The sequence below is a fragment of the Nicotiana tabacum genome, chromosome 7, assembly GCF_000715075.1.
Source record: "Nicotiana tabacum cultivar K326 chromosome 7, ASM71507v2, whole genome shotgun sequence".
Lineage (NCBI taxonomy): Eukaryota > Viridiplantae > Streptophyta > Magnoliopsida > Solanales > Solanaceae > Nicotiana > Nicotiana tabacum.
The window spans coordinates 89,249,198-89,393,376 of record NC_134086.1 but is presented as its reverse complement, the minus strand read 5'-3'; the positions used below and the strand labels follow the sequence as shown (position 1 = coordinate 89,393,376).

Here is a 144,179-nt window from a genome sequence, read left to right as displayed (position 1 = left end):
TTCAGATTAATCAGTGTTAGTAATTTTTTTCTAGGAATATTTCGATGAAAAGTTTGAACAGTATTTAAGATTGTCAACAAATCAAATGGAATGGACGATGGCAATTTTGATTTGAGTAACCATTGAGAATATGATAGGGGGAACGACTGTTACGAACATCCATCGGATATTAATGTTGTTGATGATGCATCAGATAAAGTTGCAGATGTAAATGCTACATGTGAGGAAGTGGCTTTTGAAGGTGATCAACATGTTCAAGAACAAGTTGAAGAGGAACGTTCCAGTGATGATAGATTGAGCAGAGATGGAAATGATGAAGCAAAGTTATCAACTGAGAATATTGGAAGCAAGCATGGTGCAGATAATCAAGTTGTTGAGACTGAAGAACATACTGCTCATGATGCATTGCATAAAGTCGCAGATGATAATGCTACACATAAGGAAGCGGCTGTTGAAGGCGATGAACATGTTCAATAACATGGTGGAGAGGAACAATCTAGTGTTTGTAGACAGAGTAAAGATGGAAATGATGAAGAGTTAACAACTGAGAAAGGTGCAGATGATCAAGTTGTTGGCACTGAAAAACATGCACCGAGTTGTGCTTTGGAAAGTGATCTTGCAAAAGGCAATTTGTTTGGCGATGGAGATCAAGCACTTGTTGGTACTTTAGAACTGAAAGCGAGTGATGTGTCTAGCACTATTAGGAAAGACAATCGGTATGGAGGAGCACTAGCTATTTGCAAAGAACTTCTAGATGGTGATACACATGAAATTTTTACGACAGGTATAAAGTGTGAAGTTTATAATATTTCAATGATACCTTAGATAGGAGCTCAAGTTTTGTTTCATGTTTTGTATTTTTTGTAAAAACTACAGCATATATTTTGCTGAATGTTTTGTTTAGTAACTGGTGAACTTCAGCTCTAGAGCTGAAGCTTTTGTTTTTGTAATTGTCGAACTTTAGCTCTAGAGCTGAAGTTTTTTTTTTGTAACTGGCGAACTTCAGCCTTTATATAATTTTTTTCTATGTTATATATATATATATAGAAACTAGTTGATCTATTTCCCCCTCTTTATGAATATGTAGTGGAAGTTGAAACTAGTTTTGCTTCAATTGAGACAACTCAAAAACTCTCTAATGATGCTGAATTGAATGAAGGTAGAGTTGAGAAAAACCTTCCAGAGAATACTCCAATGCTCCTCGACGTTGGTTCACAATTGAATGAAGTTGGAAATGCTGATATCGAGAAAGGCATGCAGCCTGGGGAAACCACAGCGGAAGACAAACGTCAAGGTATTCTATAGATCATGAATTTATTATATTTGATCTAAGTATATTTTTTACATTTTGAAATTTTACATACTTTATTTTCTTTTTTATGTTTTTGAATAATTTTTTAGAAAGACTCGAGGCAGCTCAAAAAGAATTTGATGAGCTTATGCAGCTATATGAAAAAGGAGAAATACGTATATTCATACATGTTGCCTCACAGACAGGTGTGAAGTGTGTTGGTATTATTTTATAAAATTTAGTCAGTATTATTTAGTTTTTTTTTGCATGAAGATACAGGATCTGTTGGAATGCAAACACCATCTGTGTCGCAACACTTAGACCAGGTAGTTATTTTCTGCAATTCAATTACAAGTTGTTTTTTTGCCTAATGTGTGTTTTCTATCAGTTTTATTTATGTTTATATTTTCCTTGCTTTTGCATATCTCATCTGATGCATCACAACTTCTTCCAAATCCTAAGAGAAGGAAGATTTCCAGTTCTCCTATGTGTGACACCAGTGACATCCCCAACTTCAATTTATGTTCATTTTCACTTGGTAGTACACAAGGTACTAATTTAGAAGGTAATTCCGTTGCTGTTGTTGTTCGTGAAGAGAGACAAGAACGTCGTGAACAGTAGGGAGTTGTTCAAGCATCTGCCACAATGGCTGTGGGTTTTTCCCCTGCTGCTGAATAGCAGCAGTTAGTTGTGACGGAACAGCAGGAAGAGCAAGCAAAAGGAAAACCAGATAAAAAAGGGAAAAGGATTCGAATGGTGAGTATTTGGTTGAGATCTCCTTACGTAGTTCATAAACAAAAGCAAATGGGGCAAGATTGGAAAGTAGGAAAGAATATACGAAGGTGTCCCTTCCAATATGTTAATTAAGACAGTGAATTGATGCAAAGATTTACAGAGTGGTTGGAGATGGACGCCAGTGAATATGATTCCAATCGATTCAGAATAGGTGGAGTTGATATTGCAAAATCATTGTTTACCGAGCTTATGGATCCTGACTCTGATCTTGCGGATGAAGTAAGTTATTAAGTTTGTTTTTAAAATTGGTTTTCAACTGTATTTCCCAAAAGTTCAGTTTATTTTTTATAGTAAAGTTTTTGAACTATAATTTGGAAAACTTCAGCTTTATTCATAGTAAACTGCTGAAGTTGTTATTTCACATGTTATCATTTATTGTTATTCATTTGCAGCATATTGAAGTGCGCATATATTACTTGCGCACAAATATTGCTATCACCTTCCAAGTTATCCAAAATCAAGATGTACAGTAACATATTTACTTTTTGATCAGTATATGACTAAGCTGGATGGTATTCATCCTTCAGTAGAACATATAGAGATAATTAAAAAAAAGGAAGCAAAAGAGAACGGGGGATCAAAAAAAGAGAAAATCAAAGAGAAAGAGGATATCCAAACAACAAGCTGAAGAAGAAAAAGAAGCGGTTATTCAGCCACTTACGGACTTTAGTTGGTTTGAGGAAGAATCAACAAATGAAAAGGTGGCCAACTACGTAAAAGGCCTCGACCTTTCCTGTGGTATCTCATGGGCATCTGCCAGAAAAGTATTCTTTCCATTTTGACTTAAGCCAAAGACGGGCCAGAGATCTACGCACTACTTTTTTGGAATTCTGGACTTTAAAGATAAAATTATATATGTGTATGATTCCATGGGCAGTGTAACATATGAACGCTTGAACATGTCAGAATATATGCCTGGTTGATGTCACACCTCTTCTTTACACAACATTCCGGAGGAGAGCGTAGGGTAAAGAGAGTTTTTCCGATTAAAGGACAATCGAAACGAGATTCTTTATTTATTTCAGAGTCGCCACTTGGGAATTTTATGGCGTCCCAAGTCACCGGTTTTAATCCCGAATCGAGGAAAATATGACTCTGTTTGTCATTCTGCGAACCAGAAATCCGACTAAGGAATTCTGTTAATCCGGGAGAAGGTGTTAGGTATTCCCGAATTCCGTGGTTCTAGCATGATCGCTTAACCATTTTTATACTTGGCCTAATTATCTTGATTTACTAAATACATTTTTCTTGTTGCATGATTTTGTTACCGCTTTTGGTTAGATTGTTTACGATTATAGTCCTACCTTGAAACGAATCACGCGTACGTATATTCGTATTTTTTTTATAAATGTAAAGAATCGTGTCACGCATACGTGTACACAATAAGATTGATAGTATTTTTTTTATTATAAAAATGAATTTATGGCCGAAATTGCGCATGCTTAAAATAAAATTACGAACATTCGCCATTCTTGTATGATTAAATAGTGAACTGTACATCTCGGGTTATATGAAATAAATTAATTTAATAACCTCCGAAAAACCCCTTTTATTAAGAAAGTTTGCTCGAAGTTGCGCGAACGCATACTCCGAATTGTCTTTAGAAATGTAATCATGTTACTCGAACGTGTCCCCAATTACACAAAATATTCTTGATGGTAATATAAATTTTCTACAAATGTTTATTATGTCCATTTATTTTTTAATATGAAAGCCATGGGAAATCACCGAATGGGATGCCTCGAGATTTCTTGAAAAAATCAAAATTTATTAGGTGTTGACCACAGGTTATATTTTAAACGTGTGAATTATATACCTCACAACTATTCAAATTAAAAGAATTAATGAGATGGAAAATAAATAACGTGCAACTAAACTACCATCTTTATCGTGAATACAGTATCCGTATTTTGTTTATGTATTTTTAGTACTTGATAATTATATGCACAAGTTATTTATTATTTTCCTAGGTCTAAGACTAAGTGTATATGTTTGAAAACTTACCAAAGCGAATTACGTGTAAAACTAGAAAAATTTAATTGATAAGCAAACTAATAGTTTTCGAAGAATTTCCATTATTCTATTCGGAGCGAACTCTACTTTTTATATCTTTGACTTAAAATGTTGCAATTAGTATTTATAAATCCGACCTTCTTCTACACAACTTGTTTTTAGTCCAAAGTTCTAATTATTTGGTTAATTTGCTTACGATGATTGAGTTTTGGGATAGATAAAATCAAACCAATTTTTATCTCGGCTTATGCAAGCTATTTACATATACTAAATCTATACTTTGTAAAAAAATCATTGACGTTATTTTTATATACTATTTTATAAGGAAATGGGTTAATCGCATTCCTAAAATAAATGGCCATTTGTTGTTAAGAAAGAAAACTAATTTACAAATTTGATTAAATAAATTGACATTATATACCGCAAATACACATCTAAACCTTTAGGAATATCCCAATATCTTAAACGTAACGGATTATGTCAATTTTCCTCTCACTTATGGTTATACACATAACCATTAACATGCCATATACGAACAAGAAACCCTTACATCAACTAGATTTAACAAAAAATCTGATGCTTGACGAGATAAATGTGCATAAATTAAAAAAAAACAATAGCTTCTATTTGAAAGAACAAAATAACAATTTCAGCTTGATTTCATAGGCTTTGATCTAGATTTACTTCAAGGTTCAAATGTCTTTACGTACCTGGAAATGAAAGTCAAAGGAAGTAAGATCAACAAGCATAACAACAGCTATCACCAGCAGCAACAAACAGCCCCGATCAAACAATATCTCGTACAACTTTAAACCAAATTTGAAGACCAATTCTAAAACATTTTTCCCTCAAGTGAACTGAGATTGTTTCAAAAGTTTAAAAGAACAATTCTCAATCAGTAAAAAAAAACTTCAATGGGACAGCAGAATTGTCTTCCTGTGTGTGTATATCCGTGTATGTCTTAGCCCTCAATTTTCAGAATTTTTAGAGTTTTAAATCTCTTTCTCCTAAATCTCTTAAGCTCTCTTTTCTCTCTATCTGTCCGTGTATTCTCTCTTTCTGTCTGTTTCTGTTCTCTTTTTTCTTTTTTTCTTTTTTCTCTTTCTGTTCTTTCTCTCTGTGTGTGTGTTGTATATCTCTTTGTTCTTTTTCCTCTTTTTTCTCTGTATATCTCCTTTTGTGTCCTCTGAAATCAGTCCCAACACACCCTTTTATACAACTTGTTTCCCCTCTTTGCCTACTGCCCGGACCCCCCTTGTTATCCAAGGCAGTTTTTTCCCTTAAAATCTGCCACTAAAACTGCTTTACTAATTAATCAGCACTTTCCCTTAATTTCAGCCCCTCCACTTCCTTTGGTTCCCCATTAGGATTAATTAATACCCCATTGATAAAGCAGTAACAATAAAGTATCCTACTAACTGTTTTATTTCCCAAACACCCCTAAAATTCCCTTACTATTACTGCCCTAAACCAATCTGCCTAGACTGAACAATTATCTACTAATCTGCCTAACAGCTAACAGCCAATTCCTAAAGTCTCACAGCAGAAAATACAAAAATTTCCAATTTAGGATAACATTCACAGAATTTCAACTAATTGGACAATTAACAATCAGAACTAAAATCAAACAGAATTTTGAATGATTCCATCTATACAAACAAACTAATCATGAAGCTTAATCAAACGATTGCATATTATACTGACATTGATCAGCAATCAATGAACACATGCAATTCAAACAATTTCAGTGTTATGGCCAGAATCAAGGATTAAATGGAAACTAATTAATCGACGCAACGTATTAATCGATTACACACATAATAATCATAGCATACATAAACAAATGACAGAATTGGACAAAAATGAAAGTCCACTGAAGATGAGCAGAATTAATTGCTAGGAAAATGAAAAAAATTAATAAAACTAAATTAATCAAATACATAGATAGAAAATCATGAATACAAAAATAAAGTAAAATACCTCGGAAATATTCTGACCTCAGCTCGAATCCAAATTTGGACACTTTGAGGTCGAACAGACTTTAATCGAAGTATTCTCGATTGAGAATACCTTGATTAAGGTCTATTAGACCCCAATCTTTTATTTAATTTGGCCAGATTCCATGGTTTGGATTTTTAGGGTTTTGTTTTTCTTCGGATTTGGGGGTTCGAACATTTTTGGGCAGATTCGAAGGGAACCAATGATGGCTTAGGGGTGAGGGAGGCCTAGGGGTCATTTGGTATGAATTTGGGACGGATCTAGATGAGTTCACGTTTGGCTCGAATCTTCAAATGAAGATTTGAGAAGCTCTGAGATGATTCGAGCCAAACGGTTTGAAGATCCGTGTTGGGGGTGGCTGGAAGGTTACTAGGTGTTGGTTTGGTGGTCATCGGAGATGGTCGTGTCCTCAGGCCCACCTTCGATTTAAGATTCGAAGAGCTGGGGCCTGATTCGAGGGGAGTTATGGTGATGGTTGGGAAGAGGAGGTCGAGGGGGTTCAGGGGTGTTAAGGTGGTGACCGGCGGCGGCGTTGCCGCCGGGTTTCTGGTGAAAGGGAATTAGGGCGGCTAGGGTTTGGGGGGAGGTCGTCTCAGAGACGACGATGAACATGAGGGTAAGGGGGGTGTTTGGTTAGGGGGGGGCGGAGTTAGTTTGGACCCTTTATATATGCACGTGAGGGCAGGCCATTCGATCTGATGAGATCAATGATCTGGATTAATCGAGTAAGTGGAACGACGTCATTTTGTTTATCCTCAATACCGAATCAGTTTTGGACGGGCACGGGTCGGGTGTGGAAGAATTGATCTGGAGCGTTGATCAAGTGAAATCAACGAACCAGATTGAGCATGATGAAACAATGTCGTTTAATTTAGAATAGGTGGACTGGATTTGGGACGGGTATGGGCTGGGTAGGAAGTGCAACTCTTTGGGCCTAAAACTGGCCCAATCCGATTCTTTCTTTATTTTTGAATTCTTTTCCTTTTTTCTTCTTTAATTTTCTGATTTAAATATAATTCCTAATTAATTGTAAAATCTAAATACAACTACAAATATTAATTAATACTTACAATAATTAACACGCAAATCAAAGAAAATGAAATCAAATAAGGGCAATATTAAATGACAAAATTACAACAATTACATATTTTTTGTGATTTTCTTTTTTTTTTTTGTAAAACAAACCTGTTAATTCCTAAATTGAAAAACTAAATCCTAAATGCACATGCAACACATATTACACTATATTATTTTTTGTATTTTTTAAAGGCATTAATAAAATTACACACGCACATATACCTATGCAAACAAACAAGAAATCCGTACAATATTTCCTAAAAATAACACATAATTAAAGAAAAGATCTAATTTCGGGAGTTATTTTGGAGTAATTTGTACGAGGCAAAAATCACGTGCTCACAACTGCCCCTCTTTGTCCGGAAACACGAAGAGTTTTCGTGCAAAGATAAAGTGAGCGGATACGAGCGATTTTTGCCTGTTTGAATACTCCGTGGGAAGCATTTTTTTTGAAATATTTGACCGAACCTCTGCTTCAAAGGTTTCCTACATATCCTTGGTTATAAAGGAATCAGGTCAATGTAGTTCGGAAAGTTTTGGTAGCTGGGAATACCATGGGACTGTGATGTTACTGCTGTTGCATGCTGCTTTTACTGCTTGCTGACCTCCTTATTACACCCTGCTTAAAGAAAAACAAAAAGCTAGACTAGACCATGGTATATGAATTACAAAATCTTATCTAGATCATGCCTTTGTGTCTCTTGTTGCTTTGATGCCTTGGTGACTCCTTTGGTATCTTTTGCTTCCGATTTGTCTCGTATTCTCTTCGGACTACCGATCTTGAACTGCTTGTTTCCTTTTTGTATTGTTTTTCATCGAGTCTTGTACTTCCTTCCTCTGTTTGGGATTCTTTGTTGTTTCCCGTTGGGGATTCCGATCGGATTCCTCTGCCTTATTGATTCTAAGTGTATTTCTCCATTATATGGGTGGGCTTCTGACTTCAACCAACAATGTCAAAAATAAATCGTCATTCTGTTCTTCAGGGGGGCTCCTGACCTCGAAAACATCTTTTGAAAATAAATTGTCATTCCTCTCTTCAGGCGGGCTCCTGAACTCGACCACAAATAAATCGTCATTCCTTTCTTCGGGGGGGGGGGGGAGGCTCCTGACCTCTTGAAATTTGAATTATATTCCCTTGTCCTCTAGGTGGACGCCTGATTGCTGATACTTCAACTGTTCTTCCTTGTTCTCCAGGTGGACGCCTGATTGCTGATATTTTCAACTGTTTCTTCCTTGTTATCCAGGTGGACGCCTGCTTGCTGATATTTCAACTGTTCTTCCTTGTTCTCCAGGTGGACGCCTGCTTGCTAATACTTTATTTCTCTTCATTGTTCTCCAGGTGGACGCCTGCTTGCTGACATTTCAACTGTTCTTCCTTGTTCTCCAGGTGGACGCCTGCTTGCCGATACTTCATTGCTCTTCCTTGTTCTCCAGGTGGACGCCTGCTTGCTGATATTTCAACTGTTCTTCCTTGTTCTCCAGGTGGACGCCTGCTTGCCGATACTTCATTGCTCTTCCTTGTTCTCCAGGTGGACGCCTGCTTGCTGATATTTCAACTGTTCTTCCTTGTTCTCCAGGTGGACGCCTGCTTGCTGATATTTCAACTGTTCTTCCTTGTTCTCCAGGTGGACGCCTGATTGCTGATATTTTCAACTGTTTCTTCCTTGTTCTCCAAGTGGACGCCTGCTTGCTGATATTTCAACTGTTCTTCCTCACCGGGTGTTTCCTGAAACAAATATTGTTTTTGCCCCTGTTTCAAATCAAGGAAAATCTTGTTAGTTTAAGGCGTGGTGGTTAGTTGTGGCATTCTTGCTGGGGGTGGGGTTTCTCTTTGTCCTATTTTACTGCCTTGAAGCGGTTGAAAAGACTATTTTGTCCTCATAATTGATCCTTAACCGTAGGATCCCCAACTGTTGTTTTCACTTCAAACCCTTTCAATCGTAACCATACGTCTCTCATGACATTACTGAACCACTTCTCTGATTCAACTTTTCTCACACCCATATCTTATTTTCATCCTATTACCTCCCGCCTATCATGGCCGTATTTTACATTGTGCAATTTTGAATCTTGGTAGTATACCTTGACATTCCTTTTTATTTGCTTGGAACGAAACTTACTTCAAAAGCTTTAGAAGAGTAAGATTATTAGTGACGAAACATGACGATTTTGACAATTAAGAATGGAAAGAAAAATCCAAATTTGGATGACTGTTGGAGATAGGAATAAGGAACTTATCTGATTGGAGTCACTGGCACCAATGATCAGGGTATGCATTTTGGATTAATCAGCCCAGTCTATTTAACCAATCTCCTTTTCAATTATTTTACTTTGCTTTCCAAAATTTCCACAACCCAATCTTACTTTTTGCCAGCTTACGGATCTTGTTCGACTTGCAGTGTCCTAAAGAGTTTTCACCGACAAACCTCCCTTATTGGTTTATTTCTTAATTCCTTTTCGCCTTATGGTGCCTGCGAAGGTTTTCACCAATAAGACTCTCTCATTTTACTTTCTCTCAGCTCCCGTCGTCTCATGGTGCCCGTGAGGGTTTTCACCTATAAGACTCTCTCATTTTCATCGCTTTTTCCTGTTTGGACCAGAGTGTTATGAATCACCTCCATTTTCTCGACTCGGCATTTTTCTAAGATTGATCGAAAGGTCTTTTGGGATGTGGTTGGAATGAAGGGGTATCAAAAGCCAAAACAATTTGATATGGGTTTAAAATTACAACTCTTGAAATCATTTTTCTTATTGCCAGCACAATTCCTGCCCCCGTTTCTTGCTTGGGGGTCTTTTTATGTTTTATTTTACGCACACTATGCATATTATGCACCCTATGACCGAGCCGTGAGGCACCTACGTATCCTCTTTGAGGAATCAGGTCAAACGTAGTTCACTTCAATAATAGTTTTTTTTAGATTATTGATTCCAAAAGAGGGTAGGAAAGAAACAAATGTGGCTCAAAGGGGAAACAAAGGGTACAGTGTTTAGATAGCCGAATAAATTGCCTTCGTCATTCCAATCTTCGAAATAATGCCAAATACAAACACTCAATAATCATACCAAAGAAAAATCATGCATAATATCTCTTTACTGCATCAGAATTGATAGCCATGTCTATGCATTTTCCTTCAATATTTGTTAAACATAATGCACCATTGGACAATATTCTGGTCACAATGAACGGTCCTTGCCAATTTGGGGCAAACTTGCCCTTTGCTTCAACCTGATGTGGAAGAATACGTTTCAGCACCTGTTGACCCACTTCAAACTTTCGGGGACGCACCTTTTTGTTGTATGCTCTTGCTATTCTTCTTTGATACAATTGGCCATGACATACTGCTGCCAATCATTTTTCATCAATCAAGTTTAACTGTTCCAAACGGGTTTTGACCCATTCATCATCATCAATCTTAGCTTCGGCGACGATCCAAAGGGAAGGAATTTCAACTTCTGTAGGAATTACTGCATCAGTGCCATATACCAACAAATAAGGAGTTGCTCCTACCGAAGTGCGAACAGTAGTGCGATATCCCAACAACGCAAATGGTAATTTTTCGTGCCATTGTCTTGAACCTTCTACCATTTTCCGAAGTATCTTCTTTATTTTTTTGTTGGCTGCCTCGACTGCTCCATTCGCCTTGGGCCGATATGGGGTAGAATTGCGATGTATAATCTTAAACTGTTGACATACCTCTCTCATTAAGTTACTATTAAGATTAGCACCGTTATCTGTGATGATCACCTTTGGGATTCCAAATCGACATATGATATTGGAGTGAACAAAATCGACCACAACTTTCTTGGTCACCGATTTGAATGTTTTGGCCTCAACCCATTTGGTGAAATAATCAATGGCTACCAGAATGAACCTGTGCCCATTGGATGCTTCCGGCTCAATTAGTCTAATAATATCCATGCCCCAAGCGACGAAGGGCCATGGTGCCAACATTGTGTGCAACTCGAATGGTGGAGAATGAATCAAATCTCCGTGTATCTGGCATTGATGACATTTGCGCACAAAACTGATACAATCTCGCTCCATGGTAAGCCAATAGTAACCAGCTCGGAGAATTTTCTTTGCCAACACATATCCGCTCATGTGGGGTCTGCAAACTCCCGAATGTACTTCAGACATGACAGCCGTAGCTTGTCTAGCATCTATGCATCTTAATAATCCAAGGTCTGGTGTTCTTTTATACAAAACTCCTCCACTTAAGAAGAATCCATTTGCCTATCGCCTAATGGTTCTCTTTTGATCCCCTGTGGCTTGTGCTGGATATATCCCCATTCTGATATACTCCTTAATGTCGTGGAACCATGGTTCACCATCAAATTCTTCTTCAATCATGTTGCAGTAAGCGTGTTGATTGCGGACTTGAATATGCAGTGGATCCACATAAGCTTTGTCCGGATGGTGCAATTGATGCCAGGGTAGCCAATGCATCAGCGACTTCATTATGGATCCTTGGAATATGCCTGAATTCCACTGATTGAAACTGCTGACAAAGATCATGTAAACATTGTCGGTATGGTATGAGCTTCAAATCTCGTGTTTCCCATTCTCCTTGAATTTGATGTACCAGAAGATCCGAATCTCCCAAGACCAAGATTTCCTGGATATCCATGTCTGCAGCTAGCCTTAACCCTAAAATACAAGCTTCATACTCAGCCATATTATTGGTGCAATAAAACCAAAATTGAGCCGTAATAGGATAGTGATGCCCGGTTTCAGAAATAATCACAGCTCCTATCCCGACTCCTTTCATGTTAGCAGCCCCATCAAAGAAAAGTTTCCAGCCAGGTTTTTCAATTTGCTCCATCTCACCGATATGCATTACTTCTTCATCGGGAAAATAAGTTCTCAATGGCTCGTATTTTTCGTCGACCGGGTTTTCGGCTAAATGATCGGCCAATGCTTGGGCTTTTATTGCAGTCCGAGTCACATAGATGATGTCAAATTCTGTGAGCAATATCTGCCACTTTGCAAGTCTCCCTGTTGGCATAGGCTTTTGAAAAATATATTTCAATGGATCCAGACGCGAAATGAGGTAAGTAGTGTAGGATGACAAATAGTGTTTCAATTTCTGAGCTACCCAAGTTAGGGCGCAACATGTCCTTTCCAGATGAGTGTACTTAACCTCATAAGATGTGAACTTCTTTCTAAGGTAATAGATGGCCTGTTCCTTTATGCCGGTGATGTCATGTTGCTCCAATACACAACCAAATGAATTTTCCAAGACTGTTAAGTAAAGAATCAAAGGTCTTCCTGGTTCTGGCGGAACCAGCACGGGTGGGTTTGACAAGTATCCTTTTATCTTATCGAACGCTTCTTGACATTCATCAGTCCATTTGACCGCAACTTCCTTCTTCAACAATTTGAAAATAGGCTCACAAGTTGTCGTGAGCTGAGCAATAAATCTGCTGATGTAATTCAACCTCCCTAACAAACTCACTACTTCAGTCTTGTTCCTTGGAGGTGGCAATTCTTGGATGGCTTTGATTTTTGATGGGTCTAACTCGATGCCTCACCAACTGACTATGAATCCCAACAGCTTTCCAGATGGAACACCGAATGCGCACTTGGCAGGGTTAAGCTTGAGATTGTACCTGCGAAGTCTCAGGAAGAATTTCCTTAAATCCCCAATGTGGTCGGCCTGATGCTTTGATTTTATGATCACATCGTCCACGTATACCTCAATCTCCTTATGTATCATATCATGAAACACCATAGTCATTGCTCTCATGTAAGTTGCCCCGGCGTTCTTCAAACCAAATGGCATTACCCGGTAGCAATAAGTTCCCCATGGTGTGATGAATGCCGTCTTTTTTGCATCTTCTTCATCCATTAGAATTTGATGATACCCGGCATAACAATCCACAAAAGATCCTATCTCATGTTTGGCACAATTATCGATCAAAATATGGATATTGGGTAATGGGAAGTTATCCTTCGGACTTGCTTTGTTGAGATTGCGGTAATCGACGCATACTCTAATCTTGCCGTCCTTCTTTGGCACAGGAACAATATTAGCCAACCAAACAGGATATCGAGTGACCCGAATGACCTTTGCATCCAACTGTTTGGTGATTTCTTCTTTAATTTTCACACTCATGTCAGTCTTGAACTTCCTCAACTTTTGCTTGACAGGAGGCACCATTGGATTAGTGGGCAATTTGTGAACCACTAAATCAGTGCTCAAGCCTGGCATGTCGTCATATGACCATGCAAAAACATCTTTGAATTCGATGAGTGCTTTAATTAACTCTTCCCGGATCTTTGGTTCGAGGTGGACACTTATTTTAGTTTCTCGGATATTATTTGTGTCTCCTAGATTGATGTCTTCGGTATCACTCAGGTTAGGTTTGGTTTTTTCTTCAAAATGAATTAACTCTTTACTAATATCTTCGAAAGCCTCATCCTCATCATATTCTGATTTATAATCACAATATACTTCTTGAATTATTATTTCGGAATCAAATTGATTTTTAAGACTGGGCTGAGGATTCCTTATGCATTCCATATCACTAGAGCCAGCGTAAAAAGGACTTTACAGAAAAAGAAGAAAAACAAAAGAAAACTATCAGGAATGATAATGAAAAGGAAACTGTATTTCATTGGATGACGAAAGATAACAAGGTTTGCACACTTCAAACAAATTGTAAGATAAAAATTTGGATTACAACCCTGAAGTAACCCAAACAAACTGAAGGAAAATCAAAATAAACTACCAAGACTCCTTTCGAATGGGGAGAGGAGTGGCTTTCCAGTTATTAAGCTTTGTCTCTGGCCCCACGAATTGAACTTCTGCGTTGCTAGAACGTCCACCGCTTTCCACCATGTTCACATTGTCAAACAGCTTTTCAAATCTTTCAATTAATTCCTCCTCAGGATTAATCATGGATTTAGGAATTGTTGTTATCAGGTGATTTCTGGTATCAGACTTGACAAAAGACTTTGATAGATGTGGGACTGGCTTTGGAAGGACCCATACCTTCTGTTTTGGCTTTCTGGCCTTTCTCACGTCTGTGACAGTGGGTATGAATCCCAAACCAAATGTTCCCCAGTTCTCGGGAAGAAATACTGGTTGTATAATGCCTCGCAGAGATAAGCCCAAACCTTTGTCGAGTACAAAACCATTCTTCAACATTTCATAGGATACCATGACTGATGCAACGGTTATCTTTGGATTCGGAATGTATTTCCCCTCCGGAATTTTTTCTACCAACATTGTGTCGGAAACCTGGTAAACCCATGGTCCCCGGTCATTTTTTATCCCCTCGACCGGTACAATGGCACTGCTGTGAGCATTTAAACTGTCTTCCCCATGCACAACTATTTCTTGTTTATCCCATTCAAATTTGACCACCTGGTGTAGTGTTGATGGGACTGCTTTAGCGGCATGGATCCATGGTCGACCCAACAGTAAATTATAGGAAACAACTATATCCAACACCTGAAACTCCATTGTAAATTCAACTGGCCCTATTGTCAGCTCCAGCACTATGTCGCCAAATGAATCTCTGCTTCCACCGTCAAATCCCCGTACGCAAATACTATTCTTGTGGATCCTCTCCTCTTTTATTTTCAACTTGCTCAGAGTGGAGAGAGGGCAGATGTTTGCGCTTGACCTGTTGTCAACCAATACCCGGGTCACTACGGAGTTTTCACATTTCAATGTGAGGTAAAGAGCTCTGTTGTGCTCAGTACCTTCCACAGGCAATTCATCATCAGAAAATGTGATCCTGTTTGCCTCAAAGATTTTGTTGGCTATTTTTTCCAAGTGATTCACGGAGATCTTATCAGGAACGTGTGCCTCATTCAAGATCTTCATTAAAGCTTGACGGTGCTCGTCCGAATGGATCAGCAATGACAATAATGAAATTTGAGCGGGCGTCTTTTTCAATTGTTCCACAATAGAATAGTCATGCAGCTTCATCTTTCTCAATAATTCTTCCGCTTCTTCTTCAGTTACGGCTTTCTTCATTGGTGTTGGATTATTTTTAGTTTTTCGTAACTCTTCGGGAGTAAAACATCTTCCCGAGCGAGTCAAGCCTTGCACTTCACAGACTTCTTCCTTGACTTCTTTTCCTTTGTACATTACTGTCACCCGTTCGTAGTTCCATGGAATAGCCTTGTTGTTGATCACTAGTAACTGGGTTACTGGCTTGATAATAACCCGATCTACACAAGCTCCTTCCACTACTATGATGGGTTTGCTGGCCACCCCTGGTACAATCACCTTTGACCCTTCCTGCTTCGGGGCAACTTTGCTCGAAGATCCCTTCTCAACTACCACAGATGGCTCATCACCATTTTTGTTCTGCTTAGGTACCGACTTCTCCTCTGTCCTCTGCTAACTTTTCATCTGGCTTGGCTTCATGAGACCGAATCATCATGACGGTTTGTGACAGCTTCTTTGTTTCCCCATCAGCCCGTACTATTTCTATCATATTGGCCTCCTGATGGGCTGGCATTGGATTTCTGTTGATATTGGGAGCTTCGGGGGTTTGAACTTCAATTTTATTAGTATCAATCAGCTTTTGTATTGTATTTTTTAAATGCCAGCACTTTTCTGTATCATGGCCTGGTGTACCAGAACAATACTCACAGCTAACGGTGTAGTCCAGATTCTTTGGAGGAGGATTTGGCAGCTTGGATTGTATCGGCCTTAGCATATCTAGCTGTCTTAGCCTGTGGAACAGACTAGTGTAGGATTCTCCCAATGGAGTAAAGGTTTTCTTTTTCTGCAACCTTTCACCCCTGAGTGCTTGATTAGGCCTGAAACTTGGTCCGGGATAGGTTCGCGGATAAGGGTAGGTACTTGGTATGACAGGAGCACGCCAATGAGCGTGGGCAGGTGGCTGATTGTATGCTTGCGCATGGTTGATGGAAAAATGGGGTTCCGACGGGTGATAGTAGTGTTGGGGTGAATTGTGGTGATAAGTTGGTTGGTGGGATCGATGTTGATTGTAGTAATGAGGTAAACCTCTGGATCCCGACCAAGTTCCTGAATCAACCATTGCCGCTTCCTCTCTTTTCTTCTTTCCAATCCCTCCTACTCCGCCTTGAATAGCTTGAGTAGTTGCTTTAATAGCCGAATAACTCATGATTTTATTCGTCTTGAGGCCTTCTTCCACCATACCTCCCATCTTCACTACTTCGTTGAATGATTTTCCTATCGCAGAAACCAAATGGGCATAGTAAGTAGGTTCCAAGGCTTGTAGGAAGTAATCTACCATCTCACTTTCCTTCATTGGAGGATCCACCCTTGCTGCATGTTCCCTCCACCGGAAACCATACTCTCTAAAGCTTTCATTGTGCTTTTTCTCAAATTTTGTCAAGGATAGTCGATCTGGGATGATTTCCAGATTGTATTGGAAGTGACAAGCAAATGCATGTGTCAGGTCATCCCAGGTGTACCATCTCCCATGGTCTTGGCGGGTATACCACTCCAAAGCTAATCCGCTCAAACTTTGACTGAAGTAAGCCATTAATAATTCGTTTCTTCCCTCAGCTCTCCGCATCTTGCTGCAGAAACCCCTCAAGTGGGCTACTGGATCGTCGTGCCCGTTATATAGGTCGAATTTGGGCATTTTGAAACCAACTGGTAATTGCACATTTGGGAACAAACATAAGTCCTTGTAGGCCACACTGACCTACCCTCCTAACCCTCGCATGTCTCGGAACGATTGTTCTAAGATTTTGACCTTCCTGAACATCTTTTCTTGTTCGGTATTTTTGACTGGCTTGTCAATTTCTGTTGGGAGGTCAAAACAGGGAGCAAATGAATGGATTTCGGAAGCTTTGAAAGTGGGCTCCGGGGGGTAGTATTGGTTGTCCTGGGCTTGGAACATAGGCTCACTAGGAGATTTGTGGAGTGTAGCTGGGGGAGGTGCTACGAAGACAGGAGTTACCGGTGGAGAAGGGTATGGAACTGGTTTAGGGGGTGGAGACTGTGGTGTATGAGAGGTGGTGCCTCGGTAGTGCTGGTAGATGGGGAAACTCGGGGATAGTTCAGTGGCAGAATTATCCTGAGTTTGGGCTAGTGGTGGGGTGGAGGCAGGGTTAGCTGGGTAAGATGGGGGTAATTGCCCTGTAGACCAAGCCCGATACATCTCGGCCATCTGTTGCTTAAGTTTAAGCATTTCTTCTTTCATTTTACCGACGTCCAACTCCTCTATCTCAATACCTGTGTCGACATCTGAGATATACATGCTTTCAGGTATCGGTCCTTTTGATCTGGTTTGATAATGATAATGTGTTAGTATACTCTAGATAAACTAACTGCTTGAATTCTGGAAATGAGCAAACTTGTTAGTTTTGAGAGTTTAACACATATACAATTACACGTTGAGATGCAATGTTCCTAGACAAATAACCATTTTCTATCATGCATTTGCTCGGTTGCTTGTGTCATCCCAGCTTTTCTTGATATTTCTTTTTATTGTCACTTACTCTTTATTTTATTCCTTCTTATGATTGTGGTCGAATCTTATAGATATTGCCTACGTATCATGTCCCCGCATGAATCAGACCGTGCGTAGTTCTGGCGGAAGGCAATTGTCAACACTTTTATTTATTCTTGAAATAATACAAAGATGGAACGGACAGTACATTTGGAAAACATTATAAGAAAATGGTTTAAAAACTCGACACAAACCCAAATCAAACAAAAGACATAACTCTTAACAGCTGTGAACATGCTCCACTCCCCACTTTTGTTTTCAATCATTGGATCATCTGCTCATGGTGGGGCTTGACCCGGCTGACCTCCTAGTGTACGATACATTCTTTCTAACTCCATTGCCAGATGACGGGCAAAAATAGGTGCATGCTCTATAAACCTTTCATAATCCATCCCTTGGCAGTTCACATAACTTTGAGAGGTGTAAACCGCCAAATCATGGATTTGTGCCCTGAAATCTTGGAGACATTGGTCTTGGTTTTGCAGTTGCTGTTGGCGAGTGGTGGCTATATCTCTTATACGGTTTTCGTGATCTAAAGCTGACTCTAATTGAGCTCGAAGTTTGGCCTGATCGAGTCTTGCCTGTGCTCTTTCTCTGTCGATGTCTGCGTGATGATGTTCTCTATTGTACCTTCTCGCTTCTTCCAATTGTGCATGGAGTTGAGTTTCTGAATGCATCCAACGGTCTTTCTCTTTCTTGAATTGTGCCATGTCTTCTTCGGATCGCATTACTTGGCGTTCCTTATTAGATTTGGCCTCCTCGTTTAATTGTATGATTCTTTCCTTAGCTTTGCCTAACGCCTTTTCAGTCTTTGCCAAAATGGAGTCATAATCTTGCATTTTTTCCAAAAGATTGGCGATGATTTTTTGATCTTTCCAACTTCTCATTGGTGCTTCAGAAGCTTTCTTCATTTTTTGAAATTGAGCGTGGAGATTTTTATTTTCACAAGTCAGACTCTTCTTTTCACCTTCTGCTTCTTGTGCTTGTAAGTCTTTCTCCAAATTGAGGTTCCTCAGATTTTCCTTTAAGGCATGAATAGTCGCTTTGTATCCCTTTTCCTTTTCTCCCCAAACCAATCGTTCTTGAATTTTATCGTCAAAGGTTTGAACATGTGGTCTTTTTATAGGCCTTCTATGATCGGGTTCTGGTGCATCATCCACGCGGGATCGTTTCTCAAACCACCTTGCATATCCTGGATTCATCTCGCCCTTTGCAGGATCGGGAACTTGAGTATCATCTTTCAAGTATCGACATCCATTCCACATCTGCTGAATTAAAGCCTCGGGAAGAGTGGCTTCGGGGTGTAACTCGATCACTTGCATACTTAAATCCTCATCATCAGGCACCACTTGGTATCTCCCTAGTTGTCTTAGAACTCTCTGTGGCGCATATGGCTGGATGCTTCTCAATCCCAATAGCAACAAATAACTATTAAAGGTTGACATGTGTATCGCTTCTCTTACCGGGAGCCATCCCAAAGTCCACTAAATTTGACTTGCCGTTAAAGATCTTAGATGAGATATCCAGGCTTCCACCCCTTCTGGAGATTTATAATCTTTTATTCTTTCTTCATAACTTTTGATGAAATTGTCATTACTTGGACCATACTGCATGAACTTGGGATGATGTTGGAGATGTTCGATCATCCACATTTGCAACAAAATTTTGCACCCTTCGAAGACTTTTGCCCCTGATTTACATAAATTCAACGCCCGATAAATGTCTGAGAGAATGATCAGGGCAAGGGTGTGATTTTCCTTGGTAGTGAGGACCTGTACGACTTTCGCTGTGCGAATGTCAATTGTTCTTTCTTCATTTGGGAAGATCATGATTCCCAGAAAAGCCACCATAAAAGCGAAGCGACGGTGAATCTGCCAGGTGTCTTTGCTCTGTTTGTTAGTAAGGCCCTTTTCATGAATTTCAAATCCGTCCGGCTTTCCGAACCTTGAATACAGGAAGTTGAAATAACAACACCCTTTGACAACGTTGCTTTTTCTGATTTGATTACTAATGTTCAGAAGACCAAAGAATCGATGCACTGAGGGAGCCCTTGGGAATATAAGATTTTGGTTTCTCAAATCTCTGTCAAAACCGGCATATCCAGCTATCTCTTCTAATGTAGGAGTAAGCTCGAAATCAGAGAAGCGAAAGACATTATGAACAGGGTCCCAAAAAGTCAGTAACGGCGCAATCAAATCATCACGTGGTTTAACTTTCATAATATCTGTGAGAGTTCCCAAATGCTTAATGACCCACTTCTGACCATCTTCTCCTAACTCATGCCACCATATCTGAAGCCGAAATAGAAACTCATCTACATTTGCGAATGGTGGGTTTTGGGTGGTGCTCATTTTGTATCTGCGATTAATTTTAACAAAATCAAGACTCCTTTTGAAAACAGACATTCATAAAAAGAAAATCATTTTTTTATGTATTTAACACTTCTTCTTCTCTTTTTTTTCCAAAATTTAAAACTATTTTGGGAATTTTCTAAAACAGCCCATTTTATTTCTCGGCTCTCACAATGATTTTTTTTCTTTTCCCAATTAAGCTGGTCAACATGCAAATCCGAGGCAAATGAATGCACAAGTAGCAAGTAGGATGCATCAGGATGGTCTTTTCATTTCGGGTGCACCTGTCCTAGACAGACCCAACCCCTGTGTTGAGTCTCCAAGGTCAAATGTACATGATGCAAACAGACGTTCCTACTAGGGATCCGGTACGAGGCTGAGTTATTCTAAGTGAAAAACCTGAGGCATATTGTTCTAGACCTGGCTTACCCAAACGGACAGCTTGAGCCGAAATGGGGGCAACGTACCGAGAGCACGAAAGTATACCCGGCCTAGTTACTTCTCCCAACTTCGTCTTATTTGGTATGACTTCTAACAGAAAGGTGGGCCACGCGCACGTGTGCACCATAAATTCAGAAGACTCAAAAAGAAGAAGGGTTTCGTAGCAGTTTTATATACATAATTCAGATAATATTAAAGCGGTAAAAAGCAACATTTAGTACATTAAGCATAAATATGTGAAAAAATCAGATAACAAACAAAGCCAACTATAACAGTTATTTTAAGCTCGAATTCTTGAACCCTGAACCAGTGGTTCTGGGTTTTTCAGTTGTCCCCAGCAGAGTCGCCAGAGCTGTCACACCTCTTCTTTACACAACATTCTGGAGGAGAGCATAGGGTAAAGAGAATTTTTCTTATTAAAGGACAATCGAAACGGGATTCTTTATTTATTTCAGAGTCGCCACTTGGGAATTTTATGGCGTCCCAAGTCACCGGTTTTAATCCCGAATCGAGGAAAATATGACTTTGTTTGTCATTCTACGAACCAGAAATCCGAGTAAAGAATTCTGTTAATCCGGGAGAAGGTGTTAGGCATTCCCGTATTTCGTGGTTCTAGCACGGTCGCTTAACCATTTTTATACTTGGCCTAATTATCTTGATTTACTAAATACATTTTTCTTGTTGCATGATTTTGTTACCGCTTTTGGTTAGATTGTTTACGATTATAGTCCTACCTTGAAACGAATCACGCGTACGTATATTCGTATTTTTTTTATAAATGTAAAGAATCGTGTCACGCATACGTGTACACAATAAGATTGATAGTATTTTTTTTATATTTTTTATTATAAAAATGAATTTATGGCCGAAATTGCGCGTGCTTAAAATAAAATTATGAACATTCGCCATTCTTGTATGATTAAATAGTGAACTGTACATCTCGGGTTATATGAAATAAATTAATTTAATAACCTCCGAAAAACCCCTTTTATTAAGAAAGTTTGCTCGAAGTTGCGCGAACGCATACTCCGAATTGTCTTTAGAAATGTAATCATGTCACGCGAACGTGTCCCCAATTACACAAAATATTCTTGATGGTAATATAAATTTTCTACAAATGTTTATTATGTCCATTTATTTTTAATATGAAATCCATGGGAAATCACCGAATGGGATGCCTCGAGATTTCTTGAAAAAATCAAAATTTATTAGGTGTTGACCACAGGTTATATTTTAAACATGTGAATTATATAACTCACAACTATTCAAATTAAAAGAATTAATGAGATGGAAAATAAATAACGTGCAACTAAACTACCATCTTTATCGTGAATACAGTATCCGTATTTTGTTTATGTATTTTTAGTACTTGATAATTATATGCACAAGTTATTTATTATTTTCCTAGGCTTAAGACTAAGTGTATATGTTTGAAAACTTACCAAAGCGAATTACGTGTAAAACTAGAAAAATTTAATTGATAAGCAAACTAATAGTTTTCGAAGAATTTCCATTATTCTATTCGGAGCGAACTCTACTTTGTATATCTTTGACTTAAAATGTTGCAATTAGTATTTATAAATCCGACCTTCTTCTACACAACTTGTTTTTAGTCCAAAGTTCTAATTATTTGGTTAATTTGCTTACGATGATTGAGTTTTGGGATAGATAAAATCAAACCAATTTTTATCTCGGCTTATGCAAGCTATTTACATATACTAAATCTATACTTTGTAAAAAAAATCATTGACATTATTTTTATATACTATTTTATAAGAAAATGGGTAAATCGCATTCCTAAAATAAATGGCCATTTGTTGTTAAGAAAGAAAACTAATTTACAAATTTGATTAAATAAATTGACACTATATACCGCAAATACACATCTAAACCTTTAGGAATATCCCAATATCTTAAACGTAACGGATTATGTCAATTTTCCTCTCACTTATGGTTATACACATAACCATTAACATGCCATATACGAACAAGAAACCCTTACATCAACTAGATTTAACAAAAAATCTGATGCTTGACGAGATAAATGTGCATAAATTAAAAAAAACAATAGCTTCTATTTGAAAGAACAAAATAACAATTTCAGCTTGATTTCATAGGCTTTGATCTAGATTTACTTCAAGGATCAAATGTCTTTACGTACCTGAAAATGAAAGTCAAAGGAAGTAAGATCAACAAGCATAACAACAGCTATCACCAGCAGCAACAAACAGCCCCGATCAAACAATATCTCGTACAGCTTTAAACCAAATTTGAAGACCAATTCTAAAACCTTTTTCCCTCAAGTGAACTGAGATTGTTTCGAAAGTTTAAAAGAACAATTCTCAATCAGTAAAAAAAACTTCAATGGGACAGCAGAATTGTCTTCCTCTGTGTGTATATCCGTATATGTCTTAGCCCTCAATTTTCAGAATTTTTAGAGTTTTAAATCTCTTTATCCTAAATCTCTTAAGCTCTCTTTTCTCTCTATCTGTCCGTGTGTTCTCTCTTTCTGTCTGTTTCTGTTCTCTTTTTTTTTTTCTGTTTTTCTCTTTCTGTTCTTTCTCTCTCTGTGTGTGTTGTATATCTCTTTGTTCTTTTTCCTCTTTTTTCTCTGTATATCTCCTTCTGTGTCCTCTGAAATCAGTCCCAACACACCCTTTTATACAACTTGTTTCCCCTCTTTGCCTACTTCTCGGACCCCCCTTGTTATCCAAGGCAGATTTTTCCCTTAAAATCTGCCACTAAAACTATTTTTCTAATTAATCAGCACTTTCCCTTAATTTCAACCCCTCCACTTCCTTTGGTTCCCCATTAGGATTAATTAATACCCCATTGATAAAGCACTAACAATAAAGTATCCTACTAACTGTTTTATTCCCCAAACACCCCTGAAATTCCCTTACTATTACTGCCCTAAACCAATCTGCCTAGACTGAACAATTATCTACTAATCTGCCTAACAGCTAACAGCCAATTCCTAAAGTCTCACAGCAGAAAATACAAAAATTTCCAATTTAGGATAACATTCACATAATTTCAACTAATTGGACAATTAACAATCAGAACTAAAACCAAACAGAATTTTGAATGATTCCATCTATACAAACAAACTAATCAATGAAGCTTAATCAAACGATTGCATATTATAACTGACATTGATCAGCAATCAATGAACACAGGCAATTCAAACAATTTCAGTGTTATGGCCAGAATCAAGGATTAAATGGAAACTAATTAATCGACGCAACTTATTAATCGATTACACACATAACAATCATAGCATACATAAACAAATGACAGAATTGGACAAAAATGAAAGTCCACTGAAGATGAGCAGAATTAATTGCTAGGAAAATGGAAAAAATTAATAAAACTAAATTAATCAAATACATAGATAGAAAATCATGAATACAAAAATAAAGTAAAATACCTCGGAAATATTCTGACCCCAGCTCGAATCCAAATTTGGACACTTTGAGGTCGAACAGACTTTAATCGAAGTATTCTCGATTGAGAATACCTCGATTAAGGTCTATTAGACCCCAATCTTTTATTTAATTTGGCCAGATTCCATGGTTTGGATTTTTAGGGTTTTATTTTTCTTCGGATTTGGGGGTTCGAACATTTTTGGGCAGATTCGAAGGGAATCAATGACGGCTTAGGGGTGAGGGAGGCCTAGGGGTCATTTGGTATGAATTTGGGACGGATCTGGATGAGTTCACGTTTGGCTCGAATCTTCAAATGAAGATTCGAGAAGCTCTGAGATGATTCGAGCCAAACGGTTTGAAGATCCGTGTTGGGGGTGGCTGGAAGGTTACTAGGTATTGGTTTGGTGGTCATCGGAGATGGTCGTGTCCTCAAGCCCACCTTCGATTTAAGATTCAAAGAGTTGGGGCCTGGTTCGAGTGGAGTTATGGTGATGGTTAGGAAGAGGAGGTCGAGGGGGTTCAGGGGTGTTAAGGTGGTGACCGGCGGCGGCGTTGCCGCCGGGTTTCTGATGAAAGGGAATTAGGGCGGCTAGGGTTTGGGGGGAGGTCGTCTCAGAGACGACGATGAACAGGAGGGTAAGGGGGGTGTTTGGTTAGGGGGCGGGGTTAGTTTGGACCCTTTATATATGCACGTGAGGGTTGGATCCAGGCCGTTCGATCTGATGAGATCAATGGTCTGGATTAATCGAGTAAGTGGAACGACGTCGTTTTGTTTATCCTCGATACCGAATCAGTTTTGGACGGGCACGAGTCGGGTGTGGAAGAATTGATCTGGAGCGTTGATCAAGTGAAATCAACGAACCAGATTGAGCATGATGAAACGACGTCGTTTAATTTAGAATAGGTGGACTGGATTTGGGACGGGTATGGGCTAGGTAGGAAGTGCAACTCTTTGGGCCTAAAACTGGCCCAATCCGATTCTTTCTTCATTTTTGAATTCTTTTCCTTTTTTCTTCTTTAATTTTCTGATTTAAAACAATTCCTAATTAATTGTAAAATCTAAATACAACTACAAATATTAATTAATACTTACAATAATTAACACGCAAATCAAAGAAAATGAAATCAAATAAGGGCACATTTAAATGACAAAATTACAACAATTACATATTTTTTGTGATTTTCTTTTTTTTTGTAAAACAAACCTGTTAATTCCTAAATTGAAAAACTAAATCCTAAATGCACATGCAACACATATTACACTATATTATTTTTTGTATTTTTTAAAGGCATTAATAAAATTACACACGCACATATACCTATGCAAACAAACAGGAAATCCGTACAATATTTCCTAAAAATAACACATAATTAAAGAAAAGACCTAATTTTGGGAGTTATTTTGGAGTAATTCGTACGAGGCAAAAATCACGTGCTCACAGTTGATCCCACAATGCCTCAAGTGCTTGGATTTTGGTGCACACAATAAATTTTATGGGGAAAGTCCTGTGGGAAAATTTCAAATTAAGTGGATGAAGCCACCGCAACCGACTAACAAGTATGTGTTTCGCATATGTTTTACCATTCATCTTATGTTTATTATTTTTTGCCCTTGTGTTAACTATTCTTCAATTTCTTTTTCATGTGTTTTTTGTAGTGTTGATTGTGGTATATTTGCTCTTAAGTTAATTGATATGCTGTTGAAGAAAGAAGATATCTTCAATTTCGATCAAAGTCAGTCATTGACATTCAGGAGAGAATTGGCTGTCTATCTTTGGGCTCATGGAAAGTGGAAAAAAGATAGCGTCTATGAAACTCTAGAAGGACATGATTATGGAGATTTTGAAGAGACTCTGTGTGAATTTTTTGATTAGAGGATTGGTTGAACATAATTTGGATTTTGTGAATATACATTAATTATTTTTTTAGTTCACTTTTGTTCATACAAATATGTTTGTGTCTTTTATCATGAATTTTAAGTACATTTTTGTTGAAAAAACTTAAGCATGAAGTAAATGACTTATGCTTTTTAAGATGAAGTTTTGGTTAAAAGTCATAACAAAAGTGTCGATTGTAGGACAAAAACTTCAGCTTATGAAATGCTGAAGTTTTTAGAAATACACCAAAAAACTTCAGCACATTGGGCTGAAGATTTATGAAAAAGCTTTACGACAAAAACTATTGAATCCAATACAAAAACTTCAGCTTATCAGGTGCTGAAGTTTTTAGAAATATAGTAAAAAACTTCAGCACATTGGGCTGAAATTTTTTGAAAAAGCTTTACGACAAAAATTATTGAATCCAACACAAAAACTTCAGCTTATCAGGTGCTGAAGTTTTTAGAAATACACTAAAAAACTTCAGCACATTGGGCTGAAATTTTTTGAAAAAGCTTTACGACAAAAACTATTGAATCCAACACAAAAACTTCAGCTTATCAGGTACTGAAATTTTGAGAAATACACTAAAAAACGTCAGCACATTGGGCCGAAGTTTTTTGAAAAAGCTTTACGACAAAAACTTTAGCATGTTTTGGAATTCTTTTAACTTGATACTTATCTTTGTTGCATTTTCTAGCCACTTTTTGTCATTTATCACCTATATCACCTACTTTTTGTGGCTTTGTTTTTTACTATTTTTGTTATTACATTTACCAACTACTAGCATTTACTACTTACTTGTTTTGCCAACTACTTATCTTGTTAAATTCAATTTCTCTGAATAAAAAAAGTTCACAATCTCTTTAGCATTTATAGATATTAAATTAATTTGGTGCACTCTTTGGCTATATGAATAATCTCTTCACTTTAAAATTTCATAGTCATCCATAGACTTCTATCATATTTCTTTAAATTTGCATTCAAAGAAAAACAAGAAAATGTTGGCCAAAGACATGCTTATTGAGTGTAGCAGGGAGTTCATGGGAGGCAAAGATAATGACGGAAAAGTCGAAATACTTCATATGTGAAGAAGAGTGGCCAGATCAAAAACTCGAGCTCCAGGACAATTTGCTCTTTTTACTAGTTGATAAATCTAACTTTTAGGAGAAAGAGCAAATTTCCTGGGGCTCGAGTTTTTGATGTGACCACTCTCCATCACATATGAAGTATTTTGACTTCTCCTTTATTATCTTTGCTTCCCACGAATTCCCAGCTGCACACCAGTAAGCATGTCTTTGGTCAATATTTTCTTATTTTTTTCTTATGAAAGAAGACGGGAGTTGCTAAAAAAGTCATAGTACTAAACTTTGTCAACCTGTGTCTGACAGAAAATGCTTTGGTGGAATTAAATTTGGTGAAATGGAGCGTGACTGTCTTATAACTCATGGTGCTGCAGTGAATTTGCATGAACGCCTTTTCTGTGAATCAGTTAAAGACATAGTGAAGGTTCATGGAATGTGGTTAAGAAATCCAAGAAGAGCAACTAGGACATGACTATGGAGAATATGAGGACACTCTGTGAATTTTTTGAATAGAGAATAACTTGTAAACAAAAAATTAATTTTTTTTCAAGGATGTAAGTGAAAACAAAATTCGATTTTGTGAATATACATTATCTTGTGTGAATTATGTGATATCTTTTAAATTTTTGTTCTATTCGCATTAATTAGTTTTTTAGTTGACTTGGATTGATTCAAATATGTTTGTGTCTTTTTTCATGAATTTCAAGTATATTTTTGTTGAAATTCAACATGCTAAACTTGAGCATGAAGTAAATAACTTCTGCTTTTTAAGTTGAAGTTTTGGTTAAAAGTCATAACAAAAGTGTCAAATGTAGGACAAAAACTTCAGATCATCACTACATACACTAAATAACTTCAACAGTTTCTGCGTAAGTTATTTGAAAAAGCTTTACGACAAAAACTATCGAGTCCAGGACAAAAACTTCAGCTTATCATGTGCTGAAGTTTTTAGAAATGAACTAAATAACTTCAGCACATTGGGCTGAAGATTTTGAAAAAGCTTTACGACAAAACTATTGTATCCACGATGAATAACTTCAGCTTATAATGTGCTGAAGTTTTTAGAAATGAACTAAATAACTTCAACACATTGGGCTGGAGATTTTGAAAAAGCTTATGACAAAAACTTCAGCATGTTTTGGTATTTTTTTAAGTTGATACTTATCTTTTTGCATTTACTATCTACTTTTTTAGGCTGAAGTTATTTTTTTATTATAGAAAAACTGTGGGCTTATTAGGGCTGAAGTTACATTTTTTTTGCATTTACCATATACTTGTTTTACCATCTACTTATCTTGTTTCATTCAATTTCTCTGAACGTAAAACAGTAAAAATAGTTGAAAAGTTACTTTTACATTTATAGATATTAAATTGATTAGGTGAACTCTTTGTCTATATTAACAATCTCTTCACTTGAAAATTTCATAGCCATTCATAGACTTCCATCATATTTCTTTAAATTTATATTCATCCTTAGTCTTTCAGCTTTTGTTAAAGAAAAAATATCTGGTGCAAGCGGAAGTAGGAAGCCTAATATGGATGAAATTATGCAGAAGTGGGAGACTTTGAAGTGTGAGTGGTACAATAACAAACCGATGGCTAATCTTATGCTTTTGTGGGATCAAATAAAGGCTGATTGGGAGAGAATAAGGCCACAGTTCTTTGCCAATGGATCATTCCAGAACAGGCTTAACCTCGAACATAGTTGTGTAGGTTATTCAACCTCGTTCGACAAGGTTGTACAGCAGTTTGATAGTTTTAATTTTCCCATAAGGGACGCCTATTCCAAGCTGCAAAACAACCTGAAGACTCTTCTTTCTCTTATGGATAGAGTAACCGTCGAACAAAGTCAGCTGTAAGATGAATTCAACAAGTTGAAGAATGATCTCGTTGGACTCTATGGTCTTTTGCCTGAGTACCCTATAGTTATCTCTGATACTGATGATGATGAGATATTTAGAAAAATTGAGGAGTACTGTGATGATGATGATGATGATGATGATGGTGATGATTGTTAGTGTTTGTAATCCTTTTTTTATGTTTTAATGCTGTGCTTTTTTATTTACTTCAGCCCATAGAGCTGAAGTTTTTAGGTTCATTTTGTATAGCTTCATCCCAGAGAGCTGAAGTTTTGTTTGTAGTTTGTGTGTTGTTCTTATCTCTTTTTATATCAATGTAATTGTCATCCTCTTTCTTCTTAGCTTTCTATTGCATTATCCTTGTTATTTGTTGGTATTTGCTTTATACTTCTTAGTTGGTTTTTATGTTTAGTTTTTGTAATTCTTTTTTATGTTTTTATACTGTGCTTTTTTGTTTACTTCAGCATATTTGAGAATATGCTGACGTTATTAAGTTCTTTTTCTATAAATTTAGCTTAGAGATGTTGAAGCTTTTGTTTGTACATGCGTTTCTTTTGTGTGTTGTACGCGTATGTATGTGTGTATGTGTGTGTGTGTGAGTGTGTGTATGTGTTTGTTTAAGGATATGTATTTCACATACTGTAACTTGAAGTTTTTCTCGCAGAAGTCATTGCGTACTTTTTTAAAATGCAACCAAATATGTAAGCGTGCGCAACAAAAATGAGTGATTTGTACTTTAGCAGTATATAAAATAGTACAAGAGGTTATTTTTTTTATTCGTATGAAAAAATCACATTTCAATTATGTCATACAATAATGAAAGTCTAAATTCAGACCAAGGATTATTGAAGGCTGGAGTATTTTTTAGTGTGTTTCTTGGAATATGGATGAGGTGCTGGAGAAAACAAGCAAGTTGTTCTGTTATGCCCAACTTGTTTACATCGACTGCATTTGGTAGACTTGAATGGTACTGATTCAGTCGCAGGTATATGCCTCTTCTTTTGTCTTCTTCCTTGTAAAATCTCTACATCGGGAGGTTTTTTGATCTCAGATTGTACATTTTGTGGTATATCCCATGATTTTTGAACTCCCACGGTATTCACATGTCCTTCATATTTTTTCAACCATGTTTCCTTTGAATACCAATTTGAGCAGTAATCAGATTTCTGCAAATATCTCTTATTAATAGCAGCAATTGCATGTGGATAGGGCAACTCATCAAGTTGGAATTCCAGGCAGTCATAAGTTCTCTTTTTTAAGTCCACAATGAATTCAATTCCTTCACTATTTATTCTAAACAACATTGAGTCAAGGTTGAACACCTAACAAGGAATAAAAAATTAAGACAAACTATATTAGTGTATTGTTGCTTCAAAAAGAAAAAATATGAATTTTTTTAAATGTAAGCAGTCAATCACTGCAATAGATATAAAAAGCTGAAGTTAATAAATATACTCACAAATATTTTGCAAGCCAAGTCCATCTTCTTAGTCATCTCTTCTTCTGCCCATATTGATACTCTATGAAAAGTTTCATTTACCTTTTTTCTCCCTTCGTAAAACTACTCTCCCAACTTTTCTGGGATGAAATCTAACATTCTTAAAATAGATATTTCTCTCCCTTTTAATAAAACGGAATTCAATAATTCTACCATGTTTGTTGTTAGCATATCATAATATCGCCGTGGGAACCACGATCGAGCCCATATCTCTAGAGGCTCTTCCATTATGTAATTGTATGTTTTCTTATCAATACTTTTGAGTTGGGACATTAACTGATTAAAATCTTCACGTTTGTATGACCTTGCAGCACTTTGAAAAAGATTTATTACTGTGGCTTTTTCATGTCTTTCCTTTAAATTTTTCTCAAAGTGATAGAGGCAGATACCATAAGGAAAAACTTTTCTAATTCCATTTGTGATCGATTGGTTTCTATCTGACAAGAAAACCAGTTCACGATGGACTTGAATTGTTTTTCTCATTTCCCCGAAGAGCCAAATGCATGCCTCATTGTTTTCTGAATCTGCTACACCAAAACATAAAGGAAAGATTTGATTGTTTGCATTCTTTGATATAGTAACAAATAGAACACCACGATATTTTGACTTTAAAAACGTTGCATCTACTGCAATAACGGGTCTACAGGACCAACCAGTTACTGATGCCACAAGAGCAAAGAACATGTAAGCAAATTTGTACAGTGAAACACAAAAAAAACAAATCATAAAGTGTGAAGTTTTTCAAATAGGAACATTTTTGAAACTTCAGGCTGATGGTTAATATTGTTTTGCTTACCTATTCTGTGCATCTCTTTTTATGCTTGTGTACGTTCCTGGGTTTTTGTCCACCATCATGTGTAGCTATGAAGGAAGAATCTGGTAGTTCTCTTCAGGTGTTCCCCTTATGCAAGCAACAACTTTTTGAATAGCCCATGCCTTGTGATAACCAATGTCAATTCCAAATTTCTTTTTCATTTCATTTTCTATAAAGGCTGGTATAACCTATATCTTTTTGTCTAGAACATGTTATATAATTTGTTCACTTATAAAATTTGATGTAGCATGCTTCTAATATGATTTTCTTGCATCAACAGAGCATTCATGGATGTTATGATATTTTATCACCCTGAATAGTGTGGAATTTTTTATTCTGGTAGCACGTACATTCCAACCACATTTGTCCACGATGCATTTTAGCTCGTATCTCTTTGAACATGATCTAACGTCAGTGAATTCAACTTTCTGGTTTATCTCCAAGTTGCAGAAAAATTTAGTCATGTTTTGTTTGTTCTCAAAAATTTATCCAACTCTTAATTCCTCAGGCAACGCATCGTGCCTAAGTATTTTACATGGTGGAGATTCTTTCAGCTTTCTCCTCACTCTTTTTCTTGATTTCTGAGAAACACTAGAAGTTTCAGCAATTTCTTCAATTCTATCTGATGTTATCGGTATAAGCTCCGTGTTTACTTCATCTTCGTTGTTGCTTATCACTAAAGAAGGTAATAAAAAACTTTCTTGGATTGTGTGTTGGTTGTCAATTTGCATTATTAGTTGTCCTTCTTCTTCTTGGTCATCGACAAACTGGTATGAATTTATTGGAGGAGCGGGTAATTGTTGCAGCATTGTATAGTCTGAAGCAGTTGTAATGTTAGAAGGTTGTTGCTCGTTGTCTACTTCCATTAGTGGTTGTCCTACTTCATGTTGATAATCAGCAAAAGATTCTGAATCTATCGCATATGCAAGAGATTGTTTGAATGCTGCAGATTCGGAAGGTTATATTTTTTCGATGAAGAAATGGCAATTCTTGTAGGCTGAATCAGTTGTAAGCAAATGTATACAGGTACTGAGTTCTTCATCTGAAGTTACAAGCATTCCTTTGCTTGTATTTAGCTTGATATCAAACCATACTTTTAGTGCATATCTGGTTGAATCAATATTTGCAACTTCACTAATTTTCTTCAGGAAAGTATTGAATGATACATGCTTATCAAGTAGAACAAGTTTTGTATCATGATCCAAGTATTTGAAATCAAGAGTTCAACTCCCATTGAAAGTTATAACAACGCAAATTGAACTCATCCTGCAGATTCATGTTTAGTGGCAAGTATTGGGAAAGTGAATAGAAGAATTTTTAGGTTGTTTGTGCTGAAGTTTTTACAAATGAACTAAATCACTTAAGCATCTTCTGCTGAAATTTTTTGGAAAAAGATATATGACATAATTAATGAATCCTGCACAGAAAACTTCCAGCTTATTAAGTGCTGAAGTTTTTAGAAATAAGCTTAATAACTTCAGCATATCAGCTGAAGTTTTTTTGAAAAAGCTGTATGACAGGGATTCATGAATGCAGGGAAAACAACTTCAGCTCATTAAGTGCTGAAGATTTTAGAAATGAACTAAATAACTTCAGCACATTGGGCTAAAATTTTAGCAAATGAATTCAACAAATTTGAGCATGTTTCAGCATTAATTGCATAGTATACAGGAGTAACCTACACAATTAAAGTAGTAATTATATTGCGTTGGGGGCATGTATTAGTGTAATAATTACATTCCTATCACATTCATGCACGCTTTTTATTAGACAACGTTTAAAATTCCTCTTTGCCTTTTCATATACCATGCAGAAGTTTTTTCCCCTATATAAGCATGCTATACCTTATGAGTTTATTCACTCAAACACATTATTTTAGCAGACATAAAATACAAAAAGGAGAAAAATGGATGCTGTCATTAGACAAATAGTGGAAGAATCAAGCAAGACATTATAGAGGCTTTTGAGCTGAAACTGGATGAGCTCATAGACAAGTATGACAGGGAGCTGGAAGAAATTAACAATAAGCTTGATACGCTTTGATGTATGCAAGATTTGATAATCTTGCTGATGAAGATGCTCGTCCATCTGGTAGTGACGACGACGACGATGATGATAATATGGACGATTAGTTTTTCTTTTTGTTATTTATGTTATTTTGTTATTTATGTAATTTAATTTGTCTTTTTTAATGTTTAATGAAATATTCAGTTTTAGTTTTAAGTTTTTTGTGCTTTTTTTTAATATTAATTCTATATAAACTCGAAAAATAGCAGAGAAAATGAACAAAATAACTTCAGCAGGAATTAACAAAAACTAATCCGAAAATACACAGTGCTTGATGAAAACTTCAAGCATGAACTAAAAATTCTTTTTAAACTTAGAAAATAACAGAGCAATTAACAAAAACTTATCCGAAAATTACATATTGCACGACAAAATATTAAGCATTTTTAGCAGATGAACTAAAAAATTCAGCATACAAAAAATTATATGAAAAATGTTTTACATATTCCTGAAAACATAAGCATTTTTTGGTATGAAGTTTTCGACTCAATACTCTTGTGTGTATCCTGTGGCCACCAATCTAGCCTTCAACTCCTCAACAGCGGGTATGAATTCGATTCTAAGTCAGAGAATGCCCATGAATAGGGTCTTATTACAGAATCCGCAGTTTTGAAAGTAGCCCTAGACAGATCATTGCTAAGAGGAGAGCAGGGAATTTCTTGCTAATCAGGTGCTATCATCATATTATAATAATTATTCCGACGTCAGAGCAGACGGGACTACCAATCCCATAGTGAATTAACCTTCTGTAAGCCCCGAAACAGACTCCAATTACATGTGTTAAGCATCGTGCCATTTCAAATCAAAATAAAAGGCTAGAAAGAAGGTCAAGTGAGGAAGTCATAATCTTCATAAGCTAACGTGTCATTGACAAGGTTCAAAGAAAGGGTGGGCCATTGATAAAGAATCGATGGAAAACCACAACGCTAGCAGATGGCGGGCCTCCGCTTTTCTTTTCATTAATGAAACCCGCCACAAAAAATGATAATAAAATACATAGTGCAGGAGGAAAACTTCAGCTTCATTTGTTGTTAATTTATATTTTATTTTTTACCCAATGTAGGAGAAAAACTTCAGCTCTTCTTGCTGAAGTTTTTTAAGATTAACTGAAAAATTTCAGCCCATATGCTGAAGTTTTTTGTGCAATATATAATTTTAATTTATGTTTTATTTTTTTTATCCAGTGTAATAGGAAAATTTCAGCTCCTTCTGCTGAAGTTTTTAAATATTAACTAAAAAACTTCAGCTCATATTGCTGAAGTTTTTAAAGATTACGTAAAAAAATTCAGCAACTAATGCTTAAGTTTTTGTGCAATATGAAATTTTGTGCAATATGAAAACTTCAGCTCGTTTTGTTGAATTTTTTAAATATGAACTAAATAACTTAAGCTTGATTAGCAAATAAACAATGATAATACTCATAGAATATTTTAATATAATTTTTTCTTCGTTATGTTATTTGTCAGCTCGTTTTGGTGATTTTTTTAGATATGAACTAAATAACTTCAACTTGTTTAGCAAATAAACCAAAAATTTCAGCATATTTGTCGGATTAGAATGTTAGAATTCAACGTCAAATAGATTTAGAATGCAAATTCAGCATATCAGTGAAGTTCGTCAAACAACTTCAATCAATCAATCAGAAAACATATAATTCAAAAACTATTTTGAACTCTGAATATGAATTTGAATACTTACAATGTACTTTGTAATTTTGAATTTGGAATTTGAATCTGGTTCAAATCTGCTTTGCGAGAGGCGATCTCAAGAGAGACGGAGCGATGGAGGAGATACGGAGGTGATCTGAAATTTGAATCTAGGTATGCTTGATGCATCTTTTATATGTTTTGAAAGGGGTATAATGGTCATATTATTACGGATTTTTTGTTAGTTGGTTAGGAAATCAATAGTTTTTAAAAATAGGGTACAGGTTAAAGTGGCATAAATATAGGGTACGACTGTAAATCGCCCGATTCTGCGGGAGAAAAAAAAAACTCAAATAGTCCCTTAAACATAGAATTAAGTTCAATTTAGTCCCTTAAACATAGAATTAAGTTCAATTTAGTCCCTTATGGTGGCAAAATGGTTCAAAGAAAATAGTTAACCACCCATATTATCCACTACGAAATGTGTTGAATAATGAACTTTATAAAAACGAGTCAAATATGGATAAGAACCATATTATCCATTTAGAAAATGGATAACCAACGAGTAACCAATGGATAACCAATGAGTCTAACTTTTACATTTGTAAAGCCTCAAATTGGGGGTTCCTCAAGTTAGGGAGACTAAGAATTCTCCCAAAAGTGATCATATACAAGAAGTCATGGTTAACCTGTTTTTTATCCGTATTAAATATGGATCGGGTCGAATAATTGATCCGTTTTTTATTACCCGTTTTGACCCAAACCATATCCGACTCGCCCATTTGCCACTCCTACTTATACATCTCTCTACACATTATTAGAGCCCGTTTGGATGAGCTTGTTTTAAGTAACTTTTAAGCCAAAATAGCTTTTAAGTCATAAGTTAGGAATTTTAACTTTTGGCTTTTGGCTTGTTTTTATCATTTTAGCTTAAAAACTAGTGCTTAAAACCCCTTTTTTAATTTTATCCAAACACTATAAAATAACTTAAAAGGATTTTGGCTTAAAAACACTTAAAACAAGCAATCCAAATAGGTAGGATTCTTTTAATTAGTGCAAGATATACACTAACCCTTTACTTAACGGAGAAAGCCACTTTTTTTTTCCTTTTCAATCAAGAGAAAGCCACTCAATAACCAAAAAATGTTATTCCAAACAGATAAAATGCGTCAATCTACAGTTAACCGTGTGTTGCAGCAGAGCAGAAAAGGTACGTGTGGGTATAATTTTAGTTATTTTTCATTCATTGACTGCAATTGATAGTAGTTGATGGAATTGCTATTTGGTTGGTGAAATATGTACAGGGCATTGAGTGAAGGAGGAGATGAGATTACATACACCAACTGTGATTTCTTGCAACGAGGGAATAAGCTTCTGCCGTGCAAAAAATAGCTAACAAGGTGACATTCTTTTTCTGTAATGAGAAAATAGTGTCAAATAATATTAGAATGGATGGAGAATAACTCATAGAACTGCCCTTCCAGAACAATGAAAACATACACTTATTGAGTGCCTTTTTTATTTATCTTACGTAGTTTTATATCTTAAGAACATAAAATGTCTGCTTCAGACTTCAGTGTGATTGCCACTTTATTTTACAACTGAAATACCGAGGAGTTATTAACCAAGTTTGTCATAGAAAGTGATTGGGAAATTCTTTATCACTCAAATGGAATTTTTTCCAAACTAATTATTTCCCTTGGAGGGATGGGCTTGTGAGGGGTTGTGATTTCCTTTCTTCAGAACAGAAGTCTTATACCAGCTCATGAATTTAGCTATGAACTCTGCAGTGAAAAAGAGGGAAAAAGAAAGTAAAAAAAAAAAGAGAGTCAAATCTTTTAGAAACATTGATACTCAACTCTTTTTCCATTTGGACTTTTGTGGCATAAATCAGAAACGTGGTATGAACTTGATTTCTGAATTACCACTGCAGTGCCATATATATGGCCTCAAGGTTAAACAAGTATAGCATGTAAAATAAAAGGGATTCAAAGTGTCAAGAAAGTATAACCATAGGTGAATATATATATGTGATCCTCTAATTTTATGTGTGTCCCAGTAAATGCGTTCAATTCGACAACTCCATATTAAGTTGTTGGACTATCTTAGTTTTTGAACTTATGAGTACTAAATCATGTGATGGAACTTTGGAAAATAGTGATAGAGCATAGATTTAGGTACATTACGATGGTAAAAAGAGGCAATTTGGGTTCATGCTAGGTAGTTCTACCTCAAACGACTATATTTTTGCTAAGAAAATTGATTGAAATTATAGGGAAATGAAGAAGGATCTCCACATGATATGTGTTGACATTAAGATAGAGTACTAAGAATGTCTTTTGGTAGGTGCTTGAGAAGAAATGAATTGGTACAAGATATAGTAAGATTAGACGAGATTACGGTACTTAAATACAAATAATTAAGATATCTAAGACTCAATCTTCCAGGAGAATGACAAGATAAATAAAAAATTAACACATAAGATTAAAATATGGTGACTATAGTAGATGAGTATTATAGGAGCGACAAATGCTTTAATGAAAGATTTGGTGCAAGATTAAGAGAATTGTCTTTTTTTTTTTTAAGGAAAAATGATGAGTACAGTTTCCATCAAATACCTTCAACCTTCATAAATTGGTGAACAATCTTTTTCACTGCATCATTATCACTTTTTCCCTGTTCCAGATCCTTTGAATTTATCTGAATGAGAAAAAAAGAGAAAGAGAAGTTTAGTTATTTGCTTCTGTATTAATGTATTGGTGAACATAGAATGACTATATAATAGTGAAATGTGTAAAATTCATTACATTGTACTTCATTTTCAGAGTGTCAATTTCCTTGTGGAATTGGTCATCCAAATTACTCTTTAGTTCTTCTACCAAAGTCTTCCATATACGAAGCGAAGTAAAAAATGAGAAATAAGAGTTAGTGAAAAGCTTCAATTATTTTCCAGCAATAGTTATAAGGACTAAGAACCTCTTACCTTAAAGATGAACTCAGCAGACACGTTGTGCTCTATCAAATTCTGCAGTTTCCCACGGATATCGTATAGCCTGAGAGAAATGAACTCTTGATTTTAGTATTATGAGTGCCGGGAACTCTTAATTGGGATGTCGAAGAGCCTTAGTGTGAAGTGAACAATGTCCTCATAGTCATAGAAATGTCTTCTAGTCCATCCATTTCATGTTATAGGACAATGTTTGACTGGACACAAAATTTAAGTAAAAAAAATAATTTTGACACATACCAAAAGCACCCTTAGAACTTGTGGTCTTAAGAATGTTATGATCTTTCTATGGCTATAAAAGCATGTCATTAAGCGTAACATGGAAAGTTTAAAGTTAAAGAGTTTCCAAATATAGAAAGGTGTTATCCTTTTTTAAACAGACTAAAAGGGAATGTGTGTCATATAAATGGAACCGAGAGAGTAACTTTTTGATGATGTGAAGTTATACTCACTGCTCTGAGCTTTGCTCCTCAATTATGTTTTTAGCAATCTTTGCAATGTCATCTTCCCACCCTGTCTTGATTTCTTGATTCTCAGTCAAGCAAGTGCTGATAATTATACATTCTGCTATAGTTAGTGAGTGGACAATAGAAAAGAATAAGCTGTTTGTAAACAGTCAATCTTGATAGAGGATTGTGTACATAATTCATTATCTATAAAAGCCGAACATTACTTGAAGTGCCAGGTAGCTTCAAAAGAGCGAATTGCTTGACGTAGGTTACTTTTGGAGTTACTAGCAATCTGTGCTGCCAGTTTATGTGGTAGTTCGATTCCTTCCTGTTTTGCTATGAATTCCAAGACATCTGCAATCTGTCAACAAGAAAATCTTTTTTCAAGTTAGTTAAGGAAAGAGAGAGCTGCATATTATATATGAGTTTAAGTAACCTACTATAACATGTTAGATTATACTGATAGTGTAAAAAATCTTTATGTTCTTAATATATATATAGCTTCAATCCAATACATATTGGTACTATGTGTACGCACCTCGTCATCTGAAGGTTTTTGGAGATGAACAACCTTACAAATAGACTTAATTGGCTGGAGCTTTGTGATATCACTGCAGCAAAAGAAGACCATATAACAACCTGTATATCTCTCTAACATCCATTTGGTATATAGCAAAGCATCTGTTGATAGCTTGTCAGCTTCACCAAGAATGATAGCTGTGTACATTACAAATGAAGTAAGTGATCATTTCTAAGGCTTTCCTTGTCCATTTTTGGGTACTACAAATTGCAAAAGCTTGTAATACCTTTACAGTCTTCAGGATGGCAAGGTGCTGATCTGATGGATGCTTTGTGCTTTCTCTCATTGATTAGTTCTACGATGACATGTTTCTCATAGCCTTTAGTTTCAGAGAGATTGATCTCAACATGTTTCTTTGATTCCTTCACATTTACTTGGATGCTCGGCACTGCTTCTCCCTGAAATGCATTGCATTTTGAGAAGGTCCTTTCACTGTTCTACTTGATTTAATTTGATTTAAACTTCTATGTTTTGACATGTAAAAAATAAGATTTTAACTTCCGTGCATTGATAATAATGTCTAATTTTCTATAACCAGTCTAAATTTTACACTGTTATAAGTTAAAACCATTTAAATATATAAGCTGGAGATGTGCTTTTTATAAATACATGAAGTGATATTTGTGGCTTTTACAGTCATATTCTAGACCGAAAGATAGTCTGTCATTGGATGGTGTAGTTGAATGCTTAAAATTATTTCTACAATATTAGTTTTCATAGACATACTTTCAGGGGATACAAATGAATACTTGCCGTCTGATGCCTTGTGCACATTTGTCCCGTGTTGTGATCATGAACGAGTAGAATGTTACATGAAATGAATAGACTTTTATGTCTTTAGAAGACTTGGAAATTACTCCATTTATTTCAATTTGCTGATACTTTTCGTTTGTGAGGCTCGGTCTGTGATCCTTGGAAAACAGAGATCCTTTTAGTAATAAAAGACGTCACTTATATTATGGCAGTATACTGGTAAAACTTTTTCAATATGTTCAAATGCCACCAATAATAGACATCTAATGGGCTCTATATATGAAACACATTTTCAGATCTTTGTATGCATAATCTATGAACACAATACAAAGGTCTTCATACCTTTAAGTAGAACACCTTGCACTTTTTTCTTGCCTGTAAAAGCAAAGAAACCATCATCAGTCAATGATTTGATAAGTGCTGATATCGGCGATTCTCTGATAGAACATGATATCGGCGATTCTTGGATTTAACATACATACACTGACATTGTTAAAAAATGTTTTTACTATCAGCGTACTTTAACATGTTACAGCAGGTAACCAACCTATTTTTTTTTTTTTTGGTTACTACTCTTACTTTCCATGCATAGTTATTTGTAGTTACTTTTAAGGTGACTTATTACTTGAAAAGTTTGTTTGCACTTGTAGTATATAGAAGTTAAACTCGTGATATTTACAACTCACGTCTAGCTTTTTATTACTAAAGTGGCAAATTAACATATTTTCTGGATTAAACCTTTTGATACTTTTGTAGCTTTAAAGAGAATCAATTAAATGTACACTATATATACCTGTAATTTATCATGTCCAAAAACTTCGCGAAGCAGAGCAAATATCATGGTTCTTTTCCCTACTCCTGGCTGTCCTGCAAATATATAATGACGATTACTGCTATCTGTTTCTGCCTGCAAATTTTAGAATCCAAAAAGCGTGTCGTGTCTTAGTATTTTGCTATGAATAAGGAAAATTTGGAAAAAGATTGTTCAAGATTAATTTCATATATACCAGAGCCTTCAGTTCAAGTGCAGTATTTCTATTGCATAGAAAATCTTTAAGAGCATTAGGCCTATACTTATCAGCCCATTTAAATCTTTTGTCTTTCTGTTCTGGACTTGTAATATCCTGCTCCTTTGTAGTATCTTTTTCATCCTCTGTAGTTTGAGTTGGTGAAGCTGGTAATGGTACTGCTTCAATTTCTTCATCTTGCAATGACGTTTGCAATATTAATGGAGTTGGCGGTGGAGATGGTATTGACAATTTTGGTGGTGATGTTATTGGTGGTGCAGGGGGTGGTGGTAGTACTACTATATTTGTTTGCATTTCTGATGCTCTCTCCCTCAAAGGCTTCCCCTGATCTGATTTTGAAAGTCTGTGTCTGCTTTTTCTTGAACTTCTTCTAACTCCTTTGCGATCTATACCAAGTTCTTCTCCGATTGTCGTTCTGATTACTCCTTTATCTTTTGTCTCTGATGAAGAAGAATCTTGGATGTTCTTGTTCCCAGTAGAAGTAGTCAAGGAGGAGGATGTTCTTTCTTCTTTGCCTTTGCGTACAAAGTAAGATGCACTCCATTCTTGTACCTGGTGAGACATAATATAATTAAGTAATTAAAAAAATATATGCTCTCTTAAACGGTTTAAGCTTTTAGACGAAATGGTCACGCGCTTCAACATTACCTTGCTGGCTAAATTGGATTTAGAATTTGAACTTGTAGAAGAAGCCGATATGCTATCTTTTCCAGGACTACTAAACTCTGCTAATAACTTCTGTCGATTAATCACTTTGGATGAATCAGTAAGTCCTTTATAATATGGACTTCTTGCAGAGTATCTCTTTTCTTCTTGAATTGTATTTCTTTTATTGAATTCCGCGAGATTATCAGCTGTTAAATTTGAGTTATTTGAAGATGAGCCAACCTTTCTTGATATAAGCTCATTTGCTTTTTTAGGCCATGTTGGTTTTAATGAGTCAGCTGATTTGGAGGATCTTACTGAAGGAGGTATTGTAAGTGAGTTTGTAGGAGAATTTTGAGTTTCTGATATGTTGTAGGGAACAGATTTTGAACGTGGGATTGATGGACTCGGCATTGAAGAGCTGAGATTGAAAGTTGCTGTGTAGAAAAGAGGATTAATAAGGAGGTAATAAAAAAGAACTCTGTAAGTTAACTCAATTATATGATATTAATGTGAATGGAAAAAAGATACTTTCAACAGTAGGTCCATGGGCGATCATCTAGAGAACATCATAAGGGATGTTACGTTATGAACAATGTTTTATTTTTCTTTCTTGAACTTAAGTCAAACCTATTTTAATTTGCATGGCTGTACTATTACTGTAGAGACAGTATAGCAGGCAATAGTCCATGCAAAAGCAGCGCACGACCAGTAAAAGGTTAATCTATCTCTACTCTTTGACTTTTGTTGTTTGGTTCCATCTCTAGGGATGTTTGTGCTTTATATCACTTCTCCATTTTTTAATGAGTTTAACTTTTATATATATTACCTAAAAGATTAATTATATGCAATCATCCATAATAAGTACAATTGCTGACCTCACAAATAGACACTGTAATTGCTCAAGGGGGAGGTAGAGTATTGCGTACGGCTTCGGATGAATCAAATAGCTTTTGTTTAGATCCTGTTTTTGTAGTAGAAAATCCATTAAATATGTATAGATATTTAATTGTGAACCTAGTAACGGGTTTGGTGGCAATTTTGAAACTCATAAACTTCAAATTCTGTCAATGATTATCATTGAAGTTTACCCATAATGATCTTATGTGTGACCTGATTGTGTACTGCTCTTCCCCCATTTTTGGCACAAAAAATGAGCTACGAAGCAAGAACAAACACCAGTAGAGAGAAGTAGTAATTAAATTAAAGGAAAACCCAATAGGTGCCATCCTATCTAAGCAAGGAATGAACAAAGATAATAAAACGATATATTTGAGATCTTATGAGCTCGTCTTAGCAACTAAAGTTGAAAACCTTACCATCAAAATGTCCTTACTGTAGTAATTTTGCACTAATTCTTACGTAGTTTCCTTCATGGTGGGTAAACAATATATACTTTGTATCAAAACTTAAATTAAAGAAAACAAGGAAAAGAAAGATAATCAAGTAGACGTCACTTTTCCTCTTAATGGATTTTATGATGTAGACATCCCCCATATAAACAAAATTTAAACCTTTTTCACATTAAAAAGACAAAAAAGAAAAAAGAAGAGGTTTTCTACTTAAAGAACTTTTTTAAAAATTGCAAACAACTTTGTCAACTTGGTTGTCAATGCAGTAGCTGTCACAAAGTTGATCAATTCTAGTAACATATTATGACTCCAAATAGTAGTATTAAATAATATCTGATTCTAAAACCTTCAATAGAGAATAGCAGCCTGCTTTCTAGAACATAGTTGGGTAAAAATGTGTATAAATATAGGTCTTAAATATTGTTTATCTCGAAGGTTAGCGTGGTGGGACTTCGGGATATCCTCAAGAAATTTTTAAAAAACCTTACAACAAAGCTTGAATTCCCATATTTTATTTTTCCGTAGTTTATGCAAGAAAATTCCTTTTTAAAAAAAAATAATTTATGTCATTTTCCAAATATTGTACATGTCTTTTTCAAGCGAATCAGTGGCGATCACTTCCCTTTCAGATGAGATCATCTGTGATTTATTCCCCAGCTTGGCAATTATCCTCGTAGATGAAACCTGTAAAATATGAAAAGTTATACGGGAAAGAATTAATATTTGCATCAAACTAAACAACTAATAGTATATGCGTTTTATTTATGCGAAGGTGTTAGCAATGGAATTGAAGAAATAAAGAAAGAATTAGAGGAGTTTGTAATCTTAAACATTTTGAAATTTATGCGTCTATATTATCATATCATCGTAAAATGAAAAGCTTAAAAGTTTTTCTTCTTCTCTTTTTGCTAATAAAAGCTTTTAAAAGTTAGTTGACTACATATAGAGCATTCTCTCTCTCTCTTTTTTTTGGGAATAGAGTGTCATATAACATCGAACCGAAATAAATCATAAGAGTTACCGTACAAGTTAAGGTGAAAATATATTGTTAGTAAACCATGTTCAAAACCAGAAAAATCAAAGAAGCAATAAAGCATAATGCAATAAACAGAAACAAAAAAATAATTTTGAGCCCACAAGTTGCTTGTGTATCCTTAAAGAATTTAATCCCCTCACGGTTGCTCAAGGTTTTGAATTAATTTCTCTCAGGATAGAAAGGAATAACTACTCTATGTAGTGGCACTACAAATCACAAAACATCAACGAACTCAATTGGCGGAGCAAATCACACTTGATGCTTACTTTTTCCCATGAAGAAAATAATGAAACAATGCAGAAGAGAGAGGAGAGTGTTTGCAGATTTCGGTGTCTGAAAAATGAGGATCTCTGTATTTATAACCAACGAAGTTGAGTTCCAACATGTGCAAAAATGACTTTCATTTAACAAGGTGTCTATTCGGTAGAAATTATTTAAATTACTATTAAATTCGAAGCCGAAGCTAAGTGACGACAACGACGCGATGCTTGCTCTTCTCAACTCTTGAAGAGTTAGAAGAGCTTCTATATATAAGCACAAGAATTTTTCTCTTCCTATCCGACGAAGGATAAAGTTTCTTTGTAAAGGAATTAATTCAAAATTTTATTTTTCCCCTCCGTTTTTCATTCTCACCCTTTACTCAAAAAACCCAACAATTACATCATTATACGATAGTTAATAGAAGGATCTCTTTATTTCTTCGTTGCGGCATGCATCTCACATCCTTTTCTTAAAAAGACATTATATCATGGTGGAAGAGTTTAAAACCATTTCATTATTCACACAATACATTGGAAGGAATAGTTTCACACAAATCATGAAGACAAACCGAGATAGATAATGTCCCATTTTGTTGCTGAATACATTTATAAGCAAATCATACATGTTTGGTGCAAATACTAGCGACTCCTGAATATATATTGTGCAAACACAATAAACTATTAACTTATTTTATATTTGACAATTTTTTTAAGGAAATAATCCAGTAACATCATTTCTATACAAGATATTGTTAAAGAATGTTGTACATCGACATCCGACCAAAACGGAGATTAGTCCGTTTTCATGGAAGATTTATCTCTCTTTTCTTTTATTTATTTAATTAATGTTACACCAAAAATAAGTAGAATCATGGTCAACGGGTGAACTCGCGTTGACCAAAAGAGATCCAAATGGGGCATGAGAAAAGTATAAAAGCTTCCTTTTTAATATAATAAAGATAAAGACATATTTTTAACACACTAAAAGGATTTTGCGGAAGTCAGAACAAATGTATATCGAAGTCAAACAAGGAAATTTGGTGCTTTTGAATGGGCTAGGGCTACACAATTAGGAAATGTGTTAGGAGAACGGGGTGATGAAAAGGAAATAGAGTAGGAAAAACGTGCAAAAAATCATGGAAATGGAAATTAAAAATGCTTTTTTGATCTATTTATATATCACCAGTGGCAGATTAACCCTAGTGTCGAAAATTCATTATTAGAATTATCCTGCTGAAGCCATAAGATAAAAGAATAAAGAATAGTATTCAGTAATGCAAGAGTATCTTTTCAATGCAAAGTAATCATAAATTTTAACCATATAAATCTTTTCAATGGAAATTAGTAATTATTAAAATCTTTTAAAAAACTCAAGAAATATGTTATATTCCATTCTCTATGCCCACCAGAATGTATTACAAAGCAGAAATCATTGGATGAAACAAGAAGATTAAGAACTCCAACTTAATTAAAGGTTGCAACTTGGTGCATGTTCAATTCCTTGTCCAAAACTTCAATAACCTTGTTTGCTATTGCACTTGCATACACTGTACAACCTTCACAAATCTGTATACATTGTACAAAATTAGGGAGCGAGTTCTGCAGGTTCAAATCAAGTACTCCATACATACATATATGGAGTACTTTAATTTGAACTCACTGACTCTACATAACGTATAGAAGGAAGAAGAATTAAGTACCTTAGAGTTGAAGAGGTAGCTATAGTGATCACCAATTAATCCTCCAGAAACATGATGGAGATCCAACTGAAACTCATCAAAGGCTTTTGAAACAAAGAGAAGGCAATTCATTCTCTTCTGCTGTTGGACAAGTTTAACAGTTACCTCATCATCCATAATTCTAACATCAACTTCAGTGTTCTTTGATTTCTTTTGAAGCCATGAACTCTTTATGTTCACATTATTTTCAGCAGCTTCGGCCATTACTGTTTTGAAACCACATGAACCATCTTCTGTTCTTTGCCTTTTGACCCTCTCTTTCTTTTCTACTTCATTCTTTAGCTCATTTACTTTTGTTTTCAGCATATTGATGTAGCCAATAGCATCCGCAATAATTGTTGCTCTATCATTCTTGTATTCACAAAAATTATGTCAATTTAACAAAACAAATTAAACCCTATCAAGTGCACTAATTGATTCCTAAACAAGTTAATTAACCTTTTTCTTTACTCCAAAATTTTGTTATAACAACAATTTATGCTCTATATGTCATTCTTGAAATTCCCAACATCATGTAGACTTACACAACAAAAAATATGAGAACAACATAGAATAAAAGAATGCGAAATTCACACTACACCCAGAAAGAAACGAAATGTACCAACAAAAAATAAATGAGGACAACCTGCTATACAAAACATTTCGCATTCAAGCAAAGTATATCCTACCCTAATGCAAGCATTAAATAGTTGGTAAATAAGATAACAAATTAGGATTTGTTGCTAAATGACTCATTGGTATTTGCCTACAGATCTGTGTCCGTAAAGTAAATATTTTTTCATGAAAAGAAGGATATGAACAGAAAACAGAAAATTAAGGACAAATTTAGGTAGCAGAAAATGTAGTGTGAATAACAATATATACATACCTTTGAGGGATTTGGGATCAAAGCCCTCAATGCTTGGAACTTGTCACTGAAATGAACTCTCCTTTGTTTCTCACTGGTATGATGCTTAATATCCTTACCTTCCCTCTTTCTAGCTGCAGATTTGATATCAAAACTCCCAGCATCATGGTACAAAGCACCAGTTACCTCTTCCTCAGCAACTCCGTGACTAAACAAAGAGCCAGTCCCAGAGCTTCCTAAGCCATAGGAGCCATGTGGAGAAAGCCGAAACAACTCTTTGAACAAACTAGGTTGTGTGGTACAAATATTCACAGGCATATTGATCAGTTGTGGGTCATAAAAAAGATTAGTTGAAGTTGAGGCTAATTCTGTTGTTGGAAAACCCACCCAATGACCTAGTGATGTGTTTGCTATGGAATTTGGTGGGTTATTAGAAATCAATGTTGAAGTGGGGAAATTACTAATTTGGTGCTGCTCATGGCCTTGTTGATGGTAAGGATTGAAACCCATTTCTTCCCAATTTGATTGACCATAAGATAACACTGTGTTATTATTATGCTCATGCTCAAATTCCTGAATCAAGCTATTTTCAGTTTGGACAATATTGGTATTTAGAGTAGAATGAAAATTTACCATTTCAAGATTCAGCTGCTGCTGCTGCTGCATGGAAAAGTTAGTAGCACAAGTTGTTAAATGATCATTTTGAAGCAAACCCTTTTCTTCTATCCCTTCATCTTGCTGAGAAGTAGGATCAAAAGATAAACTACTTTCTGCATACATTGCTCAATCACTAAAAACTACAGCAGTACTTTTGGTTCTTGAAAAATCAACACTTGTTTTGGGGAAGAAAAGTTCAAAAAAGAAGAAGGAAATACGTCAAAGTAGTGATAGGCCTTATAAGGAAACCACTATACTACTCTATTTAATGGCCTTTTTCAGTTAGGGACAGCTGGGCTTAGTTTGTTACTGAGATTCCAAATATTAGAGAGGGGCCCACTGATGATATTTCTCCCTACTGCAGTTTCTACTTCTACACCTTCATTTGCAACTAACCATTAAAATTCCAAAAGAAAATAGTAGTAACCATTTATTTTCTGTGTGCAGTACATATTTTTTATCTTCTCTTTAAGTGGTCCTGGTTACGTTGATAATTACATACAAAAAAAAATAAAAAATTGTTGGTGAACAGATAAATATTTTGTTGAGTATTCTCTCTGATTCTAAGTATTATTCTCATATTTGATACATGTCCATCATATCGAGGGGCGAAGCCACCTTTTGCTAAGAGTCGTAAAAAAATTACGAAAAATTATACTGTGTATATAAATAAAATATTAATTTTAGATGTATATAATATATATTGAACACTCATAGTCGGAATTTTTTTTACTTCTTTTAAGTCTAAACACCTTTAAAGAAATTTCTCATGTCGCCACTTATCATATAAAAATAGTGAAATGTTTAATTTCGTGGTGCAAAGAAAAGTTACTATGCTTATTATGATGTTGAAAATTATTGCACTAATGAGGTAGTTTTACTTGTTTAGGTTATATTATAAAGTCATTTTAATCTTCATATTAAGAAGTTGGGTTTGTCTCTAACCACATATACTCCCAAGTCCCAAATATGTATATTTTTATATAGTATAAAAAAAATTCTATTACATTAATTGGACACGTGGAAGAGGAAAATGGAGATATTGAACAATCACCCATTATGTGAATATATAAAAAATGTAGAACTTGGCAAGCCGTTTGTTTTATTGGTTAGAAGTAGATTTCCATATAAGCTAATAACACATAAAAATATTAGGATCAACTTTTTTGGCTTATCTAAATTAAATATTTAGTTTATGTTTGGAGTTTGACCAGTTCAATTTGAAACATGGTTCAAGCCTTGTCTTTTAGTGTCAAATGGAAAACCCTAATAATAACTGGTAAAAGCTAATACTCCACTATATATGTAGACAAGTAAATAAGAACTGCATATGGATTTTTTTCAGAACTGTAAACTGCATATATAATATAGACAAACAGACCTTCTGCAGCTTTTGTAATAGTAGAAGTTTTGCAGGGAAGCTGCATACCGTCTTGTACCCTTGTCTCTCTCAAATGGGGTAAAGGTCTTGATTACACTTTGACTTCACTTTTTTTGTTTTCTGAACCACATCTTCCATTATCAATATGATAAACATAGAGCATTATTATTTGATGGTGGAGCTACGTTTATTTTATTTTTATTTAAGAGTGTTGAGTGTGGGGACATGTCATTGTTGTGTTCTTGCTCCTTATTAATTTCATCAAAATTTGAAGGAACAAAGTTTAACTTTTATACATTGAATGTATAAAAGAACTTTTTATGTACAAAAAGTAGGAACGTTAAAATATATGTTAAATACAAGCAGAAATTGCATGTGCAAAGATAGCAGAATGATATTGTACGTGTAGGAGTTTGAATTTTTGTATTACAGTTTACACTATGTAAAGAAATCCTAAGAGATAATTATGTTGCCAAAGCATATATATGCCTTATTAGAAAATAAGAAGTGTTCAAACTTAGAGTTAGACAGTAATTAATCCTGATTAGTTCATTCCATGGATTCAGCAAAGTTATTCCTCCTAAAGAACACTAACACTATCATCCACTGGCCGATTAGGGCACCAATTTGTGTACCCTGGATCGCTATGGTTGATGTCTCTAAGCCCCTCTAGAAATCTGCAATTGACACACCCAAGAAATATGAGGCCACAGTCAGAAATCAGTGGTGATAAAATTCAAGATAGAACATGCAGCAAAGAAGAAAATATGAAGAAAGAAGAATTAAGAGATAAAACAAGGTATACCATTTCTTTGTACAACTTTAGTATCATCAGGATCAAACTACAAGTGGTCCAGCAATTGAGGAAAATAAGACCTTTTTGCAAAAGTGGACAAAAAGAAGCATTCTCACACTTTTTAAATGCCTATTAAAAAATTTCATACTTATTAAATAAAGAAGAACTAGGGTGCATATACTCCAAGTTCCAACTGCTATTCTGCATGTACTTCAGCAAACATGCCCCAATTTAGAAACTGAAAGCTCTTAAATCTTCACTTGACTCATTCTTTGAATTGTCTTTGTCATTCTTCATTATACCATGGCCCCACTTATGTAAATTCTTGAAACTGGAAGAAGACATTGAGACATCCATAATTTTTGTCGCTCAATTATTGTTCATCTATATATACCAAGTAGTAGGGTAGCCCGATAAGGTATCCCGCATTCACGCAGGGTCCGGAGAAGGGCCGCACCCCGGGGGGTGTGATGTAAACAGTCTACTCTAATGCAAGCATTAGTTGCTGCTTCCATGGTTTGAACCTGTGACCTATAACTTTACCATTGCTCAAAAGCTCTCCTTCTATACCAAGTAGTAGCAACTTTATATATTCATTTTACTTTATTTTCCTCTTAAATCTTAATAAAATCAGCCCACAAGTAGTGGTGTTTCTAGTTAAGAAAAGAAACAGTAGGTTCTTTAAATCAGACAGGAAAGAAGAAGGTTTACCATATGAAAGAGCTGATCTAATTAATAGCTGTTAGTTGGTGCAATTGCTGCATACTGTATGTCCACAACCTCAATGAGCTTCTTGGCTATTGCACTTGCATACACTGTAGATCCTTCACAAATCTGCATGTTAAGACAAAAACAATAAGGAGATATTGAGTATAAGGGGCAGCTCGGTGCACTAAGCTCCCGCAATGCGCGGGAGTCCAGGAAAGACACCGGACCACAAGGATCTATTGTACGTAGCCTTACCCTGCATTTCTGCAAGAGGTTGTTTCCACGACAATATAAAATCAGAAATTCAAAGTGTGGATAAGTTGAGATATCAAATCAAACCACATATGTAAATTAAAAACAACCTTGGAGTTGAACAAAAAGCTGTAGTAATCACCAATAAGCCCCCCAGCAACATGGTGAAGATCCAATTGAAGATCATCAAGAACCTTAGATGCAAAAAGAAGGCAATTGATTCTCTTTTGCTGAACAAGTTTGATAGTAACTTCATGGTCTACAACGCGAACATCAACTTCAGTATTCTTGGACCTCCTCTGCAGCCATGAACTCCTTAATGAATTTCCATTGTAAGATTGGTCCACTTCATCCATTTGCTTTGCATTACTACCATCCATTGAATTACCACCTTCTTCTGTCTTTTGCCTCTTAATCCTGTCTCTGTTACATCTCTTCTTCTCCACCATAAGTTCTAAATCATGCACTTCCCTTTTTAGCTCATTGATGTACTCAATAGCATCCTTCACAATTGATGCTCTATCATTCTTGTTTCCACAATTTCAAACAAAATAAAAGTAGGGGTATCAATAGGCCATCATATTAAATATAAAGATGTGCAATTTTAAAGCAGAAAATTAAGAGTGAGCTTATACCTTGCTTGGATTTGGTACCATACTCCTCAAAGCTTTGTACTTGTCATTCAAATGAACCCTCCTCTGTCTCTCAGTAGCAAAATGTTTTGTATCTTTACCAATATCCCTATTTTTAGCAATACCATTCATATCAGCAGAGAACTCAAAGATCCCATTGTCAAAAGGCCTTTCTTCTCCATCTTGATACAAAGCACCACTCAACTGATCTCTCTCCTCCAACCCATTAAAGAAAGAACTAGTACTTCTTAAGTTTCTCAAGCCATAGCCATGTGGCAAAGAGTGGAATAATTCTCTTAGTAAAGGGGGTTGTGGGGGTAGATTTAATGGAAGTAAAGAAGGATCATAGATTGCACTTGGATTTGATGCACCATCTGCTGTTGCTGGAATATTAATGTCACCTAGTAAGCCTAGTGAAGTTAATAAATTTGAAGCTTGATTTGTGTTAGTATTTGTGAAGGAAATTGATGATCGAGGCAAAGGAAACATGTTGAGAAGATCAGGAGTCGGGAGATATGGCTGCTGATCATGACCATTTTGTATGTCATGAGCAGCATGTTGAAAGTTATTATTATCTTCTTGATTTTGGTATGGTGGAAAACTCATTTCTCCCCAATTTGATTGATCACAAGATAACCCTTGATTATTGTGTTCATGTACCAATTCTTGCATGTTGTTGTTGTTGTTATGAGTATTATTGTAACACTGTTCCATCTCAAGAATCAGTTGCTGCTGAAGTTGCATTTCTAAGGCTGCTGCAGCCACAACTGCAGCATCTTGTTGATATGTGTTTTCTTCTATGGCAAAAACATCTTCATGTTGCACACTGGCAGCAGGATCAAAACAATCACTTTCTACATACATTTTTTCTTTTTTGGATTCACCTCAATTATGATTTTCTTGGTTATCTGTTGTACTTTTCCTGCAGACCTGTTAAAAAAAAAGTGAACAGAACTAAGAACATAAAAAGCAGTAAATAAAGATACCATTTTCAAGAAAACTTCAGAGCTCTGAAGAAAAAAGGAAGCAACATTACCCAAACTTTTGGTACAATTAGGACCAGTTTGTACTAAAAGTTTGAGTCTTTTGAATCAAGAAAGTAGCTCAACTTCATCAGATAAAACAAGGGAAGCTGTTGAACAGTTCCATAATATTAACAACAAAAGATAAAACAAAAAGGAAAAGAAGAAGTTTGAGAAAAGACTACTGAAAAGGGTAAGAGAGAGGGATATGCTGTTGTGGGATTGGCAAATAAAAGGTTGGTTGGTTGGTTTTGGGTTAAAAACTGAATATACATATATAAAGCAGTAGTACTACTTCAGTTTAATTTCCTCATAGCAAAGGGAAGTTTGGAGAAATTTTATTGTGTGCCTAGCACAATAAAATTTGTGAGGCTCCTTTTTTGTCACACAATATTAACGTGTGACTCCTTTTTGTCTTATAAATTTGTGAACCCCAATCTTATATTTGTAAGTCCACAAAAATTTGGATCCACAAAACTGTGAGACAAAAAAAGTATCTCATACAACTAGTGTTAATTGGACGAGACACAAAATAAAATTTTACGACAGAAACTCAAGGTCAGTGGGGACCACTCATAATCTCCTTAAAGTATTTGAGTACTTTGCTTTGTTGCAGCTGCACCTTTGATTTTCCCCTGTCCAACATATATACCACATCATCCCCATTCCCCACCTTTCTTTTTCTGTTTTTTCCCCTAACAATTGCTATTCCATCAAGTAGAGAGGCTTTTATTTTATTTTCTTTTATCTAATTTTTATGCGAAATAAAAAATTATTTATACAATTAAGTCAGTTATGAAGTAATTACATGTAAATTTCTATACTAGTAATTAACTTGAGAAAAATGGTAACGTAATTCTCATAACAAGCTAAATTATATTAATAAGGTAAAATTATTACATTGTCACTTGTTTAACTTAAACTCTTTTCTTTTTTTTTACCATTCTTTTAAGAGATGTCTCTTTTTCCTTCACGTAGTTAACAAGGAGCTAGTAAGAAAACTTAAATCGAATTTTGTCCATGGAAGAAAAGAAATTAGTCTATTGTCTCACACATTTTATCTCAAACTTATAGGACATATGAATCAAACTAGCATTGTAAACAGTTCTTCTTTAGTTTCTTGTGTCTTCCTTTTTGGCCAATTATTTTGCATATAAATTGATAAATTATACATGTAATAAAATAAGGTACGAGTTTATCAAATATCATCAACACCATTTCTTTTACTTCATCACTATCACGATATTATAATAGAAAAAAGGTTTGGTCAATAGGCCTAAATCGCTGATACTTATTTTATGCAAATTGGCAATTAGGAGAATAGGAGTAATTATTTAATTGTCAAAAGAATGAGAAAATTTTACATATGCGCACATATTCTGTACTTGTTTTAGATGCCAGAGCATAAAATTACTGCCCATAGGCCATATGATCAAACTTCACTACAAAATTCATAAGGCTAGAAATAAATAAAAAATAAAAAAGATTTAGAACATTATACATTCACGCAAATAGTGATATTTTCTGCAGATATTGTTAGTTGGGAGTAACATTTTGTTTAGCATTGTAATGACAGTGGGGTCCAGGGGCCCACTGTTCAGTAATTTCCTCCATGCGAATTGGAAAGTCCAACTAATTAAACCAACAACTCAGACTTTCAACTGATAGTGAATCAGTGATATTTATGCAGACAGGAGCTATTTTTCCAGAATATATATTTAGGCAGAAGGTACAGCCACTAATTTGTGTCTGTATATATGTGTGGAGAAGAATACTGAAGTTGTTTTTTTAGAATTTAATATTTACAGTTAGAACTTAATGTTTATAGTAATACTGTTTGCAACAAATTTGTGACATACAAAAAATAATTAAATTGCATTCACAACAAATATGAAGAACAAGAGATATTATTAATAAATTGTGAGTACAATTCTACTTATTCCCTTGATTCCTTTCTTTGGATTGTTTTTTGTGATTCGAGGTTTTAAGCACCGTATTTTGTCGAAAGTAGAATGATGCAGACTCCTAATGATTTATGTGGATTTTCTTAAAATATTTGATTGTGAAGAAGTTCGTTTGATCTTGAGGAAGAAGACGTCTCTTGATCATTTCGGACTTGAATATGACATAATTTGATGTTTTAATCTCTTTGTGAGTATCCCAAGAGTTTATGGAATTTTCGAGATGAAGCAAGAGATAACAATATATATATGTAAGACATATATCTTGGTAGGTTTGATCAGTTTAGCGTAAATTAAACACTATACTAAATCTACCCTCATAATTTGTAAAAGCAATGTGCATAACGCCCACAAATTAACTTAAAATTCAAAAATTGTTCGCCCAATTAAGTTATGTACATAATACTGTAAATTTACGGTTATAATATTTGCCCTCCATAATTGCAATTAAAATGTTTAATTTGGTTAGTAATATTTGCCCCGGGCCGGGCCTTAAGAGCAAGTTTATCGCCGTTCAAAGTGAGATCATGGAAAGTTGATGTATGAATTTGTAGGCCTAACTTGCTGCTGATTTTCGTCATTGGCTTATCCAAATTAGAGTACAAGAGAATACATGCAGTTGCCAATTTTTTCTTGAAATTTGGTCATTAAATTTAAGATGATTATTAATAAGTACAACGGAACCGATATATTGATATTACCCGCAATTTAATCTCGGATAAAGAAGAAGAGTTGTGATCAACTGCGATTTAATTAACTAAAAACCATTTAAGATGAACAATGTGGATCCATATAATGACCCGGCCCCGACTAGCTCGAGAATGGTCATAAAAATGCATGTATAGGCGCCGTTTTTCTTTTTATTAATGCTGTGTTTATACTTTACTGAGCCAATGATCTATTCGAAATAATCTCTCGGGTAAGGTCTGCGTACACATTATACTCTCGAGACCTTATTATGTAGGATTATACCGCATATGTTGTTGTTGTTGTTGTATGAAAAAAAATCATTTAAAATTAAAAAAAAAAATAGAATAACAATTTCATATTGTTAACCATACTTGTAACAGCAATAGCTTCACATTAGGGAACAGCTTGGGGAGCCAAATCAACTGTTTCTAATCAATCATTGGATATAGATATGCTGAAAGGTCGATCACACATTCCTTGTGACTGCCAAGTTGGATGATGCAGTTACTCACAGACTAGTGCATAGAAAGAAATTCACCATCCAACAAAATAATTATATCAAACAAATCAAATTATTTTCTTACCATAATATACCTCAGTAATCTTTACCAATTTATAGTACAAAAATAGAAATTTATCTTATAGTTTGGCTATTAACTATTCAATTATTATAATGAAATATTACAACTAAAACCGGCATTTTGATTTTCAAATTTAAATTCGTGGGAACATACAAAGCTCGACTGGATATTGATCATACTAGGGTTGCAAGGCATGAGAATGAGAGGATCCTTTATCGGAAAAAAAAATAGAGAGCTCTTCTTTTATTTTTCTTGATATTCTTAGCTCTTCTTAGCCCTTCCATTGTTAAGCTACGTTCTAGATGTTCAATTAGTGCATCAAATAGTATTGTTGTGACAACGAAAATTCATTGTTACAAAAGATCATCATTTCTGACCCTTTTTCTTATGACATTCAGAACATTCTTGAAAAAATATTCCAATAATAAAAGGATTCTACAATTATACTTCAAAGCAAATCTGTTTTTTTTTCAGGTTTTATAATATGAAACATTAGCTAGGTGGATATCCAAATTCCAATATACCAAATTCGGCTATGGACCAATCCCACTCCCCTCTCTCTCTCCCTTTTTCGGATGTTTGCGTTAAATGTAGAGGTTAGGAAATGCAGAACATATTTCACAACAATTTTGTTACAGTACATAATCATTAATTATCTATTGATGGTTGATGGCCTACCCACACTAGTTAAGTAGTTGAACTATAAAATCCTATAGCCATGAATTTGGCCGAGTGTGTCTAACCTCGAGGGTACTGAAGAGGGGGGTTATATATACAGGGTAAATTAATGATTAGTTTGTTGAACTGTATGACAATCTCATCTAAAAGCTCACAGTATTAGAGAAAATAGTACGACAATCTCATCTAAAAGTGTAAAGTATATTTAGAGAGAACACACTTATATTTATGGTACTTAATTATGTCTTCCGCATAGTTAGCATTCTCATTCCATAATTAATCCTGATCATCTCATTGCTTTTGTAAGATAATCTCATAGGCAAAATGGATTAAAATGACTTTAACTCGAAACACAACTAATAACTCAGAAAGAATTAGACAATGCAAGAAATCTATCAAAGAAGAAGAAAATATAATGGTAGTCTTTTCCTACTTGATTAGAAGTAACTAGTCCTCTCAACTTAGAAGTAGATTTTAATACTTTATATCTACGAGTAATTAAAGCCCCATACGAGTAACTCTCATGTCTTGTCCGTATGAGTTTTCTCTAATTAATTCTGTTGTTTCAAGCTAAATGATGCTTCCCTATACGTAACAGTGCACTACCACCTTGAACTCCTAGCTCCCAGGTATCAAACTCTGGGAAACAAGCTAACTGAATGCTTCCCTTGTACGTCAATTGCCTTTGTTTCACAAGAATTCTTTGTGTGCAGGCAATGTGTAGAAATCTTTGTTTGGCTCTTAGCCACAGCAACCAAATTAACCTCCACAGTTTGCGCTGATAAACATATCATCACCTTCTCTAAGTTTATTCACACACTTGCAAAAGGCAAGATCTTTTTTCTTTTTTTTGTTTCCAATCCAGTTTACGTACACCTCCACTAGTCCACCAGATACCTGTTATTTTCCAACATCATAAATACTCGGTAATGTTACCTCTACTGAAACTTGAACTTTTGTTCCCAGTTCTTCGACTTCTCAGCCATGTAAAATATAGTACCTTTTAACTGACAATTTTGGATTTCAAACCATAATGCTTAGAAAGGTAAGTAGCAGTTGACTGGATCAGCTGCTCAACTAATTCACCTTCAAAATCTAAAGGCAAGCTGCATATCACATACTATTTCTTTTGCTTATATATGTAATGTTTGGTGTGCAAAAGTGCATCCCAACAATGATCAGACAAATGATGTCTTAAAGTTTCTTGTAACGAGTTGTGCACGATCCATGTGTAATATACTTCACTATACTAAAATGTTTGGTGCAAAATGTACAAAGAAATTGTTCTAAACCTTATCAGGAGAAAAGGCAGAGCTTCTAAATAATTCATGCCATTTAAGTCGAGAAGTGATATCTGAGGTCAACTTGACAAATTTCATTTACAGATTAGGCTGCCAATTTCATTGCACCATTCAAACTATGAGGGGCTCATTTCCGTTTGAGAAGGCCTCTGTACCAATTGAATGAAGTTTCAGTTGCTCAACTGTCGCATATATGTCTTTACTTCTTGGATGCGCTTTGTCACCCTTCCTAAATTCAGAAACCACGCCATCAAGTTCAATGGAGCTACATCCCGGAACTTTCTTTATTTTCCGTTTCTTCATTGCCCTTCTTACTTTTAAAGCGTCTCTCCATTTACTGACTGAAGCATATGTGTTTGACATCAGTATGTATGTACCGTCTTTTTCAGACTCTATATTGACAAGTTTTTCAGTCACATGCTCAGCGAGTTCAACTCTTCCTTGGATCCTGCATGCTGCTAATACTGATCCCCAAATAGAAGCATCCGGTTCAATTGGCATGTTTTCCACGAACTCTACTGCTTCATCTACCAACCCTGCACGACTCAACAGATCAACCATACAGCCATAATGCTCTATTTGAGGTGTTAATTTGTGCACTCTCCACATATCTGCAAAAAGCTTATGGCCCTCTTCCACCAATCCTCCGTGACTACAAGCTGTGAGAACACCCACGAAAGTGACCCCATTTGGTTGTATGCCAATTGCGAGCATCTTATAGAAGAAATTAAGTGCTATCCGCGCCTTACCATGTGTGGCCAACCCAACTATCACAGATGTGTATGAATAAACATCTTTAGTATTCATACTTCCGAAAACTCTAAGGGCGTCGTCCATGCTTCCACATTTTGCATACATATCTACAAGCGCATTGCCAACATACCCTGCTACTTGTATCTGATTTCGGTCTATATATGTGTGCACCCATTTCCCAACTTCTAGTGCCCCTAAATTGCTGCAGGAATTAAGAACACCAACTAAAGTATTCTTATCAGGCTTTACTCCTTGATCCTGCATTTCATTAAATGCATTCAAGGCCTGTTTAAACTCCCTTCTCTGAGCCAATCCAGATATTAATGTATTCCAAGAGATCACATTTCTCGTTGGCATCTCTCGGAAAACATTAAGAGCAATATCGGTTTCACCACATTTTATGTACATATCCACCAATGCATTCCCAAGAAACACATCAAAATTTAACTTATGACCCTGCACATATTTGTGTAACTTCTGGCCCAATCTCAAATCCCCTAATTTAGCACAACTAGATATCACAACGACCATCATCCTTTCGTCAGCCCTTAATCCATGTTCAATCATTTCAAAGAACAACTCAACTCCTTCCTTCAAATGCCCGTTGTCCACATACCCCTGAATCAAAGTAGTCCAAGATACCAAATCTCTCTCAGGACTTCTATCGAACACCTTCCTAACACTCCCAACACACCCACAAACACCATACAGACGAATCAAATTGTTCATCACATACAAATCCAACGCAAACCCAGTTTTTATCGCATGGGAATGAACCGATCTGCCATGTCTGAGCTCACGTAACTGTACACATGCGTTAAGAACAAGAGGGTACGTATATTTATCCAAAACTAAGCCTTTACGCATCATTTCAACATGCATTAGTAATGCAAGTAAAGCATATTCTTTGCACTTAGAACTTAAAAGACATCTCATTAAGGAGTTACAAAGAGTGATATCTGGGTCATGTATTTGACAGAAAAGAGAGCGGACATAGCTAAATTCCTTAGAGGGTATTGGGGAAGAAGATAAAGAGATGATTTTGGTGTGCTGTACGGAACTAATTTTAGTGTTTGAAGATTGGATCTTTTTTATTTCTTTGGTTGACTTGCAAGTCTGGAGTTTGTGAAACACAGAAGGATCTTGAGAAGTGGCATTGCTACTAACATTTAAGGATGTAACAGAAAGTAATAACATTTGATATCTTGTTCCACAAAGCATACAGCCAGTATGAAGGATTCAGATGTTGAGCTCCATAACTACTAACTGTTACCGTTAGTGGGATTTACATGAATCTTAACCAACTCTGCCGGGAAGAAATTTTTTGTGGCTGAAATAATTCCTTAGCTAAGTTATCCCGGTACTATTTTTAATCATAGGATAACTTATTTGAGGATTCGCAACCAAACAAGGGATAAGACGGTAGTAAATTTTTATTCCAAGACTATTTTAGCTTATCCATCACACCAAAAGACCCCTAAATATTTCTTTCACAATCACTAATATAATAGACAAATCAACTTGATATTTTGAAACCGTTACAAATTGAAAGTAGGAGATTTTTTTTTATTTTTTTTTTTTTTTTTTGTCGAAGATTATTCATCATATCTATCCAAAATTATACAGTTACTCCAAAAGAACGTCCCACACATAAAGATAATGTTTAGATCTTTTGAAAAAGTGAAGAGTGTTTAGAACAAAAGCAAGTTTCTAAATGCCTTGTCGACAATAATAGGATAAAAAAGTACAGCTAACAATTTAATTTTTCGAAGAAAAACGAATACAACTTAAAACAAGAAGATTGGACATTTAATTTGAGAGATAAATTCCTAGGGAACTCCAGAGAAGTTGGCCTCTACAAATAGTAATTTGATTTCTTTTTTCCGTTAACAGAGAATATTAAATATACTTATACATCATTACAAAAGGAGGTACTACAAGTAGTGACATACTGTTCCAAAATAGTAATTTGATTGTTATGCCATCGGAGGACCTTTATTTAATTTTATTTTCATATTTTGTCTTTTCAAGCAATTTTTATGTGCTCTTTTAAAGTAAGGCTCTGAACTTAGATGCCATTGCCTTATTCCAATTTCCCACAACCACTGCATCTCTATCAATTATTCATTTTTCCATCAGAAAGCAGTTGAGTCAGGTATCAAGCAAAGCAAAAGTCTAATCTTGAATGCACATAAACTCATCTGTCTCACTTTAACAGCACAGAATAGAAGAATGAAAGTTACATGAGAAGTTGAGAAATATCTCAATTAGTTACTATGATATCCATGATACTACCCCCACCCCCACCCCCAAAATTGATGCATGATTAAATGAAATTTCTCTTTGTTTTCTCATATGTAAACATCTGCAGGAACAAGGAATGTTATACTCTATCTCAGTAATTCAATAACTGAAAGGAATGTTATTCTCTATAATTAAGTAGCACACTGCTATCCTCATGTGAATGGACTCTAGAAGAATAATGTCATAGATCATCTCCCTCCATCAATGGTCAACCATCTATTTCTACCAACAATTTACAGGATGCTGATACCACTTGGGAGAAGCTTAACACCCACGCTGCTCAAGTGAAATCTTCAACAAGACTTTTAAGTTGCAACAGATATCAATGTAAGCTGGGTCAAACCTGTTTGAACACGTCAGTATCTCGAAGTCAATGATATGTTGCAAATTGCAAGAAATAAATCATGTAACTAACCCTGAAAGAGAGAAAATAAAGGAACTGTCGCCATCATTTTATTAGAGTCCTGCACAAGAATATTCTTACACGCGGCTCTTGATTCAAATTCAGGTAAATGCTACTATAACTTAACGAAGCCATTAGAAGATAATTATTATTAGGTTGCCAGAAACTATTGTCGCAAGGGGTGTTGGGTTAATGGAGCGGACCGGATTGACCCGGTTTGAAACGGACCGGGTCATGGGGAAAGTTGGGCAATTATTTGGGCCTGTGGTTTGAAATTGAAGAAGTGGCCCAATCCGATTTTTCTTTGTATTTTTGTTCTCTTTTCTTCTTTTATTTTTCTAAAACTAAATTATAAAAGTACTTAAATTATTATTAAGAACTAAATTAAGTTATAAAAGCGCAAATTAACTTCCAATAACAATTAACGCACAATTAAGTAATAATTAAGCATAACATTGTTCATTTGGACATTAAATGCTAAAAATGCAAAAGATGCCTATTTTTGTATTTTTTTATTAATTTAACAAATAAACATGTATAGACAAACATACAAATAGTTACACAAAATATCACAAAAATTGCACACCAAGAAAAATTATTTTATTTTTTGAATTTTTTGGGAGTAATTCTCATATAGGGCAAAAATCACGTGCTTACAACTGCCCCTCTTTGCCCGAAGACACGAAGGGTTTTCGTGCAAAGATAAAGCGAGCGATTTTTGCCCATCCGAGTACTCAGTGTGAAGCATTTTTTTTATTTTACTTAGTTATTTGCATGCATTTGATCATCTTGTCAGCATTTTCCAAAACATGCTAAATTTTTTTCCACCATGCTATACTTTTATGAGTTTATCTACTGCAAAACCGTGACTAAAAAATGAAGACTTTCTCTAAACGAGTTAATCTGATTGCAAGAGAAGACCCCTAAATTATAAAAATAAAAACAAAATTGCTTCAAGCCTCCAATTAAAACAGCAGGTCTAAGGGTAACATGCCTATGGGCTATAGCTATTCCAAGCATAAAACCAAAATAGACTTGCCATTAGCTTTTGAAACACTAATGAGATCTTTCAGGTTTTATTTTATCAAAAAATTGAGATCTACTGGGCAAATATTCGGAATTATTACGTATTCAATAGCTGTCATGTCTTGCAATTCTTGTCCAACCCTTAAATATTAATCTTCTGCACATTATATATCTTGTTCTTGTCATAAGAAAGTTGCTTTATTTTTCATCATTCGGAAATTGGAACTTCGAAAGGAACCACTTTGCAAGAAATAAAACTAAGACTTCAAGTTCAGCTGAATGAAACAGTACATAATGAATATGTTCTGACAAGAAAAAAAAACATACTACATATGCATATAGGGAATAAAGCACATGCAGAAGATTCTTCGACGAGGTTTATACTCACAAGAAAATTGGACCGACTTATTGATAAACTTGAATGTGTTTTGGAATTTCTCCTCTTCTTAATAGGGAAAGAGAGTATTCAGCAGCATCAATAAGATCTTGAATGTTGTGAAGGGATCGTTCCTCGGAACCCAACATGAACATGGCACGAACCTCAGCTTTCTTTTGAAGCCTAGCTGCTAAGTTGAGTGGCAAAGCAGGTGAGTTAAGGCTCCTCAAGATTTGCCTGTACAAAGACAGAACTCTTCCTCTATTCTTTGCCAAGTCTTCTGCTGTAGCCCATATCAACCCTCTTGCCATTTCTCTCTTCTGTCACAAAAAACTTGAGTAAATTTCCATAATATTTAGCTCAATTCCCACATGTAAAAAAAAAAACTTTTTATCCCAATATTGAGCAAAAAATAATTTAATAGAAATTCAATTATTTCCAAGGATTAAAACAAAATGCAGCATACCCGCAATTTATTTTGGTCCAAAATCAAAAAAAATCAATTAAATAACAAGTATTTAACGATTGAAGGAGACACATTGGACTAGGAATTTCATCAAACAGTTTGCGGGCAGTACTCAATGCTGATGTTGGTTGCAGAAAGAGAATTAGAATTAGTAACTATTCTATATATATCTTCAGGAATTGGATACCAACCAAGAAGAATTTGTTTATATTGCAAACTGACAAAATCTGAGAATAGCTTACCGGCAATTTTATTGAAGCTTAGAGAACTGTATTTTGTAAACGGAAAGCGTTTATTTACGTCTGCAGCCAAAGTTTTGAAAATTATACTTCTTCCCCGTAGTTTGACATAAAAGCCCAACTCTCCCCAAATTTCGACCACATGCATCAACGACCCCCTAAATTTGGCTTTATTTTTTGTTTAGATACCTTAACTTAGATCTGACTTATTAAACACCATATGCTGTTTGGTATGTATCTATTGAACACGTATATGACATTTTGAAACAAATCAAATATTTATAAATAACAAAAATTGAAAAGAATGTGAAAGCTAACTATGAATTTTATAGAATACTACTAGAAAAATGTCTGTTACAAAAAATACTTGTATATCAGAAAAATAATGACGCAAACATATTTTATTCTCATGCATTTGTGTATAATTTAGCATTTTTATTACTTTTATTTTACCATAGTTACCATTACCATCACCACCATAAATCCATAATCATTATTATTATTATTACATCAAATATATTTTTGAACTATAAAATACATTAGATAGGGTGAAGAACAGTGTTAGAACAAAGTATTACATTAACACAAAATAGGACTTAGAGTAAAAAGTATTCCAAATTTTCAGCTCTTCATTCACATTATTTGGTTGATCACCTGAGAATAAAAAGAATTTACCCCTTAGAATCTATTTATCCAAAAATATTTGCAATTTTCATCCAATATTATATGGCATGCTTTGACTTTTAGGAGAAAAATTGAACAGTTCATTACATTTGAATGTGGTAGATACAACTATACAAGTAATATTAAGGATGCCAGATCAAATTCAAAGTAATAATATAATAGAATTGTTATGTATTAACTTGAAGTTTGAAATTGACAAAGTATACAATTCGAGGAAAGAGATGACGAACTAAAACGAAAACTACATCAAACAAAACGAGACAAAGGGAGTAATTGTCGAAAAGTCCCTCTTTTAGTTCATAATATTTGATTGCTTTTGTTTAGGAGTTCACTGAAAATGGCGAATCTGAAATTTGTGCAATGATCTGCCTTAAAGATGCAGATTAAAATATCAATAAGATTTGTTTTGAGTCAAAAATAAAGGTTTCAAATAGAGAAACAAGTAATATAATCAACGGAATAAGCGCAATTCTGGCCAGAAGGGTCTCTTGCTACCCTCTAAAACAGCCCATCTACCCCCAACATATGAAGGAAAATAAAATGAATGTCTCTTCACTTGACATGAAATTGCACTCCAAGTTTTTTGTTTTGTTTAGGCATTCGGTATCTGAAACTCACTGCACTTGAGGCTCCCACTGCAGCAGCACAACCGCTTTCACAGCTTCGTCATAAGAAGAAGGATCCTCTGGCCCCGCTTAAACCTTTGCAACTTGGCTGGGTCACTTTTCAGCATAAACTGAAGTCCACCAAAGGAGATATGAACCACTCTGAACACAAAAGAGAAGATACAAATTATTAATAGATCGTCTAAAGATTTGGATCTCTAAGCTTAACCTTTGAGAATATGCGGAACAATAATGATGCTATGACAAGCTTATCCTCATGAAAGGCCATAAAATGTACCATTAGCATCCTTTAAACTACAACGGGATCCACGGGGAGCTTTCAGTTTACCACATAATTGAACAAAGGCCAAGGTTTGGAGTTGTTTGTTCAGTGACAATAGGATAAGACAACCAAGAGCAGATAAATGGCAAATTACTCCCAAACTTATAGAACAGAAGAAAATAGACATGAGGGAAATAAAGAAGGTAATGCATCTGTCAATTCCTCTTATGTTTTTTGGCTCTTCTTTCTTCAATCCACAGAACATCTTGAAAGTTGAAACTAGCTAGCAATTTCATAGAAGTTATGAAGAAGTGGGGCAAGTAGAATATACTACATACGCTTTAGTGTCAGATCCTGATGTATCCGTTGAGACATTATACACTTTCCCTTGCATGATGAATTCGAATTGGTCCGCAGGTGATTTCTGCTTTCCCTGCAATTGAAGAAAATAAAAAAGGCATAGAGTAAGTTTAGGCAATCTAAAAGGCGCAGCCACAACTCTGAACTACACTTTAAAATTGTCAAAAGCCTTGAGGTAATAAAAAAAGATTTACACCGCAAACATGCTTCCAGTATTTTCTTGAATGGTTAATAAGGAAATAAGGATATTTGGCCACTCCAAGAAGTCAAGAAAATGAAAACCGACCACATGGCTTTATAATCAAAAGCTGCTTCAATCTTAGCCTTTGAGACCGTTGAACTAAAAGGGCAGTCCAGTGCACTAAGCTCCGCTATGTGCGGGGTCCGGGAAAGGACTGGACCACAAGGGTCTATTGTACAAGGTCAAAATTATGAATTCATCGCCAAATATGTATATGAACTCAGCAAGCAATCTGTGCTGAGATCTGAAAATAAAAGGTTTGAGATTAACAAATCATAGAGCATATTAGGACTCTTCAGATGAGGACCAGTTTTCTTGTCCCCACAAAAAAAATTCGTAGAGCGTATACCCAAAATTTTCTTGGCCATCAGATGACACTTTGCAAGATAATTAAAGAAAAAGATGCAGATGCATCTCAATAAGTAAATGGGACAGATACCTCAGGAAGATAGCCAGCAAAATCTGACTCATCAGGATTGTCTTTGTCTACCTCTGAAATAACCATCCTATACAATTCATTCGGATGAACAGAATATAACTCTCGGATGATCACTAGCTGGCAAAATGTGTTTCCATCTTGACTTTCTGCTTCTATGCGAGAAACTGAAGAAATTGAGAAGCTTCAGTTAAAGGACCAATTACATAGAAATGCAACAGCTGATCAATCAACAGAGTCGATGAAACCATTTTATCGCCTTACCAAAATCCCAATGCACCCCCAAAATAAATCAGAAGAAATGTACTCTAGACAGCAAAAAGCACACGTAACGCTCCTCTATATTAATTTACATCACTGTAGGAATCTAGAACCACATCATATTTTAGTTTAAAAACAAACAGCCAGCAAATGTGGATTGGAAAAAGTTCACATAGAAACCAATAAATTATGGATTATCCTGATTTTTGTCTGCAAAAGTCCAAACTAAATAACCTTTTCTTCTAACTACAGACTGATCTACTTAATTATTTATATATTTCAGAAAGCATCGCCTTCAGATTTAGTATTGCAAATTATGCATTAGAAACTTTATACATTAAAAACAACCATTTTTCTACTTCTCTTCTCTTCCAAAAAGCCATCCTTTTATCAAAACACCACAAACTGATATACTCCCTCCGTTCCAATTTATGTGAACCTGTTTGACTGGGCACGGAGTTTAAGAAAAAAATAAAGACTTTTGGAATTTGTGGTCCTAAACAAGTCCAAATGGGGCCCAGAGTATTTGTGTGGTTATAAAAGCTTCTCATTAAGGGTAAAGTTGTAACTTTAAGCTAAATTGTTACCAAATTTAGAAAGGGTTCATTCTTTTTGGAACGGACCAAAAAGGAAATAGGTTCACATAAATTGGAACAGAGGGAGTACCATTCTTGTTCTTGGAGAGGAGCTACGAGATTCAGTCACTACCAGACATGCACCAGGTTTCTATCATGGTACTCAACTACTCACCAACATCAATATTTTCTGTTTCTCAAAAAGAATGTAAAATTTTAATATGATACCAGCTTTAGACACTGGAAGCCATGATAATCATCCACTAAATAAAGATCAATAGATTATGAGCAAGCAAAAAATTTCATCAGTAATTCCAGATTCCAAACTCCAAACTCTGTGGACAAAAAACACGAGAAAAGGAATACATGAGAGAAGGCTGAAGGAGGTTTTGTCAGCTCGTGGTGAAAACTTTTTGGTTATTGCATCGGTAATAAGATTCCATTGCAATTGCACTAATCCCTTCAAAAGCTACTAAAAACATGAAATCGTTTTTGATATAAAACTCTCCTTACCAAAATATACTATGACATTTTCATTGTATGCTTTTTTCATCTAAATCCCTTCAAATAAAGTACATCACCAAGCTATAAGATCATTAGATTTTCCGCATGCATTAAGAGTGTCCACAGTTTAATAATGAGCCTAAATGGCATCTAAATGAACTCTATTCACCATAAAGTAACAATGCAGCCCAACTTGTAATGCAGCATATCTGGTAGGAGATATCACACTCTTCCTGATTACTCTCTGCATCTTACCCATAACCAAGGGAAAAAAATAAAAATGAAATCCCACGAGAAGAATGAAACAATATAGAGACAGAGGGTGTGCTTGGAGACCAACAATCATCCTAGCACCACCTGGTTCCAAACCACTGTGAATGGTATCAAGATTGTATGGAGCAATCAAAGAGATAGTACCTTTGTCATACTTACTGCCATTAAAATTCACCTTATGAACCTTGATAACGTCATCAAAGTGAAAAGCATCCATTTTCACAGCAAACCCTCCAAACAGAAAATTAACCTACTACACAAAAAGGATATAAAGGAGGATTATGATCTTTGCGTTAGCTATGAGAAACCTGGATTTTGCAACAAAAAAAATACAGCTATTTTCTTTTATTCTTTTCTTTTGCTTTTTTTTTTTTGGGGGGGTTGGGGGAGGGGAGCATAAATTGGTTTTCTGAATTTCAAACTTTCAATCCCCAAAAAAAAGGAAAGAGAAAAAAAGGTCAACAACAACAACAACATACCCAGTGTGATCCTACAAGTGAGGTCTGAGAAGGGTGGGAGAAAAAAAAAGGTCAACAAGTCAAAAATGTCCTACAACTAAACTCAGAAATCAGGATGTCTTTCTGAAGGCAAACATCTAAAAGTTTATTGAATAACTGACTAAGAGTACCTAAAAGAGTAAATATAGTGGGAAATCTAAAGAACAAGAAAATATGCACAACTCAGGGAATCTTCGCAAAGAATGGATCATGAGGTGGAAGCTTTACAATCTTCAGACAGATAAGATCCAAACTACATACAAGAGTTCTAGCATCAAGGTTGGAAATGGAAGAAGAGTTCTCTTCTGGTGTGACACATGGTTTGGGCACACTCCTCTGAAAGATCAGTTTCCAAACTTGTATAACATTGCTACGAATCCAAGAATTTCAGTAGCAGAAGCAAAATCCACACATGGGTGGAACATTGTTTTCAGAAGGAACTTAAATAACTTGGAGTTGCAAAGTGTGGCAGATTTCTGGGAGACCTTAGAAACTTTCCAAGGTCTCACAGAAGAGGAAGATACTTTAATGTGGAAGGGTCACAAATCAGGATCCTTTTCAGTGAAATCTGCTTATCACTTCATCAACAATACTCCTAATCCTACTCAAGGATGGCCATGGAAACAAATTTGGAGGGTCAGGGCGCCCACAAAAGTCTTATGCTTCACATGGTTAGTAGCAAGGGAAGCTGTTCTAACTCAGGATAATCTTATTAGGAGAGGAATTCAGCTACATGCTAAGTGCAGTCTATGTGGCAAAGATGGGGAGTCAGTTTCCCATCTCTTTATACACTGTTCAGTCACTACTCAACTTTGGCATTTCTATCTCAATCAGGCTGGAATCTCCTGGACAATGCCCAATAACACTGCATCTTGATAATAGGCTATAATTGCGTATTTTAGTCACTTATTACATTTTAATATACTACACTTTAATTGAGTTTGAGCTATAATCGCTAGTGTTTTGCATTAGATTGTGTATTTTATGCCTTGTAGGAATGATTCCGAGCTATGTAGATGTTATGGAATGAATTCAAGTGATTTAGAGCTTTGAAGTCTGAGTAAAAGCCTAAGGAATTAAGCCGGGATCGTGTTCGGGGATCAACGGATGATAGTTAAGAACGAAACGGAGAATCGAGCGGGCATATGGCGCATTGTCTAGTAAAATGCACATAACTTTTCGCTCAGAACTTCGTTTGGGCTCCACAATATATCGTTGAAAAGCTATTTGAAAGGGCTACAACATTCATGTTTTGCATTTTTGCGAATTCCCCGCCGCACCATGCGCCGCGCCTATGGAAATTTCCTGCAACCTGTTAGAATCAGCTCTCTGAACTTCCCCACAAGCACGCCGCGTGGCGCGTCGCCCCATGCAGCGCACCTGTGCAAATTTTACAGAGCCAGAGTCCTACTTCGCGCGGGAGAAGGTATTTTCGTCTGGGCCCGACCCTACTTGGTATAAATACATGTAAAAACGCTATTTTAAGGGGGAAGACATACTTTTGACATAATTTAGACCTAAGGAGGCTAAGGAGACTAGGGATTCGGCCTAAGGAGGCAAGAACACACTAGGAGCAAGGCGGAGAATTCTTCTACGAGTTTTTCACTTCTTTCTTCCTATTTTCATTATTGGTTATGAATTCAAGTATTGTAGTTATGCATACTATTATGAATAGCTAATTTGTTATCTAGGGTTTTGATGGAACCTATTGGAGGATGATTCTCCTGTTACGTTAATATAGATTTGATTTGATGTAGTATTTTCTCTATTTGTTCAACTACGTTATTATTGTGGTTGGTTGAAGAGCTCTCAATCGACTGTGCCTATTTAGTGTGTATTACTCGGGAGAGAGTGCATATTTAGGTAGTTGTTGAACAACATCACTCCTAACGTATATGAGGGATCAATACGAAGGGTTTAAAAGTGGGATTAGGGATAACGAAACCTTGGGTGCGATCCGAGTGAGCCGTACTTAATGCCAACTAGCGTAATTCGGAAGAATATGTCTAGTAAATTGAGGTAATTACTCGGGAGAGAGTTACGACAGTTAGAGCGCTCATGATCGATAGAGAATACTTAGGCGAATTTATAGAAAATGTAGCATAAAGGATTCCGACAATAGGGGAAATCATAACTCTAGACCTCCTTAATCTTGTCTCCAATCCTTATCCTTGTTAATTGATAGTTTTACTGCTTTCTAGTATTTGTTAGTTAATTAGATAAAAATAAACATTATAATCTTTATAATTAGGAAATTATTTGGACTTGTGTTTCTTAGCGATATTGAACAACTGTAGCTAAGCCTTAGTTCCCTATGGGATTCGACTGCGGACTTATAAACCGGATTATATTTGCAACGACCGCTTAGTCCTTTTTATAAGGCATAGTTGGGCGTGATCAAATTTGGCGCCGTTGCCGGAGAACTAACGGTGTAGTTGTAGGTGTACATATTTTTAGGTTGCAAGTTTGAACTTTTATTTTTGTTTTCTTGTATTTGTTTATTTTTTATTTTTGACTTGAGAGACATAAAATCTTGGAATTATGAGAGTTTTGATGTTGGGAATTCTACTTTTGATCCTCCTTATGCATATTGGTGGAGGAAACCACCCAGGGCAACATTATCAAAATATTCCCAAGACCGAGTTATGTGCACCAACTCAATCTTATGTGCGGAATGTGTGTGATATGTATGGTGGTCAAGATGGTCACTTTCATGGTTGTGCTTATATTTCTTATCTTCTCCCAACTTTGATGGTTCTTCTTTTTCTTGTGAAGTTAATAGGAACAAAAAACCAGGGATAATGACCTGAAAAAGATCGAGGATATGCTAAAGTGCCTTGTAGAACAATATGATGAGATACAACTGCGGGTACAAAGGCAAGATGCAACTATTCGCAACTTGGAGGTTCAAGTGAGTCAACTAGTTGAAGCTTTTAATGCTCAATATGCCAGTATTATGGATAGTAGCCAGGAGCAGTGTGCATTAGAGATGGAAATTGAGGTGCCAATGGAGGGGTCCAAAGTAGAACCCCAACATTCTAACCAGCTGGAATTTGAGGATGCCGATGTTGAAAAAGTAATACTAGAGTCAACCAGGGACGTTGAAGATACAAATTTAGTTGACTCTAGTGTGATTGGTGTTGAGGAGGTTAAAAATCTTGAAGTTCATGTATTTGAGCGCGTTAGACCTCATTCCAAACACTTCTCTACATTATGTTCAGATGGTGAAATGGAAACTAAGCCGTATGAGCCAATGCAAGAGTCAAAGGAAGAGGTAGATGAGCCCTATATTCTGAAATTTTCAAGGCCGTCTAGGCAAAGTGACATTCCTCGATTAAAAGCCAAAAAGTTCATAAAGTATCATTTAATTATTGGCTCGCAACAATTTGTATTGCTCCAGGAGCATGATCATAGAGCAGAATCAAAACTTGGGGTCCAATTCATAAGTTCAAAGTGGAGGCCTTAAGTGATTCACGTCGTGCTGCGACGTTCAATCAAGCGTTTGTTGGGAGGCAACCCAGCTTTACTGTTTTCTTTTATTTTTTATTTTTTTTAATGGTATTATTTTTGTAGCGTCAATTTTTTATCTTCAATTCCCACTTTCCCATTTCCATTTCTTGATATATCACAGATCCTAGATTTTTCTCTGTGTTCTTATTTTGTTACTTCTTCTTCATCACTGAATATAAATAAAATAAATTGGAGGCAATAGGAAAATAAATCTGGAAAGGACGAAAAACTGGACCAACTTTCTCTCTCTTCACTGTGTTCGCTCCTTTTTCTTTTTCTTCACTGTATCTTGTTCCTGTTGAAAAGGGGTTAACGATTTTAGAATCTGTTGTGTCTTTGTTCAGATCAAAGTTATTATCTTTTTCTCTTACTTGATTTTACTTTGATTTATCTAGCTGATTTTTCCCCCAGTTTAGTGGTGCATCTGTTTCAATTGAAAAAAAGCAATCGTTTTGCTCTGCTTCTTTGCTAACCAGTGGTAGCGGCGATAGCTCCTTCTGGTTTTTGGGTCGTGGTATTTTCTGTGTTTTCAGGAATTCTCGGAGTATTGGAGACAAGTTGGGCGCACGAGCACTGGCTAAGGAGAGCAACCTGGGCGAGTGTCAGCAAGGGTGGTAGGAAGTGGGCGGGAGCATACAACTACATCGAGCACATCAAATCAGCCACAAGTTTTGTTATCGGGAATTGGTACCTCCTGTTTTACTGTTTCTCTTTTGGTGTTAGCTAAATTACTGTTACTTTACTTCGCAATAGTTAAACCTTTAAACTAGGATACTAGTTACCATGTGTTTCCTTCTAGTTTGATTTGTGTACGTTGTGTACTAGCGAGTCTTCTCTAGATTGTTGTAGGTGTAGTGGCTGCAGTCTGGGATGATAGAATAAGGGCATGTCCTCGGGTGGGGCAGAGTGTGGGGTGGGGTTCAGGGGGTGGGTCGGGTAGCAGGGGAGGTAGAGGGGGCAAGGGAGCCTATAGGTTGAGAATCGGGTCATGGAACATAGGTTCACTAACGAGTAAATCCATAGAGTTGGCGAAAATCCTGCAGAAGAGGAAGATTAATATAGCGTGTGTCCAGGAGACTAGGTGGGTCGGATCGAGGGCGAAAAATGTGGATGGGTATAAGTTGTGGTACTCTGGTGTCCTGAGGGGTAAGAATGGAGTGGGTATCCTGGTAGATAGCCATCTTAGGGAGTCCGTGGTGGAGGTCAGACGGGTGAATGATAGGCTAATGACTATTAAGTTGGTGGTGGGTGAGGGTACTTTAAATGTCGTTAGCGCGTACGCTCCACAAGCAGGCTTGGATGAGGATATTAAAAGGCAATTTTGGGAGGGGTTGGATGAGATTGTTCGTAGTATACCGCCTTCTGAGAGGTTATTCATAGGAGGAGATTTCAATGGTCATATTGGGTTATCTGCAGGTGGGTACACTGAGGTGCATGGCGGATTTGGTTTCGGAGAGCGGAACGGAGGGGGCATTGCGCTGTTGGACTTTGCCAAGGCTTTCGATCTAGTCATTGCAAACTCGAGTTTTACGAAGCGGGATGAACATTTGGTTACTTACCAAAGTTCGGTGGCGAAGACTCAGATTGACTATCTCCTCCTCAGGAGATGCGACAGAAGGTTGTGCGAGGACTGCAAGGTTATCCCAAGTGAGACCCTCTCAACGCAGCATAGGCTTTTGGTGATGGACATTTGTATTGGGATAAGGAGGAAGAAGAGGTCAGTGCGAGGACGCCCCAGGATTAGGTGGGGCGCCTTAACTAAGGATAAGGCTAAAGAGTTGGAAGGAAGGTTATCGGCAATGAGAGCTTGGAGAAGTAGTGGGGACGCAAACACAATGTGGTCGACGACGACGGACTGTATAAGAAAGGCGGCGAGAGAGGTGTTAGGGATATCTACGGGCCACTATGGTGGACACAAAGGAGATTGGTGGTGGAATGCAGTGGTCCAAGGTAAAGTGGAAGCAAAGAAGGCGGCTTACCTAAGGTTAGTAGGGAGCACTGACGAGGAGGAGAAGAGAGAGAACAGTCAAAGGTATAAGGTAGCTAGGAAGGAGGCGAAGATGGCAGTGACGGAGGCTAAGACGACAGCTTTTACTCGTCTGTATGAGGAACTAAGGAACAAAGGTGGGGAGAAGAAGTTATTCCGACTCGCTAAGGCGAGAGAGAGGACAACTCGGGATCTGGACCAAGTGAGGTGCATAAAAGATGATGACGGCAAAGTTTTGATGGGAGATGACCAGATTAAGAGGAGGTGGCAGACCTATTTTCATAAACTTCTAAGTGAAGAAGGGGATCAGGATACTATACTTGGGGAATCGAGAATGCCGACAGTCACCATGAAGTAAGTAATTGTAGGGACATTGAGATCGATGAAGTCATGGAGGCAATGCGTAAGATGAGAAGGGGCAGAGCTACCGGGCCAGACGAAATTCCGGTTGAACTGTGGAGGTATGTGGGTAGAGCAGGCTTGGAATGGCTTACTGCATTGTTTAGTGTTATATTCAAGACTAATAGAATGCCTGAAGAGTGGAGGTGGAGTACAATGGTCCCGCTGTATAAGAACAAAGGTGATGTCCAGAGCTGTAACAACTATAGGGGCATCAAATTATTAAGTCATACCATGAAAGTTTGGGAGAGAGTGGTAGAAATGAGAGTGCGAAGGACGGTGTCTATTTCAGACAACCAGTTCGGGTTCATGCCGGGACAATCTACCACAGAAGCTATCCACCTTATTAGGAGGATGGTGGAACAGTACAGAGATAAGAAGAAGGATCTTCACATGGTGTTTATTGATCTGGAGAAAGCGTACGATAAGGTGCCTAGGAAGGTCTTGTGGAGCTGCTTAGAGGATAAAGGGGTCCCGAGTAACTATATTAGGGTGATTAAAGACATGTATGAGGGAGCTAAGACTCGGGTTAGGACAGTAGGAGGCGACTCTGAACACTTTCCAGCTATTACGGGGTTGCACCAAGGGTCTGCGCTCAGCCCATTCCTATTTGCCCTGGTGATGGATGCACTGACTCATCATATTCAAGGGGAGGTTCCATGGTGCATGCTATTTGCTGATGACATTATTCTAATTGACGAGACAAGAGGCGGCGTCAACGAGAGGCTAGAGATTTGGAGACATGCTCTTGAGTCTAAAGGTTTCAAGTTGAGTAGGACGAAGACGGAATACCTCGAGTGCAAATTTGGAGTTGAGTCGACGGAAGCGGGAGTTGAAGTGAGGCTTGACTCTCAAGTCATTCCCAAGAGAGGTAGTTTCAAGTACCTTAGATCGGTTATTCAGGGGATCGGGGAGATTGACGAGGATGTCACACACCGTATAGGGGTGGGGTGGAGGAAGTGGAGGTTAGCGTCGGGAGTCTTGTGTGACAAGAAAGTGCCACCGTTACTAAAAGGTAAGTTTTATAGAGCAGTGGTTAGGCCTGCCATGTTGTATGGAACTGAATGTTGGCCGGTAAAGAACTCACACATCCAGAAGATGAAAGTAGCAGAGATGAGGATGTTGAGGTGGATGTGCGGGCATACAAGGATGGATAAGATTAGGAATGAAGATATTCGAGAGAAGGTGGGTGTGGCCCCCATGGAGGACAAGATGCGGGAAGTAAGACTCAGATGGTTCGGGCACATTCAGAGGAGGAGCACTGATGCACCGGTGAGGAGGTGTGAGCGACTGGCTGTAGTGGGCACGCGAAGAGGTAGAGGAAGACCTAAGAAGTATTGGGGAGAGGTGATCAGACAGGACATGGCGCGACTTAGGATTACTGAGGACATGGCCCCTTGATAGGGAATTATGGAGGTCGAGCATTAAGGTTGTAGGTTATGGGAGAGTGTGAATATTTCTACAGCACAATAGAGGGAGACTATCCAGTTAGGAGTTAGACTAGGAATGTCATTGGTCGTCTATTGATGCAGGGCTTTCCCTTCTAGTTGTACTATACCAGCCATCTATTTCGTATTTCGTATTTTGTATCCTGTATTTCATATTTCATATCTCTTATATATTGTTGTTGTTATTGTTGTTATTTTTATTACGCATTTTTATGGTACTAATATATCATCTCCTATTGCTTTTTTGAGCCGAGGGTCTCCTGGAAACAGCCTCTCTACCCTTCGGGGTAGGGGTAAGGTCTGCGTACATATTACCTTCCCCAGACCCCACTTGTGGGATTATACTGGGTCGTTGTTGTTGTTGTTGTTGTTGTTGTTGATGTATATTAATATGTTAGAATCGTCATGTAAAGAATAAGTAATGAGGTACCGCACGAAGGACCATGCCTGGGAAAAGTCTGAGTACCCCATGAGCTGCTAGTGCTTCGACCTTTGGCCTACCAGGGAGTTTCTTTTACCCTCTTATTAGTTATGGCGTGCATTGGGGACAATGCACAATTTTAAGTGTGGGATGAGGAGATTGTCTTTTTATGCTATTTTAGTTGTGTTAGTTTAATTAATTAATTTTTTTTCTTGAGGGATTTAAGTCTAAAAAAAATTATAAAAAAAAATTCTTTGTAGGTAGTGTAGTAATTTTCCCTTGGTTTTTCTTTGTGTCGCGGCTCTTTTCCAAGGGTTTTGTTTGAACCGGGTGTAATTAGTTTTAATTTTTTTAGGAGTAGGAGGCAGTGTGAGATGAATTGAATTGAAGCAATATCTCTTGACTTTGTTATGCTTTGAGAATAGTAAGTCCTTTGGTTGTGACACTTAGGCTCGGTTTTTTACTCTTATATAAGCACCTTAAATTGTATGTTCTTAACTTTACTTAACTGCTTTGACTAGAGTGTCTTGATGAATCCAATCCTGAATGAGTTATGTGTCATGTGTGTGTGAGGTTTGGGTGTTATTCTGTGCATGCCTAGAACTTACCCTGTGTGTTTGCAAAGCGAAATAGTAGTTTTGTTCAGTCTTGGAAGTGATATAGGCGTTTCTTTGTTGAGCCAGATATGTATATTTTACCTGCTTAATTGTTATGTATCGTAATTAACCCCTTTGAGCATGTAATCCTGTTTCTTTGGCAACCACATTACAAGTCTTACCCATTTGTTTGAATTAACCATCTATTTGAACTTTTTAACCTCTCATGAGCACTTGACTTGCTATAAACTTTGTAAAAGCTAAAGTGTGGGGTGGTTGGTTCGGCTTTTGAGTGGAACTAATGAAATAAAGAGAAAGGTGCACCGATTTGAAAGAGCAAGAGCCCCTTGAATTGAAAAAGAAATGAAAAGAAAAAAAATAGTTGTATTGTGTGCAGATATTCATTGATAAGTGGTACCTCTTGATGTAATTGTGCTTAAATAATTTGGGAGTGGATGTATATTGATGTGAAGGTGGAGTCATAGTTTGACATAAGTGTGGGATTTTAAATGTTAAAACTGTATGTATTAAAGTGCTTAGGGAGGTGTAGTCACTCTTATATCTAAATGTATCCTACCCGTCTCGCAGCCTACATTACAACCAAATAAAGTCCTACTTGATCCTAGACTGAATGAACTCGATTAGTAGAGTAGTACACTACGGGCAAGCCTATGGTGCATCTTTTGTGGCATATGAATGTTACTTCTAAGAGTGAGTGAATTCTTTCTATCTTGAGTTCGTAATTGTTCCTAACTTTTATGTGTGGAACTACTCTCTTTTGTTGTATGAGGGCACTTGATTCATGAAGGAAAGACAATATTGTGGACCTCTATGTTAGAGTAAGTGAGTAAGTTGTGAATAATGTGTGGTACTTTTGAGTCAAATTTTGAGGTGAAGATGTTACGCTTTTGTGCTTAGTCTATTTTAAATAATCTTGGTGTGATGAGCTAGGAGAATTGTTTAAAAAGGTCGTGTCTATATAAAGTGTAGTTTGATTGCTCGAGGACGAGCAATGGTTTACGTGTGGGGTGTTGATAATAGGCTATAATTGTGTATTTTAGTCGCTTATTACACTCTAATTTACTGCACTTTAATTGAGTTTGAGCTTTAATCGCTAGTGTTTTGCACTAGATTGTGTATTTTATGCTTTGTAGGAGTGATTCCGAGCTATGTAGATGTTATGGAATGAATTCAAGTGAGCTTTGAAATCTGAGTAAAAACCCAAGGAATTAACCCGGGATCGTGTTCGGGGATCAACGGATGATAGTTAAGAACGAAACGAAGAATCGAGCGGGCATACGGCCGCATTGTCTAGTAAAATGCACATAACTTTTCGCTCAGAACTCTGTTTGGGCTCCACAATATATCGCTGGAAAGCTATTTGAAAGGGCTACAACTTTCATATTTGCATTTTTGCGAATTCCCACTACCGCAGCGCGCCGTGCGCCGCGCCTGTGTAAATTTCCTGCATCCCAGCTCTCTAGCTTCCCCACAAGCACACCGCGTGGCGCGTCGCCCCATGCGGCGCGCATGTGCAAATTTTATAGAGCCAAAGTGCTATTTCGCGCGGAAGAAGGTATTTTCGTCTGGGCCCGACCCTACTTGGTATAAATACATGTAAAAATGTTATTTTAAGGGGGAGGACATACTTTTGACATAATTTAGACCTAAGGAGGCTAAGGAGACTGGGGATTTGACGTAAGGAGGCAAGAACACACTAGGAGCAAGGCGGAGAATTCTTCTACGAGTTTTTCACTTCCTTCTTCCTATTTTCATTATTGGTTATGCATTCTAGTATTGTAGTTATGCATACTATTATGAATAGCTAATTTGTTATCTAGGGTTTTGATGGAACCTATTGGAGGATGATTTTCTTGTTACGTTAATATAGATTTGTTGTAGTATTTTCTCTATTTGTTCAACTACGTTATTATTGTGGTTGGTTGAAGAGCTCTCAATCGACTGTGCCTATTTAGTGTGTATTACTCGGGAGAGAGTGCATATTTAGGTAGTTGGTGAACAACATCACTCCTAACGTATATGAGGGATCAATACGAATGGTTTAAAGGTGGGATTAGGGATAACGAAACCTTGGGTGCGATCTGAGTGAGCCGTACTTAATGCCAACTAGCGTAATTCGGGAGAATGTGTCTAGTAAATTGTGGTAATTACTCGGAAGAGAGTTACGACAGTCAAAGCGCTCATGATCGGTAGAGAATACTTAGGCGAATTTATAGAAAACATAGCGGAAAGGATTCCGACAATAGGGGAAATCATAACTCTAGACCTCCTTAATCTTGTCTCCAATCCTTATCCTTGTTAATTGATAGTTTTACTGCTTTCTAGTATTTGTTAGTTATAAAAATAAACATTATAATCTTTATAATTAGGAAATTGTTTGGACTTGTGTTTCTTAGCGATATTGAACAACTGTAGCTAAGCCTTAGTTCTCTGTGGGATTCGACTCCGAACTTGTAAACCGGATTATATTTGCAATGACCGCTTAGTCCTTTTTATAAGGCATAATTGGGCGTGATCACATCTCTTCTCAGTAGCTTGAACAATGGAGGGGCAAATATTAAACTGAAGAAATGGTGGATCATATGGAAGGAAAGGAATGCCAGAGTTTTTGAAGATAGGCCTAGTTCTTACCAGAAAATTAAGCTTAATTGTTTTTTGTTATTTCATTTTTCGTGCAAAGAGAGCTATAGGAAGGAGGTACATTCTTTACTAGATTTGCTAGAAGAAATGTAATCGAACAGAATAGGCTAGGCAGTCTCAGATCTTTTGGAGTCTGATTGGGGCATACACAATCTCTTGTAAATTCTTTACCCATTTATAAAATTTGTTACTATTATCAAAAAAAAAAAAAAAAAAAAAGAAGATCCAAACTATATAGAAACTAAACACAAACTCCAACCTATATTCACAAACTTTTCTGGTTCATTCTACAGGCAATATCTTATTGAGAACGGAAAAAGAACCATAAAAGAAAAGGGAAAAGGGAAGAAACTCAAACAACCTGCAAAATTTCAAAGCAAAAGAAACTAAAGTTGAGGATCCAGCACAAAGAGAACAATGATAAAATCATGTGAACCCAATATCATCCCCACCAGAGAGAATAACAAGAACTATGCAATCCCAGACTAGTTGGGTCGGCTATATGAATCTATTTGGAGCTGCTTCATTTCAATACCCAATAATTTGGTTTTCTAACTCTAGAGGTTCTCGAACTCGGAGAAAACTAGAAAATTTGTATCAATTTCAGGATAAAATTAGTGCTCATGGAAGAAAACGACTGATCTCTGTTGCAAACTTTAAAGTCCATATTCAACTAACCCCATCCTCCATCCTCGATAATTAACATCCATATAATTACGACAGACTTAGATAGACGTAGAAGAACAAGAACTAAAGCGCAGAAAGCCCTTCAGTTTTAAATTTTTTCCAACTACATCAAGTTTCCACCACCACCACTTCTCCAAAGTTATCGATACGTTTACATAAATTATCCGTGTTCAAAACTTATTTCAAGACTGATTTATGTTACTTCATCCAAAGCAATTAACTTTAATACATACCAGTACAGACCAGCAATATGACTCGAAACAAATTCATTTTCTTGTTTAACCAGACTAACTAAGAAACAGTGAGAAGTCAGTATGCTCTTAGTGCTTTTCCATTATCAAAGTCATTTTTTTGTTAACCTGCTGCGCTAAAGAACTTCCAAATTTCAAATACTACAACTTGAAAACTTGTTTATTCAGTTATACCAGTCCAATATATCAATATTCTTGTAAAAGAAATTTTTGTAGCAACTTATCCCTAAACACAGCGCAACTTGAGAAGAACGTGATTCCGATAATACTTTTTTGGTATTATTAATGTATTAAGACTTAACATTCACTCTATGGACATCCAGCATTCAATCAAGGCTTCCTAATACATTAAGATACGACCCAAGAAAGCTAAGTCTATCCCAAGCATAGCATTTTATGTTTTTAGGAGAACTAGCAAATTGCAAACTCATCCTCCTTCCAAACCAAAGTATATACCTATTTGGTAATGTTGTTATAGGTCAAAATATGTTACAATCTAGAGATCTCCGCTAGATGGATACAAAGTGTATATCAGAAAGTTCCAACACAGGTTCCGAGGAAAATCACATGGAACTTGAATAGAGATGATGTAAATGAGCGAACGAGAAAATGAAAATGCCAAATTAATCAATGACACTCCAAAACTTACTAGCTTCCACGGGGGAGGAAGAGCTTTGAGAGAAACCGGAATAAACCTGCTAGAAAAAAATGTGTCAGCAAAAGGTAGGCTCTGAGATGACTGATCAGAATGATTTCTAGGAAGAGTTCTGAACCTGAAGAACTTAAATGAAACCTGGAGGAGGATTTTGAGAATCTGGTATTTGTAGTTTTATCTCTTCCTTTTTTTACAACTATGCTGACCTCCCTCCTTTTTTATGACCTAACACTTGCTTCACCTATAGAATCTATAATTACACTTCTTTACCTAATTCTGCCTTTCCTTAGAAATCATCAAAGAAATGTGTGACAGAAATGTATTTAGTTTTGTACTGTGCGAAGCAAATCGTTGTTAAGATACATTATAAACTTGTCCTTACATTACATGTTTGTTAACGTTGTACTACCAGAATTGTGCTCATTTCAATTAGACATAACCAGGAAAAATTTAAATTTTCTCTCTCCCTTGGTTTCTTTAATTTTACATAATTGAAAATTGTCTCGTGTTTGTGTATTGACTCAGATTTTGAATTCTCTTTTTCACCCTTTCTGTTTTTTGCTAGCAGCTGGACTACTTTTATTTGTTAAAACATACGGAATTAATCTTTTCATCAATTTGTTTGCATAAAAAGTAAGAGAGAAATAAATAATGATCTTGAGGATCCGATATAAAAGTAAAATAATTAAAAAAGATCTTGAAGATCCATCCATAAAAAGCAATCTGAAGTGCTTAAACAAGTTTGTCTCCAAATCAAGAAGACAGATAACCACAAAATTAAGCTGATGATAATTGAAATTGCGTAAAGATTCTACGGCAATATAGGTGAATTCAGAGTTTCTATTGGAAAAGAGATGACTTTGTAATTAATTAATCGCTTTACTCAAACGCGTGTACTCATTCCTAATTGCAGCTCCAGCTCACGGATGTTAAGAATCAGGACATCTTCAGTCTGTTTCATTTATCTCAAGATTCTTGACCAGCATTTAAGTTCTTACCTTTGTCCTCTGCAAGTTAGATATCTTGCTTCTGTCATCAGTATGATGTCTCTTTATTTATCTTATGATTTATCAGGTACAATTCAAGTTCAGCTAAATGAGAGTAAATAACTTATACATATCGGAAATAATCACATGCAAAAAAGCTATTTAGAAACATTGGCACTCACAGGAAATATGGTCAGATGATCATCATAAATGACTCAAATAATAGTTATCCTGAAGTTTGTATTGGAATCTGACCTTTCTTAAAACGGAGAAGAGCATTCAGCAGCACCAATATGACCGTTAATTGTACGGAGAGATCACTCCTAGAGGCCAGCATTAGATACTGCAAAGATCTCAGCCCTTCTTTTAAACCCTTGCTGCAAAGTTCAGTAGAGGAATTCTGGCTCCTCAACATTCGTTGATACAAAGATAGAACTCCCGTTGTATTCTTTCTTAAGCCTCTGCACTGTCGCATATCAACTCTTTTGCCATTTTTCTGTGTCACAAACACTTGAATAAGTTTAGCTAGCATTATTGACTAGAGTTTGCACAATCAGCACCAGCTCCAACTAGAGCTTTTTTTACAAATATCAACAAGAAATTACTTGCCTGAATTTAGCAAAAGTTTTAAAGAAACTCAAGCATTTCATTACCAAACAAGAAATAACTTTGAATTTTAAAATATCTAAGAGATATAAATAAACTCTTAACACAAATATGCGTTCAAAAGCTCCAACTTAAATAATTATTATCCTCCGTCCCATTTTATTTGACACCACAATATTGGGCACAAAGACATTAAATCCACTTTCAATTTTAATAGCAACGATTCCCAAAAAGAAAAAAAAGTTAAAATTTTAATAATTAAATGAATTCAAACATTAAGTTTCAGAAATTAATAGTCCCTCCATTTCATTTAATATATGAAGGTGTTTGATTTGATAAGGTGTTTAATATGCTAATTGAACGTCTATAATTTTTTTCTTTTCTTTATAATGATTGTCCTTGTGGTAACCTCGACTATTCCACCGACCCTGCTACCTACTGCATGCACAAGTACCAAGTAACTCAACCCACCGAGATTACACGTCTATAATACACTAACATAGTGATTGCGAGTTAGTTCGATAGATATAACATCACATCAAAGTTTAAATTTTGAATGCATTCAAATTCAATAGATGGTGAAAATGGTATGAAAGAGTCTTTAAAACATTACTGAATTGAGGAAGAGTCTTATAAATTGGAACGAAGGAAGTATTATTAATGAAATATTGTCAAGCATTATCCAAAATTCCAAAACGGAAACAAAGAGAAGGAATAAGTACTTGAAATTCTTGGAAGACAATTGGTTGAGGAATTTTATCGAACATTTTGCGAGCATCCCTCAATGTTCATATAAAGTTATAAACTACTGTACATAATTAGGGGGCAATTGATTGTTTTTTCATTTGAAAACCGCCTACCACCAATTTCTCGTCGTAGCCATTGAAGTAGCTAAGGAACTGTTTGGCAAACACAAATTTCGTGAATATCTATATTACGTCCCCGCATTTCATCTAACTGTCCAAACTTCCTCTAAGTTTAAGAAATCTCCAATTCTCTCCATCTCATTTCGTGAACGTTTGGTCAAACCCAGAATACTTATTTTTCCTAGATACGTTATATTTTTCAACAAAATATTTATACAAATAATAATTATTATAATAATAATGTTAGCAAATTAGATAATGCTTTTATGCAAATATTTTAATATTATTATTCATCCTTTTGTGCAAGTGTGAATTAAATTCACTAATATGAAGTTAAGAGTTGAAATGATTATACAGGAAAATAATTTTCGCTCATAAGTGAGTTAAGTCATTTTTTCCTTTGATAATAATTTCCTTAAAAGGTATTTTTTAAAAAATTATTTTTTAAAAATTAATTTCTGAAAAAAATGTTCTAACGTACCAGTACGTAAGCATTGCATATAAGGGGTCGTTTGGCAGGAAGTATTAGAAAAAATAATACAAGCATTAGCTCCGTGCATTACTAATATCTTTGTTGGTACATTTTTTCAACCTGTGTATAACTAATACTTGTATTAGTTAGACATCATACTTGGTATTATCCTATGTATAAGTAATGCATAGAAAATTATGACATTAGTAATACCAAGGCTATTAATACATGCATTAGTATGGTTAAAGATAAAATTATCCTTAAAGTCACTTAAAGCTAGAGAATATGGAGGGCATTTTTGTAAACAATTATTTTTCTTAAAAATTATGCAATGCATTATAATTTTTTAATACACCACACCAAACAACAGGTAAAAAATAATATCTGCAAAACCAATGTTTGCATTACTAACCCATGCATTACTAATTTTGAAAGAAATACTGTATTTTAAAAGAGATTGTTTATCAAGACAACGACAACAACAATATACCCAGTATTATCCCATATTATAGAGTCTAGGAAGGGTAGTATGTACGCAAACCTTACCCTTACCTTGTGAGGATAGAGAGGTTGTTTCCAATAGACCATCGGCTCAGGAAAGCATAAACACCACATTAATGAAAATATAGACAAAAAGGGACAGTACCAAAAGCTGTATAAAAGCAGAATAAAGACAACAAGATAGTAAGGTGATCAACAATGAAAGAAGATAACGGTTAGTCATAAAAACCTACTACCAACAGAAAGCGAGATTGCGTGTCAGTACTACTGTTATGAACACTCTAGACTACCTACTCTACTACCCTAATCCTCAACCTCCATACATTCCTACCAAGGGTCATGTCTTCGGTCAGCTGAAGTTGCGACACGCCTTGCCTAATCACCTCTCCCCACCTCTTCTTTGGCCTACCTCTACCTCTCCGTAGACCCTCCAAAGTCAATTTCTCACACTTTCTTACTGGGGCGTTTGTGCTCCTCCTCCTCCTCCTCACATGACCAAACCACCTAAGTCGCGCTTCCCGCATCTTGTCCTCAATAGGGACCACACCCACCTTGTCTCGAATAACCTCATTTCTAATCGTATCTAACCTGGTGTGCCCGCACATCTATCTCAACATGCTCATCTCTGCTACCTTCATATTTAGAACATGAGTGATCTTGACTGGCCAACACTCAGTCTCATACAACATCGTCGGTCTGATCACCACTCTGTAGAACTTGCCTTTAAGTTTCGGTGGTGCCCTCTTGTCACACAAAACACCGGAAGTGAGTCTCCATTTCAGATTGTTTATCAAGAATTATTAAATTTAACTCTCGAAATAGTGAACAAGGATTTAATTTAAAATTAAAAGAAATATCATTTCTTTGGTACATAACTAGTTATACATAGAAAATACGGAACAACAAATATACCAAAAATATTTAAAAAGAGTTAAAGTTGTCCAATTAGCTGAAGGTTATTAAAGCAGCGACTACTAAAAAAATTTATTTAAAAAAAAAAAAAAGAGCATAAAAATGGTTTGCAATCTCAAATTGCAAACTGTATGAGAATATCTTATTAAACTTTGGACTCAATAATTCAAAGCAATGACTATTCAGAAGTTTTTTTTTTAAAAAAAAACATAAAACTAATTTGCAGACTATAGTCTCTGGATCATTTTGCTAAAAGATTGTTAATATATTATCTCATTTTTTATTTCTGTGTCATTTTGGCACAATTTATTAAGCAAGAACTCGTTTAAGGTATGCTCAAATATTTGTTAAAAACTTTAGTTGCTTATTATTATGAGCTCAATTGAAATATCACTTATGAGTATAACCTTTTGAAAGATTCCCCTAATGAATCTGGTCGAAATTTCAATTTGTCTCCCTTAAAACGGCAAGTTCTATTGAGAAACCAAGTGATAATCAAATTTTCTAAGTCAAAAGTTATCTTTCACCATCAAAGAAACCATCATAAAGATACGCTAAAAAAGGCTAAATATTCTTATCATCAGTTTATAGAAAGTAAATCTTTGCTTCTACTAAAATTATCTTAAAACTAGAAAATTGAAGTTTGATTTAGCAAGAAAGTATGAAACAACGTAAAAATATTCAGAAAAATTGTTTATAAAAAGAATAAAGTAATATTTATTTTTTGTAAATTAAAAAAAAAAGGGATGTAGAAATAATGTATATAATTAAGAGCCGTTCCTATTTAGTTGGGTTTGTGGAGAGTTTATCCCTAATCAAACTCTAATTTCAGCATTTGAAGATAACAGAATCTCCAACTATTGCGTTTGAACGTTTGAATATTGAATACTACTAACTAGTAACTCCCATAACAAATTAAAAAAAGTTATATTGTCTCTCTACTCCTAGCATGAACAGTTCTGATTTCTCCTTTACAGTTTTACAAGAAGAATATTCAAGATTTTCTGGTAAATTTCTCTACTCTTCCTTTGTTTTGCTCCTTATCTCCTCTAGATTGTTTAAAGAAAAATAAAATATCTCTAAAGTAAACTATTCGTCATTTACTAGCTAGGATGACAACTGAAATTAGGTAATTTCTTTAAGAACATGAACCTCATATTATCTTATACATAAAGTAGTAAAACTCCAATTATGAAGAAGAATATGCTCTCGCAGATATATGTAAATTGCAAGTATACGACAGTAGATAAATATATGGTTAGGTGCACCAGAAGAAGCATGACTACTCAGTGCTCTCGCTGCACAAAAGCATTTTTACAACAACTACGCTTTAATCCCAAACAAGTTGGGGTCGGCTATACAGAAATCCTCAATGTTAATGTTTCTCCATTTAAATTGGCCAACATAATTCACCATGAATTGGCTAGTTTCACGTTGCTCACCTACCACAACCCTCCTCCTTTATCCGAGCTTGGGACCAGTGATGCGCTCTAGCTGCAAATAAGCATTTGTATTACCTTAAAATAGCATACCTGAAGTAGAATATCCAACTAAGACATTTTTAAATTAATCTCTACATAACATTCTTTACATAATAGCCCTGTATTAGTATATACATCGTCCTCAACAAAAAATAATCTCTGCATTATTTTCACCGCATAGCCATCCTACTTTACAGTCTTTGCATAACTAGATTGCGAACCAAATGACCCGTTAAACATTCGGTGGGTGAATCTCATTCAACCAAGGGGTGTCAACTAACAACCCTTCGTCAGAAAATTATATTATATTGCTCGATAAAAAATTTTGTTTTATATATTTTTACTATATGTTGAGTCTCCTTGACTTTTCAGTGTATTCAATTTTTTATATTTTGACACTGCTTACTGAAAATCTTGGCTCCGCTAACGTTACTGTAAAGACATAAAGGCTCCTATATATATGAAGGAGGGCTTATTGCTATATATTTTGCAGGTTGATTAATTAGGGGAGATCCTGATTCGAACATCTTAGCTTGAAAGGCCCTAAAGTTTGAACCCTTAATGGATTGGAAACAACAAAATTATGATAAGATGGCCACAAGGAAAAACATTGCATCTCCATCCAGGTAAAAGTTGGTTTTCTTTTACTTTTTCATTTTCACGTATTAAACCTTTTAATGTTGTTCTTTTATTCTTCTTACCCTTTCCTTTCAGGAAATCAGTGTCTGCTTCATCATCAGATGTTCAGCTCCACATATGTGGAGTACCATTTTCCTTGAATAGGGTAAGTTAAAAATCATGACAAGTCAAATGCACATCAGAATTATTTCAGTTTTACTAAGCTGTTGGTTTGTGTTGAACTTACAGGAAGTTTTGACTGCAAAATCTGCAAAGCTAGGTGCAGTGCTGAAAGAGAATCCTGAAGATGATGTTTCTCATTTGCTAGGAGACATTCCCACTGATTCCAAAACTTTTGAGCTAGTCGCAAGGTTCTGCCATGGTTTTGACATAAGCCTATCGCCTGAGAATGTTATTAAAGTCCTTTGCCTTGCTAACTATCTTGGAATGTCCGAGGATCACAGCACAAACAACCTCACAAAGAAGGCTTGTTTCTACTTTCAAAATAATGTCCTTCCTAGCTGGAACAAGTGTATTAAAGCCCTCAAATCTGCTGAAACCATTCTTCAACAAGCTGCAGATCTTGCCCTTGTCGATGCCTGTGCAGAATCGATCATCACCAAAGTAGTGCATGATCCAAGTCTTCTTGGAGAACCGATTAGGAACGTAACAACAACAGATGATGACAGTGAGAACGACGAAAGTACCTATAAGTCAAATGTGAGGAGGAGGCTCTTTGTTCTTGACTGGAAATCTGAGGACTTGACAGTACTTTCCATTGCTCTATACGAGCCCATTATTCATGCAATTATTCATCAAAATGTCCCTCTGGACTATGTGGCATCATCTCTGTTTCAGTATCTCATAAAATGGGTTTTTCCGGGGACTAAAGGAGAAGATGAGACATCAACTTATGAGAGGAATTCTCAGAGAGAGATCATTGAAGCAGTGGAGAGACTGTTGCCGCAAGAGAGGGGGCTGATCCCCTGTTCTTTGCTCTCTCAAATGTTGCAATCTGCAATAATGTTGGATGCCAATGCTGAATGTAAAAGTGGATTGGAAACTAGAATAGGAAAGCAGCTGGACCAGGCAACTGTCAAGGACCTCTTAATACCTGCACAAGGATATGCAAAAGAAGAGCAGTATGACACTGAATGTGTGAAAAGGATAATGAAGTATTTCTACAGCAATTACACAAACAAAGACAAATCTGGCCTGATCGTCGTGGCACAACTTATTGATGACTTCTTGGCTGAGGTTGCAAGTGACAGAGATTTGAAGTTGAAGACATTTTTAACACTAGCAGATTTATCACTAGCAGCATCAGAAGGAACTCATAGGAATTCTGATGGAATATATAAAGCAATTGATATATACTTGGACAAGCACAGATATCTCACGGATAGAGAAAGGGAAGAAGTTTGCAGGATGTTGGATTTCAACAACCTGTCTCCTGAAGCCTGTGAACATGCTGCACACAACGAAAAGCTACCAGTACGAGTGATGGTGCAGATTTTGTTTTCTGTGCAGTTGAAGTTGAAGGATACTGTGGCTAAGAGAATACAGAGGGGTTCTGGAAACCTATTGTTGAAGCTGGAAGAAGACGAGGAAGATGCGATGAGGACAAGCAGCAGTGAAGAGGAAGTGAAAGCAGAGATGGAAAAGATGGGAAGCAAGGTGCTGGAACTGGAGAAAGAATGTCATATGATGAGAAGGGCAATTCAGAGAGGTAGCTACCAGCACAAGATTCAGAAGGAGAAAACAAGCATGTGGAAAGAAATGAAGAGGAAGTTTGATTGCATGACAAGCTTGCATGAGACAAATTGCCATGTGAAGAAGAAAAAGGTGCATCCAAGATAGAAGATTTCTTCTTTTTTATCCAAGATAGAAGTTCATGGTTTCATCTTTACATTTTTATGCCGGAGTGATAAGGACTTACTGAATAATTAAAGATTAAATTTACATTCTCTTTGGAAATTAAGAGTATAAGCATGTTGATTATTTTCATCATCTCCTCCAAATAACAAAAGAGATAGGTAGGACTATTCTTTCATTGCATCTCCAGAAAATCCAGACTTTAATGCTCTGAACTTGTTTACAGGTTACAGCATGATGCCCATGTTTACTCATTTTTTCATTACGAAACACTAGAGTTCAGCATCAAGAGTTCAAGACACACTATAGAACGTAAAGATAAATTTTCCTCCCGGAATAAAGAGCTTTCACCAATTTGTAGTTTTAGGTGTCTAACTCGACACACACTTGCGAAGTCTTTAGTTATGGTGCAAGAAAAAGAACAGTTATGTAGGTCTAAACCCATATTTTATAGCACTAGTGCAAGCACTTGTTCATCGCAACAATTCCAAAATAATAGTACAACCAACAGTTATCCTCACAAGTGATACATACTGATAGTACAACCAACTTTTTTTTAAAATTGTGGTGTCCAAGCCAGCTTGGCGCACCTCCATTAATTCCATGAGGTACCTGCTATCTCCACCAGCATAGGTACCAACTCGGTCCATCAAGGTTTTGACATGTGAGAAGAAATCACCTAGTGTTTTTGCCTCTACTGGGCTTTGAACATGTTGTACAACCAACTTGTTCATGCAACAAAGCCAAAATGAATAACATAAGTGCTTTCACCGAGACCTGTTTTCTAGCAAACACTTTCAAGAATAAACATCTCTGCCAAGAGAAAAGTCGATACATCTTAATTAGGTCAGAACTGTACATAATTTCGCCAACAACGATGCAGTTAACAGCAGAGGTTTCACGTTGATAGGCAAAAATCTTGCAAACAAAGTCTCTGCTCCATCTCTCCATGAATAAGAAAACGAAAAGAAACGAAAAATGTCATGAAAATGCAGAAACCCAGAATTCCAGGATTCAAGAGCAAGAACAAATGGAGTTCACTTTGTCATCTTCCTCAAAAGAAGAAAGAGCTTCTCATCGAGCTTGAACTTTTGCACCTTGAGGGGATCACTTTTCAACATCAGCTGAAGTCCTCCGAAGGAGACATAAACCACTCTGACAAGAGGGAAAAGGAAAATGAACAAATCAATAGGCTGTCTAAGAGTGTGAATCTCTAAGCTTATTGACTTTTGAAAATCTAAGAAACAACGTCACAGCCACAAACTTATTCCTATGATAGGCCATGAGATATTTTAAATCATTCTATAACCTACAACAGTAGTGAAGAGAGCTTTCAGTTGTGTTAATTGTCCACAGGTACAGAGGCCTGGAGTTGTCTGTTCAGCAAGAACTGGAGAAGAAATACAAGAATAGAATTTCTTCTTGTGAATATCTGCCTTTTTCCATTCTTAACAAATAATTTTTCCTATCCAAACAACATATCTGACTGCATGATGAAATGGTGAAACATCGGTTAATGTTGACCAACCGAGATTGGATTTTGACGAGATCGGATTTGTTGGATAAATAACTACTATACTGGAATTAGTGGGTGCTATGTAATCCAAAGTGAAATTTAGATGGCGGACTGCTGCAAAGCTGCATGCACTGAATTTTTTTCTCCTAGCTTACAGATAGATCTAGAAGTTAAACCAATACATTGAATAAATGGGACGAGCAAGTACATACACTTTTTTGTCAGGTCCTGATGTGTCCATTGAGACCTTATAAACTAGCCCATGCACGATGTATTCAAATTTGTCAGCAAGAGATTTTTGCTCTCCCTGCAATTGAAGAAAGTTGAACCTACACATTACAACAACAACAACAACAACAACAACAACAACAACAACAAACCCAGTTTGATCCCAACGGGTGGGGTCCGGGGAGGGTAGTCTGTACGCAGACCTTACCCCTACCTAATGCAGGTAGAGAGCCAGTTTCCAATAGATCCTCGGCTCTGAACCTACACATTACTGTTGCCAAAAAGCCTTGGAGAAGCAAAAAAAGAGTAATAAAAAGAGGCTTCCAACATTTCTTAGTTGGTTTATAATGAAATTTATTTAGATTCGAGAAGATAAAAACCAAGTGGTTGGCTTTCCCCCCCCCAAAATATCTTTACTTCAATTTGGAGATCATCAAACAAAAGGAAAATAGAAGGCAAACCTACCCAAGAATTTACAGACAATGATATGGGCTATTTTGAATAACCAACTACTAGATCAAAATCACAACTTCCTTCCCAAATAAGATTTATGGACTTACCAAGCAGCCTACTAAAATCGTACAAATGATTAAATCTAACATATCAGAGAGAGAAGATTACCACATTTCTATTAATGATCAAATGGATCTTCCAAGACAATTAAATAGGAAGATTCAAATAAGTAAAAGGAACAAATACCTCAGGAGGATGGCTAGTTACAGCTGATCCATCCATATTCAACGTCTTTGATACAACCATCCTATACAACTCTCTTGGCTGAATAGGGTATAGCTCTGAGTTGATATCTAGCTGTATCGATGTTTCGCCATCATGACATCTTGCTTCTATGCGAGAAACTAAAGAAATTGACAGAAGCTTCAGTCTAAAGATCAATGATACAGAAACATAAATGCAACAGCACAACATAGTAAAGTTGATACTTGATAATGATAATAATTGTGCCTCCCCGAACATCTAATGTCACTCCCAAAACAAAATCAGAACAAACATACTGTACCCAACCAAAATACCCTGGTAGTTCTCATCTACGTTAAGCGAACTCCGTGTAGGATATAGAAACAAGTCAACCACAGCAAATTCTAATATAAAAATAATTAACAGTGGAAGAACTTTACATGAATCTGAAAGACATTCTGACATCAGAATTATCTTTTTTATTGCAGCAAGTAAATATCAACTTCTTCTCTATAGAAGGATCAACATCCACATACTTAGCTTATGCATGACAAACTTTATACATACAAATCTCTCTGAGTTAGCCACTTTTCATCCTCTTTTGTCAAAAGAAACACCCAGCTGATATGCCATTTAGTTCTAGGATGGATGCAGGAGATTTCATTAGTACCACATGCACCAGGGCATTGGATAGTACTAACTGGGGTCAATGCTCCTTATTTCTCATACCGAAAGGTAAAACCTGAACACTATAAGTTGAATGCTAAAACAGTCATCTAGTAAACAAAGAACAATCATACAAGTAAACCATGAAATCCAACTAACAATATTTCCAGATCTCAAATCTTATATCTGATTATAAACAAAGTGACAGGCAAAAGAAATGCATGACTGTAATCTGATGGAGTTTTGTCAGCTAGAGTTTAAGCTCAGTTGGTAAGACTTTTTTTTAAACAGGTCCAAGTGGAGAAGATTTGGGGAAGTTGTTTACTGCAACTGACTTAGAAAATCTAGCATTATGCGATCAACAATTCCTGACTTTGATGTGATGGAATTTTGTCAGCTAGGGCTTAAGCTCAGCTACGAGTTTTTTTTTAACATGTCCAAGTTGGGAAGACTTTTGCTGCAATTGACTCGAATATCTAGTGTTTATGCAGTCAATAATTCCTAAAACCACTGTGTACTTCATTCTAATAAACCTCTTGGCTCTTGTATTCGAAATCATTTTATGCCAATAAAATAACATTTAATCATCAAAAAGGAAGGTCCTAAAAGGGCTGACAAGTTTTAGTAACTAGATCTCCTTAATCAAAATATACTTGTCATTCTCATTCTACTATTCCTTTTAGCATATCCTTTAACATAAAGCACTTCCTCAAGGGAAAGAATATATCATGGTACCTATAGATCTAACTCACCATTCCATCTATTGGTCGTGAATGTTCTTTAAGAGTGTCTATAAAGAGTGAATGGGACTATATGGCATCTAGATGAGTATTTATTCACATATAGCCACACAGGTGCAAAATAAATATATTAGGTCCTAGGATGTGATTATTCCATAGCCAAAGATTTCCTAACATGCTCAGAAATATTGACTGTACAATATACTACTATTGGCACATTTCTACTCCAGAAAAACAAAACACAAAGGATCTCAAAGAATTTGTCTTACCAAGCCCAGCTTGGAATGCATCAATAGGAGATATCAAATAATCAATCCTTTCCTATTTATTTCCTCCAATCCCCACATAGTCCCTTTCCAAGAAACAAAAATGCGAGCTAGGAGAAGAATAAAGGTAAATAGTACAGAGACAGCACCACCTGGAGACCAACAATCGTCACAGTAATACTGTTCCTTAAAAGCATTGCATGCAGTATCAATATGATATGGAGTAAATGGAAGAGTATTACCTTTGTCATACTTTTTGCCATCAGCATCCACCTTTCGAACCTTAATAATTTCGTCAAAGTGAAACGCATCCATTTTCAGAGGTAAGCTTCCCGAAGAGATGTCACCTAATCATAAAAGGAAAAGAATCAAAAGGAGAGTCACAATCAGTGACAATCATACATGTCTAATCTTTTATCAATTAGGTGAGATAAATTGACTTATGCAGTAAATAATTTCATCGGATGTCCCCGATAAAATTGACTAATCTTTTATCATTAGGTGAGAGACAAGAAATCAGCAACATCCTAAAACTAATACAGGATTAACAAATGCCTAAATCAGGATGTGCTTCGAAAAGCAAAGGCCACAATAGTTTTTAAATCACTGTACGGGAGTATCTAAAAGTGATAATTGCAGTGGATATCAGAAAAGAAAAAGAAGAGGGGACGATCAAGTATCTTTTCACGAGAACCTTCTCAATCTTCAGAGGGATTAAGATCTAATCTCTCAGCACTATTCCCAGAAACGAAATAGCAGAATATGACCAACTTTGACAAGTTTTCTACCTCATCATAAATCTAAGCATCTTAAGTTGAGCAATACCATATTAAGAACTGAATATCACACCAGGTGAAAAAGAAACATAGAATAAAGAAAAAAGAAGAAATCGAAAGAACCTGAAAGTTGCAAAGCGAAAAAAAAAAAATTTGAAGTTATCCAGCACAAGTACGTCTAACATTTACAAATCTCGAAACAACTATGGTAACCAGGGGATAGAAGAAATTCTACAACGAATTTTCCCGGATAAGCTCAATACTCAAAGAAGAAAACAATCTTAAAATCAAACCTACCCCGTCCTGAGAAAACATTCATACTGTTCCTCTGTACTTAAATCAGTTGCACAAGAACAAACATTAAGCCAAGGAAATCCTTCCAGTTTTTAATTTCTCCAACTTTTATCAAGTTTGCAACTTTCCACCACTTCAACATAGTTGCCAATACCTTTACATAACTTGCCCGCATGTTCAAACCTATTCGACAACCTTTTTTTCCCCTGATATGGTAAACCCAGACCTACCCCCACCCCCTCCAAAACCACCCTACAAGTAGCCCTTCCCACATTGCTCCCCCGGTGACCCAGACTCCCAACCTTATGATTGGAGCTAAAGGGTCCTTACCACTAGGCTATCCCTCCCTTCTCATTCCAAAACTTATTCTATAACATCTTTAAAAAAACAATTACCTAATAGCATACCACTTCAGACCAGCAATTGGCTCAGAACTTCTTCATTTCCTGTTTAACCTCACTAACTAAGAAATAAAGGGAATTCGCTAAAATTCCAGAGTTCCAGTATCAAAGCCCCAGCATTGAGTGATCAAAAAACTTTCAAATTCAAGTTATTATCACTCAGATAGATAGCATACACTTCTATATCAATTAAAAAAAAAGGCTTATACACTTTCTCTGGAAGAATTGCCATGCAAGCAAACTGAGGATTGTGATATGTTATTTCATAAAATCACCAAATTAGTATCAAAACTATAAGCTACTCTTTAATAACTTAGTAGCAACATTTGTTCCCAAGCCCCACCGAGCTTGAGGAAATGTGATTCCCATATTCTTAATTCAATAGGAATTGAAACAACTTAAGCATCACCAAATACACCTTATTTTAAGAAATTATTGATCCTTCCATCGAGCTTTGTTGAAGAGCATCAACTATGATATAAAGAAGCCTAGCATATATCCCAAGCATATCAATTTACATTTTAGGTCATGCAACAATTTTCCAGCTTTTTTTTACCAAATCATTCTAGCATTATAACTCAAAATAATTGGGTCAACTACACATTTTCACCCGTTTCATTGAATACACGCATTGCATTCAATATTGTGAGAATTCACCATAATTTGACACTTTTCATGCGGTGAAATTAACCTATCAGATAAAATTAGACTAGTAATGGTGGTAAAATAGAAGAAAACTAACAAAAACAAAAAGTCAAGAGTCGATAACCAGTATAACTCCGAAAGAGTAACTAGTTTCCACAGTGGGAAGAAGGAAATTTTGAGAGCAAAAGAGACCAACCTGCAGCTTTGAGGAAGAGGGTTTAACAGTTCTTTGGTGTTTTCGCCTGTCTATTACAGGGTTTCAAGGGGAACTCTTTTTATGCTGACCTCCTTCCTTTTTCGATGATATTACATTTACGCCCCCTATGAACAACTGAAATCTAAATAAGTGCTACTGCTTGTCCTTAATAATTTGCCCCTCAACTTTGAGTCCTGACACTCGGATACACCAAAATGCTAGGTCTTTTTTTCTCCTGCTATTTTTTTTCTTTATTTATTTGATTGTTAACCGACTTTACATTTTTTCGTTATTCTACTTTCGGCAGATGTATTAACTTTTGTCTGTGTTCCTAAAATACTACTAATATTCTGGAGAAAAGAAGAGACATTGCAATATAATTTTCTTCTTGTTACTTTGTTAGCATAAGAAATTAAAAGAAAAAATATAGTAAGAGATCTTGAAGATCCAATTCATTTTCTGCGTGAAAGACAATCTCAAATATTTTGCAATGCGTATTGCATAACTGTTTTTGTATTATTATTCGCCTTATAACAATTTATGCATCTTTATTCCTCTTATAATAATTTTTATATTATTATTTATTTAATAATATTTGTTTATTTTATATGACTCTGTTTTCTCCTTTTTACTCGGCTTTAAAAAGAATGACAGAATTTCAGTTATGAAAATAACTTGACTTTAAACTTCATATTTTATCGTTAATGACATATGTTATAGCAACAAAAACATTATGCCGTCTGTAAGATTATAAGTTTCAATGGTTTTTATTACTTTGTTAACTTTCATATGTAATCAAACACAAATGAAAAAAAAAAAAAGCAATACACTTTAAGAGGTTGTTTGTTTGGGAACAAGTTAATACTAGGGGTTATAATAAGAGGATTAAATAATAACAAAATTATTTATTAGATATATTATCCTTTCTAGATTTTTAATTCATTCAATTAGAAAGAGAATATAATATGAAATATGTATTTGACGTGGAAGTAGTAATAGGAAAGAAAGAAGTGTGGTTGGCGATGAGCATCAGACGATAGAATGATTTGTCTCAAATAAAATACAGTGGATCCCGAGCCTTACGTTTCTTCTGCCACCTCACAAACTCACATTGGCTTTTGTTGGTTTAAGACTGTGTAAGCTTCCCCAGTTCCAATCATTTGGTTTTCACTCATCAGCATTTCCAAACCATGGGACAGATTCTTGAAAAACTCCAAGGTAATTTCTGCTCTACTTCTAATTTAATTGTGCATATTGAACAGTTGTAGCAATTGATATTAATTATCACCCTTATTGGAATTCAATTTCTTTGTTTTTTGTTAATACATAGTATATCATAATGAATTCCATCATATCTTTTTCTCTCTTGTAGGGATACATGTGGTGTGATCCTGTATTTCTTACACGCCTTATAGATATGTGTAAAAAATCTTAACTGTAACAAATATCAAACTTTGAATTCAGTGGTGAGAATACAATGGTTGAACCTATCAGTTTAAATCCTAAATCCTCCTTTGTATATAAAGGGTACAGACTTGCAGATTGATCTTGGTGGTCTTGGAAGAGTACTGATCACGCCCAATTATGCCTTATAAAAAGGACTCTGCGGACGTTGCAAATATAACCTGAGTATTCTGCCCAGAGTCGAATCCACAGAGAGTTAACCTATCAATCACTATCTTTAGACCCACTAAACTCTTGAGAGCCAATTTCCCCAAACGTTTGAATCGCAGTTGATGGTGTCTTTAATAACTAAAATTGCAAGTAAATAAACAGTTGTAAACTAAGGATGCTAAGGTTGTAAACAATAATGAGAAAACGCTAAGGTAATGACTTCCCCTATTGATGGAATCCCTTCTGTTTATGCTTCATACAAATTGACCAACACCTCTCTATCAACCATGAACGCTCATCTTACCGTAAATCTCTCCCGAGTAATCACAGTAATATACTCAATGCACTCTCCCGAGATACACTAGCTAGCTCTAATTAACACGATTCACTTTAGATTGCACTCAAGGCTTCGTTATCCCTAATCCCGCCTTTAAACCCGCAGTTATAGATCCCTCTTATACTTTGGGAGTGGTGTTGTTCAACAATAACCTAAATATGCACTCTCTCCCGAGTTATGCACACTAAATAGGCACAGCTAATTGAGGATCCTGTCAATTAACTACAACATACACAAAGTTGAACAAATAAAGATTGAGACTAGCAATTTGTATTCACATAAACAAGAAGTTCATCCCCCAATAGGTTCCATCAAAACCTTAGACAAAGGATTTAGCTACTCATAACTATGGGTAAACAAACTAAAACAATATTCATCATAAAACTTGCAAGAAAAATAAAGAAAAGAAGAAAGATGTTTTGGGTGATCTCTCACAATTGTTCTTCTTGCCAAAAATACTCTCTAAAACAATACATGCCTCTCTTGGGCGGAGTCTAGTGTTTAAAATATGGTTTTGGGCTAAAAATCTCGTGTTTTGCACTTTAGTCCCTGAAGTTCTCCTCCTCCGCCGCGGTTCTGCCGCGGTCACGGTCAAACCGCGGCCAAACATGCTCTCTGATTCTCACTTTGTCTGCAACCCTCTTCTACCGCGGTTCTGCCGCGGTCGCGATGGAACCGCGACAATCCTCTTTCGGTTCTGACTTGAGCTGTTTCGCGTGGTTTACTTGACGGAATTTTACGACCGACCTCTTTTTCTTCATATTTGATCCCAAAAGTACTTCATAGCCTTCTCTGGTCATATATAACCTGCAAAGCATGAAAAATACTAATAAGAGCATTTTGTTATCACTTTTATCATCCATACTATACAAGGCAGTGGTTATTTAGGGCCTAATTATAGTTAAATTCACCTATTATCAACACCACACACTTAAACCTTTGCTCGTCCTCGAGCAAGTTAAACCACACTTCTAGGCCTAATCGTTCGATGCATTACCCAATTTTTTTATGCCACACCCGCCATTATGAAGGAACAACCTAAGCAGTGCAACAGTCACGCCTCAGATGAAGACTCTAACATCATGACACACTCATGCTCACTCTAGTTACTCTAACAGAGGTGAAAACTCACTTTTTCTTCCTGAGTCACATGCCCTCACATCATAATTCTGAGAGAAGTTCAACAACAACAACAACAACAACCCAGTATAATCCCACTTAGTGGGGTCTGGGGAGGGTAGTGTGTATGCAGACCTTACCCCTACCCTAGGGTAGAGAGACTGTTTCCAAATAGACCCCCGGCATCCTTCCCTCCAAGAACTTCCCACCTTGCTCTTGGGGAGACTCGAACTCACAACCTCTCGGTTGGAAGTGGGGGTTGCTTACCATCAGAGCAACCCCTCTTGTCTAATTCTGAGAGAAGTTCCACACACATAAAATTCAAGCAACAAGGAACCAAAGATAGGCAGAATTCACTCACTCTCAGCAAAGAACATTCACATGCCACACAGACACACCATAAGCTTGCCCCTAGTGTAGTACTCTACTAATCGAACTATTCAGTCAAAGATCAAGAGGTCTTTATTTGGTTGTAATGTAGGCTAAGGGACGGGTAGGATATATTTGGATATAGTGACTAGCCTCCCTAAGCACTTTTAATACACACTTCCTTTTATTTCAATTTCCATGCTCAGTCCACTCGTTCTTCCACATTTTAGTTCATAGGTGACCCCCACTTTTCTTTAGGTGCAACTTTTTTTTTTTTTACAAATCTATTGCACCATTCAAGTATTTCTTTCCTGATTCCCCTTTTTCCTACTTCTTTACCACCCCACACTTTGACTTTTGTATGTTCTTTAGTAATTCAAGTGCTTCTAGGAGGTACAGGTTCAAACAGTCAAACTATTCAAACACAGGGATATAGGTCATTATAGGGTTATCAAAGAACAGGCTTCAGGCTCAAAGGGGTTAACTATGGCAATATATACAGGTGGATTCACAAATATACAGGCTACACAAAGAAATGCCTCAATCATCTCTAAAACCAAACAGCTTCTATTTCGCTTTGCAAACACACAGGGCAAGTTCTAGGTATCACATGCAAGCACAGAATACAAGTAATAGCTCACACACACTTGGCATGTAACTCATTCTGAATTAGTTTATCAACATACTCATACGAGCGTTCGAGCAAGACAGGATGTGCAAAATTAAGGCATAGATTTACGAGTCTACAAACGAGCCTAGACGTCGCACCCTCATGTTCGTTTTTGTTATTCTCAGGTGTGTACATCAAGGGTTGCATTCTAGCCTTCACCCATTTTGGTCCTAAAACTACAAACGAAAAAATCTACCTAACCCGGTTCAAGAAAAGCCCTTGGAAAAGAACCGTGGTCAAAAGAAAAACTAAGGGAAAATTACTACACTACCTAAAAAAGAAAAAAGAAAATAAAATAAAGAAACTATATGGACTACTTCCCTTAAGAGTACTGTCCAAGTGGTCCGTCCTCACGAAGAGTCCTCTACATTTTTATTTTTTTTTAAATCCGACTTTGACCCTCAAGAGACCTGTCGACAAGTGTCCGTCGTTGGGCCAAGTCAGTTACTTCTAATGTGAGTACAGTCAATTATACACAACAACACCAATCAAATACTACAACATACACCATGTCTATATACACTACAATACATTACCCGAGCAAGTCTCCCACCCCACCCTTAAAAATTATGGCATGTCCCCATGTCATATCAAAAATAATGAGCAGAAGGGTAAGAAGACTTCCCTGAGCCTCAATCAGAGTCGGAGACGGTGCTGGGGTCCACATGGCAAGCTCTCCCCAAAGCACGGAACCAGGACATAAACCGGCTCTTAGACCTGGCCTGCCGCTGAGACATGGCATCCATACGTGTGTGTAGGCCCTCCACCGAGGTGCGAAGATCCCCGACCTCTTCCTCCATAGTACGCAACATAGGTTGGGTGGACTGTGATCTGGATAAGCCTGCCCCAGCATGGGGGCGCCGAGAGGGTCCGACACTGTCATAGGATCTCCTGGATGGTGCCATGGGAACCGGGTCATCATCCTCATCATCGATCTGAATGGTGGTGTTTGCACTCCTGCCCACTCTGATGCCCGAAGCTCTGAAAGCTGCTTTAGGAGGCAACTCTACATCAGTAGGATGGGTGGGGACATTCTTCAGCAGGCACAATGTAGTCACCAGGGAGGGGAAGTAGAATCCATTTGACCTCAGCGGGGACCGTATGATCATTTCATCACCAATAAGTCTTGCCGCATCAAAATTTTTCTTTGTGACGAAGCACCACGTCAAAAGGGCTCTTTGGAAGTTCACGTCAGTCGTGTTGCCTGAGGGCAAGAACCGGCTGCAAATGACAGTGAGACAACACTTAGCCAAATGGGTGAATGAATTGGAGTTCAGGGTGATATGGTCACGTATCCAGATTGGTTGCCCCCTGTGCAGAGTGCATCAGTCATAATATCCCAAGTGACTCCTGGTGCGTCCTGGTAATAGTCGACGTCACCAGTAAACCGGGGCAGCCGCAACACCTGTTGAATAGTTTCAACTGAGGCATCTACCCATTTGCCCCGCACAGTCACCTCCCGCAACGTATGTGATGGGCAGTTCGCGTAGAACTCTCTTACAAGCATCCTGTTCACCGTTTCAGGTTCATCAAATATGAACTCCATTTCCCTCCGCCGGATTTCCTCATACATCTCCTCCTTTTCTGCACGGAGGGCTGCCCTATCAATCAGAATCTCAGGGATGAAGCTCTTTGAGGCCTTGGCATGAAAGTCGTCCTCTGCCAATTCTGATTCGAACCTTGAGGCATCATATGTAGGCTGTTGGGACGTGCCTGCCGATCTCTTTTGCTTCTTACGAGCCATATGACCTGCAAAGAATACAAGAGAACCATCAAAGATATCCTACATGGGCCAGCCGGATGGTTACTCAGACTTCACCACCCGATGGCACCAAATAATAACCCCCATTTATTCCATTCATACATTATGCCAAACCCCCAACTAGTGAGGTGTTCCAGGTTACAACCTCCACAATGGCCCCACAACTTTCTTACAAATCCTGGCATACAACACCCCACACTTACTCCCTCAAGTGATTCACGTTAAATAACACCACCATTCACCAAATACAACACCACCACAACCTAGGATAGGCGCAAAATGCCTCAAAATAGCACCACAAGCCCCAAATTTTCGGCCAAAAAGGGCCCTCCACCAAACTACACCGCAAAAATTATTTCTAGGCCTCCAAATCATCTAAAAAACCCCCGCAATCGAAGTATAAGAAAGATCCAACCATTTTAGCACCAAACAAATCCACAAGAAGCAAATACAACAATAAAAATAGAGAAGAAGCAAAAATTGAAAGAAAATCTACACTATTCCTACCTAGGGTTTAACTAAACTGGTTTAGACTAGATTACACTAATTAGAAGAGGAAATAGAATCAAAAAGAAGAGAACACTTACTTGATGAAGGTTGGAAAGGGTGGGTGGTGGTGAGAGGAGGTGTGGAGAAGATAACAATGGCTGTTTTTGGGAGTGAGGGAGGGATTTGAGAGAGAAAGAGAAGAGAGGATTTGGGTTTTATTTTTTTTTTGGGGGGGGGGGGGGGTCGTTTTGTTTCTGAATAGGGTGGGGGAATAATTGTTTTGGGGTGGGTGAAGGATTAGGTGAATTAGAAAAAGGGGGTGAATTAAAAAAAAAATTCTGCATACCTGGGCCCGACGGGGTCTGCCGCGGTTCTGCCGCGGTCGCAGTTGAACCGCGGTAGACGAAGTTCAGAGAGGGGTTCCTACCGCGGTTTGACCGCGGTAGCGGTGGAACCGCGGTCTGGGCAGTTGTCTGATTTTTTTTTTTATATATATAATGTGTTACACTTACAACAATTTCGTGGGTTGCCTCCCACGCAGTGCCTGATTTAACGTCGCGGCACGACGTAGGATGTGCGCATTTAAGGCTCGCTCGACCTCTGTGGGTCAGTCAGGTGCAGCTCAGACACTTCCTTTTTCTCGCTCATGCCCACATATGGCTTCAATCTCTGACCATTGACTCTGAATGTACGAGAGTCATTCTCTGTGGCAATCTCAACAGCTCCTGAAGGGAAAACTTCAACTACTCGAAATGGTCCAGACCATCGTGACTTAAGTTTACCTGGGAACAGATGTAGTCTTGAGTTGTATAGCAATACCATGTCCCTGGGTTTGAAATTTCTCTCAACAATGTTCTGGTCGTGCAGCCTCTTCATTCTCTCCTTGTACAATTTTGTGCTCTCAAAAGCAAGATATCTGAACTCCTCGAGCTCATGCAATTCAGTGACTCTTGACGTGCCCGCAGCTTCCATGTCTAAGTTCAGCTGTTTCAATGCCCACCACGCTTTATGTTCAAGTTCCACTGGCAGGTGGCAGGCCTTCCCAAACACCAACTTGTATGGTGACATACCAATTGGAGTTTTAAGGCAGTTCTGTAAGCCCGGAGTGCATCATCTAGCTTCCTCGCCCAATCAGTTCTTGTGGCGTTCACAGTTTTGTTTAACACACTCTTGATTTCTCTGTTAGACACTTCAACTTGTCCACTAGTTTGCGGGTGGTAAGGTGTAGCCACCTTGTGGCACACATCGTACTTAGCAAGCAACTTTTCACAGGCCCTGTTGCAGAAATGAGTGCCTCCATCACTGATAATTGCTCGTGGTGTCCCAAAGCGGGTGAATATGTTCTTCTTTAGAAATCCCACCACCACTTTTGCATCATTGGTGGGTAACGCCGCAGCTTCCACCCATTTGGACACATAGTCTACAGCAACAATAATGTACTTATTGCCATAGGAGCTGACGAAGGGACCCATGAAGTCAATCCCCCAGACGTCAAACACTTCCACCTCTTGAATTGGGTTCATGGGCATCTCGTGGCGTCGGGAAATGTTCCCGGTCCGCTGACATTCATTGCATCCCTTCACCCATAGGTGCATATCTTTAAACACTGTCAGCCAGAAGAATCCAGCCTCTAGCACCTTTGTCGCTGTCCTAACCCCTCCAAAGTGTCCACCATACGCCGATGCGTGACAAGCCTGCAAAACAGAAAATTGCTCTATCTCGGGGACGCATCTCCGGATCATATTATCAAGGCATATTCTAAACAGATAAGGTTCATCCCAGTAATACTGGCGGCTTTCACGAAAAAATCTTTTCCTTTGGACCGATGAAAGGTCGTGAGGAACTATACCACTGGCCAGGTAATTAGCAAAGTCTGCATACCATGGCGCTTCCTGATGAGTGGTGGCGAGCAGATGCTCGTCTGGAAAAGTTTCCAGTATTTCCTCAACCTCAACTACATTTCTAGCTCCCTCAAGTCGTGATAGATGATCAGCGACTTGATTCTCAGTGCCCTTACGGTCACGAATCTCAAGATCGAACTCTTGCAATAGCAACACCCAACGAATCAGGCCTGGCTTAGATTCTTTCTTTTCTATTAAGTACCTGAGAGTTGCATGGTCAGTATATACAATTACCTTGGACCCTATCAGGTAGGATCGGAACTTGTCAAACGCGAACACTACAGCCAACATCTCCTTTTCAGTCACAGTGTAGTTCAACTGGGCTCCACTCAGCGTTCTACTAGCATAGTAGATTGGGTGCATCAGTTTGTCTTTCCGCTGGCCCAACACTGCTCCCACTGCATAGTCACTGGCATCACACATTAGTTCGAACAGTTTCTCCCAGTTGGGGGCAACAATGATGGGTGTTGTGACCAGTCTCTTTTTCAACTCCTCAAATGCTACCCTGCAATCATCAGAAAACAAAAACGGGTGATCTTTTTCTAACAACTTACAGAGGGGGTTGGCGATTTTGGAGAAGTCTTTTATGAACCTCCGGTAAAAACCGGCATGTCCAAGGAAGCTTCTGATGGTTTTGACTGAAGTTGGTGGAGGCAGCTTTGCTATTACATCAACTTTCGCGTGATCCACCTCTATTCCCTTGCTTGACACCCGGTGCCCCAAGACTATGCCTTCTTGTACCATGCAATGACACTTCTCCCAGTTCAGAACCAAGTTAGTCTCGATGCACCGTTTCAGCACACGCGTCAGATTTATCAGGCACTCATCAAATGAATTCGCCACCACTGAGAAGTCATCCATGAACACCTCCATTATGTCCTCAACCATGTCAGTAAATATGGCCATCATGCACCGTTGGAATGTGGCAGGTGCGTTGCATAGGCCAAAGGGCATCCGTCTAAAGGCATAAATGTCATACGGGCATGTGAAGGAGGTCTTCTCTCTGTCCTCCGGTGCAATGGAGATCTGATTGTACCCTGAGTACCCGTCCAGAAAACAGAAGTGTGACCTCCCTGCCAATCTGTCCAACATCTGATCAATGAAGGGAAGTGGGAAGTGGTCTTTCCGGGTGGCTAGATTCAACTTTCGATAGTCCATACAAATTCTCCAGCCTGTGACGGTTCTTGTTGAGATCAATTCATTGTTGTCATTTGTCACAACCGTCATGCCACCCTTTTTAGGAACACATTGCACTGGGCTCACCCAGCTGCTGTCAGAGATTGGGAAAATAATTCCCGCATCCAACCACTTTATCACCTCCTTCTTCACCACTTCCTTCATATTGGGGTTCAGCCTCCTCTGATGTTCCCTGGAAGGTTTGTGCCCCTCTTCCAGCAGAATCTTGTGCATGCAGTAGGCGGGGCTGATCCCCTAATGTCTGCCATGGTCCACCCTATGGCAGTTTTGCACTCCTTTAGTACCTGTAAAAGTTTTTGAACCTGCACATCTAACAAACTAGATGAGATAATAACAGGTAATGTGGAGTCAGGTCTCAGAAATACATACCTGAGGTGGGCTGGCAATGGCTTTAACTCCAGCTTTGGTGGTTCTTCAATGGATGGCTTAGCTGGAGGAGTTTCTCTCTTTTCTAAGTGCAAGGGCTCAAACTCTAGATTTCTCTCCCAGAACCCTCTACCTTCCAATGCCAACACTCATTCCACCAAATCCTCACCATTCACTTCATCTAAGTTCATCAAACATGCAGCAAGGGGGTCCTCAATTGTCAACACCTCATCATCAGACTCTACAATTACATCCACGGCATCAATAAGAGAGCAATTGGCGAACTCGCTTGGTCGCCTCATAGACTTCTGCACATTGAACGTTATTTCCTCATCATTGAGTCTCATTTTGAGCTCCCCAGTCTCACAGTCAATCAGAGCTCTCCCCGTGGCCAAGAATGGTCTTCCTAAGATTATAGGAATCTCTTCATCCATTTTGCAATCCAGGATCACAAAATCTGCAGGGAACACAAATTTCCCCACCTGAATAAGCACATCATCAAGGATACCGAATGGACGCTTCACAGTTCTGTCGGTCGGCTGCAACAACATGGAGGTGGGTCTAGCTCTCCCAATGCCCAACCTCTTATAGATAGCCAGGGGCATAAGATTAATGCTGGCCCCTAAATCACAGAGCGCCTTAGCAAAGGCGAAATTTCCAATAGTGCATGGAATTGTAAAGCTACCTCGATCAGACAGCTTTTCAGCAATAGGTCTCGTCACCACTGCACTACAGGTCTGAGTAAGTGTAACCGTAGCCAAGTCTTGAAAATCAAATTTCTGGGACATCAAGTCCTTCATCATTTTTGCGTACCCAGGCATCTCCTTTAAAGCTTCAATCAGTGGAATAATTACCTGGATTTGTTTGAGCATTTCAAAGAACTTTTTATACTGCTTCTCCTTTTTATGCTTGGCCAGCCTCTGTGGAAAGGGTGCAGGAGGTCTCTTCTTCCCAATCACTTGGGACTTCTCTTTATCAGATTCTATTTCAACTACTGGCTCTTCAACTGGCTCAGCTACTTTCTCGGTCTCCTGCTGAATGTTCTTTTCTTCCTGAGCAGGCTGGACTGTCACTTCTGTCAGTATCGTAGACTCTTCCAGCTCAATGGGCACTAGAATGAATGTCTCAGCCTGTATATTTTCTCGAGCTCTCTCTTGTTCTACATCTAGATCCCTGTCATTACGGAGACTCACCGCCATCAGCTGCTTTGGGCCCTGATCTTTTGGATTAATCTGGGTGTCTGCAGGTAATGTCCCCTGAGGACGATTGTTCAGAGACATTGAAATTTGGCCCAATTGCACTTCAATATTTTTGATTGTTGCGTCATGTGCATCTACTCTTTCATTTATTTTTGCATTGGACTCAATAACCTGCTGCATCATTGCTTCAAGTCTCGTGAACCCATCTTCTTGCCTTCCACCATGCTGTTGCTGAGGTGGGGGATACCCTTGCTGCTGATTGTTGTACCCCTGTGGCCTTGGATAAGGTGCCATATTGTTGGGAGGTCTCATACCTCCCATGTTTCCAGCGTTGTACTGTGGCTGAGGTGGTCTGTATGGCTACTGAGTTTGCTGACCCCAGTTCTGATTGCCCTGTCTCTGGCCTCCATAGTTTGACACATAGTTCATGTCTTCAGGGTGCTGATGATGATGATCATGTTCTGCATTCCAAGGATTACCAACTGGCTGACTAATGCAAGATGTGCACAAGCCCCCATTGGTAGTATCTACAATGTGCACTTGCTGTTTCTGCCCTGATTCCTCCACCTTTTTGGTGAGTATGCTCATCTGTGTCAAAAGGGTCGCCACATTTTCAGCCATGGAATTTGATGGGTCAAAAGGCACTGAGTGTACCACTGAAGTGATAGGTGCATTCCTCGTCGTCCACCCCGAATTCTGAGCCATTTTGTCAAGCAGACTCTGACCTTCTCTCCAAGTTTTGCTCAAAAATGCCCCACCAGCTGAGGCATCTATAATGTTCTTCATGCTATCTGACAGTCCTATGTAAAACCGTTGTCCCAACATCTGATCTGGAATACCATGGTGTGGACATATAACCAACATTCCTTTAAACCGGCTCCATGTCTCATGCAGTGTCTCCATTGGTTTTTGTTTAAAGCTCACGATCTCATCAATTTGTTGAGCTGTTTTGTTGGGCGGGTGGAACTTGATGTGAAATTGCTTGACTAACTCATCCCAAGTTTCTATAGAGTTTATGGGGAGTGAGTTTAGCCAGACCTGAGCAGCTCCTGTCACCGAGAATGGAAATAATAACAGCCTGATTGCTTCCGAAGTTACGTTGGGTTGCCTTTGAGTTTTTGCAAATCGACAGGAAGTTCTTCAAGTGCTGCTGAGGATCTTCGGCTGGTGTCCCAGAAAATAGTCCCTTGTTTTGCAGCAAGTGCAGCATGTTGTTCGTGATCTGGAACGATTCAGCTTGTATCGCGGGCACAACAATAGTAGTGGCCAGATTGTCAGCTGTGGGTTGTGCCCAGTCATATAGTGCAGCCTCAGGCACAGGAGGTGCCATATCTCTGATGTTTCCGTTGACGTTGTCTACGTCACCCATGTCAATTTCGAGTTTGTGTGTTTGATGAGGTTGTTGAAGTCTTTTGTTGGCACGATTCAATATCCGGAATGTTTTCTCGGGGTCTGAGAGTCCTTCAAGTAATTCTCCAGTCCTCGTAGAGTTTCTAGGCATACACCTATGCAACCACGTCAACAACCGTCAAAATTTTCAATCAAAACTTGGTGTAGAGAAAACTGACTACACTAAGAATTTTTGTATTTCTATCAATGGTAATTGATAATTCCGTTAACTCCCCGGCAACGGCGCCAAAATTTGATCACGCCCAACTATGCCTTATAAAAAGGGCCCTGCGGACGTTGCAAATATAACTTGAGTATTCTGCCCAGAGTCGAATCCACAGAGAGTTAACCTATCAATCACTATCTTTAGACCCACTAAACTCTTAAGAGCCAATTTCCCCAAACGTTTGAATCGCAGTTGATGGTGTCTTTAATAACTAAAATTGCAAGTAAATAAACAGCTGTAAACTAAGGATGCTAAGGTTGTAAACAATAATGAGAAAACGTTAAGGTAATGACTTCCCCTATTGATGGAATCCCTTCTGTTTATGCTTCATACAAATTGACCAACACCTCTCTATCAACCATGAACGCTCATCTTACCGTAAATCTCTCCCGAGTAATCACAGTAATATACTCAATGCACTCTCCCGAGATACACTAGCTAGCTCTAATTAACACGGTTCACTTTAGATTGCACTCAAGGCTTCGTTATCCCTAATCCCGCCTTTAAACCCGCAGTTATAGATCCCTCTTATACTTTGGGAGTGGTGTTGTTCAACAATAACCTAAATATGCACTCTCTCCCGAGTTATGCACACTAAATAGGCACAGCTAATTGAGGATCCTGTCAATTAACTACAACATACACAAAGTTGAACAAATAAAGATTGAGACTAGCAATTTGTATTCACATAAACAAGAAGTTCATCCCCCAATAGGTTCCATCAAAACCTTAGACAAAGGATTTAGCTACTCATAACTATGGGTAAACAAACTAAAACAATATTCATCATAAAACTTGCAAGAAAAATAAAGAAAAGAAGAAAGATGTTTTGGGTGATCTCTCACAATTGTTCTTCTTGCCAAAAATACTCTCTAAAACAATACATGCCTCTCTTGGGCGGAGTCTAGTGTTTAAAATAGGGTTTTGGGCTAAAAATACCGTGTTTTGCACTTTAGTCCCTGAAGTTCTCCGCCGCGGTTCTGCCGCGGTCGCGGTCAAACCGCGACCAAACATGCTCTCTGATTCTCACTTTGTCTGCAGCCCTCTTCTACCGCGGTTCTGCCGCGGTCGCGGTGGAACCGCGGCAATCCTCTTTCGGTTCTGACTTGAGCTGTTTCGCGTGGTTTACTTGACGGAATTTTACGATCGGCCTCTTTTTCTCCATATTTGATCCCAAAAGTACTCCATAGCCTTCTCTGGTCATATATAACCTGCAAAGCATGAAAAACACTAATAAGAGCATTTTGTTATCACTTTTTATCATCCAAACTATACAAGACAGTGGTTATTTAGGGCCTAATTATAGTTAAATTCACCTATTATCAAGTACTTAATTATTTAGTTCTAGCAATTTCTGACCTGGCAAAATGTCATACAACAATTTTTTCCTGATTTTCATGATAGACATGAGTATTGGGACTTCTCTATTTCTTCTGTGCTGGAGTTTATACTGATAAATTATCTTGTCCGATTAGTATTACTATTTAACAAAGCTTTGCATCTTTACTGATTTTGAATGAATAAAAATTACTAGCAACAAACAATTTGAGTTGATTTCTTAAATCAAACAGACAATTGCAGTTATTGGGATGATTCAATTGTTGAAAGGCAAATTTCAACCGAAGTATCCTTTGTGGTTACAAGTTTTAGCTCTCACAATTTAGACAGTAAATCAATTTTCACTTATGAAGGATGTACAATTATTGGGAAAAGTGACTATTGAAAAGAGAGTTTATTTTATGGATATGTTCTAGTAATTCTCGTAATTTTTATGTTTGACTCTTCTAATACTGGAAATCTTAAGAAAAACTACATTAGAACTTTAGAAGCAAAGTTGGGTTCATGTCCTGCTTCATTGTGCTACCTTTATATTTTGTGGTCTGTTAAGATCCGCGTATACAATACCTTCCTCAAACCTCACTACGGGGATATACTGGATATGATGTTGTTGTAGTTATTGTTGTTTAGTTTGTAGTGGTATACTATTTACGAGCTACATATTGTGAGGTTGTGTAATTTCATCCTTATCAATTCTCTTCAACAATTACAACACCAACTATGACTCAGCCCCAAACAAGTTGGGGTCGGCCGTATGAATCTTCACTTCTACATTTAAGCTCAACTCATGTCATCTTTATCGGTTCTCTCCAACAATTATTGCACATTTTTAATTACTGTAACCTCGTTGCTCTTCTTTTGTGGCTGTCAAAAGTAAATACTTGGCTGTTACGAACATCACAGACATTGATTTTCTACAGTTTCTGTGTATACATTGTCTACATCTTACGCTAGCTAATTTACTTTTTTTTACCTGGCATTTCATTGAGTCTACGACTTACTGAGGGTTGATATTAGAACAATTATAGCTTGCCTAACCTATAATATATCACTTTCTAATAACCTGTAGTACCAGGGGATGTACCATTTTGGGGTATTTTGAGGCTTTTCAGGTTCCAGTCCACAGACAGTTAACTTTAACAAAGATAAATGTGAATTTTATTCTAATTTTGGTTGTTTCTAACTGTTGCAGGCAAGCAATGGAGAGAGAAACAGATGCGAAAGATTACAGACAAGGTGTTTTATCGTTTCAAAAATGAAACAGGAAGAGCTAATCTGAAGTTTGAAGATCTTTATATTGCTGTTCTACTTGTCTACAAGTAAGTTTTTTTCAGCCTAATCCTTTCAGTAACTTGTAGAGAACATTAATACCCTTTTATTTTGTGTTTATTACTTGAGAAGGTTTACATCTAATCACTTGTGATCTTGCAGTGATATAAACAAGCTTTTGCCTGGTCCTCACTTTGATCCTCCTCCTAAAGAAGAAGTTAGAGCCTTGATGCAGGTATGCTGCATTTTAACTGATTGGTCACTTGAACCATTTTGTACATGATATAATTTAGGCAGAGTTAATTGTCCACACATTGTTAGATTGAAAACTAGAGTTTCATCTTTTCTATAGTAATAACTATCAGTTCTAATGATGCATCTTATGTTCCTTCTCTGAGAATTAGTGGTTTCTTAGCCTTATGAAACTTAATCTTGGGTAATATATCGACATGAATTTAGAAATAAACTTTATTAGTTTACTGGCCCTTTTCCTTCATACTGAACAATGGGTGTTTCTTTTTCACTTTGACTTTTAGAGTTATCGTAATCTAGGGGATTGTTTCATTGCTATCACAGTATTATTTGATCTTCTTTTTTATTTTTCTCGTTGTTATAGGAGTGTGACATGAATCTTGACGGGGAACTAGATCATGAAGAATTCGTCAAGTTTATTAAAAAATTAACAAAGGATACATTCATCACTGTCAGTCAGGGACTGATTATTACATTGGCAGTAGCACCAACAGTTGCTCTTGTAACAAAGAGGACAACAGAAGGAGTTCCTGGTGTTGGGAAGGTGGTGCAGAAGATCCCAAATGCTGTTTACGCTTCCCTTGTGACCCTTACGATTGTCATGTTCCAGAAAGCAGTTGAAGCTAGGGAATACTGAAATTTGTTTTCTTACAGAAACAAGTTTCTACTTAATGTGTATAATTAAGATAACAGTCATCTGCTACAAAGTTGATTTTGAGTATCTCATTGTTGCACACAACAAATTCCATAAGTCTCTTGTGAATTCCGATGATATATATATATATATCCTGGCATTAGTCTAATATGTCAATTCATGTTTTGGTTGGGCAGCTCACAACTTTTACATTTTGTTTGGCGCAATTGGTGATGAGTACCGTTTCTCACCACACGCATTATAAGTTTTTCTTTTATGTTTGATTCTAGCCTAATGGGATTTAATCCATTTTCTCATAAAAGTTTACTGCAGAAGGAGGAAGTAAGCAACGAATTTTTATTGGATTGGACTTCAATGGGAATCATTTTCAGTTGATCTTTGACTTCACAAATAATGAATTTTGAAGCCTGCACTTGTGGAGTGTTCATTTGATACAAATAGCAAATTTTGAGATCGCTCTGGTGAAGCTCTCACAAGAAAAGACATAGCAAGACCATTTACTCCAATAGCTGAAAATTTGCTCTGTTGCCACTTTGGAGCATTATTTGAAGAGTTTAAGCACTGACATGTTGAAGTTTTTCAAACCATCAGGTTAGATGCAACGTGTGACTCTTGATAGCAAACTCGGTACAGTAACATGGAAAATAGAGCATAACTTGCTATAACCGGTTGAAATTGAAATAAATTTGTAAGAATATTGCCCCCACTGTCAAGATCAGAGGAATTTACAAGCAACCATAGTTGTTCCGGAACACCCCAAGGGAAAGAAATGGAAAACAAAACCTTAATCTCTGAAAGTTGCACTTCGTTACAGATTAGTACAAATCAATGAGCATCCACACGATAGACACAATACATACAACAGGAAGTTGTTAATGGGAAAAGATGCAGGAGTACACAGGCCACGCTAGCAGATTTTGCCAATTTACCACTCGAAGGAACCTTTAATATCATCCAAGCTCTGCCCAAGGGAATGCCTGCCAAAAGAGAAGGAATAAGTGCAAACTAGAGATTCAGATTGCATCCAAAAACCAAAGGGTAAACAAAGGTGAAAGGGGCTCATTTTGTTAGCTTTGAAACAAATTCAATGAGAAGGTATACGCCACAATGAGAAAGGTTGCAGAAAGTAAGACTCAAAGTGAATTCCATTACCATGCTGTGTATATGAACATTATCCGGACATCATATGTTCTAGCTTTTGTTTCAACACAAATAAACAAGAGGGGTAGGGAGTAGAAGAAAAAGGGTTTAAGAAGAATTATTTCCGGTGGCTAGTTTCATCTGCTTGTTACCAGTTCAGACACAAGAGTGAGCACTCGGTAAAAGCTCATGGTAAAAGTACTATTATACAAGCTTTAAATCTGCCCTACTGACAGTACTCTGAGAAGAAATGTGAAAACCTAGTAAGACTGTTGTAACTAGTAATTAAGAGGGAAGTAAAATTTAGTACTACTGAACTGATTGCAACATTTTCAAGTGGAAGTCTATCTGAAAATTTTGCATCAGCTTAACTGACATATGAGATCAACTCCACATAAAACACTTTAGTTGATCATAGCATCACCATTTTGATGAGGCGTTCATGAGGAAAACAGAAAGCTTCCGTGGATATATCGGCTGTTTATTCAGAAAGACATTGGGTCCTTGATTAATGAGATGTTTTCAAGAGCTAAGATGTTTTCAAGAGCTTCTAAAAGCTTTTCGTGCTGGTTCACTCAATTGCGGTAAGGTAGGTTTGCTGGTGCATGTAGGAACCAAGCAAAAACATAAACGTGATTGATGGGCACAAGTCAGCAATATCTCAATCTGAGAGTGAGTTATAAGGAAAACACACGCACGATCACACACATATTAATAATGTAACAAGCAAGGTTTGATGCTCTCATGAAAATGGTGGAAATTGCAACACAGTTTAAACAATCCAAACCGCCCACCCCACCCTAGAGTAGATTCTTATAAGAGATTAACACCTACGTATCAAAATTCAGATGGTGAAACCATTATAAATGTACAGATAATTACCATGGTCTGAAAAATTATCCTCTAATCCGTATTTAAGCTTGAATGCAGATTGTTACCAATCTTCGGGATGTCTAAATCCTAATTGATCAGTCAACAAAAATAAAATATTTCAAAAATTACTCAAAGTAATCCACTTTCTGCATAAATTATCGAAAAGAACCAAAGCATTCATCAGAAAAAAGAATTTTAATCTTACTCAACAAATTTATAGGAGCCTCTGGCGCAATCCCCTAGGTACAAAATATTTCTGTTTTCACGGAAATTTTATCATCTTAAGCCTGAGGATCTCAGATTACTTTTTACTCCTCTCAAGCACAAAGAAGAGAGAAAAACAAAAGCACCTCGCTAAAGTTTTTCACAAAACTAGCAAAAGCGTTCTTCAAACTCACGTGAGAAGAATGTAAGATGAAAAGAACCTTACCCACTCGTTCTTCAGTCCCACAACATTGCAAGAAGCGTTGAATAAAGAAAGAACAGTGAAATAAAAAGTAAATCACATTTTTGAAGCAAAAGCTTAGAAAAACCAATCATCAATGTTTATTTTCAGCAAATTGCGCCCTTTAAATAGACCTTACAATGAGTAAAATTGATAAGGTTAAGGAAAACTAATACTAGTTAAGCTAGAATAAGAATAAGGCTAAGAAAACATATCCCAATTAAAATAGAAAAAATAATTCTACTAGGAATGGGCTACCAACTAATAATCCTAGTTTGATTAGAACTATAAATATAATCCTCCTAAAACAAGAATTAAGAAATCCTAATCTTAAAGGAAAAAAATCCTAATCTTGAATGGATTCTTGGACCTCTTCAATTTCTTGAGAATCTTGGCCCTCAATTGGACTGAGGCTAATTAGTATAAGCATTTTAAATCGTGGCTCAATTCTCCAAATCCATTGACACCTTCAAGAGCCCAGTAAGCCTCCATTGTTGAGAAAACATGGCCTCCATATGTTCATCATTCTCTTTAGGTTGAAAAGGACTCGCCCTCGAGTCATCAGAATAGTAGGGAGCAAGATCTGCTACATTGAAGATAGCTGATATTTCAAAGTTATTGGGAAGCTCCAAGCGATAAGCATTATCACCCATCTTTTGCAGTACCTTAAAAGGTCCATTAGCTCGCTTTTGTAATTTCGAAAACTTGCGGTTGGGAAATCTCTCCTTACTCAAATTAACCGAAACCAGGTCGCCTTCCTTGAACACCACAGGAAACCTACATGTATCAGCCTTCTCTTTATATTTATCATTTTGCTTCTCGATATGTGCCCGAACTTTCTCGTGTAGTTTCTTCACTCGATCAACAGCATCTCCACTAAAAGAATGAGCAACTAGAAAAGGGGAAAGATCAAATGGTTCAAGAGGATTCTTACTATAGACAACTCCGAATGGACTCTTTCCCGTAGTGCGGTTGGTTGACTTGTTGAAGGCAAACTCAACAGCAGGAAGTACTGATTCCCACTCTTTGAGATTCTTCTTTATTAACCCACGAAGCAAAGCACCTAAACTTCGATCGACAACTTCGGCTTGCCCATCAGTTTGGGGATGATGAGAAGTGCTACGCACCTAAACTTCGATCGACAACTTTGGCTTGCCCATCAGTTTGGGGATGATGAGAAGTGCTAGGCAGTATTTTTGAGAGCGAGAAGCCCAAAAACGACAGGGGCTCGCCTCGCTTCAAAAGCGAAGCGCACGCTTCAGTGAAGTGAAGCGCAATTCGAACTTTGGGACATTTTTAAATCCCTATTAAGATATAAGAAAATTCATAATCAAATAAACTGAAAATATAACATATATATATATATATATATATATATATATATATAATAATTAATTTTATAAACTGAAAATACATATAAAATTAATCAATAAACTGAAAATATAACATATATATGATAATTAATTTTATAAACTGAAATACACACTAAAAAAATCAAATAAACAAAAGTATAATATATATATATATATATATATATGTAATAATTAATTTTATAAACTAAAATATATATTAAAATTAATAAATAAGAAGAATAAGGGGGGGAACCAGCGCCTGCCCTAGCTGTGCAGACGACTGGACGAGAAAAACTGAAAAAGAGAAGAGAAAGGAGAAGAAAAAGAAGAAGAATAAAAGAAGAAAAATTACGTGGAGGCTGGAACCCTAGCTGGTTGCTGCTGCTAACGTTGGGAAGCAGAGAATCTTTTCACTTTTGGTCTGTTTTGCATAATAAAAACAAAAACCAAACTTTTTTTTTAAATGACCCTTTTGAACAGAAGCGAGTGCTTCTGCGCTTCTCGCTTCTAGGTCGCTTCGCGCTTTTTTGGCTGGAGCGATCGCTTCTGCTGGTTGTGTCGCCTCAGTTTGGAAAAAGCAACGGCTTCTCGCTTCATCTCGCTTAAAGCGACGAAGCGCTCGCTTTTCAAAACACTTGTGCTAAGTGTTAGCTAAGTACCAAGTTTAGCCCGTAAAGTCCTCCACATTTATGGCATCTCTTTTTAAAAATAGCTTGTGAAGTCATGGGCTTCCCTTCAACTTTCTGGACACTTGGTTTTGTTGTAAATGATTGTGACTTGTAGAGCTCAAACTAGCACTCCCATGGTTGAAAGTGTTCGGCTTTTTTATGGTAGTTAATGAAAATGTGGCTTTGGCTTCCTTCTGTTGTGTCCCTACGACCTTGGCTAGTTTGACAATATCTCCAACAGGGCTGCAATTGTATCACATTTGCAATAGGCTAATTTAATCTTGTCAAATATCGAGCAATTAGGCAGGCTAATTTTTTTTTAATGTTACTCTTGAGCCTAAGATATTCAAATTCTCTTGTGTACTCATCCACGGATAAAGTTACTTGTCTAAAAGAATGAAATTTCAAGTAAGAATCTTCTTCATATGTCTCTTGCAAGAATTGTTTGCCCAATTCTCATTTCATTCTCTTCCAAGTGCGAATTCGTGTTTTTCCTTCAAGCCCTCGCTCTCTTTTGAGGTTTTCCCACCATAGCAATGCATAACCTCTAAGCTTTATAGCAACAAGCTTGACCTACTTCTCATCAGAATATTCTTTATCATCAAAAACACGCTCAATAGTTATAAGCCAATCAATGAATTCATCGCCTTGAGATATGCTATCATACTCCGCAATTTCAAGCTTAATATTATCACATCGATACCTCTCTCTCGATTATTATTGTATGGCCTTCTCTGAAATCTCCTTCTATCATGTTGATACTGAATTTCATCAGAGTCATACTCTTCACTACCTTGATTATCAGAGTATTCCGAATCTGAGTTTTTATCATAGTGAGCATGGCACTTCGGTATTCTCATGCCTTGGTCGATTATAACTTCTTCTGCTTGATCAAAATGTCATATTCTACGCGGTTGAATTGGTGGATCTCGAAGTGAAAGACGTCACGGTAGCAAGATATGTTGTGTCTTGGTGGTGGTGGAGGTTGTAGGTGTTGTGGCAGATTTGGTGGTTGACTTTGAATCGCCAAATCTTCAACCAATCCAGTCAGATTCTGCATTGATTTCCTTAAGTCATTTAGTTGCACTTTAAAGCCATCTAGCTGCACTTTAATTTCTTCATTGTTGCGTTCAAGGGTTGTAGTTCTTAATCTTTCAATCTTAAGTTGTTCATCAAGTGAAGAGGATCCCGAGCTTGTTATTTTCTTGTCTAGCAACACGATGAACAAGATAGCAATTCATAATTCGGACCTGGAACCTGTGTTCTGATACCAATTGATGTACTTTCAAGGTTTAGCACATCTCAAGCACAAAGAAGAGAAAAAAATAAAAACACTTCGCTAAAGTTTTTCACAAAACTAGCAAAAGCTTTCTTCAAACTCACTTGAGAAGAATATAAGATGAAAAGAACCTTACCCACTCGTTCTTCAATCCCGCAAGATTACAAAAAGCATTGAATAAAGCAAGAATAGTGAAATAAAACGTAAATCACATTTTTGAAGCAAGAGCTTAGAAAAACTAATCACCAATGTTTATTTTCAGTATATTGAGTCCTTTAAATAGACCTTACAATGAGTAAAATTGATAAGGTTAAGGAAAATTAATCCTAATTAAACTAGAATAAGAATAAGGCTAAGAAAACATATCCCAACTAAAATAGGAAAAAGAATTCTACTAAGAATGGGCTACCAATAAATAATCCTAGTTTGACTAGAACTATAAGTATAATCCTACTAAAACAAGAATCAACAAAATCCTAACCTTTAAGGGAAAAAATCATAATCTTGAATAGATTCTTGGACCTCTTCAATTTCTTGAGATCCTTGGGCCTCAATTGGAATAAGGCTAATTAGTGTAAGGATTTTAAAATCGTGGCCCAATTCTCCAAATCCATTGGCACCTTCAAGAGCCCAATAAGCCTCCATTGTTATAGAAAACATGGCCTCCATATGTTCATCATATAACAACATTAACACAATATTATTGTCAGCTTTCACTGTAATAACCCGAAATATTTTGATATACTTATTAATTGTGGGATTGAAGAATTAATCTTTTTTTAAATATAGTTATGGGGCATAAGCTAGTAGAATAGAACTTATTATAATAAATAAGATAATGCATTTAATAAATGACTAAGGGGCTAACTACACATTATGAATTGAGAATTAGAAGTAAGTGACTTTGGTTATTATTTGAAAGGTTAATAACTGGGTCAAGCCCACCCTTCTTAATATCCTATTGTCAAAGTTTTCTTAGGAATTAGGTATACTAGGCTTATATTTTATAGGGAAAAGAAAAAAAATAGCAACAAGATAAACTAAAAGGGGATTTCTCGGAAGTTGGTGGCTGCGTAAAGGAGTTTGCACCGTAGACATTCGGCTTCAGGTATTAAAGTTTCATTCAATACATATTTGCTGCAATCGCTTTGCCCAAGAAGAATAAGATAGGCATTAAGTAACCAATTATATTGTAACGATTAGAAAGTAAAATAGTAGTAGCACAACAATTATGCAATGATTAGTTAGTTAATGGTTAGACAAAAACATATAGACTAATCTTGGGGAAAAAAGCTTTTGCTTATACAATTCGGTCTCTTCTATTTTTAATTTAGGATACATAATAATTACCCAATGATTGGGTAATAATAAGGAGACCATATATTTGTATAACAATGATTGAATGTAAAATTATATAATAAAATAAGTAGTGAACTGCATGAGAAATTACTGTTTCGAAACTGTTGGGTATATATCTGAAGCTACTATTTTGACAATTTTCCACGGTTGAAAGTGTCGTGTCTGATATTTATTTGGGTACATATATTTTTATTAATTAGACTGAGGGTTGACTTTGATTTTGATTGTCCTAGAATTATTTCACTAAATTAATTAGGGCGTGCTATTCAATACTTTGGATAGATTGAGGCCATTGGAGGCCATTTGATTGGTGTTCTAGACGCTGCAAAGCTGGGGAACGTCCCGTTAGCAAGGTAAGTGAGACTTTAAGCTTTGATGCTTGCTTTTCAAACCCCTTTTGAAAGTATATTTTGTCTGTCTGGTCCATGTGTTGGGACGAGCATGTGTTTGGCAGAATCGGTGGTCTTTGGCTAGCAGCAAATATGTATTATTTTGTGAAAAATGTGAAATTATTTAATAAGTGATTTGTGGTATGGCGTAGCCTCGTGCTATGGCATTGGTGCATTAGAAATTATTTCTTCGCTGCCGTAATATGTTTGGGGCATTGTATATGCTGTCGTGGACTCGTTAGGGTGTTTGGTTAATCTCCTTCACTGCCGTTATGACCAGTTCTTAGTATAGATTGTGTTGGATATATAGTATTGTTGAATAATTATTTGGACCTTATGGAGCAATTATATGGTGAAAGAATTTCTGTGCATATTATTTTTGTGCTCGTTGTGTGTTTGTATTTTCTAACACTTGTTCCAAGAGTTTTTAAAGTGGCGGGTCGAGGATCTTACTGGGTTATATTTATGTATAACTCACTCCTTACATGCATGTCCATGCAGATACTATTGCTAAGGACGAGACTAGTGGCTGAAGAGTACGTGAACGGATTCTATTGCTGAGGTGAGCCACCACATTGTTCGTGGAGGCCATTTTTCAGCTTTACCTATCTCATGTCTTTTTTTGTTCACATCTTTTGGGGTTTACATGTCCGACAATCAAACTCATATAACTCTATTAGATGTTCCATGGTCTCAGTATGGAATTTGGGTTAGAGATTTATTACTTCAGTGTTCATTAACTTTTATAAATAGATTATAATTTTAGTTGGATATTCGTATTTAGATTATTATTTTTTTGCATTTGGACTTGTACGTGTTTCTCTCAATGCTTATATAAAAGGTTAAGAGTACATGAATTGGTTTGCCTGGCACGTGGTGTTAGCTGGGTGCCAGTCACGTCTAGGGGATAGTTTGGGATGTGACAAAGTTGGTATCAGAGCTTAGGCTTCAAGTCCCGGGTCATAGAGCAGTTTTTAGTAGAGCCTTGTTCATGGGTATGTAGACGCCCATACTTTTGATTTTGAGGCTAATAAGCATTTAGGATGTTTTCCCTTCTTTCATTCCTTACTAGTGCGTTGAGATGACTCGAGATTGACTATGAAATATTTCTTTTGCAGATGGCTAGGAAAAGTACATCCTCCTCTGCTGGTCGATCAAGTGTATCTGCTGGTACTTATTTTATTTACAATTTACATACAATCATTATTATACAATTATATGGCCTCCTTATTATTACCCAATCATTGGGTAATTATTGTGTATCCTAAATCAAAAATAGAAGAGACCGAATTCTATAAGCAAAAAAAAATTTCCATCCAGATTGTTTCTTCTTAGAATTCTATATATTTTTGTTTAACCATTAATTAACTAATTATTGCATAATTATTGTGTTACTACTATTTTACTTTCTAATCGTTACAATATAATTGGTTACTTAATGTCAATCTTATTCTTCTTGTGCAAAGAGATTGCAGCAAATATACATTGAATAGAACTTTAAAACCTGAAGTCGAATGTCTACGGTGCCAACTCCTTTACGCAGCCACCAACTTCCCAAAAATCCTCTTTCAGTTGATCTTATTGCTATTTTTTTCTTTTCCCTATAAAATATAAGTCCTAGTATACATAACCCCTAAGAAAAATCTAACAATAGGATATTAAGAAGGGTGAGCTTGACCCAGTTATTAACCTTTTAAATAATAACCAAAGTCACCTACTTCTAGTTCTCAGTTTATAATGTATAGTTAGCCCCCTTGTCATTTATTTAATATATTATCTTATATATTATAATAAATTTTCTTCTACTAGCTTAGGCCCAATAACTAAAAAAAATTTAATTCTTCAATCATACAATTAATAAATATATTAAAATATTTCGGGTTATTACATTCTCCCCCACTAAAAAGAATATTCGTCCTCGAATGTTAAGCGAGTTATCCCCTAGAAAAGAGAGGTATGAATACTTCGTCGTTACACTCATCTTATCGTTCATATTTACACTACATACGCCTCTTGTAACTCTTTTGGAAACTTAGTAACAACTACAATTATCCCAAGAGTCAGAATCTCTACTCTAGTGTCTTAAATCAAAGTTAGATACGTTGAACACCTTATATACATCTTATGTAGAACCTTCAAATGATGAACTTCCTCGCCTATGTCAATCGTGAATACCCTTCCATGTTATTCTAAGACCATAAGAAACAACAAATCTAATATCCTTTACCTGATCAAATCGCACGACACCAATCAGTCTATGCACATAATAACATTAAAGTCAGATATCGGCAACACTAGTAGAGCGACTACGGTGACCCCTCCCTGGAAAAAATTACAACGTCTCTATATACTCTATCCACAAATATAGTATCCTCACTAGGATCGTCACCACATATGGCACATTAAGAGACTCAACTTCCCGTTCTAAATTTAAAACTAAAAATAACGACACATACGAATATCATATGGACAGTAATAATACTCGTGACTACCATATTAGATGCTTCAGCGTCCTGTCTGTTCATTGCAAAGAATCTCAGCGGTCCACCCACCCTGTCTATTATGTCCGCGGGCACCCAATGGAGCGGCTATAGCTGGTTGAGTCTAAGAAATTATAGCAGTTCCTTGTGGCTGTATAGTAGCCAGACTAGTACTAGAATTACCCTTCGGACAATATTTAACGATATGTCCTTTTTCACCACAAGTAAAACAAGCAGCAATACAAAAGCAACGACCATTGTGGTTCCTAACACACGTATAACATCTTGGATATTGTCCAAACTGTTATCCTTCTCCTACGTCTGTTGCTGACCTTGTCTCACCGGAAGCGTACTCTCGAAAGACTGTAGCATAGACTCTGATTGAGTAAGCCTAAATTGCCCACGCTTATAACCCCCAGATGGAGCACCACTAAACTCGCTTGTACTAAGTGCCGTTTTGTTTTCTTGCTCGACCCTATCCCTCTTCTGATAGGACTCATAACGGAGAGCAGTGACAACTACCTCTGAATATGTGTCACCTCGCACATCCCTAACCACATGACCACGACATCAATGCTCAAGTCCATCCACAAACCGTCTCACCTTCTCATGCTCATCTGCATGTCGTCTCGTTTGTTAGTGGAACAAACATATCCATAAACATGGTTGAAAACTCTTATTGTCTATCTCTCTTAATCGAAGTTCACCATGACTCAGCATTCCCTGAAAATAAAAAAGTTCTCCTTCAGTTCCAATGTAGTTAATACCTCTTCACAACGCTAAATGAACTTTTAAGGCTCAATAGAAGTTGGGGTAGCATCAAACTCTGGTGCCTTAAGATCCATGAAATTCTTAAGATCCTTGGACTGCCCTATAGCTGCAACTGGTTGAACAACCTATTGAGGGACCATCTCAGGTGCCTGAGGAACTGCAACATTTAGCTGAATGAGCACTAATGCCTCTAGCACATTCAACAACCTCGCACTACGTCTGCAGGTAGGGTAACAGTAGGCACAACAACTGGCACTGGTGGTGGTGGAGCGTCTGGAACCACCTATTCTTGCACTTGCTCTAGCATAGCAGCTTGGGCTTGACTCATGTTCACAACTTCAGGCTGAGGAGCACCCTGTGTCCTGGTTTGAAATCTAGTCTAGTGAACCCTAGTTTGACCACTACCATAGGTAGTATCAAATTGCATGAGAAATTAATGTTTCAAAACTTTTGGGTATATATCTGAAGCTACTATTTTGACAATTCTCCACGGTTGAAAGTGTCGTGTCTGATATTTATTGTGGTACATATATTTTTATTAATTAGACCGAGGGTTGACTTTGATTTTTGACTAGTCCTAAAATTATGGAAATTATTCACCAAAACTAATTAGTACATGCTATTCAATATTTCGGATAGAATTGAGGCCATTGGAGATCGTTTGATTGGTGTTCTAGACGTTACCAGGTTAGGAACGTCTCATTAGCGATGTAAGTAAGACTTTAAGCTTTGATGCTTGCTTTTCAAACTCGTTTTGAAAGTATGTTTTGTTTGTCTGTTCATGTGTTGGAACGAGCGTATGCTTGGCAGAATCGATGGTTTTTGACAAGCAACAAATATATATTATTTTGTGAAAAAGCTGAAATTATTTAATAAATGATTTGTGGTATGGTGTAGCCTCGTGCTATGGCGTTGGGCCTTAGAAATTATTTCTTCGTTGTCGTAATATATTTCGGACATTTTGCATGTTGTCATGGTAGATTTGAGGCATTGTGTATGCTGTCGTGGACTCATTGGGGGTGTTTGGTTAATCTCCTTCACTGCCGTTTACAACAAGTCCTTAGTTTAGATTGTGTTGAGATATATAGTGTTGTTGAATAATTGTTTGGACCTTATGGAGTAATTATATGGTGAAAGAATTTCTGTGCATATTATTTCTGTGCTAGTTGTGTGTTTGTATTTTCTAACACTTGTTCTAGGAGTATTTAAAGTGGTAGGTCGAGGATCTTACTGGGTTATATTTACGTATAACTCACTCCTTACCTGCATTATATGCAAATACTATTGCTAAGGACGAGACTAGTGGCTGAAGAGTACGTAAGCGGATTCTATTGCTGAGGTGAGCCGTCATATTGTTCGTGGAGGCCATTTTTCAGCTTTACCTATTTCATGTCTTTTTTTCCTTATCTTTTAGGGTTTACATGTTCGGCAATCAGAACTCTATTAGATGCTCCATGGAATTAGTATGGAATTTGGGTTAGAGATTTATTACTCGAGTGTTCGTTAAATTTTATAAATAGATTACAATTTTAGTTGGATAATTATTTCGTATTTATATTTATTTATTTTTGCGTTTGGACTTGTACGTGTTTCTCTCAGTGCTTATATAAAAGGTTAAGAGTACATGAATTGGTTCGCCTGGCGAATGGTGTTAGTTGGGTGCCAGTCACATCTAGGGAATAGTTTGAGACGTGATAACGTTGATATCAGTGCTTAGGCTTTAAGTACTGGGTCATGGAGCAGTATTTAGTAAAGTGTTGTTCAAGGGTATGTAGGCGCCCATACTTATGATCTTGAGGCTACTAAACATTTAGGATCTTCTTTCATTCCTTAATCGTGCGTTGAGATGACTCGAGATTGACTTTTAAATATTTCATGGCTAGAAAACGCACATCCTCCTCTATTAGTGGGTCAAATGCATCTGCTGGAAGTGATACTACCCCCGGTAGTGGTCAAACTAGGGTTCACCAGACTAGATTTCAAACCAGGACACAGGGCACTCCTCAACCTAAAGTTGTGAACATAGGTCAAGCTCAAACTGCTATGCCAGAGCAAGTGCAAGAACAGGTGGTTCCGGATGCTCCACCACCGGTGCCAGTTGTAGTGCCTACTGTTACCCTACCTGCAGACGTAGTGGTGAGGTTGTAGAATGTGCTAGAGGCATTAGTGTCTACTCAGGGTGGACTTCCAGTTTCTCAAACTTCATTGACACAAACACATTCAGCTAAATGTTGCAGTTCCTCAGGCACCTGAGATGGTCCCTCAATAGGTTGTTCAACCAGTTGCAGCTATAGGGCAGTCCAAGGATCTTAAGAATTTCATGGATCTTGAGCCACCGGAGTTTGATGCTACCCCGACTTCTATTGAGCCTCAGAATATCATTCAGCGTTATGAAAAGATATTGACTACATTGGGATTGAAGGAGACTCGTAAAGTAGAGTTTGCCACTTTTCTATTTTCAGGGAATATTGAGTCATGGTGGACTTCGATTCAGAGAGGTAGACAAGCAGGGTTAATACCATTCACTTGATTAGAGTTTTCAGCCATGTTTATGGATAAGTTCGTTCCACTGAGCAAACGAGATGACATGAGACGTCAGTTTGAGAAACTGCGGCAGGGCACTATGACAGTTACAAAGTAAGAGGCTAAATTTACTGAGTTAGCCATGTATGACACTTTTTGGTTGCAGATGAGCACGATAAGGTGAGACGGTATGTGGATGGACTTGAGCATTATTATCGTGGTCCTGTGGTTAGGGATGTGCGATATGGCACATATTTAGAGGTAGTTGACACTGTTCTCCATTATGAGTCCTATTAGAAGAGGGACAGGGTCGAGGGAGAAAACAAAAAGGCTCGTAGTATAGGCGAATTTAGTGGTGCTCCATCTGGGGGCAAGAATGGTTATAATCGTGGACAATTTAGGCTTACTCACTTAGAGTTTGTGCTAAAGTCCTCTGGGAGTACGTTTCCGGTGAGACAAGATCAGCAACAGACGCAGGAGAAGGATAACAGTTTGTTTCAGTTCGGACAGTACCCGAGATGTTATACATGTGGTAGGAACCACAATGGCCGTTGCTTTGGTATTGTGGGTGCTTGTTTTACTTGTGGTGAAAAAGGACATATCGCTAAATATTGTCTGAAGGGTAATTCTAGTACTAGTGAGGCTACAATACAGTCACAACGAACTGCTATAGTTACACAAACTCAGGCTCAATCAACTAAATGAAATTGCAGCTGAATCAAATTACTAGGAACAAACAACAACAACAACAACAACAACCCAGTATAATCCCACACGTGGGGTTTGGGGAGGGTAATATATACGCAGACCTTACCCCTACCCTGAAGGGTAGAGAGGTTGTTTCCAGGAGACCCTCGGCTCAAAAAGCAACAGAAGCCGATATATTAGTACCATAAAAATGCATAATAAAATAACAGCAATACAATAGATATGAAATACAGAATACGAAATACGAAAAAGATGGTTGGTATGGTAAAACTAGCAAGTAAAGCCCTGCATCAATAGACGACCAATGACATTCTTAGTCTAACTCCTAACTGGCTAGTCTCACTCTATTGTGCTGTAGAAATATTCACAACTCTCCCCTAACCTACAACCTTAATACTCAACCTCCATAATTCCCTGTCAAGGGCCATGTCCTCATTAATCCTAAGTCGTGTCATGTCCTGTCTGATCACCTCTCCCCAATACTTCTTAGGTCGTCTTCTACCTTTCCGCGTGCCCACTACAGCCAGTCGCTCACACCTCCTCACTGGTGCATCAGTGCTCCTCCTCTGAATGTGCCCGAACCATCTGCATCTTGCTTCCCACATCTTGTCCTCTATGGGGGTCACGCCCACCTTCTCTCGAATATCTTCATTCCTAATCTTATCCATTCTTGTATGCCCGCACATCCACCTCAACATCCTCATCTCCGCTACTTTCATCTTCTGGATGTGTGAGTTCTTTACCAGCCAACATTCAGTTCCATATAACATGGCAGGCCTAACCACTGCTCTATAAAACTTACCTTTTAGTAACGGTGGCACTTTCTTGTCACACAAGACTCCCGACGCTAACCTCCACTTCATCCACCCCACCCCTATACGGTGTGTGACATCCTCGTCAATCTCCCCGATCCCCTGAATAACCGATCCAAGGTACTTGAAACTACCCCTCTTGGGAATGACTTGAGAGTCAAGCCTCACTTCAACTCCCGCTTCCGTCGGCTCAACTCCAAATTTGCACTCGAGGTATTCCGTCTTCGTCCTGCTCAACTTGAAACCTTTAGACTCAAGAGCATGTCTCCAAATCTCTAGCCTCTCGTTGACGCCGCCTCGTATCTCGTCAATTAGAATAATGTCATCAGCAAATAGCATGCACCATGGCACCTCCCCTTGAATATGATGAGTCAGTGCATCCATCACCAGGGCAAATAGGAATGGGTTGAACGCAGACCCTTGGTGCAACCCCGTAATAACTGGAAAATGTTCAGAGTCGCCTCCTACTGTCCTAACCCGAGTCTTAGCTCCATCATACATGTCTTTAATCACCCTAATATAGTCAATCGGGACCCCTTTATCCTCTAAGCAGCTCCATAAGACCTCCCTAGGAACCTTATCGTACGCTTTCTCCAAATCAATAAACACCATGTGGAGATCCTTCTTCCTATCCTTGTACTGTTCCACCATCCTCCTAATAAGGTGGATAGCTTCTGTGGTAGATCGCCCCGGCATGAACCCGAACTGGTTGTCTGAAATAGACACCGTCCTTCGCACTCTCATTTCTACCACTCTCTCCCAAACTTTCATGGTATGACTTAGTAATTTGATGCCCCTATAGTTGTTACAGCTCTGGACATCACCTTTGTTCTTATACAACGGGACCATTGTACTCCACCTCCACTCTTCAGGCATCCTATTAGTCTTGAATATAACACTAAACAATGCAGTAAGCCATTCCAAGCCTGCTCTACCCACACACCTCCACAGTTCAACCGGGATTTCGTCTGGCCCGGTAGCTCTGCCCCTTCTCATCTTACGCATTGCCTCCATGACTTCATCGATCTCAATGTCCCTACAATTACCTAATTCATGGTGACTGTCGGCATTCCTCGATTCCCCAGGTCTAATATCTTGATCTCCTTCTTCACTTAGAAGTTTATGAAAGTAGGTCTGTCACCTCCTCTTAATCTGGTCATCTCCCAAGACATTTCCCAATGCCAACTCTTAACCAGTAACCATGTATCCTAAAAGGTTCTCAGCAATTAGAAGTGTTATCAATCTTCATCATTCAGTTTCTGCCATTTGCAGAGGTGGCCACCCTCAAAACTCATGTTGACCGTGGATATCTATACATAAATAGAAGTCCTAGTTGTGACTATATCCTCCTCGACAAGCATATAAAGTTATTGTAACAACATTGCCACCTTTAACCTTTAAATAACCTTGGTGCACTAGGCAGTGGACAATTCTGCAGATTCCATCGCCAAATATGACAACCAGAAAAGAGAGATAGAAGGCGGAAGGTAACAACACAAGAGGAAAGAGTTGCATACACAAAATATCAAGGAGTTCTACTTTCTTTAACAACTCATAACTCTCAGATCAAACCATCAAATTAACAACACAAGAGGAAATAGGCTTCTTACTTGTGCATGCAGTACTTGTATTCTTGACTCCTTACAGTATCCTTTTCCCCCTCCTCCAACTAATTCAAAATACACCAATACACATATTCAGCATTATGAACATAGAGATACACATCTAAGCAAGCCGGGAGAAGCATTACAAGTAAATTATTCTTACAGGATCACTCCGATAAACACGCTCATAACAAACTGGTGACAAGCATTCTAGAGCACAATTCTCCTTGTCCACTGTTGTAGCCTTGCATTTCTGACCCCACAACCCACTATTTTCAAGACAAAAATAAATACAAAAAGTTAGCCAAGAAATTCAACAACTCCTTCCATAAAGAAAATTATTTTTCTGGGTCCAGCACAATTGCAAGTAAGTTTTAAACCTTTTGGGTCTTAAGCCCAATAAACAAAATTCAACATATTTGTTGGTCATCCCTCTTTCAGGACTAAATTTATAGTAGTAAGAATTAGCAAAAAGTTCAACAGTTTCTTTCATTAAGAAAAAATCTATTTCTAGGTCCATTACCAATTAAGAAAAAACTTTTAAGTTGTTTGGGTGTTGAAACCTAGAACACAAAATTCAACATATTTCGAGCTGCGAGCAAGCTGGTCCGACACCAACATCATAAAAATAAACTTTTTTCGGGGATCAATTAAAAATTAAGAAATTTTTTAATCATGATAGGTCTTAAACAAAATAAGGAACACTAAACATATATTTGTGGGATAAACTTCAACGTACCTTTCAATATCTGCATAGCATTGGAGTTTCTTCTCTCTGATCTCTCCATCCTGTATTTGTATTCAAGAACAGCCAAAAAATATCAAAATAATGATAAAGCAACATCAATAACAAGAAAAAGATTTACAAAGCCCAATACCCAAAAAAAAGGACTTACAGAAATTGGGCGACGTTTAGCAAGAACTGCAGGAGAAGGTAGAAAAAGTGCTGAAAAGATTAACAGTAGGATAAACTTTTGTTTATTGTCTATGTAAGCCATAGCCAATGTGAATAATTTGGCTTGCAAACCTGTGTTGTGATTTGTTTGTCTATTTGGTTACTGATTGCTCCACTATAGAATTGAGTTGGCATTAGAATTCAAGTTTCTTGACAGATTGATTTTTTCCTTGATAAATATCAAATTGACCCAGATATTATTGAGTAATGTCATTTTGTCCCTCCACATAATTGAAATTTTCAGACTCACCCATTTGAGGAACTACTCTTTTTCTTTTTTTAGAGAACTAGTATCTATGAATGTGCGTTGCACATTAATAATGGCAAGTGACGATTAAAATATTTATTTATATGAAGAAATAATAAATTTTAATTAATGAGAATTTTTTTATGTATAATAAGACAACAATCATCTAAATACCGAAAAATATTATTATATTAGCATAATACATGAATTTAAAATAAAAGGACATCATCAAAACTTACACAAATGATCAAATTTGTGTATAATAAAATAACATCATCTAAGTGCCAAAAAATATTATTATATTAGCATAATATATGAATTTAAATTAAAAGAACATCATCAAAACTTACACATATGATCAATTTTGTCATATTATAGTTTAAAAGATTTAATGTGATGATATCTTAACAAACACTTCTTTGGGGACAATATTTTTTTGTATATGTTTCCTCATAATGCGTTGGTTGCTCTGCCTTAACCAGAACTCTTGTTGTCGATCTTGATATCCCTCTTGAAAGTGCAACATACAATTGTTCGTGCAAGAAAACATATTATGATAAATATAGTCCAATATTTAGGATGCTTGTCTTTCTGTTTTATTTATTATATTTGCAAAACATAAACATACTAAAAATGATATTCCTTAGTTTCGGAAGATGAAAGTTGAATTCGGGGATAAGAATATACTTAAAAGCATATTGACTAGTATCATAATATTTGCATGTATGATGTTAGTGTCAAAACTTCTATATACCATCTGTATGTTATTATATAAGCTATTCGGCGTATCTAAATTTTTCAGTAGCATGATAGACATATTTTTCTTCAAAATTAACCTATATACAATGGAAGATCAATTTTAACTTAGTATATTATATATACGGCGACATTAACATATGTAAGAAATAAGAAACTTGACAACAAACATGAATGGTAGAAGGTCATTTGGTATTAAAGTGTTTAATTATTCTTCTTGGTAGTAATTATTGGTATCATTTTTTCTAAGTCAAAAACTGAAAAATATTTTGTTTTTACTATAAAAATTTTCAATCAACATTTTATTTACTTGATCAACATATTCATTTTGTCACGACCCAAATTGGAGGGCCATGACTAGCACCCGACCACACTTACCGAGCACCAACGTACATTCATCTAACCTTCATTATTATCTTTTAAGGCTGACGAGATCAATATAAATGGTAGACCTGGATCATGGACAACCAGCAATAAAATATGACGGCATGACATACATAGTACGGGATGACCAGACAATCAAGAAACTACATATAAGTTATGAGCTACCACACTACTATGAAAGACTATACAACAAAAACTAGCCGACAAGGCATACCAAACTATACATGAGTCGACACCTGTCTATGAGCCTCTAAAGGAACATAAGTGTTGCAACATAGCCGGAACAGGGCCCCGACATACCCATAATGTCTATAACAAAAATGCATACCAAGACCAAGGCAAGTCCGGAGAAGGGATCTCGCCAATCACTGCTGAACTGGACAACCTACTGTGGTGGGGGAGCTGCACCTGCTTGTCTATCAGGACCTGCAGCACGACATGCAGCGTCCACAAATAAAAGGACGTCAGTACGAATAAAGTACTGAGTATGTAAGGCAGGCAACCATAAATACGATCAGTGATGTAAGCAAGGATAGAGAATATACAACCTGTAACATCTTAGTGCCTCTGAGGGCTACTTACACGAAATGCATGATGCATATGTATAAATACATAAACCCTTAAAACATTCGCCTCTGTGGGCATCATCATCATCATATCGTACCCGGCCATAATAGGCTCGGTAAAAAAACGTACCCGGCCATCATAAGGCTTGGTAGAATCGTACCCGGCCACGTGGAGCTCAGTAAAACCCAACTGATCAGTGGTTGCACAATAGGTGTTGTACCCGGCCAACTATAGCGTGACTCGGTAGAGTAAAATAGATACATATATATAATGCATGCTCGACTCATGGAATCACATTCTAAACCTTTCGGAGTGACGTAAGGTCGGTATCCTCTGTACACGTTATTAGGACTAACTCTTCACTATGAACCTTATAAGAATCAGGAAGTACCAACAACATTGATAACATAAGAATAAGAGAAGCAACATTAACATCAATCGTCCCATAAGAGGGAAAACAATGTAAGTACTACTAGCTTCTAAGAGTAGAGTATTTTGGAAGCTCGTCCATTACATTATGTCGTTCATTACATTATGTATAATCGGAGTCGTGCAAAAGAAGGAAAGGGATAGCCTCACATACCTTGTATATACTGCCCCAATCTCAAGCTATGCAATTGTCAAAACTCCTTAGTCTACAATAAGAGAAACGATACTATCGTTATCATTTAAGCGTCATAACTATTATGTATCGACCACAACCTATTTTACGATGAAACAGACAGCACCTCCCCTATATATATGACCTCACACCATTCAAAACAGTCACCAAACAGCCCAAACAACATCAATAATAAACATATTGAGCCTCCCAAAATAGTCCACACACAGCCTAATCACTCCATACATACGACGACCACCGTAGTCGTGTCAAATAACCTGGAAATGTTACGAATAACTATCAGCCCATAACCCTACATATATATGGTGTTTCTTCACACCCTTCCTCCTCCAGAACTCCACAAAACAGTAGTAAAATACGCAGCCCAACAGCAACGCAAAACAGTCCACAAAACAATAACATTACTACTAAGCCTTTCGATATATATTTCACAAGTTCTAGCTTCAATGGCTTAGCCACAACTTGGATAATCTTAAATACATATAGAGTAAGAGGTTCCTTACCTTTATAAAGAAATAAAAACTCCAATTTGACCTTAAATTTCCATGAAATATCCCTTCAATGCTGCCACAACAACAAAAAAGCGAAACTAGCGATCAATTAGTGTTTTTCGGCACTAGAATCACTTTAGAAGGCTTGAAATCACCTAGGATTGATATTAAGAACATGAGGGAGTATTTACAGAACATAAATCCTTTAAAACAACCTCCCACACGAGCTGGAATGACACAAAAATGAGCAACAACAAGAAGAACAAGAGACTTACTAGCACCACGGAATTCCCGACACTTGATTTGTGTTGTTTGCCCCTTTTTTGGGTCTTGAATCTTGAGAGAACCTTGAGAGGATGTTCCTAGGGTTCTAAGGTCTGAAAATAGTGAGAAGAAATGACTTAAAACGGGTTGGAGGCATCCTATATAGGTCCAAATATCTTAAACCGCCTTAGTGGGCCCCATAGAGAGGTGATTGGCGCAGTCTCGCGAAAACGCGAATATCTCTCTACTCCGAGATCGTATCGATGAACGGTTTAATGCGTTGGAAACTAGACTCATAGATCTTTACGTTGGTTGGTATATCACCCCGTAATTCCTTGTAAATTAGGAGAAAAGATTAGAAATATTTGACCTAATGTTTAAGTAAAATTATGAACCTAAGTTGCGACAACTTTTGTCGACTTTTGTTTCATAACTCGTTTGACTTCAAGACTTATGATACGGATATTATATGATTAAAATACCTTAATAAATGAACTCTTGAGTGTATTAAGCACCGCTAGATTACTTGAAAATACGAGTTACAACATCCTTGATTCATTTAACTTCTAATACTTGTTAATCACCCTTATACACTCTTGTATCACTTAAGACCAATAGGATTGACTTCTTATCATCTCAAAGATAATTCCTTCTTGGATTTATGTTAACTAATATATGGCATGAACTAACACATGTGGATATGGGTTGTAACACCCTCCCCCCTTAGGAACATTCATCCTCGAATGTAAGGGTTTATGGGGAGTTTAAATCATCGTGGATTCCAATGGAAATTTCCGATCAATTTTCCCCTATAAAATGGTCACTAGCAAAACTTGCAAGTAATTAAGCCCAACATATGGCTTCACAAGGCTACACAAAGCATTATGCATATTTACATTATCTACATATCACCATTTTGTATTAAGGATGAGTATTCTCAAATTATTGCTTACCTCATAGAGCCGTTTCACCTTCCAATGTATCCTGTCTTCCACCAGCATCCTTGTTATCTTCATTCTGGAATAAGTAAGGGTATTTAGACTTCATCTCCTCTTCTGCTTCCCATGTCATTTCTTCCATATTTTTGTTCCTCCACAATACTTTGACGGAAGCTACATCTTTTGTTCTCAGCTTGCGGACTTGCCGATCTAATATCGCCACTAGCACTTCTTCATATGATAGGTCCTCTGTAACTTGTACATCTTTGATAGGGACGACTCGAGAAGGGTCTCCAATACATTTTCTAGACATAGATACATGGAATACCGGGTGGACAAATTCCAATTTGGATGGCAATTCTAACTCATAAGCAACCTGTCCAATTCGTCGAAGAATTTTATACGGCCCGATATACCTTGGACTCAGCTTACCTTTCTTCCCAAAACTCATAATACCCTTCATTGGTGAGATCCTCAGGAAAACCCAATCACCAACCTCAAACTCTAGATCACGACGTCGGACATCAGAATAAGATTTTTGCCTGCTTTGTGCCGTCCTCAATCGCTCCTGTATCACTTTCACCTTCTCAATAGCTTGGTGAATCAAATCTGGCCCATATAATTCTGTTTCACCGACTTCGAACCATCCAATTGGTGATCTACATCTCCTCCCGTATAGTGCCTCGTATGGGGCCATTTTAATACTGGAATGGTAGCTATTATTGTAGGCGAATTCTATGAGTGGAAGATGATCATCCCAATTCCCCTTAAAATCTTGAACACATGCTCGTAGCATATCTTCTAGTGTCTGAATGGTACGTTCAGCCTGTCCGTCAGTCTGCGGATGAAATGCAGTGCTGAGATTTACTTGTGTGCCTAAACCCTTCTGGAAAGACCTCCAAAAGTTAGCCGTAAATTGAGCTCCTCGGTTTGATATAATAGATACGGGCACACCATGAAGCCTAACAATCTCCTTGATATACAACTTCGCATAATCTTCAGCCGTGTAAGTTGTCTTCACTGGCAGAAAATGGGCATATCTTGTAAGTCGATCAATTATCACCCAGATGGAGTCAAACTTCTGATAAGAGCGAGGTAATCCAATAATGAAGTCCATATTAATCACCTCCCACTTCCAGGTCGGAATCTCTATATTTTGAAGCAATCCACCGGGTTTCTGATGTTCTATCTTTACTTGTTGACAATTGGGACACTGGGCTACAAATTCTGCAATAGACTTCTTCATATTATCCCACCAATACTGCTCCTTGACATCATGATACATCTTTGTCGAGCCGGGATGGATGGAATATCGGGATTGATGAATCTCATTCATAATCTTCTCTCGCAACCCTGCCACATTAGGCACACACAATCGGCTCTGGTATCTCAGTGCTCCATCTTTTCCGATCCCAAAAGCCATACTTTTACACTGTTGAATGCTTTCTCTTAATCGTACTAAGATAGGATTTTTATATTGTCGTGCTTTTACCTCGGCTACCAAAGATGATTCTGATGTATTCTGTACAGTAACACCTCCGTCATCAGAGTCTAACAATCTGATTCTCATATTGGCTAGCTGATGAAGCTCTTTAATCAACCCCCATCTACCTGCCTCAATATGTACTAAGCTTCCCATTGATTTACGGCTGAGAGCGTATGCCACAACATTGGCTTTACTGGGATGATACAATATCTCGACGTCGTAGTCTTTCAATAATTTAAGCCACCTACGCTGCCTCAAATTCAACTCTTTCTGCTTGAAGATGTATTGTAAACTCTTGTGATCTGTGTAGATGTCAACATGGACGCCGTATAAGTAGTGCCGCCATATCTTCAAAGCATATATTACTGCAGCCAATTCCAAATCATGGGTTGGATAATTCTTTTCATGCTTCTTCAATTGTCTTGATGCATAAGCAATCACATTCCCACGCTGCATCAATATGCACCCCAAACCTATACCTGAGGCATCACAATATACCACATAACCTTCTGTTCCTTCAGGAAGAGTGAGCACTGGTGCGGATGTCAATCGATTCTTCAGCTCCTGAAAACTACGTTCACAAGTGTCAGACCACTGGAATTTGGTAGCTTTCTGTGTTAACTTAGTCAATGGTGATGATATAGAGGAAAATCCTTCTACAAACCGCCTATAATATCCTGCTAGCCCTAGGAAGCTGCGGACTTCTGATGGTGTTGTAGGTCTCGGCCAATTCTTTACTGCATCGATCTTCTGAGTGTCGACACTAATACCCTCATCAGATATCACATGGCCAAGGAATGCTACTGAGTTCAGCCAGAATTCACATTTGGAGAGCTTAGCATATAACTTACGATCCTGAAGCGTCTGTAATACTATCTGCAAGTGACCCGCATGTTCCGCCTCCGAACGAGAATACACTAGAATGTCATCAATGAATACAATCACGAACACATCAAGATAGGGCCTGAATATAGTATTCATGAGATCCATAAAAGCTGCTGGGGCATTTGTTAGCCCGAACGACATCACCAAGAACTCAAAGTGCCCATATCTTGTCCGGAAGGCCGTCTTTGGAATATCCTTCTCCCTAACCCTCACCTGATGATACCCTGAACGTAAATCAATCTTGGAGAAATACTTGGCACCCTGGAGTTGGTCAAACAGGTCATCAATTCTTGGAAGTGGATACTTGTTCTTTATAGTAGACTTATTCAATTGTCGATAGTCGATACACATCCGTAACGACCCGTCTTTCTTCCGCACGAATAGGACTGGTGCACCCCAAGTTGAAGTGCTAGGCCTAATAAAGCCCTTATCCAACAAGTCCTTCAACTGCACCTTCAACTCTCGCAACTCTGCCGGGGCCATTCTGTATGGAGGAATAGAGATCGGTTGAGTGTCAGGCAACACATCAATGCTAAACTCAATCTCCATTTCAGGAGGAAGGCCTGGGAGTTCATCTGGGAAAACATCTGGGAATTCGTTGACCACAGGTATTGATTGTAAAGTAGGCGGTTTCGCCTCCGCATCCCTAACGCGAACGAGATGATAAATGTAACCTTTTGAGATCATTTTCCTTGCCTTAAGATAGGAAATAAACCTACCTTTCGGTGTAGCAATGTTCCCTTTCCATTCAATGACGGGTTCACCCGGAAATTGGAACCTAACCATCTTTGTACGACAGTCAACATTTGCATAGCATGAGGCCAACCAGTCCATTCCCATTATCACATCAAAATCAACCATTTCTAACTCAAATAAATATGCCGAGGTTTGACGACTACAAATCATCACAGTGCAACCTCTATATACCCTTCTAGCAATCACAGAATCTCCTATCGGAGTAGATACCGCAAGGGGTTTACTTATCAATTCAGGTTCAATGCCAAACTTATTAGCCACAAAGGGTGTAACATATGATAATGTAGATCCCGGATCAATCAGCGCATATACATCATAAGAAAACACATATATAATACCTGTAACAACATCTGGAGATGACTCGAGATCCTGTCGACCTACTAGAGCATAGGTTCGATTTTGAGCACCACTCGAACTCGGCACTGCACCTCTACCCCTACCACGACCTGTTGACTGCTGAAAACCCCGTGCTGGAGGTCGAACTGATGAGGAAGAACCAGACACAAATCCAGTCGGCTGAGCCATACCATCACCTCCTCTATTAGGAAAATCCCGCATCATATGGCCAGGCTGTCCGCACGAATAACATGCATCAGAACCTCGACGACACAGTCCAAAGTGGGCCTTGCCGCACTGATCACAATGTGGTGTTGGGGCTCTCATCTGACTAGTATCCCTATGATGTTGCGAGCCAGATGCCCAAGAACTCTGACCTGGACCAGAATAGGATCGATCATATCGAGGCCTCTGAAACTGTGGAGGAGCACTAGCTACAGGTGGCGCCGAACTCCTCGAACATTGTGGCCTGATGCTGCCTCTGAAGTCATCAGAATACCCTACAAATCTCGCCCTCTTATGCTGGCCCCTATCCTGCTTCCTAACTGCCCTCTGCTGGCGCTTACGATCCTCTAGGGTCTGGGCATAAGCTTGAATACGGGAAATATCCATGCCCTCCACCAAGGAGGCTGTCGTACACTCATTTATCAGATGTGGTCCCAACCCATTCACGAACATATGCACCCTATCACTCATCTCGGCCACCATATGGGGAGCATACCTTGCCAAAGAATCAAACTGCATACTGTACTCTCGCACACTCATATTACCTTGTCTAAGGTTCAAGAACTTATCAGCTCTAGCTCGTCGTATCTCAACTGGCAAGTAGTGACGAAGAAAGGCCTCAGAAAATTCCTTCCACACAGCTGGATGAGGGTTCGGACCCCTGGATCTCTCCCAACTATCATACCAGAGAACCGCTAAATCCCGTAGCCGATAAGAAGCCAACTCTACTACCTCTGTATCACTAACATGCATAACCCGAAGTGTACGATGAACCTGGTCAATAAAAGTCTGTGGGTCCTCCTTGGGGTCTGATCCGGTAAACACTGGAGGGTCTAAATTAATAAAATCACGAACTCTTGTACTAACTGGTTTCTCAGCAGCACCTGTATTCTGCCTCTGAGCCTGAGCAGCTACCAAGCTAGTCAATAACTGCAAAGCACTCCACATATCCTGGTCTGGAGTGCCAGACGGAGGAACTGGAGGCGCTGGGTGCCTTCTAATATCCTCTGGAGGAGATGGAGTAGATGAGGTATGAGAGGGCATCTCACTCTGAGCCTCACTTTGTCCTGCTCTGACTTGGGGCACCTGACTGGTACCCTCTCCCGCTGTTGTATCAAGCCGTCTACTAATCGTTTGCTTCCTAGTCGAAGGCATCACTGAAAAAAACAAGGTGAATATTAGAGACAAACACTTACGACTCAACTCTACGCACGATCTAGATTCAGGAAAAAGGTAACAACCCTAGATGTCATGTAGCCTCCTGATTATAAATGTGGCGCGCTACACATCCATAATCAAGACTCTACTAGACACGGCTCATAGACAACCCCTAGGACAGACTTGCTCTGATACCAAGTTTGTCACGACCCAAACTGAAGGGCCATGACTAGCACCCGACCACACTTGCCGAGCACCAACGTACATTTCATCTAACCTTCATTATTATCTTTTAGGGCTGACGAGATCAATATAAATGGTAGACCTGGATCATGGACAACCAGCAATAAAATATGACGGCATGAACATACATTGTAGGGGATGACCAGACAATCAAGAAACTACATATAAGGTATGAGCTACCACGCTACTATGAAAGACTATACAACAAAAACTAGCCGACAAGGCATACCAAACTATACATGAGTCGACACCTGTCTATGAGCCTCTAAAGGAACATAAGTGCTGTAACATAGCCGGAACAGGGCCCCGACATACCCATAATGTCTATAACAAAAATGCATACCAAGACCAAGGCAAGTCCGGAGAAGGGATCTCGCCAATCACCGCTGAACTGGACAACCTACTGTGGTGGGGGAGCTGTACCTGCCTGTCTATCAGGACCTGCAGCACGACATGCAACGTCCACAAATAAAAGGACGTCAGTACGAATAAAGTACTGAGTATGTAAGGCAGGGAACCATAAATACGATCAGTGATGTAAGCAAGGATATAGAATATACAACCTGTAACATCTTAGTACCTCTGAGGGCTACTTACATGAAATGCATGATACATATGTATAAATACATAAACCCTTAAAACATTCGCCTCTGTGGGCATCATCATCATCATATCATACCCGGCCATAATAGGCTCAGTAAAAAAACGTACCCGGCCATCATAAGGCTTGGTAGAATCGTACCCGGCCACGTGGAGCTCGGTAAAACCCAACTGATCAGTGGTTGCACAATAGGTGCCGTACCCGGCCAACTATAGCGTGGCTCGGTAGAGTAAAATAGATACATATATATAATGCATGCTCGACTCATGGAATCACATTCTAAACCTTTCGGAGTGACGTAAGGTCGGTATCCTCTGTACACGTTATTAGGACTAACTCTTCACTATGAACCTTATAAAAATCAGGAAGTACCAACAACATTGATAACATAAGAATAAGAGAAGCAACATTAACATCAATCGTCCCATAAGAGGGAAAACAATGTAAGTACTACTAGCTTCTAAGAGTAGAGTATCTTTGGAAGCTCGTTCATTACATTATGTACAATTGGAGTCATGCAAAATAAGGAAAGGGATAGCCTCACATACCTTGTATATACTGCCCCAATCTCAAGCTATGCAATTGTCCAAACTCCTTAGTCTACAATAAGAGAAACGATACTATCGTTATCATTTAAGCGTCATAACTATTATGTATCGACCACAACCTATTTTACGATGAAACGGACAGCACCTCCCCTATATATATGACCTCACACCATTCAAAACAGTCACCAAACAGCCCAAACAACATCAATAATAAACATATTGAGCCTCCCAAAATAGTCCACACACAGCCTAATCACTCCATACATACGACGACCACCGTAGTCGTGTCAAATAACCTGGAAATGTTACGAATAACTATCAGCCCATAACCCTACATATATATGGTGTTTCTCCACACCCCTTCCTCCTCCAAAACTCCACAAAACAATAGTAAAATACGCAGCCCAACAGCAACGCAAAACAGTCCACAAAACAATAACATTACTACCAAGCCTTTCGATATATATTTCACAAGTTCTAGCTTCAATGGCTTAGCCACAACTTGGATAATCTTAAATACATATAGAGTAAGAGGTTCCTTACCTTTATACAGAAATAAAAACTCCAATTTGACCTTAAATTTCCATGAAATATCCCTCCAATACTGCCACAACAATAAAAAAACGAAACTAGCGATCAATTAGTGTTTTTCGGCACTAGAATCACTTTAGAAGGCTTGAAATCACCTAGGATTGATATTAAGAACATGAGGGAGTATTTACAGAACATAAATCCTTTAAAACAACCTCCCACACGAGCTGGAATGACACAAAAATGAGCAACAACAAGAAGAACAAGAGACTTACTAGCACCACGGAATTCCCGACACTTGATTTGTGTTGTTTGCCCCTTTTTTGGGTCTTGAATCTTGAGAGAACCTTGAGAGGATGTTCCTAGGATTCTAAGGTCTGAAAATAGTGAGAAGAAATGACTTAAAACGGGTTGGAGGCATCTTATATAGGTCCAAATATCTTAAACCGCCTTAGTGGGCCCCATAGAGAGGTGATTGGCGCAGTCTCGCGAAAACGCGAATATCTCTCTACTCCGAGATCGTATCGATGAACGGTTTATTGAGTTGGAAACTAGACTCATAGATCTTTAATTTGGTTGGTATATCACCCCGTAATTCCTTGTAAATTAGGAGAAAAGATTAGAAATATTTGACCTAATGTTTAAGTAAAATTATGAACCTAAGTTGCGACAACTTTTGTCGACTTTTGTTTCATAACTCGTTTGACTTCAAGACTTATGATACGGATATTATATGATTAAAATACCTTAATAAATGAACTCTTGAGTGTATTAAGCACCGCTAGATTACTTGAAAATACGAGTTACAACATCCTTGATTCATTTAACTTCTAATACTTGTTAATCACCCTTATACACTTTTGTATCACTTAAGACCAATAGGATTGACTTCTTATCATCTCAAAGATAATTCCTTCTTGGATTTATGTTAACTAATATATGGCATGAACTAACACATGTGGATATGGGTTGTAACACATTTCTGCTAACTAAGATATCTTTTTAATTCTATCATGCAATTTGTACAAATTGCGTTTTCATCTATTGATCAAAATACTTCTCTTATTAAATGCACTACTATTACTATTAGGATTGATAATTAAGTGTTCAGTAAAAACCAACCCATCTTTTATTGGATGCTCTTCTTCACTTCCGACATGAAACAAGAAAACACTGAATACTAGATCTGTTCTTAGTTTATATTTTTTGCCAGTTGAATCTTTTTCATTTGAGTCCAGAAGTATAACTTTGGCAAGATAGCTTTTATAGCCCTTGCTTATGTCGATTTGGAACTACTGGTAGTACTTGACAGAGATTACATCCCAAACCACTATTTGTTCACCAAATGGTTCATTAATATCCAATATATCTCTAGAACTCCAGGCAATTATTTCGATCACTTGACACTTAGCCATAAGTGTTTCGTCCCGTATTATCAATTTTGCTTTTCTTATAAATTTAGCACCATTGCTATGCTTTGATATATTTATGATGGTTATTTAAGTTGTTTGAAGAGGTATATCAAATCTAAAGTGGGTGGCCTCATAATAAAATCGTTGTTGGTGCACCACTTGCTATTATTGCTAACAGTGTCATGACTCTTGATATGATTACATATAATGCATAACATAGAAATATTTTTCGATTTCGCCGGAGGCATCTATAAAAAATAATCCCGTTATACCAAAGTCGACTCTCTATAATATAGTCTTGAAAGCTTATTCTTGTTTAAGATTTAGCTTTGATTGTATTTCCTGGAACACTTGTATAGCATTTTTTTCTCTTTTTCATATATTTATCTTTTTAAATATTTTCTTAGTTGTTGTTTAATAATTGAGTATTTGTCAATATTACATGAAAAATTGATAGAAATATATTATTTGAGTAGAAAATTAATTTAAACATAATATAAAAATATATTATCTTGAGAGTATTTTTTTCCTCAATTTCAACTCTTTGTGTGGTCCATTTCTCAATTTAAACCTTCTTATATATTTTTAGTAAGAATTTAATAGATTTTTTTAATTAATTTTAAAATCTTAAATATTAAAAATTAGCACCATTTCTCAATTTAAACCTTCCTACATATTTTTAGTAAGAATTTAATATATATTTTTTATTAACTTTAAAATCTTAAACATTAAAAATTAGCATAGAAGATATTGTAGTCCAAAAAATAAATTATTGCAGTTATATTCTTTCCCTATGAGTTCTTCCGTTTAATATTTTAGGGCTATTTTGATATATTAATATTGTATTTATAATTTTATAATAATATAGGCTCTCTTTTTTCTAAATGAATTTGGACAATATAATACTTTCTCGAATTAAATTAGTAATAGAAATTTTTAAGAAGTAACTATATCCTAAAAGTAATAGATTACATGACTAAAAATATTTACTTGTTCAATTTTATATGAATTAGACAGCCCGAAAATAATTATACTAATAGGATTCCTAAAGGTAATCATGTAGGATTCCTAACGTGTAGTATTATGTCCTAAAACCAATAGGATTATAAGGCTAATATCTAGAATTTCGGTTATGTCCTTTTATTATAAGTTATTATGCTTAATATTAAAATGTTATTTTTTTAAACCGACATTGTGTTCAGACTTTTATAATGATTAGTCTCTATAAACATGCGTTGCACGTTATTTTTTATCAATGTAAATCGTCACAAAAATTGTTAGATATTATTAATTCTAATTGCATTAACTTAACAACAACACTGAGTAAAATATTAACATTAAAAAAACAAATAAATTTACCAGTGATGCCTTATGTCCCGAAACATGTTGTCTAGGCTATTCAAGATGTTAGATCTAATTTTTTAAAAATTAAGGTGATGGTTATAATAAAATATAGAGAAATATATATATTTTAACCGCTCCTAAATAATAGCCGATAAAATATAATTTTGTTACATATGTGTATTCATATACATTTAATATTAGAGGCGGACCTACACTGGAGGGTGGGGGATCACCGGAACCGGTTAGGCTCGAAAAAAATCATGTATATATAGATTTTATGTGTACTGTATATCTAGATAGGACCCCTTAAATAATTTATTTGGGCCCCCTGAAAAACCAAAGCTGGACGGCAGTAGTGGTTGAACTTCTAGTTTAAGCACCTTTCCAGCTTTCCTTACCATTCGGCCTAGAGTTCGAGACGGCCGACATTGCTTCTATCAACATTGCTTTCTATAGCACCTATTTTGCAAAGTAATCTTTCACTCTTTGCTTAGTGTTTTTTCCTTCTTTAAAAATTTATGGTTGTTTATATATTGCGGATAAGTTGCCATACTTAGTAATTTCTTAAAGAAGAAATTTTATCGTTAATTATTGGCATGTTTAAGGTTAGTAGTGCCCCCGTCGTGCTCAAATCCTGGGTCCGCATATGTTTAATATATATACTTTATACATTTTTTGGCTAGTGAATATAATTAGTTTCAGCACGAATTTTTTATTTTGCCCTATAACGTGGGCCGCCCCGATTTGCATTTTCAACATCTACAGCTAAAAGTGTTGTGAGTTATTAATTATATTCCATCTCCCACCTTTGTAACAAATTTCCCTAAACTTAAGAAAAATCTTAAGAAGAATTTACTACTAACATAATAGAAGAAAAAAATTTGGAACTAATTAGCATAGAAAGCTATAACTAATCAATCTTTTGCAAATCTATGTTGTGCTAAAAATTTATAAAACACCAAACATAAAATAAATAGCGCTTGTACCATACTTTGGACCAGCATACAAAAAATAGCTTTAGATGACTGCTACTTATAATACATAGATTGAACCATTAATACCTAATCGAATAGTTTTTTATATTATGTTGTTATTCAATGAATTTGTTATGTTCTATTTAAATTCTAGTTAGCTTACAATTAGTCTTTAATTCTTTATATACGTACCAATCAATAATCACTTAGGTCATCAACGATTCAACCTCTGTAAATTTCGAAAATTATTCTTACAGATCTTTCTTCGGTAGAACTTTTCTTTTGTTGATGTGCTTTTTTAACTCAAGTTCGATTCTTATTAGTACATGATTAGGAACAGAACGATATGAATTTTAATTTGTGACATCTTTTCTGTTTACTATTTTTTATTTTATACGCGTAAAACTTGACTTTTTGATGTACCATTCTCTTCTCCTATGAGTATACTCCAATGCTTATTAAGGAAAATCCATAATCGTCACATGATTGAGTTTGTTTATGTCATGAAAATATGACACGTCTAACCCGTTCAAGTTTGGGCAAATTAATATCTCACTCATTTATTAACTTATTTATTATGATGTGATGACCCGGCCAGTCATCTCATGAGTTACAACTCCGTTTTCCCCATTTCTGTTTCTTATTGCTTTGTCTATCGGTTCTATATGTGATCGGGTTGGTTGGCTCGGGTTCGGAAAGGTTTTGAGAAGGTTTGAGACACTTAGTCTCCTTTGAGGGAACTTAAGTTGGAAAAGACAACCGGATGTTGACTTATGTGTTAGAGGGCTCGGATGTGAGTTTCGATAGTTCAGATAGCTTTGGGATGTGATTTGGGACTTAGGAGCGTGATCAGAATGTATTTTGGAGATCCGGAGTAGATTTAGGCTTGAATTGGTGAAATTGAATTTTTGGCGTTTTCCGGTTGATAGGCAAGATTTTGATATAGAGGTCAGAATGGAATTCCGAGAGTTGATGTAGCTCTGTTGTGTCATTTGGGATGTGTGTGCAAAATTTCAGGTTATTCGGACGTGGTTTGGTTGGATTTTTTATCAAAAGCGGAATTTGAAATTTTTTGGAAACTTAGGCTTGAATCCGATGTGTTTTGGTTGATTCGATATTTTTTGAGGTGTTTTGAAGATTGGTATAAGTTTGAATAAGGTTATTGGATATGTTTGTCCTTTTGGTTGGGGTCTC

The 144,179-nt window shown here is 37.1% G+C and overlaps 10 protein-coding genes and 2 long non-coding RNA genes across 21 annotated transcripts; 3 read left to right on the top strand and 9 right to left on the bottom strand.

Moving 5' to 3' along the window:
- Positions 1-29,527: 29,527 nt before the first annotated feature.
- LOC142162164 (uncharacterized) lies at positions 29,528-30,867 on the bottom strand. The gene is made up of 2 exons (XM_075218488.1): positions 30,337-30,867; positions 29,528-30,007 (listed from the first exon to the last, which is right to left on the bottom strand). The coding sequence occupies exons 1-2, from the start codon at positions 30,865-30,867 to the stop codon at positions 29,528-29,530; spliced, it is 1,011 nt and encodes a 336-aa protein (XP_075074589.1).
- A 4,893-nt stretch (positions 30,868-35,760) lies between these two features.
- Positions 35,761-41,763, top strand: LOC107796908 (uncharacterized). 2 transcript variants are annotated; one of them, XR_012711725.1, is made up of 5 exons: positions 35,761-35,920; positions 36,015-36,110; positions 38,668-38,903; positions 38,981-39,169; positions 41,448-41,763. It is a non-coding gene; the product is annotated as an uncharacterized LOC107796908 (long non-coding RNA). The 2 variants fall into 2 exon arrangements; XR_012711724.1 differs by having other exon boundaries at positions 35,764-35,920; positions 38,719-38,903.
- On the bottom strand, positions 36,117-41,586 carry LOC107796907 (replication factor C subunit 3-like). Its single transcript, XM_075257380.1, has 12 exons — positions 41,176-41,586; positions 40,507-41,079; positions 40,293-40,406; positions 39,842-39,874; positions 38,973-39,144; positions 38,705-38,883; positions 38,391-38,527; positions 38,170-38,265; positions 37,694-37,763; positions 37,518-37,595; positions 37,329-37,410; positions 36,117-36,494 (listed from the first exon to the last, which is right to left on the bottom strand). Exons 1-12 carry the CDS (start codon positions 41,584-41,586, stop codon positions 36,397-36,399), a joined length of 2,043 nt encoding a protein of 680 aa, XP_075113481.1. The 3' UTR covers positions 36,117-36,396.
- A 3,463-nt stretch (positions 41,764-45,226) lies between the features above and the next one.
- On the bottom strand, positions 45,227-47,282 carry LOC107796901 (transcription factor EAT1-like). The gene is made up of 3 exons (XM_016619727.2): positions 46,428-47,282; positions 45,521-45,910; positions 45,227-45,386 (listed from the first exon to the last, which is right to left on the bottom strand). The coding sequence occupies exons 1-3, from the start codon at positions 47,184-47,186 to the stop codon at positions 45,285-45,287; spliced, it is 1,251 nt and encodes a 416-aa protein (XP_016475213.1). The 5' UTR covers positions 47,187-47,282; the 3' UTR covers positions 45,227-45,284.
- Positions 47,283-48,822: 1,540 nt separating this feature from the next.
- LOC107796903 (transcription factor bHLH91-like) lies at positions 48,823-52,088 on the bottom strand. Its single transcript, XM_016619731.2, has 5 exons — positions 51,869-52,088; positions 50,836-51,762; positions 50,311-50,727; positions 49,952-50,074; positions 48,823-49,121 (listed from the first exon to the last, which is right to left on the bottom strand). Exons 2-4 carry the CDS (start codon positions 51,694-51,696, stop codon positions 49,973-49,975), a joined length of 1,380 nt encoding a protein of 459 aa, XP_016475217.2. The 5' UTR covers positions 51,697-51,762; positions 51,869-52,088; the 3' UTR covers positions 48,823-49,121; positions 49,952-49,972.
- A 4,906-nt stretch (positions 52,089-56,994) lies between these two features.
- On the bottom strand, positions 56,995-59,307 carry LOC107796900 (pentatricopeptide repeat-containing protein At1g08070, chloroplastic-like). Its single transcript, XM_016619726.2, has one exon. The coding sequence runs from the start codon at positions 59,037-59,039 to the stop codon at positions 57,177-57,179; it is 1,863 nt and encodes a 620-aa protein (XP_016475212.2). The 5' UTR covers positions 59,040-59,307; the 3' UTR covers positions 56,995-57,176.
- Positions 59,308-63,560: 4,253 nt separating this feature from the next.
- On the bottom strand, positions 63,561-82,624 carry LOC107796898 (DNA-directed RNA polymerases II, IV and V subunit 8B-like). 8 transcript variants are annotated; one of them, XM_075257379.1, is made up of 7 exons: positions 82,419-82,622; positions 81,208-81,448; positions 79,961-80,006; positions 67,014-67,107; positions 65,245-65,408; positions 64,543-64,637; positions 63,563-64,083 (listed from the first exon to the last, which is right to left on the bottom strand). In XM_075257379.1, exons 4-7 carry the CDS (start codon positions 67,069-67,071, stop codon positions 63,972-63,974), a joined length of 429 nt encoding a protein of 142 aa, XP_075113480.1. In that variant the 5' UTR covers positions 67,072-67,107; positions 79,961-80,006; positions 81,208-81,448; positions 82,419-82,622; the 3' UTR covers positions 63,563-63,971. The 8 variants fall into 8 exon arrangements, with proteins under 8 accessions (XP_075113476.1, XP_075113474.1, XP_075113480.1 ...); XM_075257378.1 differs by having other exon boundaries at positions 63,564-64,083; positions 67,014-67,104; XM_075257377.1 differs by having other exon boundaries at positions 63,568-64,083; positions 66,999-67,107; positions 82,419-82,620.
- Positions 82,625-85,180: 2,556 nt separating this feature from the next.
- On the top strand, positions 85,181-88,565 carry LOC107796899 (BTB/POZ domain-containing protein At5g17580-like). Its single transcript, XM_016619725.2, has 4 exons — positions 85,181-85,316; positions 86,284-86,416; positions 86,505-86,574; positions 86,658-88,565. Exons 2-4 carry the CDS (start codon positions 86,352-86,354, stop codon positions 88,266-88,268), a joined length of 1,746 nt encoding a protein of 581 aa, XP_016475211.2. The 5' UTR covers positions 85,181-85,316; positions 86,284-86,351; the 3' UTR covers positions 88,269-88,565.
- Positions 85,494-86,792, bottom strand: LOC142182728 (uncharacterized). Its single transcript, XR_012711723.1, has 2 exons — positions 86,656-86,792; positions 85,494-85,803 (listed from the first exon to the last, which is right to left on the bottom strand). It is a non-coding gene; the product is annotated as an uncharacterized LOC142182728 (long non-coding RNA).
- A 146-nt stretch (positions 88,566-88,711) lies between the features above and the next one.
- LOC107796905 (DNA-directed RNA polymerases II, IV and V subunit 8B) lies at positions 88,712-94,850 on the bottom strand. The gene is made up of 5 exons (XM_016619732.2): positions 94,708-94,850; positions 92,638-92,742; positions 90,727-90,884; positions 90,012-90,106; positions 88,712-89,438 (listed from the first exon to the last, which is right to left on the bottom strand). Exons 2-5 carry the CDS (start codon positions 92,708-92,710, stop codon positions 89,321-89,323), a joined length of 444 nt encoding a protein of 147 aa, XP_016475218.2. The 5' UTR covers positions 92,711-92,742; positions 94,708-94,850; the 3' UTR covers positions 88,712-89,320.
- An 831-nt stretch (positions 94,851-95,681) lies between these two features.
- On the top strand, positions 95,682-111,013 carry LOC107768353 (uncharacterized). The gene is made up of 4 exons (XM_075257370.1): positions 95,682-95,925; positions 109,876-110,002; positions 110,115-110,187; positions 110,569-111,013. Exons 1-4 carry the CDS (start codon positions 95,898-95,900, stop codon positions 110,839-110,841), a joined length of 501 nt encoding a protein of 166 aa, XP_075113471.1. The 5' UTR covers positions 95,682-95,897; the 3' UTR covers positions 110,842-111,013.
- Positions 111,014-111,528: 515 nt separating this feature from the next.
- On the bottom strand, positions 111,529-128,354 carry LOC107768440 (uncharacterized). Of its 2 annotated transcripts, XR_012711722.1 has the most exons (6): positions 128,159-128,354; positions 128,002-128,051; positions 127,426-127,531; positions 127,269-127,327; positions 112,882-112,959; positions 111,529-111,836 (listed from the first exon to the last, which is right to left on the bottom strand). XR_012711722.1 is itself a non-coding variant. In XM_016587593.2 (5 exons), exons 1-5 carry the CDS (start codon positions 128,258-128,260, stop codon positions 111,785-111,787), a joined length of 369 nt encoding a protein of 122 aa, XP_016443079.1. In that variant the 5' UTR covers positions 128,261-128,351; the 3' UTR covers positions 111,529-111,784. The 2 variants fall into 2 exon arrangements, 1 of the variants encoding a protein (XP_016443079.1); XM_016587593.2 differs by lacking the exon at positions 112,882-112,959 and having other exon boundaries at positions 128,159-128,351.
- Positions 128,355-144,179: the final 15,825 nt, after the last annotated feature.

Bases quoted from the DNA above. Each gene is read 5' to 3' on its own strand.
- LOC107796899 (XM_016619725.2), top strand. From the start codon at position 86,352: ATGGATTGGAAACAACAAAATTATGATAAGATGGCCACAAGGAAAAAC. The intron at 86,417-86,504 runs GTAAAAGTTGGT...CTTTCCTTTCAG, and splicing joins AACATTGCATCTCCATCCAG to GAAATCAGTGTCTGCTTCAT. The intron at 86,575-86,657 runs GTAAGTTAAAAA...TTGAACTTACAG, and splicing joins TACCATTTTCCTTGAATAGG to GAAGTTTTGACTGCAAAATC.
- LOC107796901 (XM_016619727.2), bottom strand. From the start codon at position 47,186: ATGTATGCAGAAAGTAGTTTATCTTTTGATCCTACTTCTCAGCAAGAT. The intron at 45,911-46,427 runs GTATGTATATAT...TGTGAATACAAG, and splicing joins TGATCCCAAATCCCTCAAAG to AATGATAGAGCAACAATTAT. The intron at 45,387-45,520 runs GTACTTAATTCT...CAATGTATACAG, and splicing joins GCTACCTCTTCAACTCTAAG to ATTTGTGAAGGTTGTACAGT.
- LOC107796907 (XM_075257380.1), bottom strand. From the start codon at position 41,586: ATGCCGAGTCCATCAATCCCACGTTCAAAATCTGTTCCCTACAACATA. The intron at 39,145-39,841 runs GTATGAAGACCT...AATGCATTTCAG, and splicing joins GCAAGGTGTTCTACTTAAAG to GGAGAAGCAGTGCCGAGCAT. The intron at 37,596-37,693 runs GTAAGAGGTTCT...CGTATATGGAAG, and splicing joins CTGCTGAGTTCATCTTTAAG to ACTTTGGTAGAAGAACTAAA.
- LOC107796905 (XM_016619732.2), bottom strand. From the start codon at position 92,710: ATGGATGCGTTTCACTTTGACGAAATTATTAAGGTTCGAAAGGTGGAT. The intron at 90,885-92,637 runs GTAATACTCTTC...CAATTTCTTTAG, and splicing joins TGGCAAAAAGTATGACAAAG to TTTCTCGCATAGAAGCAAGA. The intron at 89,439-90,011 runs GTATGTACTTGC...CCCTCTTGTCAG, and splicing joins TCAGGACCTGACAAAAAAGT to AGTGGTTTATGTCTCCTTCG.
- LOC107768440 (XM_016587593.2), bottom strand. From the start codon at position 128,260: ATGGCTTACATAGACAATAAACAAAAGTTTATCCTACTGTTAATCTTT. The intron at 127,328-127,425 runs GTAAGAATAATT...ATTTTGAATTAG, and splicing joins GTGTTTATCGGAGTGATCCT to TTGGAGGAGGGGGAAAAGGA. The intron at 111,837-127,268 runs GTAAGAAGCCTA...CTCTTTTGGCAG, and splicing joins TACAAGTACTGCATGCACAA to GCATTCCCTTGGGCAGAGCT.
- LOC142162164 (XM_075218488.1), bottom strand. From the start codon at position 30,867: ATGTTCTTTGCTCTTGTGGCATCAGTAACTGGTTGGTCCTGTAGACCC. The intron at 30,008-30,336 runs GTAGAATTATTG...ATTCCTTGTTAG, and splicing joins ATATGCTAACAACAAACATG to GTGTTCAACCTTGACTCAAT.
- LOC107768353 (XM_075257370.1), top strand. From the start codon at position 95,898: ATGGGACAGATTCTTGAAAAACTCCAAG. The intron at 95,926-109,875 runs GTAATTTCTGCT...TAACTGTTGCAG, and splicing joins GATTCTTGAAAAACTCCAAG to GCAAGCAATGGAGAGAGAAA. The intron at 110,003-110,114 runs GTAAGTTTTTTT...GTGATCTTGCAG, and splicing joins GCTGTTCTACTTGTCTACAA to TGATATAAACAAGCTTTTGC.
- LOC107796898 (XM_075257372.1), bottom strand. From the start codon at position 82,325: ATGTTCGATAAAATTCCTCAACCAATTGTCTTCCAAGAATTTCAA. The intron at 64,638-65,244 runs GTATCTGTCCCA...CTTCAATTGCAG, and splicing joins TTGCTGGCTATCTTCCTGAG to GGAAAGCAGAAATCACCTGC. The intron at 64,084-64,542 runs GTATGTAGTATA...TTTTGTGTTCAG, and splicing joins TCAGGATCTGACACTAAAGC to AGTGGTTCATATCTCCTTTG.
- LOC107796900 (XM_016619726.2), bottom strand. From the start codon at position 59,039: ATGCTTTGTGGAACAAGATATCAAATGTTATTACTTTCTGTTACATCC.
- LOC107796903 (XM_016619731.2), bottom strand. From the start codon at position 51,696: ATGTATGTAGAAAGTGATTGTTTTGATCCTGCTGCCAGTGTGCAACAT. The intron at 50,728-50,835 runs GTATAAGCTCAC...TGTGGAAACAAG, and splicing joins TGGTACCAAATCCAAGCAAG to AATGATAGAGCATCAATTGT. The intron at 50,075-50,310 runs GTTGTTTTTAAT...CTTAACATGCAG, and splicing joins GCTTTTTGTTCAACTCCAAG to ATTTGTGAAGGATCTACAGT.